Below are 144179 nucleotides of genomic sequence, written 5' to 3'. Positions count from 1 at the left end.
CGTTGAAAACGAATGGGAAAACTGATTGTTTTTCCCCTTCATGTATTTTGCCTGGATTTTCAAACGTATTTTATTAGAAAACTGTCGCGTTAGTTTGTGACGAGGTGCACGTTTGAATAGTTACATCAATGATGTTCTTGCAGACAATTGACAACACACGCACAGTAACTTACCGCAAGCGGGTCCCCGAGTGAGATGCGATTCCTTCTCCGTAAAAGGTCAAAATAGCGTTTACTCTATCAATTGCACTCGTACAAACATCCCATGAATCACATCGACATGTAGGGCTACTACTTGAAACAATGTGCAATATAATTCAGCATTCGCTTGCATTTATCCTATCGCTATAAATAGGTTATTCCAGGGGCTACACGAACGACTAGTGCGAAGCGAGTCTAGTGCTCTCTGTGGAGGTAGAGTATTCGCGTCCTAGTTGGGCGGGGGCAGTGTAGGCTGCTCCAACTACCCCCAACAAATGAGTGTGCTACTCGTCTGAATAAAGCCCAACTTTATTCTACTGGTGCATTAAGTTCGTTGACCTAGACTAGCGTTATGATTACTATTATCGGTCAGTCTCTCTGACTGTAGTAGCTGTATGTATATGTCTGTCCGTCCGTCTGTCTGTCTGTCTGTCTGTCTAGCTATCTATCTTTCTATATTTAGTAAAGTAGCTATATATGTATAGATCCATCTATAAGTGTGCGCACACACACACACACACACACACACACACACACACACACACACACACACACACACACACACACACACACACACACACACACACACACACACACACACACACACACACACAAATAAACAGAAACAAACAAACAAGACACACACTACAACATGGCTGTCAGTGGAGCTCTGCACTCTGGTCTCATTATGGCTGACTGCCTGACAGGGGGCATCTCCTGTCTGCTGTCTGCTGTCTGCAGTCGGCAGCGTCTCAACTCCCTAGATAAGCTTCTCTGGGAAGCATTGATTAAGTGTCTCTCAGACACTTAACACACACAGTCATACGGCAAACACACGCACGTGCAAAAAAAAGGTATGAATGCACACACGCACACACACACACACACACACACACACGCACACACACATGCACACACACACACACACACACACACACACACACACACACACACACACACACACACACACACACACACACACAAACACACGCACACAACACACACACACACACAGATGCATAAGAAGGAACCTTCCTACATGCATGCAGATGCATTAGTTATTGCATGATTTCATCATATTTGAGCAAAGCTTTTCATGATTGCCTTTGCACAGTTATTTTCACCGGTTTCCTTTTGGATGGTCATTGATGTCTATGTATCTCACTCCTTTAACCCATTTTTTAACTATGCACACTTTTGCAGTATTGCAACTCTGTCTCACTACAGGTTGTTGCAAGTCTCTATTCCAAAACACACACAAATACACTGGTGTGGTTGACAGCTGGTGTCAGCAGTCTGAGACAGAAACAGCATTTCTTCTGTTACCAAAACATAATTCCTACTTTTAATGACGTTGGCTTTTCAATGCCACTAGGCAAGCTTAAACACAGAGACAGTTATTGAGATCTGAAGTGAAACTCATTGTTGCACCAGTTAGAAAACTTAAAACAGCTGAAGCGTCTCAGCTTTGCTTCCTCTGCTCACAGTGGCATCATCTGGCAGAGAGTGATCATCCCATACACACAATCTGATTGACACATCAACTCAACTGCTTGACTTGTACTTGTATTTGACATTCCATTGTCTCACAAATGTGAAATTTGTTATTGGAAGAAAGTTGGAGAAAGTTTTAGATTTTGTATGTTTCCCCCACTGGTATCCCAGTGGGGGAGCAGACAGGATACAGGAGAATAACAGGGAATTCCAAGTAAAAAAATAAATTTTAGGTATCTACTGAAACGTATAACAAGGATAACAATAATTCATCTGAACTCAAAATCCAGTTTAGTCGTTTTCTACATGATGTAACGGTGCAGTTTGTAAAATGTAGATGCATCTAGTGGTGAGGTTGCAGATTTCAACCAACTGAATACCCCTCCCTCACCCCCCTGCAACATCACAATCAGGTATCTTTCTCATAGTCACCATGGTCACTTTACTTGTAGTACGACATGGCCGAGATAACAGCCCATTAACGTTTCTCTTATTGCATCCAGTGGTAAACTACATACATAGACCTATAATTATCGCTATCTGTTATATGTATTGATCATGTGCTATAAGCCAATGTTGTCTTGCACTGCGGTAAATGAATATATTTAGGTGTAAGGACAGATTTTTAGTATTCTCTCTTGAGCAATTTGTCTGATCTTTGCTACTGGAAGTGGACACGGTCCATATGTAGATATGAAGGGCTCATTCTAAGGTAACAAAAACACGATTCTTATTTACATGGGATTATATACTAATTAAAACATTCTTACTAAAATGATATTCCATTTCTGCCAAGTCGGTTCAGCTAGATATCACTCAATTATACACACTGCCACTTTAAACTATTTGCAACAGTTGCAGATGCCAGTGATGATACACTCTCTGATTCAGCTGACCACAGTTTGTTTAGTGTTATCTAGATGATGTCATGTTTTTTTGTTTTCCTCTTGATTTGATTGGATGCTCATTTCCAGTCTCACCAGCTGTCAATCTCACTATCACTATGTTCCGGGAGGTTCTTATTACACTCACAGCAGTCTCACTTCAATTTTTCCATATTAAAGCTGATTTCAATCCCAGATGCAACTCCCTCTCTCTTATATTATGGTATGCATGCTGTACAGAGAGCGGACCACTTAAATGTGACTTAAGTGAGTGAGTGAGTGAGTAAGTGAGCGAATGAAAGAAAGAAAGAAAAGAAAATTCTTAATTTTGAGAAAGCTTAAAATGTTTTACTTACAATCTTCTGAATATCTTCAAACATTTCCCTCATATGATTTCAGCTGTTGGCTATGCTGTGGGATATTCACTATCCACTGCTTAACAAGCAGTGGATAGGCTTGGTTGTTGCGATTGCAAAGTGAGAATGGTTGTCAACAAATTCAGCAGAGTAATCAATAATTGGTATTTGTGAGGTGGTCTAGACACTTTTCAAAATATATTTGATATTCCCAATCACAGTATCTTTGTTATCACATAGTTTTATCAAAAAACACAAAATATGTATGTTTCTTTTTTTATATTGGCCATTGTGTAGGTCTTTGATGAGGACAAAGTATGTTGAATACTTTGTAAGAAAATAAAGCCACAATTACAAAACACCCATACAAAAACGTGCACAAAGAATAACAAAGCACTGCCCATGTTTCAACATGCGTACAGTAAATCACCGTTATATCTCTCATTTTACCACATAAAACAAGGTTATCATGGTGGTCTCTTTCCAATCCTTGAAACTACGATTATTGTTAAAACTCTGGTTATTCATGTCTAAAATGTCTGCCCCTACCCAGCCTTGGCCTTGATAAAGAGAGGTGCTACAGTCCAACTGCTATAATTGAAGTGGTGTGTGTGTGTGTGTGTGTGTGTGTGTGTGTGTGTGTGTGTGTGTGTGTGTGTGTGTGTGTGTGTGTGTGTGTGTGTTACCCCTTGTCCTCTACCATTACCTCACCCGGTCTAGTCCCCTGTCAGCGGTGATGTGCAGGGCCGTCCCTGGTGTGCATAGGGCCTGATGTATTAGGCCTGGCAGGCTTCTTTAGAGCTCCAGACATGAAGGACTCTGGCTGGTGAGTAGGAGACGACAATTACATTGCCCTCCAGCAGTATTCCTGGGGGATATGGGAAAAAAGTTTAAGCACAATAATCATGGGGATCATTTTATAATACTGATAAAGATCCCAGTAGGCTTTGGAAATAAAATACCATGAGGGTTATTCAGTATATGACCCTGTTTATTTATGTGTAAAGTCCGATATCAGACTAAATCAAGTTTACTTTTCTTCGACCTTTGAACCCTCATATTTGATCACTTTAAGGGCATATCTTACCACCATAATTAATTCAGACTATACAACTGGGTATCAAAATAAGTGGATAATTTGATGATAATATAGTTAAAATATAAATAAAATACAATTCTTGAATTATTCCCCAGGGGCCTCATGTACAAAGCTTGCTTACGCACAAAAAAGCTGCGTAAGCAACTTCTCACGCAAACGTTCGGATGTACAAAGACTGACTTGACGTGAGAAAGTGCGGTTCTCCACGCAAACTAAATGCCTGGCTTACGCACATTTCTGCTGCATTTTGTCAGTTGGCGGCACATAGAGGCAATGCAGCGCAACAACATTAAGCCTACGCGATCACGAGTCATGAAGTAATATTGCAATATGAGGCGAGTTCAAAGTGGATTTGAACGTCGGAATGCGTGATCTTAAATGCGCTTCAATCATGTGTTATTGTTGTCGAGACGCATGATGTGACACTGTTCTTAGGCTAAACTTAAACAGACCCATAACACTAAATTGTCAATATTGGAATTAAAAGGAAGCCCCAGCAATATTATTTTCAGTGATGGCTTGTTTATTAAACGTTACATATTTTCCGGACCACGCATGACATATGATCTCTCTTCACACATTTGTTGTGAAATTATTGACTGCAATATTATTATGTGATGTTGAGTGGAGTAAGGACAAGCCATTGTTAGTTAAAATCAATCCATCAATGAACCAGTCGGCCAATTTCAAATTATGTACATATTATTGACACATTGGGTGTATGGATACAACCTATCGTCAGCATGCATCCAAATAAATGAGAATATAAAAGCATGCGCAAAATGTGGCAATAATCGATAGGTTGACAATGGCAGTGTTGGCCTTGTTAGAAGATGGTCGCATTCAAAATTAACGGGTGTTCCGCGACTATTATGATTTTTTTGGTCAAAAAAGAGCCAGACATATTTAAACAACATTCCTGGACTATATATATATATACTACAACACATGTTTGGAATCCTCTCAATCATAACACTTTACTTTTTAGGACTCTACAACCTGACAACTCTCTATAAGTCAAGAGTTTTATGGTTCAAAAATGACAAGTCAAACGATGCACTTAAAGGTCACGGTATACCACATTCTCACAGTCAGAAAATAACAACAAATCTTGGCACCAATCAAAACCCCTACATCAGAGGTTCATGTGATAGAAACAAATCAAACAGAATAAGAGAATAGTGCTTCAAAATAAAGAAAAGAGGAACTCTCTTCAGTGCTCATAAACCAAAGGAAAGCGTGGACCACTTGAGGCCAGTGTGGGTGGCCTCTTTATACGGTGGTTCCATGAGAACACAACAGGATCAAAGGGTGAACCTGCATGAACATGAAACATGAATCATTGAAATATTTTTATGTTTAAGGGCTGCTTTTAAAATAAGCTCTTCGAAACAGCTTCATCAGCTCATGAATGAAATGACATCGGAAAAAACTGACTGCCCTCAATAATGCTAAACAACTTCCTCTTCTAGCGATCATTGTCCATCGTTGAGGGCAAGATTGCATTAAGCTCAATATGGCTGAAGATGATCTCATTGGTCAGGCTTTCGGTGTGTGTGTGTGTGTGTGTGTGTACTGATTATATTTACGCTTAAAACACACACACACACACACACACACACACACACACACACACACACACACACACACACACACACACACACACACACACACACACACACACACACACACACACACACACACACACACGTCTTGCCTGTTTCCTGTCAGCTGTTTCTCCTCACATCTGTGGCCAAGCATGAAGCACCTTCAATGTGACAGACATGATCCCTGTGACCCAAACATGATGCCACAATTCAACATGTATAACATTACTGACTGGCAACACTACAAGTAACTAGATGAGTAGGACCATATAGCATACAATCAAGCTCTTGAAATGTGCTTAATTAATGTGGGTGATGTGGGCCATTTGTATGCGTGTGGATTGGTAGCATTGCTCTTTACTAATACAAAAAGAAAACTGGGTGGGTGGTCCCTGCTTCAGTTAGGAGCAGTAAAGGGGGGCACCGTATTCGTGATCTCCGCAGCTGCCGTGTTAAGTTGCACAACTTGGGCAGCATGTAGAGGCCAATATACTTGAAAATGCGCCAATGAGTTTTTTCTGCCAGAATCAAATAAATTACAATTATTCAAACAATTAATAAAATCCAATTACCCTACCTACCGCAATACATTCCAAACAAAAGAACATGCGCAGATTAGTCCTTGAGAAATCATTAAGATTGCTTATCCAATTGTTAACCAAATGTTTATCCAAGCGTTATTACTGTTCACAACGTATTTAATATAAATCGTTACACTGCATTGAACACTCTAGGTCCCCCTAGTGGATGAAAATAAATGTCGACAATTTGTTGCTCTCATATATCAAAAAATGATCATCAGTTGCTGTGTTAATGGGTTTATGCAAATCTTGAAGTGCTCACACACACACACACACACACACACACACACACACACACACACACACACACACACACACACACACACACACACACACACACACACACACACACACACACACACACACACACACACACACACACACACTTTTTCTGGGATTCAAAACAGGGACATTTGTAGTTTGACGATCCAAATATCAACATTATGTTATTGTTTCTGAAGTAAACCATTTGGCAGTGCATACCCAATTGTTTACTATGATGGGTGTTAAGCGTTGGTAAAAGAGCAAAAGGGAATAGGGAATCTGTCTATATTGCATTGATAACCTGTTTATGAAATCAAATAGACATGAGTCTAATGTCCAACTATGCAGAAATGAATATTCATGAGATTGAAGCGAGAACCTTTTGCATAAAATCTTTTGCAAAATCTACTAATGTATTTTGAAAATCCTGGTTTTGGATCGTGATAAATCCTGGAGACCTGGGATTGACCCCAGAAAACAGGGATGTATTGACACTCACACAGAATCTAGAGAATAGTAACTTTAGTAGAAAAAGGTCATAAAGGATTAAAATGAAGACATTTTAAATCAAAAATTAAATCGGTCAATCCAGTTTATTGGAAAAATGTAATGGAATCAATGTCATGAGTATACATTAAATACTGCAGATAGCAAACATAGGTTTGTCCAGGTTTAACAAGTCTTAAACTAAAAGATTATTGGAATGTTTTTTATATATATATATATATATATATATATATATACTGTACACAAAACCAAATATTGTATCCATTACAAAACATAGGTTCACTTAAAGTAAAGAAATATACATAAATGCAGTCCAAATGATTAAACTGTTTTTGTTCAATGAGCTTCTCCTAAAACCATTCTTAAAAGAAAAAAAGATTTCACTCAAACTTTGCAAGCCTGGGTTCAACGTCAATATGAAGTCTTATCGTCACAAAGAACTGTTGACTTTTTAAAATATTATTGCCAAAACCTTTAGAGATTTTCTAGAATAACGTACCCTGTAAACAGAACATTTTATTGGCCCCATTTTAGTAGCATTATTTGAATTACATGCACAAAACTTACTAATTAAAATAAATCTAAAATTACACACATGAATAATGAAAAAAAAAAACATTTAAAAAAAGAGCAACATGCATGTAAGAAAACAATGGCAATATTCAACTTCCACACAAGACTAAAATTATTTAAAATACATGAACTACACAAATAAAAAAAACAAAAAAAAAACTTGGTGATGGCTGATGTTCCAGTTCATTTTCCTATTAATTTGTTCAACTAAGTCTACTTTTGTAACACTATCACAGAGAAACATTTGTCTCATCTTCTTCTTGGAACTTGGAGCTACATAGTCTAAGTGTAGTCTGCCTGAATGTAGCCCATGTGACTACAGTGCAATGCTTACCTTTGAAGTGGCCATTACAACCGCTTAAACATTCTCCACCTTTTTCCACTCTGTCCAGCTTAACCATTTCCTTGTTCTACTTTTCTACTTTACGTATCCAAACCAAATAATATAAAAAAAGATCAGCACCCTGTCAGCACACATTGTCTAAAGTGCTCAATATAAATTGGACAGGAAAACAGTAAGCACTCAAAAACAAATAAAGAATGTCCCGAATTTAACCAAAGAAGGCTGAATAGAAAAATCTCTTTGTCATCATCATACTTCCCCTCTGTGAAACAGAGTTTCAGTATTTTGAAACTTTGGTGTAGTACTCAGTGCGTACATTCTTACACAGGCAAATCGAGAGGATCATTCCCAAAACCTGTAAAAAAGAAAAACAATCAAGTCAACCATTTTCAGCCTCAGATTAAATTAACAACTTTATATGGACACAAAAACACAGGATTTTTCTCAACTGCAAGTAGGTTTCCTCTAACCAAAATACATATGTTGGTTGCTTCCTTATAATTTAGGTACTTTCTTTGTGAAAGTTCTTCACAAAGTAAGTGAAACAGCCTCATGTGACTGAGAAAAAGTCCTGTTGGGCATATGTCTATTTACTGTTGGGAGTGAAGTCAAAGCATCTTTTTTTAAACAATTAAAGACCATTACTACGTAAGATTTTTTATGCCACTAAAAGTGGATCATTTACACACGATGCATGCTTTGCTTCCTACTGAATGGGAAATGTCCTGCACTAGCAATAGGCCTATAACTGCTACTTATTAAGGAAGAATCCTCGCAACTGTAGACACAGTCCATCAAGTCATTTTAAAGGGATGTGATTAAACAGAGACAGCTAACCGAAGATCATTAACTAAACCATCAAAATCCTACACAATGATGAATTTGGGATTCAACTAATCGTCTGAATGTGGGTAAAACAGGCAATCTTCAATTGACATACAACTTTAAAAGGTTCACACCAAAAGCAAAGCGGATATTCTACTTGCGTTATTCGGGCAAGGTTGCTTGCGCGAAACACAAACTTTGCTCACATGGTTGATTCTGCATCACGTGAAAGTAGCAGGAAAGTTCAAATATTTATACTTATAGCCAATGATGAATTTGCATCGTTCGTGCGAGGAGAATCACGCGGAATCCACGTTTCACTACGTGCCATTCAAGCCATCGGTTGGCCGGCAGAAAAAATTCACATCTATTGGCATCTATTTCCGTCTTTGTATGCATTAGCACCACTCCTGCACTTTTGGTGTGGAGGCACGGTAAGGCAACAGAGCAATTATCAAGAAGCCATCTGAAGGGAAAACGTGAATTCACGTGCACCATTATACATGCAGGCAATGATTTGCCATTTTCAATGTGCAGGTTAATGAATGGTTTCTTTTCTTTGGGCTTTTTTAATCTGCAAATTCACACAGATGTTGACATGTGGCTTCTTGTTACGGTCATTTTGAGGGTTTGAAGTTAGAAGTCTATCTCTAGGTCTTAGAGAAATTTGATTTGGTGCCATTAAGTGTGCCAAATTAAGACATATGTACTTTCTGCTTATCCTAGCAAAAAACATAATAAAAACCTATTTGCAGGTGGCATGTTTCCATTTTGTATGTTGCAATGAATCTCCCTCTCACTGTACCTCGATCACAGCCACGCCCAGACAGATCCCTAGGACCACTCCCACGTTGGTGATAAGCCAACCCTCCACACTGGCCGAGCAGCCCTGGAAAAAACACAAAGCAGCCCCTTGTAACCACACAGAGCCAGACAATCAACGATCAATCAAAACCACAGAGCAAACTGGATCTTCACCAAATCACCAGGGATGTGGTGGATATTAAAGGGGTACTGCCACGAGGGATCCGATTCATATGTGTGCTGTGAAATTTGCGGCCTGCAACATCAACTCCCCATGGAACATTGGTCGGACCGTTGCACCATGTGCGTTCTCTCTCTGCAATATCTTTGGAGAAAATGAGTTGATGTTGCAGGCAGCAATTCTTCCAAAACATGCGTAGGAAGGAGTTCTCTCCTATTAGATTGAGTGTGATGCAGAGTGTGATGGGGGTCCCCTTCAAGCGAGCCACTCCTTACCGCATCATACACCGGCCACTCGGATGTCTGGGCCTCACAGAAGCCGCTGTCGGAGGTGTTCCCCGTTGCCAGGGAAATATTCTGGCAGGAGCAGGGGAACAGCAGCTGGGAGCTGTTAACGATGACCATGTTGCCGTTCCAGTCCACGTGACCAGTCCACCCACAGCACTCCATCTGCAGCCAGGAGCCCCGCGGAAGGGTTAGCAAGAGGTTTGGGATGGGAGAGATGTTAGTCGTTTTACATACATGGAAGCTTAAGAGGTAAAGTCAGGACAAGGCCTGAGTCGTTATATTAAAAGCATGCATACAAGGCTTCACTGAGATGGCTTTACTAGCCATGGTCAGGAGAGACCGGGTTTGTTTCAGATCAGGGTTAAGTCATGTCCCCAAAGAAGTCCATGAAATGCGACTGCTGTCAATTGTCGGTGGAACAGACTGATCAAAATATAGGCTTAGCGAAGTTTGCCAATCTTAGCTGTAATCTTGTTTAGTGCTCAGTTGAAATTGGTTTAACCCTTAAGATGGATCTGTGAGATCTGCTTTTCAGCCATTATCCCATACAAAAATAAATCTGAGTGATACAAATAACCAGCCCAATTACGTACTGGATCACTAAAGATATGATGAACAGTTTGAAACAAGGCATTTGATTTGCTGGGAATCACATCACTTGTTTACATTATTATTCTATTTATTCAGTGTTTAACCTAAAGCCATGTGCATCATAATAAACAAATAATTGTTTATTATGAACCATAATTAACCTTGTTTCTTTAGGGTTCTATCCTAAGGAGAGTACTCTTAAAAATGTAAATAGAGTATTACTAGTCTAAAATATACATTGTGATAATTATCAATATCCATCAATATTAAAAAAAACATTTTGACATCATTTCTGGCCATATGGTCCAGCCCTACCTACAGCAGCACTTTAATTTGTATTCACTCCAACATTTAGTGACTTTAGATAACAGTGTGTTCTAAATAAACACATGGTAGACGAGTTTAGGACCCCTGTGAGGCTCTATTCTGGACTCCACTCACCGTCCGCTGGATGTAGTCCCACGCCTGCTCCGTGCTTGAGTTCTTGGCGCCGTAGCTGTCCAGCACCTTGGTCACGATCTTGGACATCTCTGTATTTAACTGAGAGAAAGGGAAAAAAAATACAATTCTACTTAAAGATTTGTCTTTTTGCCCCCGAGACAAAATAAACTACTGAAGTTTAGAATGTTTGTGGTGTACACAATGATACGTCCGCGTTCACTGTTGAACAGAGGATTGAGCGGACTGTGTTTAGGTGGGTCATAATGAAGACTAGATAAAGTCCAATTCTTAATTCATGGCAGGCAAACATTATTTCCAACTGACAGTCCCAAACACTGTCGATATGAATAGCTGGGTCCATGAATAGGACTGCAGGGGCCCCAGTCAGATCGTTGCAAAAGTAACGAAAAAGCAGATCTCCACAAAGCCTTGAAAGTCAATTTGGCAAAGAGCACAGATTAATTCCACAGTGTACTGGCTGCCAATGATTGCAGACAGTAGAGCCTGTCATCCCAGACCGCTGGGTTTTACTGGGAACCATGGGTCTGATCGTGGTTTACGAGGATCCTTAGGACGGATGGATCGGTCAACAAAATGTGGGATTTAACATCTGTTCACACAAAATGCCCTCCGTCTTTCACTAATGAAGTTCCTGTATGTTCAGTTACAATCATCCAGAACAGTGCTTGTGATTTTTCTTTGCATGCTCTTGCGCTCAAGGGCTAATGCTGCCTTGCAATTTCCTTGGAACTTTGCAGAGCATGTGCCTACAAACCACCTCTTTATTTGATTACAATTTGAAGTACTCCTTAAGTTGGAAGCTACCTGAAGCTATCAAACTTACATTAAAGCTCTGCTGTAACCGGGTCGCACGAGGAACACCCAGTATTCATCCACACAGCACTTCAATTATATTTAGCTTTTGTTTTTTCGTTGTGTTATGCAAATAAAACATGTGTTTTTAACCAATTTAACTGTTTCAGAAACTACAAGAAACTTATTTTGTGGCGGCAGCTGTATTTTGAAATGATACACGGTTGCGCTTCAAAGTGGGCATGGCGGTGCAGCGCCACCATTATGTTCTTTGGGGAGAAATTTGCATCTATCAAAAACATGTTTACTACAAATATCATCTTGTTTACCCAGACCCCTCCCCCCATCATGCAGTCCTGCTGATGGGTCTCGAAGGGTCTTATTTTGGACATTTTAATATAACTTACTTTAAAATAATCGATGAAGAAGCAACCATTTGTTGGATGCCAGTTTGACAAAAACTGGCAGCTAACAAGCATCTCGGATCTTAAGCTCAGAGGATCCTTGCCTAATTTTGTTGGTTGCGATTGATCCCACTAAAGTCTGGCTAATTGTGACATGAGCCTAATTCACATCCAAGCACTGCTTCAGTTGACTGAATGCCACAGCTGCACTGGCAGCCAAGTCTTGGGATACAACACGACAACAATAGCAATCTGTATGTCAACTATACTTCAACTGTACACCAGGGGGTGCTAGTCAACCAAATGATGTCACTAATTTAAGTCTTTGATTGACAAGGGCCAAGAGAATGCTGCCCTTTACATGTAACTGGGTTTGGTCAATACCTAACATGAAATGTTTTGAATGAAACAGAAATAATTAAAAGGAAGCGACAGCACTCACCACGTCGTTCTGGAAATAGATGAGTGCACCTGCCGCCACTTGGGCCAATAGGATCAGCAGGAGGCAAGTGAAGTACTGTGGAAAATACAGCAATTATTATTAAAAAAGTATTTATCTTATCTGTATCTAGACATTTGGCCATAACAGAGATTGTTGAGACACACACACACATACCAGGCCCAGCAGACAGCGGATCTCATAAATGGCTCCCAGGCATCCCACGAAGCCCATCAGCATGGAGAAGGCTCCTACACCTATCAGGATGTACGAGGCCGCCTTCAGAGCCAAAGAGGAGTCCTCTGTAAAAATAACACATTCTACATCAGGTTCGTCCTGTCATACATGATTGGGTTAGACATCACATGACTTAAAGATGCAGTGGCGTATAGCCTGCTTAGTAGGCAGATATTCATGTCCAATGTAGTTTCTCATAATGACCAGACCTCGTTGTACTGGAAGTGAATATAGCTATCATCAAGCTATTCCTGTGCCTGTAATGTCCCCACATTAAAAAAAAACATTTATTGTAGGCACTTCTTGACAGCAAGTAGTATAAGTATTATTTGTATTTGGTTGAAAGGCACCTGATCATGGGAAGACACATTGGCACTTTTTACTAAGCATCTTAGCTAGAGAAACAGCCATGACAGCAAAGTACATTTGTAACTAACACTATTAGGGGAAGTGGACCTGTTTACAGAAGGAAAGGCAACTAAAGGCATCTGGACCAGTCAGGTGACGGCCAAAGTACCAGACTTCTTGTCTACAGTGACGATACAAATGCTAACAAACCATCACACCTTTCAATAGGAAAGAGGAAGGGAGCACTTATTAAAAAAAGGCTTATGAAATTAAAGGTCTCATTCCACAGTTTTTTCATTAATTTTGCAGTGGTCACTAGTAGCAATAAATGCCCTGTGAGTCGGTTTTGGTGAAAATAATGCTCTGGTGCTCCTGTTTCACACTGTTCTAGTGTGGTAGTGGAGGTGGGCGGGGAAGAACGACCCGATTTTGGCTCTTATTCATGAGATGCAAATGTCTCGCCTCTGATTGGCTAACAGCACTGTCCGTCACAGAGAAAGGGAGACCGAAAGAGAGACAGAGAGAGAGGGAGAAGGAGAGAGAGATGGAGAAGGAGAACCACTGGGCTCCTTGTGGGTTTCTGGTTGATTGAATGCAGAGAGAAGAGCTGCCTCGGGGCACCGCGTCCGGGGGACCCCCCCGTCAATCAACCAGAAACCCACAGAAAACCCAGAAACCCACAAGAAGGAACCCCACAAGTGGCTGGTCCCCGCGGTCGCCGTGCACCGGCCGAGCTCCCGGACTCCGGCGGTGCACTCCCGCGGGCACGGGGAGTGAATACAATACAACAGCCGCGGTGCCCCGAGGCGGCTTTTATTTCGGCCAGGGCATGGCCGCCGGGAGACCACGACCGCGGGGACCAGCTGCCGTGCACCGCGCCCGGGAGCTCAGCTCCGGCCGCCGTGGTGCCCCGAGGCGGCTCTTCTTTCTGTATTCAATCGCCGTGCCCGAGCCACGTAAATGTTGAACTAGTGGTAATGTCCGATCCAACCATTTGTTCCCCAACTCTTGTTTCTTGGTCAAGAGATGGAACGTTGCGTCTTGTTATAGCCACAAATAGCACAGGCACAAACTCAATGCTGTCTTCCCGTTGGCCGTCGCAAGCCAAGGTTGTGTGAGGCCATGAATACTAATTCACCAACTGACGTCAGTTGGTGAGGCTTTTCGAATCCGCTCGTTTGTGCGTCTATTTTCTTACATTTGCTAATGCAGGCAATCGAGGTAGGAGAACGTTTTCACGTTCAGCATGCATATCTAACTCCGAGTGACCTATCGTATTTCAAAAGGAGGATTAATAAATGGTTTTCCGTGGAATGAGACCTGCAGCAACTACGTACATGTATTAGCACTAGCTCAATCTCGACTGCTTCAGAATTTCTGTGGGTGGTTACGAACCAACCAAGTGGGCAGGCCCATGAATAATAATTTGACAACGCTACATAGCAGTGTCACCTTATCCAGATTGGCTAATTTTTTCTGCCTTTTTCCTTTCATTGGCTATTGCATACAGCAGACAAACTGCATAGATTTCAAACTTACCACAGGTCACAAACTTATTCTGACCTATGTTATTTAACAAACAATAGGAAAAATGGGATTTTAATGGCATGGGATCTTTAACAAGTTATAACGTAAAGGAGGTTACATAATTTGTGATATTATTATAAGGACACATTTATAGAGATTCATGAAAAACAGCACCTGTGTGTGTCACACGGACCTACACAACAAGGTAAGAAAGCAGCACTGATTACAGAGGTCTAGAGAGATTGTTAGCGTAGGATACTGTGACTCAACTCCATAGCAGTAATACGCCCAAGCAACCCAAAGACTCCTGAGGTAACACATAACGAGGGTACTGCAATAGGGAATCTAGAAAGCAGTAAAAGCACTGCACTCCAAAAGCCTGGCCAGTTCAACAGATCTGTTCGAGGAAAATACTTTTTTCCCCTGAATGGAATACCATCCAAAACAGATTTGAAATTGCATTAGTCTGCAATCAGATGGTCATGCCTACTGTGTAATCAATTAAAAACAAGGGTCCAAAAACATGCCAAACCCGCTCGCTACTTCTACACAGATCCCCTGTGGTTTAGGGAGGTAGCTATCGTGAGACACAACAGCATTAAAGATGCCAGTTATGTGGGAAGCATTAAATCACAGACCCTAGGGGAGGAAACTTATGAGACTAGAGTCAGGAAAGTTTACAGTCCCTCTTGATATTCCATAAACACTACTGCCGAATAACACCAATTAAACAGTCGGACTGTTCATGTACAACTGAAATTACACACACACACACACACACACACACACACACACACACACACACACACACACACACACACACACACACACACACACACACACACACACACACACACACACACACACACACACACACACACACACAATATTGTAATGAGGTGCATAAAGGTGGATCCATTTGGGAATAGGTTTAGCTGTTCCCATATGCTTGCGCACATGTGCACATTTGCAAAAATGGTGACGTGGGACAGCTTCCTACGGATTCGATCACCACCCTCACCCGATTGGTGTATTTGAGAAAACAGAGGACCCTTTAATGCTACGGCCTGTGTTTCATTCACATCGCGCAACCACCATAGTCATCCCACAATCCAGCGGTTTCAAGTTTGAGTCACTGCAGGCCTTGGGAAAGACAATAACAACAACAACAAAGTGGGCTAAAAAGAAGCAGCAGCAGCAGCAGCAGCAGGATGACATCATCCATTGCGTCAAGCTGGGCCAAGCTCATTGGTTCACCACTGTGCTCATCATGCTGAGCCAAGCTCATTGGTTCACCACTGTGCTCATCCTGCTGGGCCAAGCTCACTGGTTCACCCATGTGTTCATAATGCTAGGCCAGGCTCACTGGATCACCACTGTGCTCATTCTGAAACGTGCCATTGATCGCACAATCAATACATCTCATTTAACAGCAGATGAACAAGCAATCCACTGTACTTTAACGCACTACTACGTGTGGTTCATGTTGAATGACACCCAGTACTCAGAACCCTCTCTCTTAGTGTGTGGATGTGTTGGCAGCGGGCACTGATGAGTAAGGGACTGAGGGTGCTGGGCTGATGTGATGCATGCTGGGAGCAGAGCAGAAAGAGGCCAGTGTCTGTCTGTAGGACACCTGCAACACACACACACACACACACACACACACACACACACACACACACACACACACACACACACACACACACACACAAATATTCTGTTGCCTCTTAAATGATCTGTATAATGTGTCACATAAACTAATGTGCACTTCTTGAGCATAAGACAAGAGCAAGAAAGCGAGAGAAAGAAACAAAGAGATTGAAAACGGGTTGAGCGAGTTGTTCCCTTGGGCCGTTGTTTCCAAACTGTGTGCTGCCCTACATGCACTCTACAAGTGGATAGCAAATCCTCTTGTGCCATTTGTTGCCTATTCTGTATTCCATACAAAAAACGCTGCATTTACAGTTACCAAAAATGACATCATCGCGGCTCCCACGCATTATCCATACAATCATTCGTCGCATGTTGCGCAGATATTGCCGCATTTCACAGAGAATGTGCCAACTGCCTTCCAAATCATAGATGTTTATCAGCCATATTTAATAACAACACGAGGAGAACCTAGAAAGGTTACTACCAACCACAGTTTTACAATTCAATACTTTTCATGTTCAGTGCCCCCTATTGTTTAGGAGAATATCGCTAATTTTGAAAAAGCACATACAATAATAGACAGACAAAGAAAATAGATTGCCAAGTTGAAAACAGGCACTTACGCAGGACAGCTATGAAGCTCTGATTGTCTAAAAGGAGCCAAAGACCGAAGCCCATGATGACGGCCCCGAACAGCTGTGGAAAAGAGGAAGAGGTGCCTTTAGCAGGGGTGCAGAATGTCTGGAACATACTTACTACACATCAGAGACAGAGAGAATGTGATGGGTCAAAGTTGGGTCTAACTTTGGCCTTTTTCTTTGCCACAGATTAGAATACAGAATCAGAATACATTAGATACATTCATTTCCACATTAGAGTAAGGGAGGGCTGAGTGAGAGAAGATACTCGTGTACAGAACAGGTCATTATTACTCATTTTCACACAAGGTCACGTATGGATGGCTGGCATAATAGAAAACTCACGAAGAAGATCAGGTTGAAGACGAAGAGGAAGTACTTGGTGACTCTGGTACAGCCTTCCCCCATGGTGCTGGTTCTGTAGAAACAGGAAACCAGAGAGTTATGTTTCAAAAGTACACATACAGACAGGTTGAGAGCACGCAGTACAAGGGCCCTGGCCCACAAGGGAAATGAGTACATGATGGGAGTTCAGACTTGTAGAACCAACTCTCCTGTATGTCTGCCAGTGTATTAGGGCTGTTCAATACCGGAAAGAACATGCAGTAACGAAAGTTGGTGAAGCAGGACAGAGAGATAGCTTTCAATTTAATTTGTATATATATATATATATATAGATCCCAGAATAACCTACATATGCATTCTGAATGGGATTGTTTTAATATCAAATCCATTGCATTGAGTGTATTATTCAAAATAAGTCACAAAAATCACTCATGTACCGACACAGGATATGGGATCAGTAAAAAAAGCAGACACAAAACTGCATCCCTATGTGATGTGCACGTTCCTATTGCCGTCACAAAAGAAAAACAAAACAGGCGAGAAGGTGTCCGCGAATGTGTGTATGTGCATGTGTGTGTGTGATATGGATTTGCTGTGCGAATGAGCTTGATGTGAAGCAGTGGTGACAGATGCAAAGGAAACACTGATCTACATTGGCTAAGCTGGCCTGGATGTTCGCGATAGGGGCTGGAGCAGTTAAATCTCTGGGATTACACTCTACACCAGCCATAATAATTAAACATACAATACGAGTTAAGTCCGAACAGCAAAGTGTGAACAGAGTTGTGCACAGAGTTGTGCACAGGCCAGGCATAGCCCCTCTGTCTCCCCTCTGTCAGTTAAAAATAAAGAATTAACTTTGTTAGAGCCAAAGCTAGGCAGTATCTCAGCAGTATCTAAGCAGTAGCTCGCTTCATTGTAGTCTTTCTTTCTGACCAGCCTGAAAGAAAGAAAAAGACTATGCTCCATTGCCACCGCTGCATGCTCCCTTATTCCATAAGCATTATCTCCTTCTACAGTCAATCATGTGCAGTGCCCCTTTTAGTAGTGTGCACTAAATGTACAGATGTTACAGAGTTATGAAGTGATGGTTCAATAGCCTAGTTTTTTTGCGCTGGATGGGCGCTGTGCCCGGGCAGCCAAAAAAGCCAATATTCCCACTGCTGGAAGTAGGTTAGTGTTACAACATGGCTTATGTTCCACTTCTACTCTGGATGGTCTGTTTGGGATTAGTGGACACCCTGTGACGAGAGGCGTGTGTGTAGCTATGTATGCAAGCATGTACTGTATGTATGAACCTGTTCTTGCAGGCGCGAAAGGAAAGAGAAAGAGAAAATACTACTTGCCTTTGGATGAACAAGAAAATGTAAACTTGCATTTTTCCAAACCTGAACCTGTAACTTTTTAACCGCCACTATTTACTCTATTAAAAAACAATGGATCTAGAAAGTTATATTAAGCATACAATGCTCCCAAACATGTCAATCCATTCAGGAAATGTATTAATAATTGTTTTTATTCGGGTCCGCTTTTACTCCCACTGTGGGAAAAACTCATACACAATAATTATCTGAAAAGGATATAGCTGTAAATGTATAGCAGCTCAAACCACTAGAGTGTGCTGTTGGGAAAGCATACATAGTGCAGGTTTAAGTTAGGATGCACATCTGGAAGTCCCACAAAAAGTGACAGAACCGAAGAGTGGCCATCTACTGCTCATGAAAATAAGGGAAATACATCTCTAATGTATGCATATTGAAATAAAAATATATTTCCATATTTGATGTGACAGCAGACTAATTAAAATAGATAATACTGGGCCGACAGTACAGTCTATATCAGGTCATACAAAAGTACAGAGACATGGGATGGTCAGGTGAAATATAACTAAACTGAAGTACTTTTAGTAACTCAATCTGATACTGTCAATGGTTTGCTCATTTTGGCCTAGCTGTGGTCATATTGTCAATAAATAGGAATTCCAAAGTAGTAGATTATAACCAGACACATTTTTAAAATGTTGAATATATTGTTTTAGCTCAGGAAGTATTTAAAATGCAATACTTATCCAGCTAAATACATTCATATCTAATAGGATGAAATGAACCCGAGTAGTGTGTTTCTGTTCCACTTGAAGAGAAGCTAAGGAAATTCTATACATGGCTTGTTTTAGCAGTTTAACAAAAGGTTTTTTTAACATAGTTTGAAAACAAAACTCTTTCCATCAAATGTGCTATCTTATAAGCCTGAAACACATTTCAAGTCTTCATTATGCAGGATACTTGGAAGTAATAATGTCTTATCAAACAAAACATTGTTGTAAAATATAAAAAGAGGGTTAACCATCCCTAGTGTCACAATAGATGGCAAGTACAGCAATTACATTTGAGAGAGAACAATGTTACTGGCCAATTAAAAACATGATGCTGCCATTGACTAATCCACTCAGGACTGTGAGTCTCTGTTGATCTTGTCCCTTTAAATGAACATTAACTCTTTTGTTCTTTGAAAGACTCACCGTCCAGGTGAGTTTATGTAAAATCAAACTGTTAATGATTGTGGACTCCTAAAACCATTGGTGTTTAATAACACAGCAGTGAAGCATAAGGCTGGCTCTCGTCCCAAAACTCTTACTTGAATAATTGTTCTCCATTTCTATGATCAAGAAAAAACGTCAATGCAATGTGTTGCCTGTGTGAGGTCTTTCTTGTGTGAGGTCAGTTCCCATTTCATAGGAGGAAGAGGAATCTATCTTATCTATGAAATTAGTGAAACTATGTAGAAACCAGGCCACGTCACATGGCAACCCAGCCACCTCTAAGATTGTTTTATGTGTTTTATGTTTTATATGTTTCCTTTATGGATCAGGACAAACAAGCCTTTCCATTCCGCTGTCTGTTGTTTCTGCTTGATCTGTGAACCCCACCACACTCCGTATTGAGCTGTACCAGGCACCGCCACCACACCAGCACACTTGCACTGAATGACGCCAGAGGGGGGGGGGGGGGGTATTAATGTGTTTACTAAGATAAAAGTAGAGTTTTTATGTTTGCATGGTTCATTGTACTTTCCAATGATGACGTTGAGTTCAGCGATAACATCAGTCTGATGAGGTATTCAGAATCTTTGTTCAACCCTCACAGTCTTACAGATTCACTAGGCTATAACAAGGGGAGGTCAAATATTCTACAGCCATGATTGCTATGTGATCTGCCTGTGATCTGACCTGAATCAGTCAACTCTTGTAAAAACAAAAAAGAAAAGGCCAATGATCAAAAAAGATAATCATAAATCCTAGCTCTGTGATTGGCACATAAGTGGGGTGTAGAACTAGACACTTCAACAAATTAAGAGGAGTCCTAAGCCTTGTTTGCCATAGCATGTGGAAACTGGGGAGAAGGTGAATGACCTAGAGTAAATTGACTAATCATGTGTCTTGTTCTTTACCATGACACAGCTCAAGGGCCCGGTGCTTTGGAAGTGCTGGGGACACAAGGAGCCCAGAAAACACTAAAGGATATCCTTGACAACCACTTTGTGTGGTCTTGGGTTTTTCATTTGCTTTGGTGATTCCTACAAATAAAAAATAACCCATTTCCACCATTCGGTCACTGAATATTTTAAAAACATCAATGATTTTTCCAGTTTGCTGTGTAAGTGTACGTTCAACCCACCAATGCATTGTTTTTTGGTTTTCTTTCTATAGTTGAGTCGGCTCACGTTTACACCTAAAGAAAACAGCACCAGCATTAACTTGGAAGCAGACAGAGAGAGACCACCATTTTCAAGTGAACTTGAGTTTGTTTGGTCCACAACGGAGTTCGAATGAGCTTTCACTCTGCCCCAAACAAACCTTCTATCGGAGAAAACGCTCCAGAGTTCGATTCAAATGGACCCAAACAGCTCAGGTGTGAAAGCACCCTTATAATAACAATCTGAGACCGACAATTTTAGTCACTGGCTACAAGCTCTTTTAGCAGACGTCCATTGACAAGGTTTAAGGGTAACTGCCATTACAACTGCTAACAGGCTGCAATGCCTTAAACACTCCAGGGTCCAGGTGAAGAAATCTTGCAGTTATCCTTAAACAGGTGGTCATTTCAAGAAATGTGCCAAGGAAATAAATGTAGTACTGTCTACAACGCAATGCTTGTATGTTTTTAATCAACATGTGGACGGACACACACACACACACACACACACACACACACACACACACACACACACACACACACACACACACACACACACACACACACACACACACACACACACACACACACACACACACACACACACACACACAGTAGCAGTAGCAAGCATCCCAGCATGAGATAATATGGACCCCATTCTTGTTGTCTCCCCTCTCGTCTCGTAAGAGCGAAGGACAGGGGCCCTACATAGAGTGGCCCCCTAAAACAATGGCAGCTTTTAGACTGAATGTTCTTTTTGGGCAACAAAGGAACAAATTGACCCAATTAGAGAGGACTCCAGCTTCACATTTCCTCCACACAATAACATTCTCAACAAAAAACACTCAACCATTTCTAGCCTGAAACCTCAACCAGCTCAGTTGTTTACATTTAGTCTCTTGACACCTGATTCCTACTTAATCTGCATTATGGAAAATGTTTAGCTATCCAGATTGTTTTTGGAGAACCAGTTCCACGATGGGAATTATGAGGGGCGGGGATTCTCATAATGGAAGGGTAGGGCCTGGGCTTATCAACGTGTAACCCGCCTGTCGAAACCCATACCACCACGACCACTTCCACCCCTCATTGAGTGAGTTCTCAGACAATCCCCTTCAGCCACACCTGGTAAAAAACAGCCTGTCAACTTTCATGATGAATGTAAGCACACCAAGATTCACAAAAACAAAGGTCTGAAAGCTTGTTCTTCTCCTGATCCTGAGCTCATGAGTTAAGAGCCTGAAGAGTCCAAATAAATACTGAAAAGCAAACAGCCACTTCACGTCACAACATTGGCATTTTGTTTCGTATGACCTATTAGGTGTGCAAGTGGTTACCGGTGCTCTTTGCTCCATAATAACCTGAAGGGCAATTCCATTAAACAGGGCAGACTGGTTATGAATATCCCCAGATCTCTATTGAGTGGAGTTCTCCAGAAAAAGTGTACTCAAAAAAACAACGACCCAGGTTACTTGTAGGCTAAGATATCGCCTATTCCAGTCACATTCTACGTTGTGAACAATATTGAGCTTCAAGACATGACTGTTTAAAGAGCACCAATCAGTGTGTAGACAACACATCCAGAAATTACAAATGATCCGATCCTGACATTAGTGGAGACATTACCATTAGGCTTTATCTTCAAAGTACTTTATTCTCAAATATGAATTATACGTTGTCAAATATCGGTAGGCCTATATTTAGTCAGATATTAAAATTATTACGAGTCTGGCAAATGTGTCACTGGCTATATTAAATCAGGCTAAAAATATTACAATCTTATAAATCAATAAATCTATAACAAAGAGCTGTCCTTCATGAAAATCAACTTGATTCTAGATAGGCCTACTGACCTATTAAAAACACTTACATCATTAGGATTAGGTATTAAAATAAACGCCGGTTACAACGTGCCCCACCGCTCATATTGTCAACTGCCTAAAACGAAATCTAGAGTACATTCCCATGTACAGAAATGTAATGATGGACTCTCTGACCAACAGCAGAGCTACGTCTGCAGTTCAACGCGTAGTCCTACATTACTTCCACACGTGCCACATCACCAGTCATGTTTAGTTATCCAAATACAATATTCAAAATAAAAGGCTTATATCATGAACACCCGACAACAACTTCACTAGCCCTTCGTCGCTGCAACAATTTGTACACGAACTCACACCAGGCTACACGTTAAATGTAAGAGAAACTAACAGCGAACCGTCTGTAAAAGTTTAAAGTCGCCTGTAATTAGGTAAAGGTTGAGTTTGACTTCCGTCCAGCTACTTACATCTTTGCGTCAAGTTAAGGAGAAAGTTGATAACAGTGTGCTTTCCGTGTCCTGAGAGAACTGGACTCCAACTCGGACTCGATGACCTCCTAGACAGCCAGAACAATAAAGCGTACTCTGAACTGAAGTGAACACAACCACACGGAGCACGCGAGTCTCTCTGTGCTCGGGTCCCCTCCACCATGTGGTAGATATGGGAATTTACATGTCATATGCCCCTCTTTAACCCCTAAATCCCCCTCGCAGTCAAGAGGAATTATCGTAGACCTAAACTCGTTGGATTAACACAATAGCCTTCTCAGTAGTGACAATTTGATGGTTTTGTGGGTGAGGGGAGACTACAGTATGTATCATAATAAAACATGCCAAGGAACAAAGCAAGAATCGAAGAAGAATCAAAGACAGATTTGTTGATGTTAAATGCAATTTAATGTAACCTTTGTGTGCTAACTTTTTTTTTAAATTATTCTTCAACATCAAAATTAAAATATGTTTTCATTTGTGCAAAATAATTAAAAAGAATACTCTAGTAAATAGCTCTACATAGTCATCCCTACACCATGTAAGCTTCATTATGTGGACGTACACACAGCCTACAATGTGCTTTGGTACCAGGCAAAAGCAGCAGCACCATTCATTTTAGACCTGTGTGTGTGTGTGTGTGTGTGTGTGTGTGTGTGTGTGTGTGTGTGTGTGTATGTGTGTGTGTGTGTGTGTGTGTGTGTGTGTGTGTGTGTGTGTGTGTGTGTGTGTGTGTGTGTGTGTGTGAATGTGTGCATGCACGTGTGTGTGTGTGTGTGTGTGTGTGTGTGTGTGTGTGTGTGTGTGTGTGTGTGTGTGTGTGTGTGTGTGTGTGTGTGTGTGTGGTGTACTGTGAGGTCAGGGTCCCTCTAACACTGTATAGTACAATAGACCTCCACAGCCTTCATTGCATAGGTCTCCAGTAAGTCCAGTTATAAGTGATGCATGCCTCTTATTCAGAACATTAACAACAACACAAAACAGTGGTATGATCGCAGAAAGACAATATTACAATGGTGAATCCCAATGCTGGGATTAGAGAAGTATGTAGTAAAAGTACAGAAGACCTCTGCTGATCAAGATGAGATAAGAACTTCATTTCATCCCATACATGGGATATTCACTTGTTACAGCAGCCCATGGAATATAAAAGATGCAATAATAAAATAAAGAAAGTTATAGTATGTCCAGCATACACGCATAAATAAAATTATTAGCGTGTGTTAGGATTATCAATTATTTTTGATTATTGATTATTATTATTAATTCTTGCCCATTACTAATAAAACAGAACTAGCCTGGCAACCAGACGAATCTCACAAGCTCATGTTTCATTTGCTCTGCAGATAAGGTCTAGCTCCCCTCCCATACAAAAGGGGCCGCTTCTCCCAGGCCCAAAGGGCAAACTGGGAGAGGGTGGTGGAGTCTCTGTGAGCCAGGAGAGCTCTTCCCGATGGCTACAGGCTCCAGTTCCGATGCCAACCTCCGAAACACAGGGGTGTTCGGGTCACCAACGTGGCGGTCTGTGCCAGACAGGAGGTCCTCTGGATGGAGAGCCAGAGGATCTCAAGCCTTCTTTTGAAGGGCACTGTGTTTTGAAGGGCAGTGTTCTATTCCATTTATTTCATCGTTCCCAAGAAGGGAGGCTGGTTTCACCCTATTCTAGACCTCAGAGGTCTCATTGTTTGTTAAAAGGTACTTCCGTTCAGGATGCTTCTACCTGCTCAGGTCCTCCAGACTATTTCCACAGGCGAGTGGTTCACCACCCTGGACCGCTTATTTTCATGTGCCAGTTACATGAAACAAGAAATATTTGAGGTTTGCGGTCGAGGGAGTAGCGTACGAGTTCCAGGTTTGGGCTCTCCCTACCACTGCGGGATGGACAAAAGGAATGGACGCTGTTCTGGCACCCCTAGCCTCGTCAGGACTTTTGATCCTGAACTATTAAGACGATTGGCTGGTGTGCATACCCTCAGAGGCTCAAGCTACCAGAGACACTCATATTCAAGTCTCTGCCTCCCCCTCAACATGGAGAAAAGCCATCTCTGAGAAATACCGCCTGCACAACATGGTCAAGAAGCTTCTGTTGTGGGCCCAGGTCAACCTGCTCTCAGCCCATATTCCAGGAGTCCTGAAAACAGCCGCGGACATGCTCTCCAGAAAAGGTCCACCAGAGGGGGAATGGAGGCCTCACCCTCGGGTGCTGGACCAGATCTGGGAGAGGTTCGGGAAGGCCTCCCAGGAGAACACACACCTCCCATAGTAGTTTTCAATGAAAGAACCACAGGGCCCACTGGGCCATGATGCCCTCGCTCACGAGTGACCCCCGTTGAGGCTGTATGCCTTTCTTTCCTTTCCATTGATCCAGGCGAAGCTTGACAGGGTTCAGCCTAGGACCACCAGTTGGTTCTGGTGGCCCTGTACACTGGTGCTTCGGCTGGTTGCTGGCTCTGCTCTAGGTCTTTCTTGGCTGCTCCCACTGAGGCCAGACCTGTTGTCCCAGGCTCAGGTCGCTTAGTGACTTCCGGAGCCAGCCCGTTTCCAGCTGTTGGCATGGCCTTTCAGAGGCACAGGTGGTGCAGCTTAGGTTTGCAGGAAGGTGTGGTGAGGACTTTATAGAGTACCAGGGCCCCTTCCACTAATCTGGCCGACGATGCGCGTTGACGCATCTTTTGCTGCTGCTGTGTGGATCATAATGCCTTCCCTGAAACCTGTGGGGTTCAGACAATCTTACATTTTCTGCAGTACTTAGTAGATAGGCGCTTAACTCTACTATTAAGGTGTACTTGTCAGCCATATTGGCAGGTCATGGTGAGAGTGAAGAGGGACAGTTACGCCGTCACCCATTGCTCTCCAAGTTTATGAAGGGTGCGAGGCGTTTACATCCTGTGGTGGCCCCTTTGGTGCTAAGCTGGGACCTTCACCCTTCGATTCCGAATACATAGCACTCAAAAATCTTTCCATTAAGGTGCCGTTTCTGCTGGCTATTAGGGTAAGTTAGCTTCATGCCCTTTCTGTGTCTGGAAGGGTTGAGCTACACCCTGCTTCCTAACCCTGCCTTCTTGCCTCAGGTCCTACCGGAAGGCTATGTGAACCAGCCGTGGCTCTTAACCACTTCCTCCTCTTGTGGAGGGTTCCCCTAGTGTTTTGTGTCCAGTTAGGGCATTAAGCGCTTATGTGGCCAGGACCCGAGCTATCTGTAGGTCGGTTCAGCTTTTTCTTTGTCATAGAGAATGGATTATGGGTAGATAGTGGATAGTGATACTGGATAGTGGCCACCATCACGACGGCATTTGGGCTCCGTCTCTCTACCGGCAGTGTTGGTGCATTCCAGAAGCGTCCCTGCCTCTTGGCCTATGCTTAGGGGAGTGCCGCTTTCGGTCTTTGTGCCTCTGCCGGTTGGGCTTCGCCTATCAGCAATCACTTTTGGTAGGCAGGTTTGTATACCTTTGCAGCCTCTGTCACGGACACTAACTATCGCCGCACTGCCGATTAGCTGCGTGAAAGTCGGGCCACGTGACCAGCAGGGCTCTCAAGTGTCACGCATTGAGCGTGACAGTCACTCATTTCGGTCTTTTGTCACGCCCTCCCGCCACACATGGCATTTCTCACGCTGAAAAATAACTTGTACGCAGCACCCAACATGATTTCTCTAGCTCTCACCATGGAACAGGCGCCTCCCCTGGCTTTCTAAATCGCAGCCCGCCACTTACCAGCCGAGAGAAGGGGCTACACAATAGCCAATCAGAAAATAGCATTGTAGTATATCTGGTTAAGATGTAACGCAACAACCAATGAAAAAAGCTTGTTCGCGTGTTTCTGCTACAAGTGTTTTCAATGGTCGGGCTAAACAAAACCGCTACACGCAACAGCTTGGCTTTAAATGGGACATTGTCCTCCATTATGACCCTTAAAATGGCTGGGCTAGAACCAAACTGTTTGGTTCACCAAAAATGATCAAACAATCAAAAACACCAGTCATAATATCTCTCTCTCTCTCTCTCTCTCTCTCTCTCTCTCTCTCTCTCTCTCTCTCTCTCTCTCTCTCTCTCTCTCACACACACACACACACACACACACACACACACACACGCACACACACACACACACACACACACACACACACACACACACACACACACACACACACACACACACCAGTGTTATAGACCTATAGACCGGGGGCCGACGGGCCGGGACCCGGGGGGCGGGGGGGAATGTCACTCTTGCCTGTCTTCAAAACTTGAGAGCCCTGGACCAGCTCACTTGTCTCCGTAATTTACGGAAAATATCTACCGGTGACTTCTTTGTAAAGTTTCTGAACTTTCAGGAACCACACCCAACTGTTCATACCAACTGTTCACATCTGCACACACCTTTGCCTGCGCACGTTCATAACCACACTTCACCTGTGTAGTATTACGTCATTGTCAATACATAGGCCTACTTGTAAACTGGCAGCAAAGGAAGTCATTCCTAGCACATCTGTTTCAAGTGGTCCTAGGAGCCGGAGCGTAAGTCAGACAAGGATAGATACTGATATTGAAGAAAAGCGGCCACATGCAATCGAACCGATTTTCACCAAAGTAGCAATCGTTCACTCTCCTTGGGCAGCCCCTGTAACTCTTATTCGCAATGAAACAAAATATATTTCCGCATACATCATCATCGAGGAACCTGAAACGCTCAATGGTGCCTGTCAGAGTACACTTTCCTTACCTGTGTGGCTTTAGATTTGGAGATGATCCCAGGAGAATATTACCGCAGCCACGCAAGCTAGAAGCAGACAGTTAAAAGAAAATTACATGACTTTCTGATGCTATTTTCATGATCAGGTATTTCCTACTTGTATAGGCCTACTGTCTTTGCTTTTGCTTTATTTTCACGAATAATCCATGAATAGGCCCTACATGTATTTAATGTGCGTGAATTCACAATAACAGTTTTCACGACGTGACAAAGGAGTGGATGCAAGATGTAGGAAAGCAATAAACGCCCGTTTCAAAGAATGACATGCTGTTCCCCGCTGCAGCTTCAGGACCGCAGTTGATATTTTCTCCAGCAGGCGTCGCAGAAATGCAGGTTTATTTTAAGACTGATTAACTATATGGCAGACTGAACTATAACCAATTTGAAGCAATTGCACTTGGAAGAAAATAACAAATGTATTTTGAATATGTATTTAAATGTAGGTACTTATTCCCAGTGATGTAGGCTGAATTAAGCTCACAGAATAAAACACAAGCACCATTTCCAGACTATAGGTCCAACTCCTGATATAGCCTACTACATATTTATAAATATGTATCTTATTATCTTATGTAACGTCTTTTATATTTTGAGATTAGATTACTGCCTTGTAGCCTACTGTAAAGGTCACACCAGAATGTACATCAGCAGCACATCACTTTGACATTTCCTGAGGATAGATGTATGCAATGGCATGTAATAGAATGAGCAATAGCAACCTCAACCTGTTTAAAAACACAAATGCAGTAGATGTAAGGGGGTGCTGTCAGATTTATTCCTCTAGTATCCTGTGGAATGTAGGTAAAAGTGAGAATCGTGGAAACATCCATTGATGAATAGATGTGATTTAGGGGTATGATAATAACCCCCGTCCTCGGACACATTGCAGTTAATATTTACCTGCTACACAGATGATATCCCATTTCCATTAGATATCGGTTTCTTCAGTTGCATACAGCCAAAGCTTCTCAGCAAGAGAAAGATCTGAAGGCAGCCGTGTCTCCAAGTCCACCCAGTAGGTAGTGGTCCCAAACTATGTATGTAGGGGACATGCATTTCCTGACTTTAGGAGGTGGTATGACAGGCTGTAGTTTACACATCTGGGCATTATGCAATGCGTTTTACCTGTGCATTAGGCCTGCTCAATATCCCATCTATCTGAGAAATTTAACTTTTCAAAATATATTCAGGTATTCCTAATTATGGAAAATGGTCTGAAAATGGTCCTACTCTTCCACGTCGACCACTAATTTTTCATTATTTATGGATAGAAATAAGACGTTATAATTTTGAGGGCAGAACCTCAATAGTTATAAGGTATATATGTGTGTGTGTGTGTGTGTGTGTGTGTGTGTGTGTGTGTGTGTGTGTGTGTGTGTGTGTGTGTGTACGTGTGTCAAGAAAAATATTAAGGACAAATACTAAAAGACTGCAGGAACTTCAGCTGAAGTGGCTAGTGATGTAGATACAACTAATTATACAGATTTATCCATAGGGTTAACTCAACATGTCCTCTTTTTTTTTTAGAATATGATAAAAGGTCTTGGCATCTGCTAAAACCAAATGTCCTACACACCTCAAAGCAGGGAACAAAAAAACTAAGAGTCACAAAGAAACTTTATATAGTTTTCAAGTATTCAAAATTGTTAAATAAGTACAAGATGTGTTCACATGATTTACATAACGGACAATATAATCACTGCCCATTTTTAATTCTCTTAACATGTCCCCACTACCCACGCAACACTCTAAAATGTCATCAAACTATTCACATTTGTTTTTGTGGTTTTTTTTTGTTTGTTTTTAAACTCAATAGGAAATCTTGACAGCTGTCTAGTGGACAGACACAGACCACACAGACAGTACACCTGGAACAGTATACAGTGTAGAATGGAGACGTCCAAAGAAGAACATATCGAGCCAGATTCAGAAATGTGAACAGCTGCTGGTGCTATGAACAGTACATAAGAAGAAAAAAAAAAAGAAAGACAACAGTGGGTTAACATTTAGCCTTGGTTGATCCCTTGATCTATTTGGCAGTTGTTTACTTTTACTACCGCAGAAATAATGTACAGAAAGACTGCTGGAATCCCAAAACTATAATAGGGGGAGGGGGGGTTATCCAGATTTGTATAATTAACTAACTACTCTTATTTGCTCTTGACAACAAATGAAAAACTAGGGGTCTTTGACTAAAACAAGACGAATTCTGCAGATATATTGCATTAACTAGTCCATTTGACCAAATCTTGCAAGCATGGTACAAAAATAATTGGCAAATGAGCCATATAACTAGCACTATTCACCACAGGACATACAGGTGCTTATGCAAGTCTTCAACTTCAGTTCTAGTCTTATTACGAATTGCGTGAACGAGATAGGATTAGCAAGGAAGTACTGGAACATAAGCGAGTCTTTCTGTACATTATTCATATGGTTTCTGGATGACAAGTATGGAAGAAGAAAAAACAAGCCGACTGTGTTTGCAATCGTGTTTTCACTATTTGAATGATTAGTGTTTAACTACTGTACCATGATATTATACAGTAGTAGCTCCCAGATTTAGAACCAGTAACTCAAACATTGGTCCGTCTCACTGTGAGTTGACGTATGAACACTATACACTACAATCTAGCAATATTTGATAGCAATGGAATTTACTCAAGGTAGAACATAAAAAATAAGCTGCGTTTGTTTAAAATCAGCATAATTTCATTGCATCATAACTGCAAGACATTTTTAAAAGAAGGATGAAACTGACTGAAAATGCTTTTCTCATGACCCCCTCCAATAAATGGTCATGAGCTATTGTACATTAGGCCTCTTTAGGGTCTGTGTAATGAAGCAAAGATTTTTGTATTTTGAGGTTCTCCACCCCGCCGCCCACCACAAAGTGTTGCATCGTTAGATTGTCATGAATAGACTGCTAAAATAAATTGAGTTTCATCCCCCTTTAATGTTTTAGATCATGAATCAAGAAAATTGAATCTCCATTAACAATGCTCTACAACTGTGTTTACATGAATGGTCGACAAGTATTCTAAAAGAGGTTCCTTGTCGATGGAACTCTATTGCATACACATGTTGAACTTACACAGTAAATTACATTACATTAATGCAGTGTTGGAATTTAAATGGTTCTTTACCTGGGAATCAAACAGAGCAATGCAAACATGGCACATACTACCAAATGAACCAAGTGATCATAATAATGCTTAGACAGACCATACATTAAGGATGGTGTGTCACACAAATACAAACTAATAGACAAACTCTAAAAATAAAGGGGGAACAGATTTCTGCCAACCCTGACAGACGGTATAGTCACCATTACTGTACACTTTCTACAATAACAAGTGCATTAAGAAGGGAAGAATTGAACATAAAACAAACTCTTGTTTCACATGGTGAGAGCCTCTCTGAAACCCATCAGATAAAGGGCAAGACGAAAAATACCCAACGTCAGTCACCCAACTTGGCTGCAGCATAGTATGAGCGAGTGATGTAGAATTTAACTGAACAAGCCAAGATTTATCTGTGCATTCTGATCTCCGTTCATAGAAATACAAACCCAAATAAGGCCAGAACATTTCTGTATGAACAGAACTGACGTGAATAACCAAAGAATTTGTTTTAGGTTAATAGACCCCTTTTTTTTCAGTTGATTTAGATATTTAATTCTCCGCAACTTATTTTGTTTAATTACTGTACTTCTTTTACATCAACACAACAGTCGATTAGTGAGTGATGGTTCTTTATTTACATGAAGGGGTGGAGTAATGCGCTCCACAGCTTATGCATTGAGCCTAAGAGACTGATCCTCCCTCCTCCTGGAGGAGATATCGATGTCTATGGAGTCTGTTCCCACAATAAGCCGCAGGCGCTTTGCAGGCGGGAGTGGAATGAAATCGTCCTCGAACTCGTTATCAAAGTAATCGTCCTCATCATCATCTTCCTCCTCCTCGTCATCGTCATCGTCCTCATCGTCGTCGTCGTCTTCTTCCTCTGATGAAGATTCCGCCACAGCCGTTTGGGTCCGATGACCGCCGCTACGGACCTCCAGACTCTGCCCCACGTCGCCGTTGTAAGAGATGTGCTCCGACTTGGACTGGGATGTCCTCCGAGGATCGTCCTCCCGCTTCAGCTGGATCTTGAGCTTTGTGGAGCTGTTGTGGACCCCGGGTGTAAAACCATTGTTCAACTTCGCAACATATGACCCAACGCCCTTGTCCTTGTCGTGGTCCTTGCTGAACTTAATGCTGATCTTGTTGGAAGACGCAGGGTTGACGCCTGAGCCGGACGAGCCAATGGCCTCGCTCGGGTCATTGCTCTTGCTACTGCTGCTGTCCCTCCGCCTGCGGAGGGTCAGCTTGGGGATGCCCGTGTTGTTCTCCAGGATGAGCTGGGCGTCGTAGCGTGTGATCTGGCGCTTCTTCTTTCCTTTGCTCTGCGATCGGCAGCTGCTCTTGCCCTTGTCCCTGCGTAGAGACTTGCTGCCGTTGCTGACACCGTTGTAATCTCGGTGTCGGTCCGGGAACGTCAGTCGGACGTTGCTGCAGTCTGTGAAGTTAGCATTATGGGCAGTGGCTCCCACTGACATCAATGCCTCTCCGTACGAGTCCTCACATTTAATTGTCCTTTCTGGCATGTGCGACGTGGGCCGCTTGCGTGTACAGGAACCTCTCTTTGCGTAGCCGGTCTCAAGCACGGCCTGCTCCAGACCCAGCCCATGGTGGAGGTACTCCTCCATGTCAGCAGGCTCCGTCTTAATGACAACACCCCCAGGGACTGGGCTGAAGCCCTCCAGAGCACTGGGCTCCAGCTTGACTCCCGTTGCAGATTCCTGGGCTTTTACCATGGTTCTAGTGGACCTGCGAGTTCCATAAGAAGACTGGCTGCCGTCACAGCCTTGTGCACCTGGCAAGTTACTGCTCCCCTTGGCGGCATGACGGGTCAAGCAGCCCCGTTGTCCCATCGCCTGCTGCACTAGCACCTGTGCGTCCTTCTCCTTCTTAACGTTGAGGCTTTTACAAAGCGAAACTTTGGGGTCCCTGAGACCCAGCCGGCAAGTCTCTCCTTTGGCCAACGCCTTAGGCTCCGCCCTACTCCTCCTCCGACTCCTTAATTGGACTTTACTTAATGAAGGCTTTGATTGGGATTTTAGTCTCTTTGGTACCCTGTTATTGTTTATGTGACCTTGTTTAGAAGGTGAGGTAGATGAAAGAGCTCTTGAAAGAGTCTGTCTAGTTTGAGTCCTGGTTTTCGTGAACTTCATTCCTGGAGAATTCCTTTTTCTTACAGCTAGAGGGAAAAAAAAAAAGAAGTAATTTAATTGGTTCGTAAACATAACCAAAGATATCACTGGATGCAAGTATGTCGGACAATTAATGGTTCAGATACCTCAAGAAAAATTAGTATCTGCCACAGTTGGCTACAATTTGTATAATATGCATATACAATCAAGGCTTTATAACACACATTTAGTGTGACCCTGTTGATGAAATTGCAGAGGAAAGCAAAATATACACTATGTATAGTGGAAAAAGATTTGCAGCTTGCCGTGATTATTTACAGTGATGATTGCTCCTCACATTGGGTATATATTTTTTTCATTTTAAGAATGAAATCTTTTGGCTACACATTTGGAACTAAGGTTTCACAATTCAAATTGTTGTACTTAGGGTGGGTGCTCAGTTTGAGTGGGGATCCGTGGTCCTCTATCGTCAGTCAGTTCAAGCTGTTCATATGTTGCGGGTGAACTTACATTGATGCATTTTTGGCATTTCCTGAGAGTCCACATCTGTGTGGGAGCCCACCGAGTGGCTGTCGGAGCTCCTGCTCCCTTCGCCCAGCTTCTTCAGCCTGTTGAGACGCTTGTCCGTTTCCCGCAACCCGTACTTGCTGTTGATCACTGGTACTTCCACTGGTAACCCAGCTTTAGATTTGAAGGCACCAGTGCCTCGTCTTCCAAAAGATACATAACATAATGAGCAAATGGTTAGAAAATTCACTCAAAAAATACACACACACACACACACACACACACACACACACACACACACTCTAAATTCTTCACACTGCACCTTTATATTATTTCACCTTATAGTCCAATGGGTTAATTTTACTTTATACATAATATACCAAAAATATTTGAAAATACCAAATATACTAAATCAAACATAATTTAATATTAGGGTGTGGACAAGGAACAGAGCATTTGAGGGCAGTGAGCCAATCCTGGGTTTATAAAAAGGTAACTCGCACAATCACACCCACACTAGTGGTGGCTCGTTCGCGAACGAATCAGTTCGAACGAACGACTCTTTAAAACGAACCAACCAACCTGATTCGCCGCTCTCCGTTTGTCGCCATTTGTTCACTGACTGTGTTTAGCGGTGAAGACTCGAGGACTGAGAAGTCACGAGAGTCAGCCGGGCAACAACATCCCGATTCCGAACATGAAGCACTCCTCAGCTTAGTTAATGTTGTGTTGATTAATGACCGTTTGCACCATTGCACGATCGTGATTCGTTTGAGAATGAGAACGAGGGAGGAGCTGAGTCTGACCGACTCTGCATTCGCGAACGTGCATTCGCGATTCGTTTGAACGAGAACGAGGGAGGAGCCGAGACTGACCGACTCGGCATTCGCGAACGTGCATTCGCGATTCGTTTGAACGAGAACGAGGGAGGAGCAGAGACTGACCGACTCGGCATTCGCGAACGTGCATTCGCGATTCGTTTGAACGAGAAAGAGGGAGGAGCCGAGTCTGACCGACTCAGTGACTGAGAATCATGATTCACCGCTACTGGAAATGCGAACGAACGACTCTTCTTGGCGAACTGACCGACGCGAACTGATTCATTCAAACAAATCATGAAATCCACCACTAACCCACGCCTCTTGAATATCTGCACCAGCCTTTGTTGGCTACACGATTTATGGATGGTACCGGCGGTTTCTAAGTGTTACGAGCCGACAAGTAGGACTAATTTTTTTTATACAGTAATTATGATTACCAGGACTGGGTTTTTGAGAAGGGGAGGGAAATATGTACTTCCAGACAGTATTGGTAACCTTTTTTTTTGTTGTAGTTTTTGGATACATTTTGGTTGGAATTCTACTATTGGACTTGGCACATGTGAAAGTAGCTTTGAAGTCTGTAACATTTCACGCTGCTAAATTGCGTCCAGTGAAGGTTGTAGTTAACACAGGATGGCTGTTTTGGCCGTCAATACAAGTTTCTACCCACCTTTCGCATGTATAGCATTCACAATACTCATTGTTTTCTCCAAAAAAACCATCTCCATAGTAACACGAGATCTCCTCTCCTGGTTCTATGTCCCTCAGCACTTTGACACAGGCTGTATCTCGGCCGGTTGACACAAACTGAAACGACAATATAGATTAGTATTAAAACAGTAGAAAAAACAGTATTAAAACAGTAGAACCATAAAGGACGACAAGAGGCCATTAGGATTCTTTGAAGGACAGACTCTTACCTTACAATTTGGCCTGCAATCTGAAAGTAGGAAAGGTTGACAAAACATTAGCCAGAGGAAGAAAATAGCGCCATTAAAGAACAGAAATAACAAACGTTATTGACAAATTTAAAACTAACACTTCAGAATAAAAACTGAAAAATAAAATAGAACTGATACCATGATTGATGAAGGCTGCAGGGCCGAGCCACAGTTGGGCGCAGTTCTTGCGTGTGGAATACATGACACTGAAGTCATTTTCCCCATGTCGAAGTAGCATGTTCTCCTCACTCTCTGAAAGCTCAGCGATGCATCCCACCAGGTACTCCATCTTATCATTTCTTTTCCTGCAGAACGGTGGATAATTCATTAGAATAAGCAAAGAAGTGTATACTCATGTTGATAAATATAAATATTCACAGAAATGTAATCCACAAGTCTAAACTTCCAACACACAACCATTACTAATTGGTGCCCTTACCACTCCTTTGTTGCCACAATTTTAGCTCCATTTTGTTCTGATGAATATCGGTTACAGGGGAGAATTTCAAAACCACTGTCCGTGGCAAACATTCGGAGATAAACAAAGACCTGAAGGACAAATGGGGCACGGTTATACTCGACTCAATCACTGAAGTTGTTCAAATGTGGAGGCAGACATGGTGTCTCACATGCTGCTTGAAGAGCTTCTCCTGGGCTTTTGTCTTGTGGAGAAAATGGTGTCTTGACCAGTCTCCTGATGTCAGAGCTCTGAAGCCTCTCTCAAGGTTGTCATGTTTCTTGAAGCGCTCAATGATTTCCTTCAGCTCTTCTTGCCTCCCTTTGATTGGCCGAAACCTATAGTGACACAATAATCCATAAACCTTCAATTGGCATCCCGACGTAGAAATAATGATGGAATGCATTGCATTTCCTTAATACAACTTTCTTTGGTGACGTTTCTATTACACTAACCAACTTACCTGGTGTTCATCTTGTGAGTCTGAAATCCCAGGTAAGGGTCGAGAATGAGGCTTGTAGTCAAGTCATCATTCTCACAGAGCTCTTTTGCAGTCATTCCTGATGAAGGAACATAGCGCCTCTCTGCTTCGAGGCTGGCTGTAGCAAACCCTGTTTTATACAAAACATTTATAATCCCATTTAGCAATGTATATTATAATTATAATACAATTATTTGATTTAAATATCTCCTTTCAATAATCCCAAGTAGTTAGTAAAAGTGATGAAGAGGTCATCACCTCATCGTAATTGATAATAATTTAAAGCAACAAGATGGCTGCAGTACAAATGTTTCATAGTGTATGAAATAGAACTAAAAAGTAAAATGTCCCACTTACTACGGCTACATCTCCTGTTGCTGGGGTGGCTTTTGCTGGGTCGCAGTGATGCCCGTTGTGAATGCTGAGAGCGAGTCTGACTCTGACTCACAGGCTGCTCACTGGTATATTTGCTTCCTTGTCGCCTGCCATTTAATACCATGTTCTTGGATTCGCCCAGCCACTTCATGCCCACAATCCCCCTGGTCCAGTTGCATTTAGTCTCCGAGTTTTAGAAACAATTCTCAGATAGGAACCTACAAATTAGAACCTGAAAGCAGAAAATTACATAAAATATATTACTTGAATTCAATTAGCATAAAGTAAAAGGACAGAAAGCTATTTACATGAAATCACCCTTCTTTGCACTTTACAGCAAATTAGGTGACACAATCTGTTCCATATGCTTTGAGGACTCTGAGCAGCAATAGAGTAATTGGATTGTGTTATTTTGTAATAGTAATAGTTGTAGTAATAGTTATTTGGTCATTGTTTAGAAAGTAACCCTGAATTTATTTGTCATTATGGGAAGATGCTTTTAAAACTGCCACAGCATATATAATGCAAGAAATGGCCAAATCATTATTAGGTTTTAGTAGTTTACATTGATTTAGGATTTTACAGTACTACAACTCTCTTGAGTCCTCTCAATGGTGGAGTATCGCCAACAAAAACTCCCATGATGCATTCTGATGTACAAGTCCTATTGTTAACGCTGTTACTGCCACTGTTAACTGGTTCAAATGTTGAATGTATTTACTAAACATTGGATGGAAACAACTATAAACTTAATTACAAACATCCGTCTTCCAATGTCATTATCAGTCGAAATTCCTGAACTGAGGGGAATTCCGTGTTTAGTTAATCTGGGTCGTTATGCAAGGCACAATGATCTTACGTTTTGCCGACAGAATTTTACAGAATATTACAGCTATTACGGAAAGACGCCGCAAGTTTAGTCATATTACGTTCTCACCTATGGTTCTGACAGATAAACAACAAAACCATGCTGACATTGTCAAAATGAAACAGTCCAGCAGCACCACTTAGTGGCAACCTGAAATTATGCGTTGGCTTTCAGACAAATGCAATAGACTCGTATCAGGACCATCTTCCATGCCGGAAGAAAGCATTTCAATTTGGGGACCATGTGACTCCATGAACGTTGTAGATTTCGAACAAAACAGTATTTTAGTGGAAGTGTGCGTTGTCTTGGCTCAATGGTTTTCCATCTAAAACTAATGTTGGATAAAAGCTAGCGTTAGCCCGTTTAAAAAACACAGAAGGCCGTAGCTCACAACTACTTGAACGAGACGAAAGGCCAGGCCAAAATCAGCCAACAATTAATCTTGCATTGTTTGCTAACAACTGCAGTCTCCCCGACCATCCAACACGCAGTCAAAACCGGCATTTCGCCACGAGAATCTAAAGCTAGGGTTATCTTGCAAGATGGTATTGCACACACGTTAGATCGTTAGTAACGTTAAGGATTAAATTGTTTGGAAACTGAACAATGAATCAATGTTTTGGTGATGTCGTTCGTAAATTAGCAACTTATAGCCCACCTGCCGACATAATAGATATTAAGATAAAGTCCACCAGTAATGCCTGATCAAATAAAGACTAATAAGGCAACGTTAGGGGCGAACCCTTTCCATCAGTCGTGACTAAGTGTTGAGTTTAAGCGACTCCAGGGCCCTGATAAGTCAGTGTATTGGTCAAGTTTTAAATTAGCTGGCAGTTAGTGTCAGCTAGCAACGAACTTAGCAAGCTAGTACCTGGTACTGTGGCCATTCTTCGTTAGCCCTTGTGGCTACGTAGCATAACACATAACAAATAGTAATGCCATGTATTTTTTCCATTTATCTGATTTACAAACAGACCCACATAACCACGATCGAGATTAGTTACGCCGTGAAGAAACAATTACTTACACAATTGCAAACATTTCTGCCCAACAAACGAATCTTATTGAGCTGCAGTAGCGCTCAACCCTGCCTGCCGACCTCCCCACGGTTTATAGATAGCCGTAGTTAGTTTCATAATACATTCCAATAATTGTCTAGTAGATTTCTAATCAATAATCAGAGTTACCTTAAGAAAAATAAGCAGATATCCTGCACAAAACACCATTAGCAGCTAGCTAGTTATTGTGATGAACAGCAAGCAGAGAGCATTTTCACGCGTTGGCAGGGTTGTGGGTCGACAACCGAAACAAAACAATTAAATACTCACCAGGCGTTTCCTCCACGGACACACGCACAACGAATCGCCTATCCACAAACCAGTACTATTTGGCACGACACCCTAGATGATAATATCACAGGAAACACATTTTTTCAAAAATGTTCATTAAAATTCAAGATGGCGGCTAGCATAGAAGTGTGAGAGAGAAGGGCGCAGCACTGCCATCCAAAAGAAATAGATCCACTAAATACGCAACCGTCCGTCTCCTTATGATTCAAGTCAAACACAAGTTCTTATAAACCCCATCCATAACCATAGATATTGCGATAACGCAGTTAAGTTCTTGTAAGGTAAATAAAATAGACTCTTCCAGGAGACCAGAAACAAATTGTCGGACGTATACAAAAGTAGTGCTGCATAAACAAACCTCTTTTCCTAAACCAACTGTGGTAGATAGGCAACGACACATTCAGCGTGCACACTGCATAGCCAGGGAAACAAGTGAACTAGTAACATCTACTTGAAAGTGAAGAGGATAACACACGCTTCTAATAACGCAATGCTTGTTTGTATGGTTCCCCGTCCCAACCCTGAAGTATTCGGTTTCACGTCCCAACTATCCGTAGGTGGCGGTTACATCGCTTTCAAATTAGGCCTATGCCATATTTAAGTGTTTTTGCTGCAAAAATATAATTATTTTCCTAAACTAGATTTCAACGTCTCCTATTCTAACCATACATGCATTATTTCCAATGATATTGTTTTTAAGACGCTCATTCGAAATATAGTAGTTTTTGAAAAAATGCATCCAACATGGTCAGAAGGATGAAATACCTAATACAGCATCAAGTGTTCGAGGATCACTTGGTGCTGGCACCCTGAACTAACAAAAACAAAAGAAAAAGAAATGAATATATATATAAATGAATATATATATATATATATATATATATATATATATATATATATATATATATATATATATATATATATATATATATATATATTCATTTCTTTTTCTTTTGTTTTTGTTAGTTCAGGGTGCCAGCACCAAGTGATCCTCGAACACTTGATGCTGTATTAGGTATTTCATCCTTCTGACCATGTTGGATGCATTTTTTCAAAAACTACTATATTTCGAATGAGCGTCTTAAAAACAATATCATTGGAATATATATATATATATATATATATATATATATATATATATATATATATATATATATATTCGCTGAAGCAGATAAGTTGATGGATAGATGGAGTTGACCTTGCCTGTCACTAAATTCTCCATCATTGTATTTCGCTTTAAAATTTTCACCAGCTAGTATTGTATATTTATTTTTTGTATTTCTCACCAGCTAGTAGGGCAAGTAGCTGTAGCCCAGGTGTCCCATTCCCCAACTCATCCTGGGGGATCCCCTATTCTTTTGGGGATATATTGTACTCCTTCAAGCAAGTCGTGGGTCAGTCCCAGGTTCTCCTCCCAGTTTATTGTGTGTGGAACACCTTCAAAGGGAGACACCCTTAACACTAACCTCCTCAGCTGGCTCCTTTCTATACAGAGGTGTTGCAGCTGCAACCTTATGATTTGTGGCAAATAGACAAAGACAGAAACATAGGCCAACTGGTAAATTGCCGATGTACAGGGACCAAATGGCTCGTATGAGTGACCCTGGTGTCCCATACTCCTGAAGTATGTCCCAGAGAACCTCTTGGGGAACTTCTGCAGATATATACAGCCACATTGGTTAACTCCCAAGTGCCATGGTCCTCGGTTTTACAGCCTGGAAGGAAAATAGATGCAGAAAGACCAATATCTACTTTTACCGTGATGAGAGCTTCAATAGGAGGTGATAGGTGAAGTTAGGCCACTTGTAATAACCCTAATATATATTTCAGGAGTTACATATTTAAATCCTGACCACAGAGAATGGTAATGTGTACTTCCAAATATAGTTTTCACTAAATTGTAGTTCAGTAGTTTATAGTCAGGGTTTGAAAGCTATTTTATACAGTTATACAGTCAGTTCCTTGTAATTCTCTACATAAAGCTGATTCAATAATCGTTTTAGGTCGTTTCTGCTGCACAATTGGTCAACCAAAGCTCTAAAGATCCCTGCAAACAATTTATGTTTGCAACATTTATTGCATTTTTGGTTGAGGTGTTGTCGGCGGCAAATATGTGAAGACTTCCTCACATTAGACATTCGGCACATTAGGTTGACCAACTGATTAATTTTAAAGGATGGAGCACAAGCTTGTCTTCACAAAACAACAGCTTCTCAGACACTAATAGTATGTGTGTGTGTGTGTGTGTGTGTGTGTGTGTGTGTGTGTGTGTGTGTGTGTGTGTGTGTGTGTGTGTGTGTGTGTGTGTGTGTGTGTGTGTGTGATTGATTGATTTGCACGCCGAGAGAGGGTTAAACTTTGTGGGTCACCGCTTGTGGGTCACCGCCAAGGTGTGTGCCACATTTCATATACAACATCGCTTATTTTAACTCTACATATCAACTGTACTAATAAAGTACACAAATGGGTAGCCATGGGAATAAAAAAAAAACCTGGTCCCTCTCCTTCTTAGAACTCTAAGCCCAAAACACTCATTCATTTAATCTCATTGTGTTTGAACAGGGGGGTCCCTTACACTTTAATTGAATTGAATTTAGTCGATTGAATAAAAATGTGTTCTCTCTTGAGTTGTTTGTCCATTCTGGACTACTGTAGAAACATGGTGGTGCAACATGGCGTGCTCCATGGAAGAGGACCTGCTCCCTATGTAGATATAAAGGGCTTATTCTTATTGTACTGAAAACAAAGATTCTTGTTTTCATTGGATTATACACAGATTAAAACCTACTTATGAATATTATACTATATGTGTATATATATATATATGTGTATATATATATATATATATATGATCAAATTGTACTGTTTAAGTTGGAATTGTGTGAATAATGTTACACATCAAGATAGTGCAGCCAGTAAGATAAGATAAGATAAGATAGTCCTTTATTAATCCCCCTTAGGATAAATTCACAAGTGACCAGCAGTACAGTGGGAAAAGAGAGTGCAAAACAAGAGTATATATACAAATAAATTTACCAATTGAAATAAAATATAAAAAACTATTTGAATAGGATAAACATACTATATACATGTAACTGTCCATTTGTAGGTGACTTGTGCATTAAAAAATAAATATGACTATAAGTATAAATGTGCCAATGTGCAGGGTTCCTGAGGTAATGAAAAATGAAATAAATAACAACGTTTAAACAACAATCAGTCCTGAGGTGTGGGGTTTAGTCCTTAATCAAGTCTAGAAAAGGAGGTATTGGGGCTTTGGAGGTGTTTGGAGCGGGGGTTGAGGTGTTATAAAGTCTGATAGCTGATGGGATGAAAGAGCCCCCCAAGCGCTTTGAGGCACGTGGCTGAATGAGTGTTGGAACAATGTTGGAACAGGTGAATCTTGTGCAGGTCAATGATGTGAATTTTTCAAACCACTCCTGTCCCTGCTCTTTTTGTTGAAATGGGAGAAACTCATTAAAGCTAAGACCAATAAAGTTAGCTTTACATCATCTTACAAAATCCATCCCAAGCCAGGAAAATAACCACTGGAGGGGCTGTGGGAATGGGGAGCAGTTGGTAGTAAAATTGATTGTATTATTCATTATCTAAGAACTTGGCACAGGAGGTGAGGAAAGTAGGAGGGCTTCTGGTCTTGTATACCACTGTGACTTTTTAGTACCAAGAATTATTTTTCTGACATGTATTATGGAAGGAAGGAAGGCAGGTCGAAGACTTCATATGTCATATAAAGGCTTATTAGGACATAATTATCTAACCATATGTGCAGATCGCTCCATGGATCCACAAGACAGACATTTACCAGAGGGAGTGTCACTGACAACAAAGGCAATATCTGGGCATTAAAGGTGGTGGAATCTGTGAGTGGCTATAAAGAATGAGACATCAACTGCCAGGTAGTAGTACTGGGATCAGGGTGAGATCCTAAACTGTATAAAGGTTCCAGCCAAGGCAGAATAAGTCAGATCTGAAAGAGAAAAGAGCAGTCACCATGGTGCAACTAACTGAGGCTTGGACAGACATGTTAAAATGAATAGAAGACAATAGACAGTTATTATGAAATGTTGAAAGTATGTAAAATAAAAGTTGTGATGTGCAAAAAAGTTCTAGATGCTGAGATTTAAGAGATCAACCTACAAAACGTGATTTGACCTAAGGATCAGTGGATTTTATTTTTTATTTTTTCAGACATCTGAAAATGTTAAATCATTAAATGGATGCAGTGCATACTTCACACTGTGGGAGGCAGTAGCCGCATAAATGGATGCCTACGACTGCAAGAAGTCTAGATTAGTTAAATGTCTAGATGAGCCCCTCCAAGATGGGAGGCGGGAGACTTTCAGAATTCAAAAATGGATTAACAGTGGTCGATCAACCCTAACTGGCTTTGCCACTTTTGTGATGCGAACTAGCATAGCTTGGCTGTGTGTGGTTTGAGTGGGAGAGAGCAACGGGCTGACCAGGTTTTATTTTTATTTTTTTATTGTAGAATATATTATTAATAGGATGTGATTTTATGAACACCATTATTTAAATCACTATCGATCAGCATTGACTATATATATGTCCAGCTAATTTTAAGATATGAGCTAATTTTAAATTTGCCTTCATAATATCTTATTTTATTCGTTATTTCAATATTGAAGCAGAAAATTACAGTTGAATAGACGGAAGGAAATATATACCAAATAAATTTTGTCATAAGGAAACTACGTCAGAGGTCAGGGTTGAAAGTTGACTGAACCGACACATGGTTGGTTCGCGGGAAACGTCCCATAACAAATCTTTGTATATTTGGGATATTTGTCTTGGTGGCGTTATTGAGATCCGTAACTTGGTCTCAACTTTCTTAACTCACGACAGACAACATGATTGTAGCCTACTAGCTATGATGCTAAAATAGTATAATTTATTAACGTTACCGTTTTGGTCAACTAAAATTTATAACGTTAACAATAGTTTTGCTACGTTAGCTATCTTTCGCTAGCTTTGTAGTGGGAGCGAGTTCAAATTATCCATTAGCTATTTGGTACTGCATTGAACATTTATTATTGGGGGTGATCTGAAATGGCGGAAAGACCAGAGGACCTTAATCTTCCGAACGCTGTTATTACTCGCATAATTAAAGAGGCGGTGAGTTGACTCAACGTGGCCTTTACTCCATACTGTCTATTGTTTATTTGTATCCTGCGTGCTTGACAATGTGGCGAAATAATTAGTAAAAAATTATCCAGGGGAATTTAAAAATGGTGTATGTTCCACAGCTACCGGATGGCGTTAATGTGTCAAAAGAAGCAAGAAGGGCTATATCGCAAGCGGCTAGTGTATTCGTTCTGTATGCAACTTCATGGTAAGTAAATGACTCAAAATGAACGCTCCACAACACCAGCAGAACAAATCCTTATTTTTATTTTGTTGAGAATGAAAACTATGTTTCAATTCAATATTCAAAGTATGTATTTTTGGTCCTGCTGCTGTCCAAATTAATTAATGATAGTCCATGTTGATTTTTTTTTTTGTAAATTTAGCACTTGTAAATTGGAAATCATCTCCAATGCAAGTTGTTTGAGAAATTTAGTTTGTGAAAAAGTTGTATATGTATTACCCATCAATACCATGAAATGTATTATAAGGTTTTAATTTATATTACTTTGTTGTCCCTCTTTGTGAACTTGGCAGCGCAAACAATTTTGCTATGAAAGCAAAAAGAAAAACTCTGAATGCAGCAGATGTGTTGGCTGCCATGGAGGAAATGGAGTTTGAACGGTTTTTGGAGCCTCTAAGGGAAGCATTGGAAGGTTTGTTTGTGTGACACATTTGAATTGAGCCTTTTGTATAATGCTAATTGTCATGTTCGGCTGTAAGATGCATGGTCACTCGGTATTTATAATTGTTTCTTCCTACTCAACAGTTTACAAAAAGGGGAAAAAGGAGGTGTCTGAGCAGAAACGCAAAGAAAAGGAGAAGAAGGAGACAGATAATGATAAGAGTCGAGAGGAAGAGGATGATGAAGAGCGAATGGAGGAAGAGCCAGAGGCTGAAAATGATGCAGAGGAGGAGGATGTGGAGAACTAAAGAACATTCCAGTGGCTTATCCTACTTTCACTTAAGGAGCCATCACAAACATTGAAATGCACTCTTATGATCCTTTTGGGGTTATGACTGATTGATGGGTGAAGTTTTTCAATTGATGTACTTGGAACAAATGTAATTTTTACCATTGCATCAGCACATGCAAACCTGTCTTGATTGGTCACTGAAGGGTTTAGTTTCAGGACTAGGATCTCAGGTGTTTAGCCTAGTGTACAAATGTTGAAATGTGCAAGGCTGTTTTACTCTTGGGTCAATTTTCTATGTTTAGGATATGTTCCAAATTTAGTTGCTGGTTTCAATGATCAAATTGATACTGCTGTTTTTGTCAACTATGGACATTGTTCTGATATTGGTGTTAACATGGTCCAGTAGCCTGGCAAAGTAGTTGAAGGTTTCCTTGAAAGTCTTCAGCAATGACTTAATAAATGTAACTTACCAGTTAATTTCCAGTCATTGTACAATAGGGTTAATGTTTATCATGTTGCCATGACACCAGGTGTGATCAGCTGTTACAAGATGTGTCCACCTAGGTGTGCTAGATAGATCAGTCTAGACTGTAGCAAACTTTGCTCAGTCACATCTAGGTGGACATGCACACCTGTGATGTAGGGGGCTGATTTCCAAATGGATAACACCTGGTGGCATAGCACCTTTAAGCAATCCCACTACCAGGAGTTATATTCATGCATAGCAGCAAGCGAATGATTCAGTTGTCTGAGCTCAAGTTTCCTATAGTCTTGATATCATTGACTAATTGCAACCATGTTTTTCAAGCTCCAGGTTGAGAAATTCATTTAGCAGTACTGTCAAAATACCATTTAGCAGATGCTTTTAGCCAAGCAAAAAAAAGTAGTCAGTGAAACTAGGCAATCTTACTTCAAGTAAGTTCATAGAACCAAGTGCATCTCACTAGGTCAACCTGTTCCTCATATGACAAAGCTGGCTAAGATGGTACACAACCAAATGCGATAGCCAAGTGTGTCCCAGGACAAATAGGTATGAATTGGTGGCTAACACCAATTAAGCCTAGAACCCTAAAATATCTCAAATGTAAGACCAAAACCAGTTTGAGAAATACAGAAAAACAGGACAAATTAAATTTAGTCAATTTTATTGTAATCAAGCATTACTCTGCTGGGCATTCAATTTTTCCACTGTTGATGTCATCAATGACATCATGGGGTAGGCGTCCATCGATGGTGCAGCCTACTGACTGTGCAGTACCCAGGATCTCCTTGACGGTTCCTTTAGGAAAAGGAAAAACACATTATATAACCAATGTTTTCTCAAGAAACCATGCCAGAATCAAGTAGACAATATAAAATAATAAATCTAATCCATTTATCAATCGCGGTTCATTGGGAAATTGTACCAGATCTTTCGGCACAGCGCTGCCCATTTGTTAGGGCAGCCCTGCTTCCTAGAGCTGGGTCAATCTCAGCCTCCACTGGACTATACACAGTCACTAATGGACAGGCAGAGTGGCGGGAGGCTTGCAGGCAAAGGATACAAATAGATTTTAAATGAATTTCCTCAAGTACAATTTGTTTTCATAGAACTTACCAGAGAGTTCCCTGGCGATCGAGCGATGCCTCATAACACGAGCGATGGCAACAACCTCATCAAACGTCACAGAACCACTGTGCTTGACTAGAAACAAAACGAGTTAAGATTACAACATGTTCTACAATGCAATGGTTAAGGACAATTAAAAGCTATGCCAAATATTTGACAAAATTGACTCATTGGTTTAAAGTTTAGGAAAAAGGTCAATTTGCAGCCAATAAAGACAATTATTTATTGTGCCAGACCTTTCGGCACAGGATTGCCCACTATTCTGGGTAGCCTGCTTCCTAGAGCTGGGTCTATCTTAGCCTCCACTGGACTATACACAGTCACTAACAGACAGGCAGAGTGGCGGGAGGCTATGTGTTGTTCTACCCATCAAATGTATATATCTTTATGACCAGATCAGTTTGTTGCATAATCAGGTGGCAGGAGTCTTGTCATTAAATTATGCTTAGACTTACTGTTCTTGACCTTCTTCCGGTCACGTGGGGGTTCTTTCAGAGCCTTGATGATTAGGGCAGATGCAGAGGGAACAACCTCAACCTAGATGGAGAAATGAAATATGAAAATATTTAGCACATATACATAGTCCACATAGAATGCATGTCTCTAATTTATAGGGCTAAATTTATATTTGCCATACCACAATTGAAACATTTAACATATTCAAGTGCATAATTCAGGTCCTAAAAGCCATGGATTTATAGTAGATTGAGGTAGCAGACAGAGTGAGTAAGCCAGTTAGACTACATACCACAGCCTGTCTGTTCTGGATGGTCAGCTTCACAGTGATCCTGAGGCCCTTCCAGTCTCCAGTGGCCTTGGCAATGTCATCACCAACTTTCTTGGGAGACTGAAGTAGAAAATAATGAATTAGTGTCATCATTGAGGGATATAAAAGTTATTTAAAGAAACATGCATCAACAAACATGTACTAGTTACAAACATGTACCAGGTCTTTCGGCACAGGGATTCCCACTATACTGGGTAGCCCTGCTTCCTAGAGCTGGGTCAATCTCAGCCTCCACTGGACTATACACAGTCACTAACAGACAGGCAGAGTGGCGGGAGGCTAGACAAATCATTATGCAGACAACTCACCAGACCCAGAGGTCCAATTTTGGGAGCAAGTGCTGAGGTGGCTCCAACTTCTCCACCAGTACATCTCATGTACACTGAAAATAAAAAGCACACGTTGAATACTGTAATTTGACACAACAAGCAAGGCTAGACCCAACCTCACTAAAATAATTCAGGCTTCCACAAAGTGACGCAAAGATAATTAAACCATGAATCACAATGTACAAGCCACATGTGGATCCAACAAATCATCGGTTTCCTCGTTCAGGGAATCACACCGTCCAACAATGAACATTCCATAATACCAACGACCAACTATTCCACACGGCTGTTTGTCTTGCCTCAATGCTTAAGGCATGGTGGCCTACACATTTGCGTAAAACCCATAAATACAAATATACAAAACACTGTCCGAACATTTGAAACACTATAGTAATGACTTATTTTAAACCAGCCTTGAGTCGAACAGTCAACGTTACGGATTAGCTAGTCAGTTGGGTTGAAAAGATTCGTAACAAACCAAATAATCCAAGTAAATTAACGAATGACGTCATGACGCCAACCTAGCACACGTGGTGCTGTAGTGACTTCATAAGGCCTTCCAGAGACCAGAATCGCGAACGAAGACATACAAGTACAACATGATACAAACCAAATAATTTCAATCGTTGGTGCCGCATGTGTAGAGCCTGGGTGCCCTATATTTACCATTTTCTGCGTCCACCTCATAGACGAGGAGACAGAGCCGAACCGGACGGACATTGGCTCCATCTTGACTCTGAAATAGTTTATATCAGAGACTTTACACATACCAACTTTAATTTCGCTGGGGTCGAATTTGGGAGGCATGATGCTGATCTGGTAGTACTGCTCTGTTCAGCTTGGTTGGTGATGGTGTCGGATGAACCCAGATTCGGGACGACCGTTTACTGTTGCACCTTCACCGCTAAGGGGACAAAGGAAAGAGACCGTGTAACAGGGACGTCTATATTTATACTAGCTACAAATCGCGAGAGTTGGTTAGGAGCTCTCGTTTTCTTGTCTTCTTCGTCGTCTTCTTTTGCTGCTTCAAGAAAACTGACTCATTACTGCCACCACCTGAACAGGAGTACAAATCAGGGATCCTATCTACACATATAAAATAACACACAAAGCATAAATATACCAAGCTAACTAGGCCTACTAGGTCCATTTGATGTCTTTAGAAACTGAAAAACCGAATTAAAGCACTCATCCAGCAATGGTTGGCCAAATATTTTACAGTCATTTGTAATTGTACTCCTTCTCTTCTAAGTGCTTCTTTTGATATAGCGCTCTGTTTTATATTTTGAACATTTCAACAATATATTTTATACTTTTTCTGTCAAAAGCAGACAATGGTCACACCTCCCGTTCCTATGCTTCTTCAAAATAAATATGTAGCCTATTAATTAATCCTGTTTTACCAAGTGATTGTAATATACATCTGATCATGTCTGATTTGCTTAGACGACTCAATGCTGCACATTAATCTGATCTGATCAAAGTATGAAGTGGTCTAAGTATCAATGCTTGCCACATTTCCATTGTCCGTTCCCCTTCCTTCCCAATCACAACTTTGTTGCTGAAATTAGTTTATTGTTTTCTAAACAACAAGTACATCGATCTGCCATCATTCTTTCCATTATATTTCCTATATGAGATTACCTGATAACAGGGCTGCCAACTTTTGGGTTTTCGCTGGTGTGAGATTCTGTATAATCTTATAATGCATACCTTATGGGGGGGGGGGGGGGGGGGGGGGCAAGCAGGCAAGCAGGCAAAAACGTGTGTCACACGGTGAAACCGTGAGAGTTGGCAGCTCTGTGATAAGGTTGGATCTTCTCCCGGCTGCTTTCCATTATTTAGGCCCACTATAGAGTATAGCCAACACAGAGTGTAAGCTTTATGGCCTCGATGTGTAAATATATGTGTGAAGAATACAGCTTAGGGGTAGCCCATCCTAATACAAAAAGAAAAAGGAAGGAGGAACAGGTTTGTCAGCCTGCCAATAGAGGGCATACACAGTTTGGGCATCTGTGTTGAGTGACAACATACCTTTGACAAGGTGCATATTTAAGCATTATATCTGTAGTGTTTACTCTTCACTCTTCCTGCTGTGAAGCATATTTTGTTTTGACTCCAAACATTTTCCAGTTTGGAATCAAAAGTGGCCGGCGCCACCTCCCTTATTTGTTTTGATTTAAAACATAGAATGTGCATTTTGCTCATAATCACAGGTCTGGGAAGTATTTCAGCACTAAATATCAGAAGCGGGCTGCAGGGGGGGACATCATGATATGAAGCATTTTAATTAAATTTTTGTTATGCACTCTTTCTCTATCTGTCATCTGATGTGGTTGAGTTATCTGGTTCTGGCTTGTCTCTGTATTAAGCAAACCAGCGAGTGGTACAAGGCAGTATCACCTGGAGAATCCCAGTTTATTCAGATACATGAAGCATATATACAGTAGTCATCTCATCCAATGAACATGGTTTAGCATGGAATTCCATTTTACCAGTTGGCATAGTCATTCTAGGATTTACATAGCATGGTTAACCCGAATGTAGTTGTTGGTGTACTTGATGAGCACTTGGTCAGGCCCCTGGTAAACCACTGGATTTTTGTGGAAGAGCCATATAGGGAGATTACTGCTCCAGAATATTTCTACTGGTATTCTGAAGAAGAGCGTAAGCCAGATTGACCATAGAGGCAAACTTTTTATCACCGGGGTTTCCAGAAAGAATAATGGTAGGATTAGAGGCATATTTGTTTACAGAGCTCCGATTTTGAATATATGCAACGCGCCATCTGTTTCCTTGTTCTTGCATCCACCTTTTACAGAAATGTTTTACTAAAGCAGTTTGAAGTTTTTGAATTTTACCTAATTATCCACCCCTTAGGGAGTAATTTAGTTGCATATTACAAGCAATTACATACAACTATCTGGTAAACACTAAACAATCCATAGTGGATATGGTTGTAATATCTGGATATATTTGCTCTATCCATCCAGACATATTTTCTACAAATGGGTGTAGCAATGTTCGTTTCTATAAGCCACCTAGGTGGCTGTCACCCTACACCTAGGTGGCTTCACTGGGCTCCTCCAAATCTAGGAGGCTGTAGACGTTGAAACCAGTTTTTTTGCAGAGTTGATAGTACAATGGGCCATAGAGCAGGTGGGGAGCCATGCTGCCATGTCAAAGATCGATCACTCATTGCACAGGTGCAGTCTCAATAGGTGTTCAGCCCCACCCAGCTCAAGGGTCAACAATCAAGACTTTTGTTAAAAATATCCCTACAAAGCCCTACTTCTCATCCACTGGGCAAACTTACACCCAGAGCTAGAGCGAAACCAGAGAATGTCTAATATGAAGAGAACTGGCACTCTCTGGTGACTTCCGGATTCTGAACTGGTTGCAGTAACACTTCTCTGTCCATGCAAGGGTGCTTGCTGGTGAGTGCAGAATGAATAGGAAGATAGCTAAGATAATACACTCAGAATATTTAATATTTTAAGTTCACTTATCTGTTCTAAAATTCTGTTCAAAAAGATGATGACGTCACTGCCAGAGGTCCTGCTTTACAGCAAGTTCTGAGTCACTTTGGCACTTCCACATATATAATATATATATCATATATATAATATATATATATAATATATAACAATTAACTTTGATGGAAAGTCCTCCTTAAGATAATGTTTCTGATTCTCCTTCAGCTTCAGATGCCATCAAGCCATCCCTGACCAATCAGCATTCATTAGCAGAATGCTAGCGTGTACGGCCAACAATGGCCCAAACTATAAGAAATTGACATAAGTACTCATTCATTCGACTTTTGAACTATAATATATATTGAACTTGCAGAATCTACAATAAAATATGCGATATTTCAACTCCAAGCAGGTGAAAGAGATACATTTAGCCGTCTAGCCCCATAGACCCCCATTCAATCTGCACTCCTGCGGTCACCCCCAGTGGAATTCTAATGGAACTGCAACCAAGTTTGATACAATGGTGCTCAATAGAGAGTGCCAAGGCTCTTCGTAAACGGGCTCTGGCTAAACCAAGTTCACCCACACTATACTGTTGCCTCACACTTTGCACTGGCTACTATTGAATGCTTGAATCCGAATCAGGTCATTGGTACTTGCCTACCATGCTGCAAATGGCTCAGGCCGATCCTACAGGACATGGGCAAGTCACCTTATGCAGTTTTTCAGCTCAAAATCTCAGAATCAGTGCTGGTTTGATCGAGCAGATTGCTCTTGTAAAATAGTTCCCATGCCTACCACTAAGTCATTTATTTCATTTTTGGTATCTCCTGAGGACCACTCCGTGAGTGATTTCATCACTTCCTGAAGTGACACCAAATTAATAATCTTACGTTTATTGACAAAACGTGTTTCAGATAGAATTCCCATCATTGATATTTTTACTAACCTGATGTAGAATAATCAAGAAACTCGACCCTGAAATACGCGTAAATTGAAAATCCAAGAGCTGGAATTTTTCTTTATTGGTTTATTTAAAGGATCCCTATTAGCTGATGCCATGGCAATCAGCTAAAGCTTGCATTGACAAGAAAACAATAATAATGTAAAGGGTTTGATAGCTGCTGGACCCAAGGGCAGTACACAGAGACAGGACTGGAGTTGGCGTAATGAAAGGTTTATTTGGAGCCGACCAGGGGTGAAGCAGGGGGCAGGTGTGTGGGGAGTGTGGGGGGAGTGGGGAACTTCAGGCTGGAGGGAGTGAAGCAGGCAGGCTGGAGGCGTTGATTCACAAAACACTCAAAAGGAAACCAAGGTTAGATATGAGATTTCCACAGAAGAATAACGAATAGAAAGTGTTAGAAAATACTGGAGCCAGGTACGAATATCTACCTCTGAAGTTCGAAGTATGATCTGGCGATGACTGCAAGGAAACCAGATGTATTTGAAGGGGATTGATGATCTGATTCAGGCCAGGTATGAACAGTTGAGGTGTGGCAGGCACAGCACAGAGACAGACAGGGGGTGTGGCAGACACAGGGGGAGAACACACAGCACAACAGCTATGACAAATAATAATCATATATAAATATATTAATAGCCAGTCAACACTGATCATACAATAAGGTAGAATATGAATCAAAACACGAATATTACAACTAGCTCATATTATGCCTTATATTGTTGTCGGTCATCTGCATGCCAATAGATGCCTCTGCATATTATTTTTAAAGGATGATTTATTTTTTATTTGATTGAAATTGTTCTGTAAATTACATAGGTTTCGCAAACACAGATTCATATCCAATTAAATAGAAACCAGATTAAAACAAATGGGCACAGGATAGGATATTACTGAATTTTCAAAATGTTAGCCTGGCGGCGTGTTCCTCACTCCTGACTTCTCCTCTCACAACAAACAATAAGCATTCTATTATTTACCATGCATTTTACAAATTCCATAATATCCTGTCCTGTCCCCATTTGTTTTAATCTTCCTTAACACTCACTACTTTCTTTGGTCTAATTTCCCTACGTTATTGATTATATTATTGATCCCTTATTCAAGGGAGTCCAATCAGGATTAGCAAAAGCTTTGTAATGATCACCTTTTTACTCTCGAGCTGGATTGAAAAGGAAATCAATTACAACAATTGAACAATTTTAAATATTTCATCATTCCACATTTCCACTTTCCAGTTTAAAAAGAATGGAAGATTAATCAACTCCCTCTGGCTGTTTTAACATTTAAATGTAGCAAATCAATAGCAAACTAATTCAATCACGCAGACCAACCAATTACTTTGTTATATTATGTTGGTCTCCTTTTGCAGTTGGGATACATTGTATATGTATACTGACCACAAGCATACAATAGTAATAATATCTCACAAAACAGCAATGTTCATATCAACACTATGAAACGTGTGGAGACGATAGGTATTGATATTTTCTCTCAACCAAAATGTAAACTGAGAACAGAGCTCAGGGGATGGCGAGCATTAGGTGTAAAATGAACCCTCGCACATATAATCTGAGAACACCCTGTGTGATCGAGTGACAGCATCCGAGCAAACACACTCCCTGTTCCGGCACAGGAAACAGGACACAGAGGGGTTTACATTTACATTTTGGCAGATGCTTTTGCATGCAAAGTAACTTACAACCATTTTTTATACACACACTGACAGCGCGGTGTCAACCATGCAATGGTACAGCCAGCTCATCGGGAGGAGTTAGGAAAAGGTTTCTCTCCCAGAGACACCTCCACCAAGCTGGAGCCAGGTATCAAACTAGCAACCTTCAGGCTACAAGTTAACCCGCTCCACCTCCTGAGCTACTGCATGCCTCTGAGAGGTGTGCCTTTACGGAAAAGGGACGGCACAAACAAGTCCTGAATGCCTAATGAAACAAACGCTACCATGCATGACCCCTGTGCTTATCAAGATTAATTAAATTATTCAAATATTATTAACATTTAATAAATGGTTTGAAATGTCACTTTATTATAACATTATAATTTGTCCTATTTTCACTCATCAAACTCTACTACTGTTTTCATAAACAACAATGTTCACAGACAAAATATGTATATATACACTATGCAAAATATGGCTAAGAACCAATACTAAGACTCAATACAGGCTCAGGACAGGACAGGGAAGCTCAGGGGCTGAGTGTGTACCAAGTGGCTGCGGGTGAAGTGATTAATCAGTCGTTCTGGAGAGTAGCTCCCATGGCAATGGCTTCCAATTAAATGAGCAGGGACAAGTTTCAAGAGTCAGTGATTCCAGTGATGCATGATAACCTCCAATGTCGTCAGTGTAATCGGGGCAAAGGATGCTACAAAACAGCCTAAGCAACAAAGTCTTGTATTGCACCTAAATGTTACCTAAACAAGTGAACTACCAGATAGCATACCATAAAACATGTATCTCTTTAAGGTGACTATTAAGCCTGTGCAATCTGACATAATAGGAAGCAAAGAGAGAGAAGCTTTGTTTCTCCTCAGATAATCCCTCAATGTTTGGATGTTTCCTCACATTCTAATCCCGGGTCCAGATTAAATTACTGATTTATGAGACATCAACTGGGTTTATGTGTCTATACTTAAACAGAAGGGCCAAGAACAAGTCGGCTATACCATTATCCTGTATTCCAATGTTTCAACAATACACACACCTGTATTGAAGGACTGGAGGGGGTACTATGAAGATTTAAACAACTCTGAATCTGAATACCACCTGAATAGAATTATGTAAACTTGAATACTTAGAAATCCAGAAAATATTCCTAATGAAAGAAAACTCTATCCGCAAGAGTTTAATGTTAATGTTTATTAAAAAAAAAAAAAAAAATAGGCCTATATTTCCTGCCCGAAAATGTTTTGTGCTGGTAAAGGGGTACTTGTCTGCAACAAATAGGGTGTAAAACATTTTAAGAACCATATGTAACCAACAATTGGAGTAGGGAAGTCGAGAGAGAGATTAAATTGTATTCTTACTCAAATAATCCCTCTGTATTTGGATATCTATTTCCTCATAATTAAATGCTGTGTTTTTAGTGTATTAGAACAAAGGCTTATAGGCCATGTGTCTTCTATAGCAGGAGAGAGAGAGAGAGAGAGAGAGAGAGAGAGAGAGAGAGAGAGAGAGAGAGAGAGAGAGAGAGAGAGCGGGAGAGCGGGAGAGAGGAGGATCATCCCACTAACCAGATGAATATATTCCAGCAGGGTTTTGCAGGACGTTAGAAAACCTAATCGTATTTTTTTGTTATTCATCACTCGGACTTTAACACAGAACAACGGTAGCTGCACTTAAAGACCAGATTAACATTGAACAATTTGAACCCCGGACTGCTTCCACGAAAAATCGGGGGTGCAGCTGATTTTGTTTTGATACTGTGGAGCGACTCGGTGCGAACTTCAGGTTAATGTTCAAGCCTTAAATTGCCACGATAAGATTAAAACAAGCAATTTAACAGTTTGGATTGCTTCTGGTTTCAGCGTTGTTTTTCAGTTTTAGGTAAACGACGCAATGTTATTCTCTAGGTGCTGTTTTTATGTTTAATTTTTAATACGATATAGGCTATAAATTTTGTTTTCCAGCGATTGGAAATTGTGTTATGTAGGCATATGCATTGTTATTATGCCACCAGTACTGGATTAATACAACACACTATATAAGGTAAGTGGATACTCAAAACAAATTCCTCATTTCTATTTAGAATCGATTTAGCATCGAATTAGCTCTGCCAATTTAGAAGCGAAAGCCATTTATTTTCTGAAGTTTATAGGAAGGAGATCAGTTTGGACCTTAATTAGCATAGTGAATAATACATATGACAATTAAAATTGTATTAGCATCACCACATACACACGGCTGCATAAGTCATTGACTGTTTATGCAATGCCTAAACATAACTGACCTTTAAGTCTTAAGTCTACTTCTCAAACCAGGAGAAACAGTCAACTCAATGTCATGATTTTCATAATTGTAGGTAAACAGTGTTTGTGATTAACGATAAGCTCATGAACCACATTTGTGGTACACAAGGCATTCCCAGATATCATCATCATCACCGATTGTGTGTTCAACAAAACAAAGTGAAATGGAATTTTATTTCCTTTATGATCAGAATTGACCCGGATTCCTGTGTGCCCTCGTGCCCAATCTCCGTTCACCTGCTGTCGCACCGAAGAGACATCCCAGAAGAATGCCCATCATCAGCAACGCCAACCATGACTTCAGCACCTACTCCATCAGCAGTGATGACAGCAGCTTGGACCGCTTCTTCACCGAGATCCCCGAGACGGAGACCATCAAGGGTGCGTACTTCCAGCGTGCCCGGCTGCTCCGTGCGCCGGAGGCCTGCTCCGCTGTGGACCCTGCCCTGCAGGCCCTGGTCAACGTGGGGGGCAACCGCTATGCCTTTCCCTGGAGCACCCTGGAGCAGTTCCCCCACAGCAGGCTGGGCCGGCTGCGCCTGTGCACCAGCCCCGAGGAGATAGCGTGCCTCTGCGACGACTACGACGACACCCGCAAGGAGTTCTTCTTCGACCGCAACCCCACCGCCTTCCGGGTCGTCCTCAACTTCCTGGCCGCCGGTAAGCTGCGGCTGCTGCGGGAGCTGTGCGCCGTGGCGCTTCACGACGAGCTGGACTACTGGGGCGTGGCCCCCGGACACATGGAGCGCTGCTGCCGCCGTCGCATGATCACCCGGGTGGAGGAGGTGGCCGAGCGGGAGCGCAAGGAGGAGGAGTGGAGGCAGCGGAGGAGCGAGTTGAAGAAAGCTCCCCTAGAGGCCGAGGGGGGCTACCAGAGAGTGATAGGAGTGCTGCGGGAGGTCATGGAGAACCCACACTCGGGCCCCGCGGGCAAGGCGTTTGGGTGTTTCTCCGTCGTCATGGTGGCCATCACCGTCATCAGTCTGTGCATCAGCACCATGCCTGACCTCAGAGAGGAAGAATCCAAGGTGTATATTTAGAAATTTAGAAAAGCATATTTAGAAAAGCATTGATTATATCTGAACAGATGCAGTGTCTCCCTTGATGTCTCCCGTCCCAGACGACCTGGTAGGTTCGTCCTTTTTGGGACATAAACAAATGGAGGATTGTTGGAAATAACACCTGGTATCAGTTGGAGAGGCACTGGCCTGTACTAACACTAAGAAATGTAAACAAAGAGAGACACTAAAATAAACCAACATTCTACAGGGGGAACAGACTACATTTAGTTTATAGACAGAAAGGGAGGATTCATGAAAATAATAGCCGGACTTACTTTCTGTTAAACTTTAATAGGGTGAATTGAAAGGTGCAAGAGTGGACATTGGACACTTTTCCATTAAGTTCGAGAAGTAAATGGCTACACACGCTCATGTTCTGTGTTTTATTTCAACAGGGTGAATGCTCCCAAAAGTGTCAGAACATATTTGTCGTCGAGTCCATCTGTGTTGCCTGGTTCACCCTGGAGTTTGTGCTGCGGTTCTTCAACGCCCAGAGCAAGCTGGCCTTTCTGTGCAGCCCCCTGAACATCATCGACGCCATCGCCATCCTGCCGTACTACGTGAGCCTCGCCGTGGAGATCCAGGAAGACATGCATCTGGACGCCAACAGCGGCCGCAGTTACCTGGACAAACTGGGGCTGATCCTACGTCTGCTGCGGGCCTTGCGGATCCTGTACGTCATGCGGCTGGCCCGCCACTCCTTGGGCCTGCAGACTCTAGGCCTGACCATGCAGCGCAGCATGAGTGAGTTCGGCCTGCTCCTGCTGTTTGTCTGCGTGGCCGTGGCCCTCTTCTCCCCGCTGGTCCATCTGGCCGAGAGCGAGCTGGCGCCGCTTTCGGCCACGCCTCCCCACCAGAGCTTTAGCAGCATCCCAGCGTCGTACTGGTGGGCCATCATCTCTATGACGACGGTGGGCTACGGCGACATGGTGCCACACAGCATCCCCGGACAGATGGTGGCGCTCACCAGCATCCTGAGCGGGATCCTCATCATGGCGTTCCCAGCCACCTCCATCTTCCACACCTTCTCCCGCTCCTACCAGGAGCTCAAGCAGGAGTACGAGCACTTGTGGAAAGAGGAGAAGGGAGCGGAACTTAGTGCACAGACTGAAGACGATTTGTCTAACATTGATTTTGGCTCTGGCCATCAGAAGGCTCTGTCTGGAGAGGACGACAACAAGATGATGTCAGGAACAATTCAGCAGGCCACTCTTCCAGCTACTGCATTCTGACTGATCAGGATATATATACAGTATATATATATATATATATATACTGTATATATATTTTAGTCATATTAAAGATATATATGTATCTATCATAGTTGCTTTACCTTTTTATGTATGTTTCTCTATGTATGAATGTATATATACATATATATCAATCAATAACCTTTATTTTCCCTCGAGTGACACTGAGCTTTCCCTCATTTACAGTGACAATGAGCATACACCAAACACAATAACAAGGATAACAGGATACACAATACATAATATGTATTGTGTATCTCTTTGTCATTCTCAACAGGCTAGGTGTACTGCTGAAAGTTTGGATCGTTACAGTGCTGATAATGATACATGTATGCATGACAGATGACATTCGTATGAAAATGATATAGCTATACTGTAGCTACAACTCAAGCCTCTAGAGATTGCTAATGGCAAAACCTACAAAGTGAAGTTTTAATAAAACAATAAAAAGGCAATAATATATAGTGTATAGCTACCAGAGTGTTGAATCCCTTCTATGGGCATGTTATTTTGTTTCAATAGACAATAATAATTCTGATACCACAGTAAATAAGTTTTCCCTATAGAACATTGTAATATAACCTTAACATGACAACAATGCATTCACAATGCATGAAATGCATTTGGCCAACCTTCATTGTAATAAAGTGCATGACAGGATGGTGAATTTGACACCATTGGGACATTTTTGAGAAAACTCAAGATGTCAAAGTCACCCGTTGCATTTCAGGGTGGGGATTTCCATCTTTTGCAAGCTGATGCGAGTCAGTGAGCTGTGTTTATGTTTGTATGTTGAAATGCTTTGTTTATTGCTGTTGTTTGTTGATGTTGTGGCTGTGGATTTGATTAACGTAATGTTCCTAACAATGTTTTGCAACTTTAGATTATCATCTATCATCCAACTACCATCATATCGTATCATGTTCTCATCGATTCTCGGAAAGTCCTTTTCCTCTGATTATAACTGCAGTTTGCCTCGCAAATTACAAGGATATACCTGTTGGAAGATGACATCATCCTAGTTCAATAGGATATATATATCATTAGCACCCCTTAAAATGTATGCTAGATTGGTTTGAATTTCTCTCATAATATGAATTAAATCTCATTATTATATGTCTCTTAAGACACTGTAAACTGACTTCTATTGTTTAATTAACACATTTTGAGTGTGAGAGAGAGGGAAAGATAAAGAGAGAGACAGACAGACAGACAGACAGACAGGGAAATAGGGTTACATCAATCTACACTTTGCTGTTAAGGATTTGGATACGCTTTAAACAGAATTTGCATGAGTGAATTTAGGGTTGCCTGTGGCGGTTGCTCTGCTGCCTCCCCAGCAGAGGACTGGGGAGGCAGCAGAGCAACCGCCACAGGCAACCCATCTGTGGCTAGCCGACCCTGCATCTCTCAGCCCACCAACCACCCCTCTGCCAGCCAGCACATGATCCAAAGGCCCCATGCTCCACGAGGGAGATTGGGAAAGGTCCTGTTGCCTTGGGGGAGGGCGGCCTCACCTTAGGCTGTCCTCTCCCTCAGTGGGGCTACGGCTGTGGCCAAGCTGTGTGACCTCCACCCAGCCCATTCAGACAGACTTGTAATGGCCACGTCCGCAACACCTCCGCCCGTCAAGGCAGCAGCCCAGGCCTCCGTCTCCAGGATAGAGTGGCTGGGTGGGTTGGCTGGTCAACCTGGGGAGGTATGGGGACAATTGGGTAGGTCATTTTTTACTTAAGGTATTTACTGTAGAAGTTTAGATTCAGATCAGGGTGCAAGTTTCCAAGTCCGGAGCTTGAAAAAGACAGTCAGTACCTCTCGTTACAATACCAATACAATAAGTCTCACGCAAGATAACCAAAACAACCAGCAGGGTCCTTCCGTGGTTACCTAACATGATTATTCTCCCATGCTTCTCAATTCATCACAAAACCCAGCATATCAAAGGAGATAGGGAGGATGGGCCCCCGACCTGTTGGTCTGAGGAGGATATGTCGTAGGGCTATGAGAGACAAGGGAAGGGCCATTTGGGGTTGGAAACAAGACGTCTTCCAGGGAGGAGGATGACAAGTTTGGCAGGTAGGCAGATTAATACCAAAATTAAGGTAAATGCACAAATCGACTAAAAGTGGGGGTCAGAGACAGGAATCTGTTGTTGGGCCGTGAGACAAAAGAAGGGCCATTTGATGCTAATACCAACCCCTCAGTTGCTCCGTTGATTGCTTTAAGAACCAAAGACGTCTGGCTGGGAGGGGGAAAACAGCATGAGGGGTAACCATGTCTAACTGTTTAACAATTAATACAATCCTCAACACATCCCTGTAAAGAGTCTTGCTTGTTTAAGGTGGGTATGGTAACCCTGTTCAGAGTCCAGTGTGTATAGATTTCTTTTTGTATAGGTTGGGAGGGAGTCGTTGGGGTATGTGTGTGAGTGTGTGTGTGTGTGTGTGTGTGTGTGTGTGTGTGTGTGTGTGTGTGTGTGTGTCTGCATGCGTGCGTGTCTGTGTGTCTGTGTCTGTGTGTGTGCGTGTGTGGGGATGATGGCTGGTTTAATCAGCATCACCAGGCCCGAGTCAGACGGATTGGACTCTTAGGGTAGGTGAGGCTGCACAACTGTTGTGCATTGAGAAATCAATGTGCACAATTTAAACCAGCTATGGCAGCCACCTCGTGGCATGTGGCAGGGACAACTGCTACAGAGATTGATATGGGGTTTTCTACAAAGAATTTCACAAAGCAATATCCAAAACCAAAATATGGATATCATTCTTTTATGAACTCCCTCCCTCTCTCTCTCTCCTCTTGCCACAAAACCCATGCAACTAAAACAGATAGCCCTCCATGCACGGGCATGAGCGGAAGTCCTACCCCCTCTCTCGTACACTCACATTTGACTTACCAGATGAGTGTGTATAAGGGGAGGTTTATGTTTGCCCTTCTTGTTGAAAAGGCGCTGTGTGTGTGTGTGTTTTAGGGTTAAAGTTTATCGAGATAACATTGTCATGTGTCCAAATGATGCAGTAACATTTGAATTTGTCACACCTCCTTGGTAAACCATGCCAAATAGATAGTAAACAACAGACTGTAACGATCGGGTTCCAGATTAAAATACAGACTCAAAGATGGTTTGATCAAAAAGAATTGTACTTGGATTCATTATTACAACTTAAATAGGTTATCAACAACAAAGACACCCTGCTAGACAGGGTTATGGACAGGACACAACAGGATGATCAGACGATGCTGGAGCTTGGTAAATGGAGCTGGACAGCGGAGGGGTTGATTACTTTGGTGAGGGGGAAATGGACTAAAGGAATCATGGGGACCAACTTGGGGGACTCAACGTGGAGATTAATATCACCCACAGACAGCCACACCTTTTTTGAGCAGGGCCATTCACCAATGGGAGCAGACCAGAATTCCTCTGGATGCAATTGGAAAGGCCTACAACCAATCATAGCAATGAAACGGGTGACGCAGCACTGAGCGACGAAAAAGTATCCGTCTTCTCAACAAAAGTAGTTTGTTCTTTTAGTGAAAATATACCATCCAGTTTGTTTAATATTGTCTTGATAGGGTTATTAACAGACTGTTGTACATCAGCGGCAGCCATATTTTGTTGTTTTGGAAAATCCTCTGCCCAGTCATCCCACCTTATATTAGATAAGTGGTTGTGATTGGGTAGCCTATCTCGTACCTGGCAGAAATATTTTTGAATGGGAGTGGAGCCAGACAATAGCTGCTGAGCAAATTAAACTTGCAAGATTTGTTGGCTTCCCAGGCTAGTAATGATCAGAGGTGGGAAAAGTACTGAAAAAAGCTCAAGTGAAAGTACAGTTACATCACTGAAATTTGACTCAATTCTAAGTACAAGTATTGTAGTTAAAATTTACTTAAGTACAAGTACAAAGTACTCTTTCAAAACCACTCAGAGTACTAGTTACTAGTTAATTTTTTACTGGTCATATTTAATGACTCACCAATCATAAGTTTTCAACTGCAAGGGGGGATCCAAAATCTGTAATCAGGGTTAACTTTGAACAATGACAATTGAGCAATTCTACATCCTGTTAAAGCAATTTTACATCATAAGATAACTCTTGAAAACGTATCTTGAATATATTGGTTATCGTGACTTAATTAGCTTTTTTCAAACCCAACAAAACATACGTTAAGGCCTTCTATTTTAGTCTATAGCCTACTTTGACTTGAATGAGTGTCATGACACTATATGCTTGACATCTGTGATATTAACATTTATCTCTGAATCATTTGATCAATAGCCTACACAAAACGACTAAAACTATTTCAAGTCCATAACTGAAGTTTTTTTTTTGAAGCTTGACATAACAGCCATCGTCAGCCATTATCCATTCAGCCTACTGAAGCGACTTACAACGGTTAATACACACCGACGGTGGAGTCTACCATGCAAGGCAACAGCAAGCTCTTCAGAAGCAGTTGCCTCACGGCTCTTGCCCACTGTACATGTCCGTCGACGGAAGAGAGTGGGCGTGTCCGACGCATGGGGTAAAACACGATCTGCGTATAACGTGCGTATAACGTGATCTGATTGGCCAACGGATCCGTCGCTGCCTGAAAAGTTAAACTTTTCTCAACTTTTGGACACAAGAGACGGAGCCGATTTGACGGACGGACCCACAATGCATTTCGGGAGCGTCCCATGTAAAGTCAATGAGATCCGTCGACGGACGTGTACAGTGGGTATGAGGCATCATACCCACTGTACACGTCCGTCGACGGAAGAGAGTGGGCGTGTCTGACGCATGGGGTAAAACACGATCTGCGTATAACGTGCGTATAACGCCTCGTACCCACTGTACACGTCCGTCGACGGATCTCATTGACTTTACATGGGACGCTCCCGAAATGCATTGTGGGTCCGTCCGTCAAATTGGCTCAGTCTCTTGCATCCAAAAGTTGAGAAAAGTTTAACTTTTCAGGCAGCGACGGATCCGTTGGCCAATTGAAGTTCTCAACTTTTGGACGCAAGAGACGGAGCCGATTTGACGGACGGACCCACAATGCATTTCGGGAGCGTCCCATGTGAAGTCAATGAGAGATCCGTCGACGGACGTGTACAGTGGGTATGACGCCTCATACCCACTGTACACGTCCGTCGACGGAAGAGAGTGGGCGTGTCCGACGCATGGGGTAAAACACAATCTGCGTATAACGTGCGTATAACGCGATCTGATTGGGTGACGGATCCGTCGCTGCCTGAAAAATTAACTTTTCTCTTTTGGACGCAAGAGACGGAGCCGATTTGACGAACAGACCCACAATGCATTTCGGGAGTGTCCCATGTAAAGTCAATGAGATCCGTCGATGGACGTGTACGGACGTGGGTACGAGGCGTGAGGCGTCACGCCTCAAGAGAGTGGGCGTGTCCGTCGACGGACGTGTACAGTGGGTACGAGGCGTCACCCACTGTACACGTCCGTCGACGGAAGAGAGTGGGCGTGTCCGACGCATGGGGTAAAACAGGATCTGAAAAACAGGATCAACACTAGGAGTCGGGGATCGAACTAGCAACCTTCCGGTTACAAGTCAACCAGCTCTACCTCCTGAGATAAGGGTTAGGCCAAGGTCGACCCATTTGAGTACATGTAATAAGTTACTTTCCACCTCTGATAATGATCAGATTCCAGAATCAAATGCAACCCTTAACAGGGTTAATATTTGCTCTAACCAAACAGTATGTTTGTGCCAGAGAAAATGTAGGCCTACTTCTGTTTCTTATCGCCAGTGACGGACTGGGAGCAAAAAACGGCCCAGGCATTTGCGCATTATAACCGGCCGCGGGTGTAATTGTTGACGGGGGGCCCAATGGCTCATTGGTTTGAGCATTTGGTATCACTTCCAAAGATCTGTGGTTCAATTACGCTTTAACCTCAATGTTTGAGATTATTCCTGTGTACGTATCATTCAAGCTGAAGTAAAATATATATATTTTAACACCAGGTGTGTGTGTGTGTGATTAGCCATTTCAAAATCTGCCCTGCACTGTGACACTTCAACTAGAACAGTAGTCAAAGTGCAGCAGTGGCGGCTGCTGGTCTTTCAAAGAGGGGAAGCTAATTTTCGGCCTACATCATATAAATTGTCAATTTATGTATATAAATTATGCTCTCTGTTCCTTTTCAAGGAAATGCTCTGTCATACCAACTAGCTGTCTTTTCCAGTGACTTGACCAGTGTCCTCTCAATGGCCAGCAGAGCTAGGCTGCTTAAACGGCCTTGGCCCATAGGTGTAGGACTTGAGCCGCTTTAAACAGGAGAAGCTCCTTTCTACACCTGCAGATGTAGCTCCAATTGTTGCCACTAATGAGAACAGTTTGTAAAGCTGAGGCATTGCACTGTCCAACTCCATCTCTTTAAGGAACATCAAGAGATCACACAGCTTTCCCCTGTCACCCTGCAAGTCCTGATCTGAATACAGGACTTGAAGTTCAGACCTCAGGCTCCCTGAATCAAAGTGATGGCCAACTACCAAAACGATATTAAACTTGAACAAGGAAATGTGGGAATTATGTTAAACTGAAGCAAGGAATTGTGTGAATAAGTGTATGAAATGTACGATGAAAATGGTCTAGCAATTTCGCCAAGCAAATATCAAGAAATAGGTTGCAGTTCGTCTTTCAATTCGCTTGCAAATCCGCGATGGGACTGAGGAATGAAGACAGCTCCGGCGACTTTTTATAGTTCAAAATCGCAGTCAATCAAACGGCAACTCAGTCTTTCGCAGACCCTCCAAACATCACGCAGAAGCCCGGCGTCCAGGCCAGCCCACTCCTCAATTCACCCCCAGAGACGCTGAGCGTCCGTGGGAGGGACATAATCGCAGCATTATCCAGTGACCGTCGACTTGCGACGCACTAAAAAAAGCTGTTCTATGCAGCCCCATTGAAGTGGATGGACGCTGAGCTTAAACAGGCAAATGCAATGTGACGCTACGGGAATGTATGAGAAGGAAATCGAGTCAGTCGACCTGCGATAAGCAGGGACGGATTAAACAAATATTGGCCGCTGTTCACAATATCAAAAAAGGCACCCCCTCCCCCCGACCGCGACGCAAACGCGCACGCGCGTGCACGTGACGTGCGCATGCAGCCAGCGCGTCTCTCTTTGCTGTCGCTGTGCAGGCTGGTGCACAATTTCACACAATGAAAATGTTGTACATTATGTCATATATTATAACTCAGGCCCACACAGAAATGAATTCCAGAATCTGTTTTTATTATTAGTCTGTAATGTCCCAGTCTACAGACTAGGAGGAGATCATTAAGCCTAAGGTCGGTGTGCGTAAGTGCAGACAGTACACTGTAGCGCTGCTTACAGAAGCACAAAATAAAAACAATCAAACCGATAAAACAATAAAATGGACTAAAAGTTACACAAATTTAACTTAGTGCTGTGCTTTAACAGTCTGAACAGATTAGCCTATGGAGGCAGAGAGAGAGGCATAAGCCTAAAACAATAATTAGTTCTGGAGTGCAGAGTGCACTAGCCTACTGCTCGCAGACGCATAAAATAAAACGGACGAAACAGTTAAATCCTTAGCCTACAAGCTTTCTTCTGACTTTCTTGGAAGCAAAGTCGTGGATCAGGTCATCAAATTTCAACTCACGGACGAGTTCTGACTCAATTGCCATGAGTGACAGGCTGTTTAAGCGCCTCTGTGTTAACTTGGTCCTTAATTCGTTTTTAATTCTCGCCGTCTGAGAAAAGGACCGTTCTCCCTCACAATTGCTGACAGGAAGCATCAAATACAGTCGCAATGCAATGTATACATTTGGGTATGTTGACTGCACTCCTAATTATTGTTTTTAGCTGTTTTTAGTTTTTTGGCACCACTCTGATTGTACTTCGGCTTCATGTTGTTGTGTGTCAGTTAATACGCTGATATGGAAGCATATATGAAGTAAAATTCAAATAGCAATGCAATTTGCAATTTGCAATTCAATAAGTCATTACATTGTGCAATTGACAATTCATTATGCAATTTAATAATGTAATTTGTAAATACGTTATTCAAAGTGTATTTTAATATGCAAAGTGACAATGAAATCCTCAATAAAATTTGCAATAGTTATAACAATAAAAATAGAATAACATTTTGTCAAATTTTTTTAGTTCCTTTATTCAAATTGAAAAGCTATAGCGTCCCCGTGATTGCAATGCACTTCGCCACGCTCCGTGTGTTGCAAAATTCAAATGACATTTCAATCCGCAAAACACTTTGCAAATCGTTTTGCAAAGTGCCAATCGCGTCTGGGCGGGAACTACGTCACTTGCTCGTCAGACCAGCTGATCATCCACGCACGTTGCAATTTATTTTCTATGCCTACCATTGTGCCAGATTTGACTCTTAATAGGTCTATGGTTTGACTGAGTTTACGTAATTATAACTGAAAATGGCGGAAAAGACGGTCTGGCAGCTGCTGCGGGATAAATAAATAAATAAATTGCAACGTGCGTGGATGATCAGCTGGTCTGACGAGCAAGTGACGTAGTTCCCGCCCAGACGCGATTGGCTGATTTTTTTTCAGCCAATCGCGTTTTGCAAAACGTTTTGCAAAACGATTTGCAAAGTGTTTTGCGGATTGAAATGTCAACAGGAAATTGAACACAACAGGAAATTGAACATAATGGGCACAGGTGGATGATGTATTAAAGGTCTCCTTATGGTTGCTTCAACCTGTGTGTATTGATTCCCCAATGCACCACAGGTGTGCAACCTAACCCAGCCCTAGAGTCTAATTAGTCTGACTCAGGCCAGGTGAGGCTGCTTAAACCATCCATCAACACTGAGGAGAAACCCCAGCTGACGTCCCCCAAAAGAACAACAACTATTAACTGGACTATTATCTTCTTATTATTAGGTGTCAAGCACAGATTTGAATGATATGCAATAACTCCATTTCTCCTCTCCCAAGCAGATTTCTACACCTTATCTTAACTTATCTTATGTAAGGCACATTATGGCACATTGCTATTTTCAGTTGTATTATAATTGTACCGTCCAAATTTCCTATTTCTAAGATATCCATATTGATCCAGATCAGTAAATGTCTGGAAATTTGGACCATGGCTGTCTGAAGGAGGGAGGAGGCTTGCCTGCTTGGCTGGGGTGGTAGCTCCTCAGAGAGCCCAGAACAGCCCTCTGGGCCACCCTCAACCAGGACGACCACTATCCCCATCTCCCTCATGGAGGGTTGCCCCTCCAGGTCTTTGGAGGGACCTGGAGGGTTGCCCCTCCAGGTCTATTTTTTGAAATACAAAGACACACACACACACACACACACACACACACAATGCTATTTTATATTTCATATATTCGTTTCGAGTTCCGATTGAGCTGCAACCTCCTAGAAAGGTAAAAAAGGTGTGTCCATTGTGAGGCATAGGAAGGCGCCATAGTTACCCTTATTTGCATGTGCCTCTTGTCTGAGGGCTTCTACAGAGAGAGAGGGGGGAGAGAGAGAGAGAGAGAGAGAGAGAGAGAGAGAGAGAGAGAGAGAGAGAGAGAGAGAGAGAGAGAGAGAGAGAGAGAGAGAGAGAGAGAGAGGTCTCGAGAGGAATAAACAAAGAGAGATAGAGATAGAGACCTAACCCTAACAAGGTGAAAAAACAAATGCTCATGTTGAGCAAATGGCTCAAAGAAACAAGATTACGAGATGAGGTGATCTGATTTCCCCCATTGAAATGTAATAATATGTTTCCATCGGAACTTTGTTGATCCTTTCTGGAAGTTGTAAAACTGGTTGTGACTGACTGGTCCCACCCGATGACACTGGACACTTCTTCAACACATGGAGAAAGGTTACTCATTGATACAGTTGTGTGTTCCAGAGCCGGCAGCTCCACGAGTCCACGGGTATGTTTTTTTGATTTCCTTTTTTGTAGTTTGTGTTTTTCTTAGACATAGAAATTCAAGTTGAGGCTTTGCCATTGCGTGGTGTTATTAAAACTTAATTGGGATTGCAATAGCATTGTTTATTATTATAGAAGAATATGGCTGACTAAATCAAAATCAAATGAGGCTCACAATGGCATTTTCATGGGTAGTTTATTCATCAGATGGTAAGTTGGAAAATTAACAGTGGGGGTAAGAACCTCCTTTTGGAGGGTCAAATATTATATCAAGTTGTAGGGGCAAGGGGCTAATTGTGATTGGGCCCCTATTTATATGGCTCGAACCCTACAGGAAATTATGTAATCCCTCACTGAGAAGTCATCAGAAGATACAAAAAAAACATTTATCTTACTTGTGAGTAAGATAGAGACTTCTGGTCTTAGAAACTTCCTGTAGGGCTAGAGCCCCTAAATGTATAAGTGTACTAGTTTATTGTCCTCATTCGTGTTAGAAACCCAATGCGTCTCTCTAGCTATCTTAGCTTAATTAGGTTCTCTATTACTTGAAATACAAACCGCAATCCCTTCCATCTTACCGTTCACTAAGTTAGTGAAACAAGTTGGGAGAGTTGAAATTTGGTGCAATGAAATGGTGCAGTGCAATGAAATGCAATGAAAATGGAATGTCAAATGGCTTTCCCATTGAATTTTAATTGTTCAAAATGTTTGTTGTAATGTTTTGCATAATAGGACAGTAAAACTGTTCTTTATTATATTAAACCCTTTTGCAAGCTACAATAAAAAAACACCTGCTTTTCACTATATATTATGACGATACATGGACACAATAGGGAAGATGTTAACCATCCTCTCACCCATTTTCTTCTCAACCAGGAAATGGAACACAATGGGAAGTCCCCTGCTTTGGTCTCCTGTCGTCGCTGCTTTGTACTCATTCTCATCCTGGCGGCGACTGTTCTTTTTTACAGCAAAAACCTTGTAGATTTGGGAAATGAGTGGAAACCTAAATGGTTAACATTTAAAAATGTCCTTTCTGATACAAATTCCACTGCTTTGGAAATTGGGAAATGGGAATTGGGAATTGGGAATACCACCCAATTGTCCCAATCTACAACAGTGGTGCCCACACCAGTTCCTTATGTTTCTCCGGGGCCATATAGTGTGGAATATCCATATGATTACCACTTCTCTATAAACCAGCCAGAGAGATGCAATCAGCTTAGGCCTTTCGTGGTTCTGATTGTGCCAGTGGGACCAGAAAACACTGTGCACCGCATCAATATCCGCAACACTTGGGGAAATCAAACTCTAGTGCAGGATAAAGTGGTGAGTGTGTTCTTCCTACTGGGTCACCCATCTGTGGGAAATGCAGCGAAGATTCAGCAGCAGGTGATGGAGGAGAGCAAGGAGTACGGGGACCTGCTTCAGAGTGACTTCCTGGACTGCTACAAGAACCTCACCATCAAGACCATGGTGATGATGGAGTGGCTGCAGACATATTGCACAAATGCCACCTACGCCATGAAGATTGATTCTGATATGTTCCTCAATGTGCCAAACCTGATCAGCATGCTGTCAACAGCTAAAAAAGAGAACTATATGACCGGCCTTGTGGCCCACGGGGCTGCTGTGCTGAGAGATAAGAGGTCGAAATGGTACCTGCCGCCATCGGCTTTCCCTGAGACACAATATCCGCCTTATACTCTGGGCCTGGGCTATGTATTTTCATTAGACCTTCCCAAGAAGATTCTGGAGGCCTCCAGGCATGTTCCCACAGTCTACATTGAGGATGTTTATGTGGGACTGTGTATGAGACACCTGCATATTCGGCCCACCGACCCGCCAGCGTACAAGTTCCATGTGTTTCCTCTGAAGTACAACCGCTGCTCTTTCTCCAGGATAATAGCTACCACGATAAATCCCATGACTAATGTGCGAGTGAATTGGAAAGACTTTACGAGACCAGGTCCATACTGTTGACGTTGAAGAACTCCAAAGAGTGTGAGCAAATCCCTTTTTTAATCCCACCAGATTTGACCCTGGTGATATCTGAAGGGACACAGAAAAGAAGTGAATATATTGCGTTTGATGAGATAAAAAACAACAACATATGCCTACTCTGCAAAAATCGAGCAGGGAGGTCGACATGACGTCGATTTCTGGGGTTCTGTTGCAGTCGACGACCCAAAAGTGACGATTATAATATAACACTAGCTGTAAGTGGCGATCTTAGATCTCCAGTGGCGATCTTCAGGCAAAGGTGACCAGAATTGTTGGGAGTGTGGGGGAGTTTTGGGCGGAGTGTTGGATTGCGGGCAGACAGGATTGCCTGGTTACGGCACGCCCCTGCCTGTACACTAGCTGTGACTGCCAATTCATTATACACTTATTCTATTCTATTAAGTAGGCATAGATAGGCCACACATCTGCCAACAATATCAGGGTTGCCAACTGTCACGCATCTGGCGTGACCTTTCAGCATGCATCAATCTCACGCTCTCACGCACACGCAACAAATGTCGCAAAAAAAACACCTGTTAGATTTCTTGTTGCTTCGGACGAGCGCTAAATTATGCCTCTTCTGTAGGGCCTACATTATTAAAACCTCCTGCACAGTCATCCCTCTTTATCCATGCCAACGCTGTGACACTCAACACTGCAAACGATCCACGGAACTGTTTTGTCAACGTTTGAAACGAATTCGTAGGCTACGTAAAGAGAGTAGGTGTGACTTGGGGCCATGGACAACAAAAAAACAACTTTAAAGGCAGAGACTTTCAGCGTTTCTCCGTCGCAATATACGACGGCTCTGTTATTGACAGCTACGTTGAAGGGATAAACACGGCAAATCAGGGAATAGAAATTTACTATAGCCCCTTCAGGAAGTAATCAATGGAGATCTTCAGCAGTCTGCGGTCACTCAGACCGCAGACTGGTCTGAGTGAGGGGGGGGCGCGTCTACATCACTTTGTACGGTAAAGCGGTTTGGCGCCGACAGGGATTTCATGGTGCATTCAAGGGCACCACGTAAACTCAGAAATAAGTTCTTGGATGCCAACTATAGTTGTTTAGAACGGTAACAATTATAGTTTTTCGTTCTTATTTTCCTATATATACTTCTGTCTTACCCAATAGGCATGCACTGCTATATAGACATATCTTAATAACAAAAATGGAATCTAGTTGTGTTTCACAAACATAAAAAATATGCTAAAGTCATCCCCAATAGGCATGTATTACTATATAAAATCTAATTGTCCTCCACAATCACAGGTACCTCTGTGATAAAATTTCGGAGTGTCTATGTGTACCCCTGGTACGAATAGCCTTGGCAACACAGTTGGGCTAAAAACACCCTTCGCGATGTGCATCAGCAGCGCACATGCGCACGTATTCCTGGGCATTCGTGTACTTTGTGCATTTCCGGGCATTCGTGTACTTTATATGAATGGGGTTAATATATTTTATATATTCTATATAGCCTATTTGAATTGTTAAATATCATGAATTCTAATAAGATACATTATGTAAAAATTCTCAGTTGTAGCGTCATATAGTTGTATATGAGCGAAACTGCGGAAAAAACTGTGGCCATAGTGGCCGAAACGGTTGCGACACTAACTCTGTAATCAAGAGATTGCTGGGTGTTTGTTTACAAATGTATTTGAGTAGTCTGATCTCCACACTTAAAAATGTTCGGAGAAGATCTTGTCAGGGTTACCAAGTCTGCAGCAGTTATTTTTTAAAGTTTTTATTATTATAATTTTTTTATAATATATAATATAATATAATATATAAATAATATTATCATTTATTTCTTATTATTTCCTTTTTATTTAATTCACTTCTAATTGCACCAGGGTACAAATAGCATATACTGATAATTGTACCAGGGGTGCAAATAGCATGTAGTGATAATTGTACCAGAGGTGCAAATAGCATGTAGTGATAATTGTACCAGAGGTGCAAATAGCATGTACTGATAATTTTACCAGAGGTGCAAATAGCCTCACCCATAAAGTTTTACTGCAGAAGTTCAGTCAATTAATTATAACAATGCTAAATCATCCCGAACAAATAGTTTTTGGCTTTGTCTCGCTTACTGTCCTCGTGTTTTCCTCTGTTCTGTGTGTGTGTGTGTGTGTGTGTGTGTGTGTGTGTGTGTGTGTGTGTGGGTGGGTGTGTGTATGTGTGGGTGTGTGCCTGTGAATGGACCTGTTTGTGTTCTCTGATCACATGTAGTACATCCAGCCCTCCCTGCACCAGCCCAATGAACTTGGTTGAACCAAAGCACAGAGAAAACCATAAATACTATGGCTAAACAGGGAACAGACTGAACTGAACTGAAAATGATCAAGAAAACAGAGTATAACTCAAAACAAAGGGTGGACTTGAATCTTGACTTTGAATGATGTGAGTCTCCACAGCTTCAGCACCATGGACAGCAGCAGATATTGGGCTCAGTGTAGCAGTGGATTTGACATCTATTTATACATCTATGAACTTTTCAAATATTGAAATGGTTAGGTGAAGTTAATTGTTCACTTAGCTACAAAGACTGTTTCATCATTGTATGAATTTCTCAGATAGCTTTTATCAGCAATCCCTACAGTATATATTGTGTTGAATAACAAGGTTTCCACTTTCCAGGTAGATCTGACATAATGTCATGGGTCATGATGATGATGATGATAATGATGATTCATTGCAGCTATTTCCTATAATGAGATACCTGGATAAATAAATAAACAAACAATTCTCGTTTTTTTATTGAGTATTCCTTGTGTTCATATTGGTTTCAAGATATGGTTTTATAGGGTTAAATATACATATCTCTCCATTATTTACCTTTATAACTTATAACTATTTTCTAAATATTGTCAAGAAGTATGAAATAATATGTCACACCGAACAGAATATATGTTTAGAATTATAATTTGAATGGCCTCATTCGACTTAATCATCACGTAATCACTAGCTGATTGATCTGCTGTGTAAAAGATAGAATTTCACAAATGCATAGCTCTATAATATCATGTCATGGTTTATATATGATAGAAAGATTGTATTGCTCAATCACATTATGGGGACATGTTGAACAAGAATATAGTGTTCATCAAAACAATTTGATTCCATTTTTTATCCCATGCCTATATAGTAATACATGCGTAGCCTATTGTGCATGACTTAAACGTCTTATTATTACATACTGCTTTGTTAACACTTGAAATTCATCACAGAAGTACAGGGATGGGCAACTTACATGATTAATAGGGCCACAATCATCACCATCAGAGGGCCACATAACCGGGCTCTTCACCTAATTTGATATGAGAGAAGCTACCAAATAACTAAAAATAAGATGAAATTATGTGCATATATATGTCTGTATCAGTGGTGGCTAGTGATGAAAGTTGTTGGTGTGGGGTAGACATGGATGGGGGGTCTGGGGGTCCTCCCCCAGAAAATTTTGAATTTGGTAGATGTGATTTCCTGTATTCTGGTGCATTTTGGGGATGGCCACTACCTAAAAAATCATTCAGATTCATAGCCTATGTATGTTAATTGAACCAACATACATTAACTTCATATTTTACATGCTCAAATGCTATTTTTAACATGTCTATACTCTTATTAAACGACAAACACAACAAGTTTGTTTTAAAAGCCACATGAGTGATTCTTATTTTTTTCAGTGCAAAGGGCCACATCATCATTCAATGATGGCACAAAACTGAAACAGTGGCCCAACATTACTAGCATTATATTCAGTGCAGTTGTAGTAGGCCTAGTGGCGACTTAAGCCCATGTTGCAGGTTAACCGGAAGTTTCGATTAATGGGTACATAAAGCACTCAAAATATGTATATCATTCATAAAATGTATCCAAAATAGTGTTAAAGTCCTTTTTCGGGCGTTTTTTTGTGGCGTTTTTGGTAGTAACGGGTGTTTTCAACGCAACTCGGCGATGACGTCACGTTGGGGAGACGTGGTGGAAGGTAGCCTCAGCCTAGTAAGCCTACTAGAACTAGGGCGTCTGGGATGAGGAAGAGGTGGCAAGAACCACACATTACATGTATGATGGCCCATAACCGTATAATTTCGAACCTGTCAGACGTGAGAGGGCGAATGAGGAATTGCCGAGAACTGATGGCCGTCAAAGCCGATTAAATGCATGGTCAGAGGAGAATGGGTGAAGAGTTTGCATCATTTAGCAACGCAGCAACGAGCACTGGAGCTAGTCTATGAACAGCAGCGCATACAATAACAACACTTTTTTTTTCTTTTACTGTCAGTGAATAGCACCGAGTGAAAGTCAACGTTTTCTTTATATCTAGTGACAGTGATTATGTTGTTAGTTCAGATACGTACTGGTACTTAATCAGAAGATCTAGAAATAGAAGGCATAATGCTAGCTATGGGCTAACTTGCCAGTCCCACCTGTGAAATTCCCCCCCAGATAATCCCTAATTAAATCTTCCCCCGGACGTTGTAAACATATTTCCGATTAGTTATCCCACATTTTGATGGTAGCCTACTAGCTCCAGTAACAACATCTTTGCCTAGTTATTTCTAAGCTTTTACCCAGTGTGCGAAATACCCGTCAATATTCGTGGAGTCCCATCTCCCGATTGTTGCTCTAATACCGGTCTACATTCCTCAATATGCAGTAGGCCTATAACATTACAATATTTCATCGATGCAAGCCAAGACAATCAGTCTAACAGTCTATAGCCTACATGACAACACACACGCACACACTTAACAATTTTGATAAACCGATATGCTATAGTATTCGTAAAGCAACACTGACATAGGAGGCTGCATTGGCTAAAGTTGTTTCGATGCACGTTGTTTTATAACAAGGAGAGGCAAAGATGTGCATTACAATGCAAACACGACAATAATTGGCATCAATCTGGCGCATTTAGAAGAGCAATCAACTGAATAAATGCCAGGTATATAGCCTATCAGACACGCAATCAGTGAACTTGCAAATGAGAGCCTGCAGTATGACCGATCGTGTGACATTATTTAACCATCCATCTACAGCAAATACGATCAGAAATATACAGCATTGACACACAAAGCACATTCGTCCAACCCGGCGGATGCTGACAGCCCACAACGAGACAAACATCACCACGGCGGGTGTGCTCTCTCTCGCTCCCGCACGCACGTACACGATCACAACCACAACCAACCACAACTAACCATGCAGGACACGACACACAGTCGCACGTAGGCCTACTCATCTTATGCACAACAACCAGTTCTATCATCAACATTCAGTCACTGGCACGGCAAAGATTTAAATAGCCTCTTACTTTAAGTTAGAATGGACCCAAAGTGTGTGAGTGATACACTCTGGATTAGCTTTCGCTTGCTATCCGTTTTTAGTATGACTTCTCAACATTACGTCCTTCTTCTGTTTGGTGCACATGGCTAATTTGCATACGCGCACAGGACTGGCTGGCTCCGCTTGGCAAAACAATATTTATATATAACATACAACATTTATCTATATCCATCTATCAACGCATGTGTCTAGTTTTAATGTGATGTATTTTGTGTATGTCCAGTCAGACTTGTTCTCTCCCTTGTTCTGTTTGAGCCGAATGTGTCGTTTGGCAAAAATAAATACTTGAATAGGCTATCTATCTATCTATCTATCTAGGCTATATATATATATATATATATATATATATATATATATATATATATATATATATATATATATATATATATATATATATATATATATCTGTATAATCTGCTGAACACTCTCTTACTAGTCTCTACTCCAGGGCCGGCGCTAGCCATTTGGGTGCCCTAAGCACAAATGCATTGTGGTGCCCCCCCGAAAATCATCAATCAAACATCAATTCAGTAATTGTCAGTACGTTTCTCTTTATTTCCAAAATAACTTCTCAACATTAATGTTTTGCAAAATGTAATGTGCAAATAAAGAGAAATTAAAATCTTGATAAAAGACTACACTAATTTTGCATTAACAATAGCACCAAACATTAACATAAGTCCTGAACTAGTAGTTGATGGTTGTTGGTCAGGGCTGGGTGCTGTTGCAGAGTCTGCAGAGATTGGTGGTTGACGATGTGTGCTTGAACTGCTGGTGGATGGTTGATCATCTAAATCTTCCTCCTGGTCTTGAGGAACTCCTTGCACATATCTAAGCATTGACCCTGCATTCAGAAATACAAGAAAAAATACTCAGGGATTGTACACTGAAATACAGTTTTGCACCTTGATTCAAAAACAATATTACATATTAATTACAGGTTTATGTAAGCCAATGTGTAAATCACTGATGCATGACAACATTTAAAACTATTTTACCTAAGACAATGATTGATGGCTCACAATATATAAAAAAATCTACATAATTTGAAAACTATGAATGTGAAGGGAGGGGGATCTACATAACTAAGATTTCTTTATTTTCTTTCAAATTGTAGTTTCACCTGCAGAGGTCGCCCTGCAGATGCAAGGTTTCTCAGAATTCATGTTACCAGGAGCCATTCTCCATTCATCAACTCATTACTTTAAAGTATCATCTGTAGCATTACTTTTTCCACTACAGTACACAATTGCATACTCGTTGGTTCACAGTACACATGCATAACGTCATAACGTAGGCTACATAACAAACGCCAAATAAACGTCCTGAAATGCAGTAGACCTATATAAGTAAACTTGGCTAATACTTGGCTGACGACTTCTGATGGCTAAAATCATATAGGAGCTAACGTTAGTTTGTTGACGTTAACGGTAACGTTAACATTACCTGGCATGAGCATAGACATTCATACAAGGACTAAATTACAGAATTAGCCATTTTTATTTAAAACATTGTCTTACCTGCCATCGACGTGCGTGCATCATCTCGCTGTCTCTTCTTTTTTCTCTTATCTGCCCCCGACTCTTGATGCCTTTTCGAGGCCATGTCCAAACACAGGTGGCTACCAAACTTGAGAATGATCTAATCGAACATACCACTGGGATGTGGGGGAGGGGGGCACCAAGGGGAGAGAGAGAGGGCCGCACAGGAGACACATCTTTTTCTCCAGCAAATGTTACTTTTGTATTGCTATTAACACGTTTTACACATGTTCATTTTAAATATATCGCGTTATTATGATTATTATTATGATGATGATTTTTTACAAGACAGATTTTTTTGGTGCCCCCCCAGACACTTGGTGCCCTACGTGCAGTGCGTGTTCTGCATGTGCGGAGCGCCGGTACTGCTCTACTCTCAAGGGTCTCAATGGGGTTTCGGTCTGTCGTCTCCCCAACGTGATGTCGTGCAATGCATTGTGGGGGAAATGAGAATCCGCTAAAATCGTACCTTCTTTTTCGTATTCAATTCTGTTTTGCGATACCCAATAACATTACATACAATGGATAACCGTTCAAATGTTGTGTAACAAGCAAATTGCACAAAAAAAAAAATTAACCCTGCAACACGGACTTTAAGTTGAAAGATTTCATGACTGATATTGTTTCTAAGCAAACTAGACACATGGGTTTGCCTTTGAATTCTATGAAAATATACTCCGCTTCTCATATTATGAAAGGTACAGTTTTTGTTGATCAAGTTTTCTGTTAAAAAAAAAGAAAAGTATCTTAAATTATCTGTGGGCCTCACAGAGTGAGGATGCGGGCCGCATGTGGCCCGCGGGCCGCCAGTTGCCCATCCCTGCAGAAGTAGCCTACATGGTGACAGGTTGAAAAAGAATATGATGGTAGGCCTATTTGTGGTAAACTATTTGATTGGAGCTTTTGCATCACATTGTTAAAAACTGCTACAGTAAATAAAAACTTGAAAATCACAGCAGAGGGACCTGGAGACAGGATGAACAAAAATATGGTGGAGTTTGAATAAAACGATTTAATTCCCTTTTTTTTTTAGGGAGTTTGTATGTGTATTTAACAGTACAATCATATTGGGTAATATTGGGTCTTTCAATAAAGGAAAATCATTAAGAAAGTTGAATCTTTACAGTTTTAAACAACTTTCATGGCAACTCGAGTACTGTAGCCTACATATTTCTGTGTTTACGAGGTGCACTTGAATGTACCATGGATGTACGCCGTCTCTTTCCGCGCCAAGGCGCTTTACCGTAAAAAGTGAGATGATGCGCCATCGCTTTCTTAGCATATCAAATAACAGAGGATTGTTTGATGTTTGCTCTGTCACTGTGTGTATTCAAGGCTGCTTGTGAGGAAACCTGTTCTCTTTTTGCACTGAAGCACTCTTTTTTACACTACAAGCTGTTCAGTTTCATGCTCAGTGCATTTCTTAACTACCTTCTCTTCTATTGACAACACAAATAATTCATTTTTTTTTCCAAATTATTTTTTTTGTTTTTTGTCAAGTAGGCTACAATGAAGTACAGCTAAGTTATCAGTGCATGGAATGTTACACGAACAACAACACAATATCTCAAATGTGAGACCCAAAAAGCAATTCTCATTGAAACTTGTCTAAATTTTGGGTCAGATTTTGGACTTGAATACACTTACACAAGCACATAGACACAGTACAGACTACAGTTAAAGACTCACACAGAAAAAAAAGAAATACAATAAAATAATAATAGTAATAATAAAAAACAAAAACGGCCTTTGTGAATGACAATCCTGCAGAGGGTGCATGTACTGTATGTACAGTACATTAAATGTTATTCCAACTTGCACATATCTAGAAATGTACACATTACAGATCAGCAGAAGGGAACTGAATTGATTTCAGATGTTCAAGGAGAGGATTCCATATTTTGTAAAATTTTGTGGTGGAACCATGTAATGAAGCCTTCATCTTCTCTAGCTTGGAGTAGGACAAAATATCTCTCATCCAGTGGTAAACTGTGGAAGGAGTGGAAGATTTCCATCTGAGTAAGATCAATCTCCTAGCCAATAGGGTGGCAAATGCTATGAAGTCAGCCTTGAATTTAGGCACCAGTAGAGTAGAGGGAAGCACTCCAAACAGAATAGTTACTGGGATAGGGTCACAGGGCACAGATAATATAGTAGATAGAGTAGCCTATTGAAAATTTCTGTCCAAAATTTTGCATTTTGCATTTTACATGAAATTTTCTTTTGTGAGGGGGGCCCTCAGACGCTCCCAGCAGATTGTGTCCCCCACAATGTTTACTTCATGGCTACAGCCTTGATATGACTGCCCAGTGAATTCAAATACAACTAAGCTCTGTGGTATAAATGCCTGCCTGTGTTGGCAGCATTGTGGAGCAGGCTGAGTTCTGAAATCCTATTTGTTTTGCTCCACAGAACATTGGCTCTGTGGCACTGAATCTTTTCTGTCTGTCCTACATGCTACATCCTTAATCTTATCCCCTGAGAACAAATACACCCCGACTGGAGGTGCCATGTAGCCATGATTTATTTAAGGTATAGGGAGGTCCATGGGCCTGGCAAGGGACAGACACTTTGCAACTTCAAGTCTCTCACAGGTGGAGAAGTGCTGAACCAATTGAATACAACCTGTTTAGAGAACACCTTCAGGGACAAAATGCTGATTGGTGTTCTTTTGGATGCCCTGGAGAGCTACAACAAAACTGTACACACCATAATGTGTCAAACATGATCACAGGAGGCAGCAAATGCCGTAACTTCCCTATGTGGGCTGTCATTTTGATTTGAAAATGGCTGGCTTTGCTCGGCTGCCAAAGGGTCAAGCTGGACGGAGAGGAGTAGCCTGTAGCCTACAGGTTAATAGGGAAATAAGGAAAAATATTAAGGATAAAATTAAAGACCGGGTAAACCAAATTCAGTATTTTTCTTCTTATCATATTAATTAGGCCTTAAATGTGTCCCTCAAAACATGTAAAAAATATTTTTCCCATTCATCATTTCCTTGAGGAGCTAGGCCTCAGAGAATGTTCTGTGTGCAGGTTTAAAATGGGCGGGTCTACATCGATGACCGCGTTACGTAAAGCGGTCATACTCACATAAACCCGCCCCCTGCTGTCCATTTTCAGCTTTGAGATTGGGAGGGGCTGGACCTCTCCGGTGATGGGCGTGGTTTCCTGGCCTGCAGCGCACACGCCCCCACCGTCCTGAGCCTGGGGTTACTGCTCATTTTTCATCAACTTTGAAGCATAATTTTATATACTTCGCGATTTTTTTAGTCCTTCAAATTTGGCAGGGTGGTTAATAATATATTTTCCTGTGGTATTATAAACTCAAAACCCATAATTATTCTTGGTTTACCCGGTCTTTAAGGAAAATAAATATATTTTAGCCTTCTTTAGGAGGATCTGGTCACAGAGGCTGAATGCTATGTCACACAGACATACCATTGTGTGTGTTACATGCTCTATTGAGATGCTGAGCCCTTGGTTAACGTTTGTCAATTATTCCAAAAGATGAAACGGACAGTTGAATGGCGTCCAGGCTGTAAGGGGGCCTTCTCCACTTGAGGACAATGCTGGTAAGTGGTCCCTTCCTTATGCAGACTGCAAGGCTGTTTACAGATGTCAGCTTTGAAGGGTTGGATGGAGTTCTATAGGTTCAGGATTGAAGGTAATTTGTTATTAAAAGTAATTTGGTGTTTGTGAGATTGTTTTATTAGTATCATAAGTTGGTGGTGTGTGACATGACAGACCTTTTCATCTCATTGGCTGCATCTCACACACACGCATCCACATGTGTCTCTACACACACACCATTTACATTTCACAATTTTCAAAGGAACAACTCGAACAAGTACAAAAATCTGTCATACCCATGATGTGATTGATTAAGGTAATTAAAGACACAAATGAGTCAAACTGAATCAAAAGGGAATTATATTAAGTGAATGTGTATGAGAGAGAGAGAGAGAGAGAGAGAGAGAGAGAGAGAGAGAGAGAGAGAGAGAGAGAGACGTGGTTTGTTTTGTCAGTTCTAAACTGCTGTCGTGACAGCCACTTGCTGTCTATCTTCTGTCTTTAAGGAGGTCGGAGATCAAGAAAAAGTCTTACCCCTCAAGTGTTAAATTGTGAGTATTTATACCTGTAATCTACTATCTTTGTAATCTACAATTTCACGTATGACAAATGTGGTTGTGTGAATTGTCATGTACTTGTAACACATGTTTGTTTGGAGCTCATTATGAACTATTTTTTTTTTTTATCAGTGTGTTCAGTATAAATAATTGTTTCACCTTCATAGACGTCATTCTTAGTGGGAATTTCTATCGAACCCTCAATCTCTGTGGACTCCACTGAGCATGCCTGTTGCTGCACATTCAAGTGTGAAGGGAACTTTCATTGGGTTGTTTGAATTAGGTGGTCTAGGATGGGCACTGTATTTACTCTAACCTTCAGTTCTTGTGTACGATTGTTATGTTATTTTGCTGAGAAGCTAAAGTAAAAATACAAGCATATCAAATAACAGAGGATTGTTTGATGTTTGCTCTGTCACTGTGTGTATTCAAGGCTGCTTGTGAGGAAACCTGTTCTCTTTTTGCACTGAAGCACTCTTTTTTACACTACAAGCTGTTCAGTTTCATGCTCAGTGAATTTCTTAACTACCTTCTCTTCTATTGACTTGAAGAGAATAACACAAATAATACAGATTTGTACATTAATAATGCTTGTGTGTTGAATTTGAACAGCTGTACTGCCACCAAGCTTATTCTAATTGATAACTAATAGCTAGTTGTTCTAACTGATAACTCATAATCTTTATTTTTATCTCTATTTCAGAGTACTGTAAAAAAAAAAAAAATACATTTTTTTCACACCATTGAGAGGAGAAAATAAGTAAGCTAGGAGTCTATTTGGCCCTGTGCACTAGTGCCCTGCTAGTAGGCCCACAGCCAGTGCTATGGCCTTGAGTCAGCCTGGGGCTCCCCAGAGCACTGCCACACGCCACAGTCAACGTTAGCGTGTTATCAACACAAGACAGTAGTAGAACAGCAAAAGCCTGAGGCGCAGACCAGAAACTTCTGTTCACTTAGGCTTTCTGTTACCTTCATACCCACTGTGAACTCCTCAAATGATTATGCCCTGTGGTCTTATCCTCAGACACCCCAAATGTTAGGTGGACTCCATGGGTGTGCATAGAATATGGGGTTGCATGGTTTCATGATGTTAAGCGTCTAGAATGTTATGGTGTGGTGGGTCAACCTAGCTTGTTGTAAATACGGTGCCAGTGAGTGCATCAAGGTCCCTACTTCACCAATGTACGCATAGGTGACACTGAACACCTTGATAGCAAGCTAATTCTAAATAATCATTGAGAGAAGATATGACAATTTGATCTCAAAGTTCCTGTTCAACAAGAACAACACAAATGGTGTGTGTGTATATATATATATATATATATATATATATATATATATATATATATATATATATATATATAATTACCATTTTTTCCTTTCTACACATGCAGATGTAGCTCCAATTGTTGCCAATAATGAGAACAGTTTGTAAAGCTGAAGCATTGCACTGTCCAACTCCATCTCTTTAAGGAACATCAACATATAGGCCTCACATAAGAAATATTTCCAAAATTGCCTTTTATCATCTAAGCAACATCACAAAAATCAGGCCTATGCTATCCCTAAAGGATGCTGAAACTCTAGTGCATGCATTTGTTTCATCTAGGCTAGATTATTGTAATGCATTACTTTCTGGCCTACCTGCATGCACTTTAAGAACCCTACAGCTAATTCAAAATACAGCAGCCAGAATTTAACAAAAACACGGAGAAGTTCACACATAACACCTGTTTTAATCTGATTACACTGGCTACCCATTCCTGCACGAGCAGATTTTAAAATTCTTCTTTTAGCCTATAAAGCACTAAATGGACTTGCACCTTCATATGTGTCAGACCTGGTATCCCCCTACACCCCCTCGCGCCCATTGCGATCTCTGGACGCTGGCCTGTTGACAATTCCCAGGGTAAAAACAAAATCTGCAGGCCAGCGCTCCTTTGCTTTCAGAGCTCCATAACTGTGGAATAGTCTTCCGTCGCATGTTAGGGGAGCCAGTTCCACAAATATTTTTAAAAGCAAACTAAAAACCTTCCTCTTCTCAAAACATTATGGCCTACCCTATAACCCATGAATTTGTTATTTTATAATGGTTTTCATTTGTTTTACATTTGTTTTACATCTGTTTTATATCTGTTTTATATTTGTTTCATATTTCATTTAAATCATTTCTTCATTTTAATGTATTACTCTTATTTCTATGTACGGTGTTTTGAGACCATGCTTATGGTGATACTGCACTTTAAATATCAATAAACTTAAACTTAAACTTAAGAAATCACACAGCTTTCCCCTGTCACCCTGCAAGTCCTGATCTGAATACAGGACTTGAAGTTCAGACCTCAGGCTCCCTGAATCAAAGTGATGGCCAACTACCAAAACGATATTAAACTTGAACAAGGAAATGTGGGAATTATGTTAAACTGAAGCAAGGAATTGTGTGAATAAGTGTATGAAATGTAGGATGAAAATTGTCAAGCAATTTCGCCAAGCAAATATCAAGAAATAGGTTGCAGTTCGTCTTTCGAATCGCTTGCAAAATCCGCGATGGGACTGAGGAATGAAGACAGCTCCGGCGACTTTTTATAGTTCAAAATCGCTGTCAATCAAACGGCAACTCAGTCTTTCGCAGACTCTCCAATCATTACGCAGAAGCCCAGCGTCCAGGCCAGCCCACTCCTCGATTCACCCCCAGAGACGCTGAGCGTCCGTGGGAGGGACATAATCGCAGCATTATCCAATGACCGTCGACTTTCGACGCACTAAAAAAGCTGTTCTATGCAGCCCCATTGAAGTGGATGGACGCTGAGCTTCAACAGGCAAATGCAACGTGACGCTACGGGAATGTATGAGAAGGAAATCGAGTCAGTCGACCTGCGTTAAGCAGCTGATTCTGAACGAACTCGTCTTCGAGATGGACGTGTTTTAACGCATTTTTAGTCAATGAAATGTTAACACAACAGTAGGCCTATATATTTGACCATTTAATTTTAGAAATTTTAGGGGAAGCTGAGATTCCCTTGCAGTCTTAGAGAAATCGCCACTGTTCAAGAGTGCTTTATTCTAAACCAAACCATACAATTTGAAAATAATAGCACATTACAGACAACCGTTAGGGGGGATCCTGCTTGGGCCAGCTTACTTTGCTTGTTAGTATAATTCCTTTCATGTCTGAATCTTTCCTTTGGTAAACCCTTTCTTCGCTCTCTTTCATTTAGCCTGCCATTCTTTTCAACTCCACTCAAATGTGATTAATTGACATGCCAAGAACATTCTCATGTGGCCAAAACAACAACATTACCAAAAAATTGCAAAAACAATGACCAGACCTTTAGTTTCATATAATAAATAAAATAAGAAGAAAGCAAATATAACTTTGGAATATAGCCTACCACATTTATAATGGTTGGATTTCCGGCCGTTAGATATACATAACCTACTTCAGTAGGCCTCCTAGGCCTATTTCCAAATTACATAATTATTTCCTCCTTCAAGATAGAAATAATTGTTTTTCCTGCTTTCCGGTTCTTGAAAAACAGGCTTGTGTCTGCATTGAGGATCTACATTTACGTATCATTTGTAAGGGAAAATAGGTCTCACGTCAGGCGTAGTTTGAATGTTGCTCCTTGCTTTTCTTGGCTTGAGGCAGACCTACTGGAAGAACCATGGTTTGCTGGAAACATGAACAAATGTCTGACATATACTAGTTGTCAGTGATACATAATAAAATAATCTGAAGAAAAATTACCTCTCTTACTGAAATGTTAAATAATTCGATGTGACCAAAGAGTGTGATAATATTGCCTACATATAGATCTGATGATATCCGTGTTGAATGCCCCCCCCCCCCCCACACACACACACACACCCTCTCCCTCCATCTCAGTCAATATGGCCCCCGTAGGCAGAGAATTCCTGGGTTCCTGGTTGCTCTCCACGGCCACCGTGTCTCCAGACATGGGTATCTTCTCCCTTCTCCTCCTCTTCATCATCTCCATTTTCGTCACCTCACTGTGCAGCAGCTGTGCAAGGTCAGTGGGGCAGACTTGAACCCTCTCCGTCAGAATCATAAAAAAGTCACTTGTTGTGTTTTATTGAAAGTTGGTGAGCCTAATTATAATAACTTTGGTTATCTGAAGAATAAATCGATGTTACTTTTCCCATTCGCAGCCTCTAGTGGCTTGGGAGGTGTACCTACAGTTACTATTAACTATTATAATAACTATTACTAACTATTACTACAGACAACAATTTACTGTCGATTTATAGAGAAACATGTTTCTCTATAAATCTATAAATAGTTTGACTCGTGGGTGGGATCTTTTTCCGATATTTTGTAATGGAGTAAAAAGCTGCAGTTGAAACGTTACACAGTGCAAGTTTAAGTAATCTTCATGGATATACATTTCGAAGATTTGGAAGGTATATGCCATGGGGTAATTTTGGACAATTCTAAACATAGAATAAACAGTTGAGACAGAAGAGTGAGTGCCAAGCCAACACAATTATCCATCACACACACAGCTTTTTATGTTTGGCTTGGCTGCCTTGCATCGTCAAACGAATTGCAAACTGCAACGGCTGTTTGTGGTATTCTGTCATGTTGTGTAAACTAGTCTCGCCGAGCCAGCCTTTCTATAAATCACATGGTGCCGTAGGGCAAGTACGGAATAGGCTTGGATGCAGTAATCAGATGCAGTAATGACTGCTCACCAGAAGAGGTCTCTATTTCATAGTGATATGAGAGCATCCCCTACTATCCTATTCATTAAATACATTTGGTCCTTGTGAATAGCGTCTATGTTAAATCAAATATAGACACTAAAGACAACCAGGGGTCCTCTGCTCATCATATATACATATTGCTGTGCAATAGATAGTGTGTGTGATTTTGTGCCTGTACATGTGTGGATGCTTGTGCATGTGTGAGCATATGAGTGAGAGAGTGAGAGTGAGAGAAAGGCTCAATCAATACTAACAAGAATACAATGACACACAAAGTGTTAGGGTTAGCCATGAATACAGAGCTGGAGGGATGTTTAATGTTCTCCTCTTGTGTTGTATTTAGGTCAGTTAAATGAACTACAAATGAAATACAAGATTAGTGTTTGCACAGGTTTACTTTTACATCTGAAAGATCACTGTCTGTATTAGGGACAAATATGGATAACTGTGGAATATGTGGAACTGAATTGACTTTGCCTCCTTGTTTTTCCACTCAGACGTTCCTTCGACATGAGTGAGCCAGTGGTTGAGGAGACCCCGTCTGAGTTGACCAAAGTGGTGAGACAGAGTGATGGGGAGGGAAGAGAGAACACCAGGGGTGGGGATGGTGGGGCAGAGAGAGGGATAGATGGAGACTTCTGAACAAAGCTGACCAATGTACCTGTGGGAGTTGAATCAAGCTCAACGGTTAGAAGGAGAAGTGTAACATTAAGGTATGTAGAGAGAGGAGGTAAGGATTAATGGGGCAACATGACAGAATAGTCCAAACAGCAGGGTGGCTGCAAGTGGTTGAGTTTGAGTTTTGTTAGTAAGTTTGTTAGTGTGTCTTATAATGTATACACTGTATCATTTGGCAGGCAAAGCTGGAGGAATCCACCACGTCAGCCAGAGAGAACCCACTGATTGACAACATAAAAATCGATGAGTATGGTGAGAAATGCACAGAGGGACCGAATGACATGGCCGCACAATAGAGGTAGACACATGCCAAGACAGACAAATATATACCTAGTCAGACAGACAAGAATGCCATGGACACACAAATAGCTAAACAACAACAGACAGCTATAGAGACATCCAAGAACAGATGCACAGCCATAAGCACAAAAGGAAAACACAGGACACAAACTCCAGAGAAACCGGAACCGGAACACACCGGAACACAGGAGAAACTGTAGAGAACTCTACTGAGACTCTACTCTGTTGTGTGTGTTGCAGAGAACACCCTGCCCGTGCAGAGCTCTGAGGATGAGAGTGTACCCAGCTACACACCGTGGAGATGTCACCTGGTCCCCCAAAAACAACCAGGTCAGATTGCCCCTCCCCTGTCTGTTTGTCGGCTCCTCTTCCTGTCTGAAAGCCCTGCAGGGTTTTAAAATTGTTTAGACAATATTGACATTTGCAGTTAGTTGTAAGACAGGGAATTCAGATATATGTCATTAAGGAGATGGTAGGAGTTAGACAGTGAACTCAGATACATGCAATTGAGGAGCAGGTAGGGGTAAGATATTTTGCTCATGAATGGCTTCAGGTTAGGCTGTGGATGTATCTTTCGTTCTTTCGTCTGGGAGTCAAACACCCTAACCACTGGACATCCTCAGAGGACAGAGGACCCACTGCTGTCTTTCAGTGATCTCTAAAGTGATTGTGTTAGGCAGATGAAGGAGGGGCTAAGCTGTGTGTGTATAGAAAATTAATGCAGCTGTAATAAAGTAAGTAGAAAGTAGTTAAATCTGCTCATAATAGATCATATAAAACTTGATTAAATGCATGAATTCCTGTTACGGTATTAATAAAGTTATCTCATGTTATATTTTTTTCAGAGGGGAATGATGATCAGGTTGGAGACCCCAACACACCAGCCAGTCAGCTGCTGGCCAAGTTACAGTTGTGTGATTCAACAAGTCAGGGGATGAACAGTTAGGAAACATTCAGGGCCACGTCCACTTTTTCAGCACCTGACCGACACCCAGAGGAAGAGGAGGAGCAGCCCGCGCCTGCCCTGCTGGACCCCTAAGGAAAGACAACTCCTTCTAGAACACTCTCTTGTATTACAACCAGCCCTGCAGTAGGAGGCAATGCACATTTGATTCAAAGACAGATTGGACATACATGGAAAGCTTTCCTATTGTGTTTCCACATGTGTTCTTGAGCAGGATCTATGGGGAAAGGTATGAATCCAAAGAACTACAAGATTTTGAAAGTTCAATTTAGGGTATAACTGCTACCATGTCTACATCCTGGTACATTACAATACATTCCATTTGAAATATTGTTCTGGGTATATAATATATTATCATGTTGATCCATCTAACAAAAAAACCTTACTCCCAACAAACCGGTTTAGTTTCAACCTTTTGTTTCAATCTCAAACTCTGAGAGGAAGAGATTTAAAAATCCAGAAAATAAGATATATAAGATATCTTATATCACTCTTATATATATAAGAGTGAATGCAGGCCCGCAGTTCACTTTGTGGTTGAGATGATTCAAAACATTCAGACGTTCATTGGATGAGTTCATTAGATGTTGCAATCAGTTGTCACTTGCTTGTGAGTAGAATGTGGGTGAATAGTTGTGGTACGTGCTTGTGACCAAAGCATTGGCTACAGGCCAAAAAGGGTGACTCAAACACAGGACAGTGTGCAGAAACGCACGTTTCAATAAACCCTGATGCAACGGAAGGAATGTTATAGATAGATAGATAGAGATTTATTTGTCCTTGCGGAAAATTGTTCTGCGCCATACAGTATGTCTGATACATTTATACAAAAAAAGACAACAAGACAGCTAGACAAGACAGGACAAACAAGGACAGGACAACCACCCCCACCCCCCACCCCACCACATCCCCCCACACTCAACATCAGGACAGAGGACACAAACCCACTATACATTATGAGTAGGATGGTAAAGTGCAGCTGTGCATTCCGTTATGTCCAGGTAATGTTTTATTGCACATCTCAAAACAAAATTTCATGATCAAAAGATTTATAATTATTGATCAAATTACCTTTCAACCAAATTTACTGTACAGGCTACTGTTATTCATGCTGCTGGTTAGGACATGGCCTTGAGAACCAGTCGAAGGCATATTATGGGGATGGGATTTACCAGTGTTTTGTGATGAAGAGGAGACAGATAAGCTGCTATTTTGTGGTCCATTAATTCAGCCATGTGAGAAAATCGGGCTTATTAATTATTGCCCAAAGAGTATCAAGTTTTGACCTCAGAAAGTCATGAAGATACCGACTGATAAACGTAGGACTCAGAAACGACCATACATGCATATGCATGTGGACACCTGTTAACCCATTGACCATTGTGGCTAGAATCTCATTATTAAAAAAATGACAGTGTTAATGACTGTATAGGCCTATTAATCTAGTAATCAATCCTTAAAAAGTTGTATTTATGTGGTCGTCATCATAATGACCACATAATCATAATTGTTAACATGAACTAGACAGAATGTCGCCTTAAGAAAACATATCAACATCTAGCCTAATGTAGCCTAAAGGTACATTCATAATCCGTCTCGATATAAAGGCCTAATCTCATGTCGACAGATTTTTTACATTTGCGTCGTGGTTTGTTACTGAAATGGAACAAGTGAAGTAAAGCGTCGCTGCCCGGGACACGTGATTCCAGCTGTATTTGAAACATGTCGACCTTCCATTTTGTTTGATATAAAGCACTTTCCAACCGGCAGCCACATGCTGTTTAAATGCGACTACGAGTATTGGTACTTCCCCGGGAAGGGTAGCTTTTTCATTTTTGCACGTACTGCACGGTAGAACCGTACTGTGTAGAAGGGGGCGTCATGTGACTGACTAATAGTGAGTAGTCGTGAATCTGTCCCAGAAGATATTTGCCTTTTTTTCGGAGTAGGCCTATGTTGTTGAATCAGAACGCACGATGTGTGTACAATAGACACTAAGGTGCAAGGTTGGGTCGTATGGCAACGGCGTTTACGACGACCATATATCCGTGCATTTGTATCATAATCATTCACATTACGCAAAAACAACTTCATCATTGCCGGTGATGCCAATTTATTTTAACTTGCAGTATGGTTATTGTGGGCTTTTCGCAACCTCAACTCTGTAAACAAGTTATATTTGTGGGGTGTGTGCGCTGGAAGCCAGGAATCAACCAATGAGCGCTGATATCCTTCCCACATGGTCACTTGTTTACTACAAGTACTGCAAACCGTTGAGGAGAGACATACTTGAAAACGCGGACAGGAGAAGCTCACAATGCTGCTCACCGAACCGAAGAACATTGCAAGAATAAGCGAACGACTAATAATAATATTAGTTATGTTATGAACATCTAGCTCCGTGAATTGTTTTGGTCGTTAGTGTTATTGCAAGTTATTGTGCAGAAAGCCTTTTGTTTATGATAAGATAGCAAGTCGTTCCGTTCCGCCGTGGAAATCTGCTCCAGGTTTTGTTTCCTCCATTCTGCCCACATCTCCGGGCGCAGAAAACAAGCAGCATTTCAAGTTGCAGCCGGTCACAGCGAGTCTGTGGAAGGGGGTGTGTGCACGCATTGACAGAGGTGAGTGCACGAAATGCATTGGAACTTTGGGGTTGTTTTTCTGTAAAATTCTATGCGTCTCCTGGTTTATAACGTCGAAAAGCCGGCCGAACACTGTGATATGAATTCGAGCGAAGGAGAGAGTCGACCTATTGAAACGCCATTATTTACTAGCTTCGGGTATTTTAACGCTAAAGGTACTCAAGAAAACGAACGACCATGCGTTTTCCTCTCAAGCTAAAATATTTTGAGAGGCTCTACACTATTGGTTGACAGAACTTATAGCCTTGTAACAGTTAACCAATGATACAAATAATTTATATCAAATAATGTATCGATTCATTGCACACTATTTGCCTATTATATGAGTAATGTTTTTTTTATATGTCAGACATTGCTCAGTTGGATGTTTACGTTTGCAGGTTTAGATCTACAGTATATTTGCTGCATGTGCATTTATTGGTTCAAACAACAATATTTTGTCAACTTTAAGAGAAACATATATACTTCATGATCGTTCAACACACATGTCGTCAATTTACTGTTGAATGCATGTCTGTCTTCTTGTGATTTGATTGTGTGTCATGCATGCCGATTAAGTGACATTTCTTTGTGGCCTCTCACTTTGTTGTAAAGAGAAACACAATGGACAGTAGCCTTCAGTACTGGCATGCGGTATTTCAGAGTTGGCCGCTAGGGGCTAGACCCGCCCACTGGAGTTGTTTATCCAAAGGACAAGCCAAGTTACCCATTGCAGTTGCTGATCGGTCACAACACTGTCTTCAGTAGTCTCACCAAATGTTATACGTTGTTATAATATGGCGTTATCGAATACAGTAAAAAAACTTTATTTAATTTTTTAAATCCTAATGTATCTCGAATTTCTTTTTCTCCAATTTTTGGCAAATAGTTGGTAGGCTGCATGGAGAGAGTATAAGATACAAATGCATAACGATTATGTGTTATATGTAATACTATATCGGAAGGAAGTGTGTAATATACTGTATGTCGTTAGAACTCATGTGTAAACATGGAGATGTGTTCTATGATAAGGAGCTTGTTGCCATGCGTACCAGCTGTGTTACTCACTCCCTACTGGAACTTTCAAAGGGGGGGTGGGTGTAAATGGGGGAGGGGTCGCAGGGGAACCCAAGCCCTCACTGTTACCGTTTCGCCCCTCCCTTTCACTTTAATGTCTCTCACTCAACCTTTGTCTCCCCTCTCCCGCTTTCTCTGCCACCCCCCCCCCCCCCATCCAATCCCACCCCATCAAGTCTCTATACTCCTAATGGGTAACAGGATAGGGGCACTCAGCCCACCAGATCCCACCCCCCCCTTGGGCCTAACTGTAAATTACTGCAGTGTTTTCCGTAGAACCAGAGAGTCACAACACTGTCCGTGTGGCCTGAATTTCACCCCTCATTTAGGGAAAAGACTACTCTGTGTACGAGACCGTACACAGAATATTGTTTTGGTTCATGTCATCCAGAAATACATGATGCAAGGGAGTTAAACAGCGGTAATTCAAAAGCCATCAATGAGTCGCCAACCTGATAGTGTGTTCTTTCCCCTTCTTTCCTCCAGAAACTGCTCCATCTGCCGTGTGATAATTAGAGTATCTTGCAGGGCGCTGTTTCATCAACAGCACAAACCAACCAACCAAACAAACAAACAAGATAGACTTCCAGGCCAGATAGACAGCTATGCTGCCCAAGATCCGCTTGGGGAAGCGCTCAACACTAGGGGCGCTAGTGAGCACCACCTGTCCATCGGAGGGAGGTGACCACCAGGAGGGAGGAGGCGTTAGCCCGGTCATTATGGCAACAAGGCCGGGACCAGCCACAGCCTTGGGGAAGATAAAGCTGCACCCCGGACAAAAGGTGAGACTATAGCCAAATTTTTACTCCTGTGTAAAGTGCTGTACATCGGTTACGGAGAGCCCTCTACGTCGCCGCAGAGCCTGTCAGAGAGCCTCTCCGTTGTCTCCGGCTGCATGAAATATTTTTTAAGTGTCCGTCACTCCGTCAAGTGACAACGGAGACGGCAAGGGCTGTGATTGGTCCTCTAAAAACATAATTTCCGGTTTTGACTTTCCGGTTTGACTTTGCATTGCATTGCATTGTGTATCCGGCACCACGACAGAGAACTATGAGGGCTCAAGGGGTCTCCGTGGTTACGCAGTTGGATAGCGCATTACGCAGTTGTAGAAGTCTAACCAGCGCTTACCTTGTCTGTCTGTCAGTATATATGGTACGGGTCCACATTGCACATCTATTATTTTAGCTTCATATAGACTAAAGAACTTAGACTAAACAAAATAGTTTTGCAAAGTCGGTAGAATGAAATGACCTGATTGAGGAGGAAACACACAAACACAAGCCTAGCTAAACTTATTTTCGACACTTGCTTCACCTCCAAGACTTTGTAACTTGGTAAAAGTGGACATCTCTGCACGTGACAGCAATGCAAACATTGTGTGTGATAAGTCAGCGAGGAGGGCCGGATTTAATATAAAATATGATGTCCCGTCTCATTTAGAGGTGCAAACCAGTACTTGAGTAAACATGGCTATACATTACCCATACATTACCATCATAAACGATTGCATAAATATTATAAGAGAAAAACTTTTGGAGCTGTATATATTGAAATGTTAAAACAAAAGCATTTGCCGCTGCACAATCATGACGTAGCGAAACTCAAAAGAGGGTTGTTACTGCACCAACCTCGTGGCTGGGTAACTCCCCTGTGACTCCCCGCCGTTCTAAAGTCTGGTTACTTTTTGGGTGTGACGTACATAGAATGCATAAAATACAGCTCAAAACTGATTATGTGTACATTTGTAGAATCTATTGAGGACTTTTTTCTCCCTTTTGTACTAAAAACTAAAAAGGGCCTACAAAACGAGGAACCGAAAACTTGCTGGGATTTGGACTGCATATATATATATATATATTTGCTATAGTATAATTTTTGGGGAACTAATAGATTCATTCAAATCCTCATTGATCATGAGACAAGTTTGTCTGCAAAGGACTTTAGCCTCGGCCGGCTGAAATAAAATGAATGCATGCTGCCAGTTTAACCCCTCCCCCCTCTGCCTCCTAGGTGTATGTGCACTGTGGCAGTCGCGAGTGCCCCGGCGTGGTGGAGCAGCACAACCATGTGGACAACCAGGTGTCCGTGTTCCTGCCCGACCAGGCCCGGCACATCCTGAGGAAGACGGAGGACGTGTGGACCTCTCCCTCCGCCCACCTCTTCCCATCTCCGTCCCCCTCCACCTCCACCTGCCCCGCCCTCGCCCATCCCGGGGATAGAGCCCGGACAGTCTCCTCGTGCATCGACGTCCCCAGGAGGTGAGAGAAGCCGGTGGCGCTTGAAATTACACATGTTCATGATTTGGAATGTATCTTTTTTTTAATTTGAAACAGCAGAAAGTAACGCAGCTCAAAGAACTAGGGCTGAACGATTTGGGGAAATAATCTAATTGAATCTAATTATTTTGACCAATACTGCGCTTGCGATTTTTTACAATTTATTAAGTTCCTTATGTTCTGTATTATTCACAAAAAAATCAATAAATCATTCTTTAGTATGACCAACACAACATTGGAAGCAGTCAACATATAAACTGCTCTTTCCTTTAGGCCAGGCCGATGTGTTGAGATGAATTAGGGACCGAGCCAAACATGGCAAGGTCCCTATTGAAACCCTCGTGTTTATTCTTCTTCTTCTTATTTTTAGTCGACTTCGATTGCATTTTCCCCCCCCTACACATATTCGAAAACTCATTTTTTCTTGGTGCATTTTGTGGGACGGCTGTAAAATTTGATATTCTAGCCGTCAAATTCACATTCGCTCCTAGGTGGCGCTATACCAACTATGCCAAAATTTCAACGTTTACACAAGCATATCTCGTCACCGGTTTGACCTACACTCATGAAACTTTGCACACATATGCATATCCTCATAATGAGCAAATTTGCAGTACTAACTTAGTACTTCCGGTAGCCAGATTTCCCGCCATTTTGAATTTAGTTAAAAACAGTAAATTCCCCAAGGATCCCAGGTTTTTGGACTTGGACAAAATTCCTTTGGCACATATCATCGATGGCCCATTATCTTCAATCTGACATAAGGATTAGTCTGTAAAATAAAGTGGAAAGTACCCATGAGCCATTGAGTTCAAAAAGGGGTGTGTTTTTCACCCCAAAAATAGTAAATTGCACATATCTACATTAATTGGACTCCTATGGTGTTGGACCCCTCTACTAAAGTTGTTCAGAATCAAATTCTGAACAAGATTAAGTCAACAATTTTTCAAATGGGGCGTGGCATCGAAGTGGGCGTGGCCCGTTACTAAAATAGCCACAGTTCATAGATGCAATGTTTGATTTGAGCGGGACCAACTCAATGGCCGTTAAGTACCAAAGTTCTAACTGCTCACCAAAAATTAAGTCGATTTAAAAAACAACATGGCCGCCAGAGGCTCAAAATCACTCTGTGGAGACCGTAATAGTTGAATGAATATGAAATTCACAGGACACGTGTAAACTGGTGCCTGTAGCTCACCTACCAAAATTCGCGTTTGTCATGTTTGTAGCGCCCCCTACAGGAACTTTAAAAAGCAGCCCCTGCGCCACGTTTCACCAATATGTATGAAACTCGGTATGCACGTACAATGTGGCAATACCTACAGAAAAGCCTCTTGGACCCATGCCCCAAAACCCACCGGAAGTCAGAAATTTATATTTTTTCATTTGCACTCTCTGAGGCAATTTTCAATTTTTCGCCTTGTATTTGAACAAACTCCTCCTAGGGAATTTATCGGATCTGCTTCACAATTGGTCAGTACAGTCAAAAAATGGTGCTCGACCAACGCCGTGTTATTTGTGACTGTACGTTGAAGGGCGTGTCCATGGCGTGCCGTCAAAGTTGGCCATTTTGGGTCTTTTTCGCCTTGTATTTGAACAAACTCCTCCTAGGGAATATATCTCATCTGCTTCTACATTGGTCAGCACACATGTTACAACGGGCACACATGTTACGACGGCACATGACGCGGCCGCAAGCCGGTGCGAGGTCCCGTTCATCACTGCGCGCAGTTTTAATTGATATTATAACATCTTATCATCTTATTTAACTATTGAATTATTAACTATTGAAAAGAAGAAAAAATATATATATATAAATCTTACTGATCTCCAGTCAGTAACGGTAACAAATCACAAAAAAAACAAAGGTTTTCTTTTTTTAAATCTCAGCCTTTGGGATTTGCATATAGCGTTCTATTACATTGTGATTTCGATTTGAATTAGATTAATCGTTCAGCCCTATAAACAACCCTCGATAGATTCACTGTTCTAATCTGCAGAGGTGGGAAGTAACAGAGTACAAATACTCAAGTACAGTTTTCAGGTATCTATACTTTACTTGAGAATATATTTCCTGACAACTTTTTACATTTACTCCCTACATTTCAACACAAATATCTGTACTTTCTACTCCTTAAATTTTCAAAACAGGCTTCTTACTGTAGTTTTAATGCATTTGAGGGGAATTATCTATTTTATTCTTTTATTTTGCATCATTTCACGTCTCCCAAACATTAAGACAGATTAAGTCCTTCGTGGATGGGACAATGATGCATAGAAAAGACAATCCCTTGGTGTATCCATCGATGCATATCACGCACGACAGAGAGGGAGACTCCACGGAGATTAGGGAATTTCTTAGACTTAATTAGACCTGAAGTCTGTTCTCGTTTTGATCATAATGTTTTGAGTCTTGCTGCTGACATTGAAAACTGATTGCATATCGGAGTTAATGTTTTTTTTCAGTAGTATATTTTTTTGTTATTGTATTTCAAGGAAGAATGGCCTAACAGTCTTCGGATGATATTAATATGACGTGAGGTTCAGTTAGCTTGGCACAAAAACTGCAGGTAGAACTATCAGGGGCTCATTTCTACTTTTATGCTTTTTGAGTAGATTTCAGAGCCTGTACATGTCCACTTTTACCTAAGTAAAGAAGTTGAATCAGTACTTACTTTGATCAGAGCAACAACAACACAACTATTACTATTACTTTTACTTGAGTAAAGAATGTGTGTTCTTATACCGTCACTGCTAATCAGAGACAGAAACTATATTCCTCTTAAAGGGGTAGTTCAGGATTTTGGACATCGGGTCTCATTTCCAAGTGAGCCAGTGTGTTATTTATCATTGGAGACCGTTTTCAACACTTTTAATTCAGTCCTTCTAGTTGTAGAAATCGCTGGTGCTAGGCTAGCACAAGTTTTACCCACTCCAAAGTACACCCAATGCAAACCAATTATAATGCCCGACTATCAATGTAAATGTCTGTGTTGATAGAATAATATAATATAGAAATAAAACTATCCTTGTATCGCAATGATCACATTACATTTTGGGGGACTACTTTCTCAGCAGCGGCGGGATTTCACTTTGCGCCGGTGTAGCAATCAATTCACTACAGCAGAAGGTAAACAGAGAAGCGAACTCCAGGTAATATCAGTCCCCTGCTGCCGTAGCTTGCTTCCAACTACAGGGATTATAAACTAAATGCAATGCGATGCAAGGGTAAGTTTATTTCTAACACTATTCTATCAACACAGACATTTACGTCGATAGTCGGGCATTATAATTGGTTTGCCTCGGGAGTGGGTAAAACTGTTTTTATTGGCAGGCTAGCAGTTCCCCTCGACTTGTGCTAGCCTAGCACCAGCGATTTCTGCAACTAGAAGGACTGAATGAAAAGTGTTGAAAACGGTCTCCAATGATAAATAACACACTGGCTCACTTGGAAATGAGACCCGATGTCCAAAATCCTGAACTACCCCTTTAAAGTGCTTGTGACCTAATACAGGAAAACTCAATTCAATGTGCAATACTTTTTATTCTACTAGGAGAAGGGTGTGTTTAAAATATGAAGGGATTTGTTGGACATGATCGAATATTCGATTATTCGTTCATACCAATCACTGATTATTTGACTGAACAATTTGAGTTATTCATATCCCTCGTGTCTATTTTAATGGTCAATCGTTGCATAAAATCTGCTCTCATCTAAAATGACCAGTGGTTGTGCCAAGCTGATGTGTTCTTACCATCCAGCATGCCACAACACACAACAACATAGCTTTCTCTTTCTCTCTCTGGTTACTGACTGAATACTAACAGCTTTGCAGTCTCTCCTCTAACCATAGGAGTGCAGAGGAGGTGGATATGGATGAGATGATGGCAGCCATGGTCCTCACAAGCCTGTCCTTCAGCCCTCTGCTCCACAGCCCAAAACAAACGGACACACCAGCAGGTAAGCTCAGGGCTGTAGTAGTAATAGCATTAGCCCTAATATAAGGAGTGTGTCAACAGTCACAGTTGTGGCTAGTAGCCATTTATGGGTATTACGATAATTGTGTGTGTGTGTGTGTGTGTGTGTGTGTGTGTGTGTGTGTGTGTGTGTGTGTGTCATGAAAATCAGCTCTCGGCATGGAGTGTGCTGGCGGGGAACTCTCAGACAGTGGCAGCAGTGGCTACTGGAGCGTTGGCCATAGCAACGGAAGCCCTGCCCCCTCCCCACCAATCATTGAGGCAGATAGTGGCCTGGTCACACCCTCTGACGAGGGATTGGACATGGAGCTGGAGCAGGTTCTGTTTGAGGAGCCGGCACAGAGGAAACGCAAGGTGAGGAGACGAGAGAAAGATCGAAGCGCAAGCCTATCACGGGCACTATTATTATATTGATTACCTCCTTTCTAGGGGTGCAAACATGTACTCAAGTAAATAAGTACCCACCAAGCAAATCATAAACGATAACAAAAGTATTATAGGTAATATCATTAAAGAGCGCCCAACAAAGACGTCAACAATCAAAACGGAAGGGGAAATGTTAGGCAGCATTGTGCGCACTTTATTTAACAGTTTAAACGTTGTTTTTTCTTCTCAAGACTCAGAATTTGCAATGTGACGTGGTGAACTACTACTACTACCGGACTCAGATAGGAGTCCGATGTCTATAAACCTGCCCAGGAGACTGGGCCTCCAACCGAAACTGCTGTACCCTGCATTGTCTTAAACAACAGCCTAATTTAAAAAATCCTGCAATGGGTATAACATATAACATTGTTTAGAAGTGTATCCTGCCAGCTCTACAACAGTCAAAAAAACTTTGAGATTTGGGCAGTGTATTCAAACGTAATTGTTCTGATTTCTTACATCCTTACTCAACTCGCTGTCATCCACCAGAACTCGATGAAGGTGGCCTACAGGTGTCTGTGGCCCAGCTGTGGGAAGATCCTCACGTCCGTGGTGGGAATCAAGCGGCACGTGCGCACACTGCACCTCGGGTGAGACTCACTCACTCACTCACTCACTCACTCACTTCAAACTTCGGTCGGATCTCTACACGTCCATGTATCGTGACGCTGTTATCTAACGCGGTTGCATCTGCTGCTGCTGCTCAGGTCTGGCGGGGAGCACGAGCGTTGCTCCCGCAGCGAGGAGGACTTCTACTACACAGAGATTCACCAGAAGGAACCACCGGCCCACCCCCCGACGCTGTCCCACTTCAGTCCCGCGGCTCCGGTGCCCTGGCTGGCCCCCTCCTCCCCTTCTCCGGTCTCCCCCCATCCTCGACCCCCTTCCCTGGCCTCCCCCCATCCTTGCCCCCCTCCCCTGGGAGACGGGGCCCCGTCCGGCGGCGAGCCAGGGGATGAGTGCCAACAGACCAGTCTTCTGAGCAAGTCGGCCCCGTCCGGGTCTGGCAAAGGCCTCTGGCAAGTCCAGTCAGAACACTCCTATCAGGTAGGCTGGACCTCCGTCTTCTGAGCCATGGGCCAATGTGTGACTGCATACTAACACAATATTTTTGTTGTTTCATAAATAAATTAACAAAAGCGCTTTGATCAATCAACTCTGCACAACTTTGCATTTTTTTTTTTTTTACCTATTTCAAATCTTTGAAAAAGAGTTGCAGAATTGTAATGTGTAACACATTAACTTGGTGTTTCAGTTTGAATTCTCTATCTTTGCTATACTGATCTAATCAAGACCAGACCTGATCAGATGTTTTGAGCACCATAGCCCTTAATCTTTATGCTTAATCAAAGTAGAATTGTTTTATGTTTTCCTAGCCTGATTTAATGTTGATATCCGGCCCTGACGCTTTTACTCTGGAAGTGAACGGGGAGTGGGTCTCACTGTCGTTTTTCAGTTAAAATTTGGAACCATTCAATATTTCTATCAAGGTTTTCTCAAGATATCGACGCTTGCATCACAAGGCAAAATTACTTCTCATTTCCTGTGTTTAATGGTGGGATACCAGAGATTAAAAAATAAAAATAAACGCAAAATGAAACGCATGATGATCGTGTTTTGATTTGCGACTATAAGCGCATGCTATCATGTGATAAAGGAAAAACAGCCACCCCTCCTCTCCTGCCTCCCATACAGCCTTCCACAAACAAGGCAAGCAGCGATTTATGGGTGTGTTTTTTTTTTTATGGGTTTCATTAGGCCCCTCCCCCTCCCCTTGAGGTATCTCCAGCATCATGCAGCTCAGCCTCCCATTGTTGGACCAACACCAGTAGCCTGCAGAGCAAACAGGTAAGCCTGCTCCTTTGTCCCCCAGTGGGTGTATCCTTACCCCAGAAAGCAGACCAGGCATGGAGACAAACATTAGAAAGCTGTCAAAATAACAAGCTGTCAAAGCTGTCAGAATAACCAACCTGGTGCTGTTGAGCCAAGAAACTAAAACCAAAACAAGCAATAAATATGTTTTGCACCTTTTTTTTTATAATACTATGGTTGTGCTGGCCAATTCACAGGCATCAGCATGCAGTAGTGTGTGTAAACTCATAGTGCACGTGTAAAAATAGACTAATTGTGTCCCTAAATCGCCTAGGGTAGAGCTGTGCCTCCAACCACAACTGCAAAATACAGTGGCATTACATTTGACCTTTGACCTCAAAACATATATTGGTAATGTTCCTTCTGCAAGTACTCTTAATATGTTTGGCCATTCAATTCCACAAGGCACGTACGTAACCCTTGTATCCCCCCCCCCGCCCCCGTTCCCCACACACACATATGAACAAAGCGGCTTTTGTTCATCCCATCGTTATTTTTCCAAATCATTCGGCCACAACTTAAATTCACTGCAGAGCATTCCAGCAAGCATATAAAAACAGTGGTTGCCTTTGCAAAGATATCAACTCTGGTTGTTCCCTGGTGTTGTCCACCAAGGAAACAGTGTTTGGTTGTTAAAAGCAGGCTGATTTGTAGCCGTTGCCCCTGAGATGGGATGTCTTGGATATTATCTAGGCAATCCCCCTGCCTATTTGATCACATTTTCCATAACTGTGTTGCCCTGCACACTCTCAGAGCTTTGCCATCTGCTGGAGGGCAGCGGTAACTGCAGGGTATTTTTTAGAGTGAGGTAAACAACACGTGGACAAAGAGGTGGGCAGGGCAGCTGCCACTGCAGCAAGATCAGACAAAGACCGTTAATGAAATGTTAACGCTCATGCTTGCATTTTTATGTTTGCAAAAAACATGCTTCATGCATGTAATGACATACATACATACATACATACATACATACATACATACATACATACATACATACATACATACATACATACATACATACATACATACATACATACATACACATGATTAAAGAAAATATATACATTACTTAATAGTTGCCATGGGAGCCCTACAGTTAAAAATATGAAAATAAAATAAAACTTCAACACTGGCTTGCCTTATCGTGTAGCTCTCTGGCCTGGTGAGGTGAGTGTGTATGTAGGGCATGGACTCATTTCTATCCAATGGGCATGTCTTCTTCAGGGGGCAGTGAAACCGTTCCGAGTGCGCTCTGTCAGCGTGGGAGAGCAGTGGCAGCAGCAGCACAGTGCCCCCGCCAGGACCACTCCCGCCAGTGCATCCCCTCCCCGCTGCCACTGGCCCACCAGGTCAGTGCTCAAAGAGGAGATCATCTGCTGTGTTGTTATGTAAACATGTAGCTGTGTGTGTCCAGTGGATTGGTCTTGGCACGGGCCATTATAGATGACGTAAAAAAGTGTGTGTGTGTGTGTGTGTGTGTGTGTGTGTGTGTGTGTGTGTGTGTGTGTGTGTGTGTGTGTGTGTGTGTGTGTGTGTGTGTGTGTGTGTGTGTGTGTGTGTGCCTTAAACCAAACAAGAGATGAGAGGATATAGTAGTACATAGTACAAAATATCTGAATACATTTGGAATAAATGAGGTTGCAAGAGGTTGTTTTTTTCAGCACTGCATTTCATAAAGTATTTTGATGTATTTCTCAAATAACACCATTTCCCCCCTCCCCCCCTCCCTCAGGCGGGTGCGCGGCGAGGCCAAAAAGTGCCGTAAAGTTTACGGCATCGAGCATAGGGACCAGTGGTGCACAGCCTGCCGCTGGAAGAAGGCCTGCCAGCGATTTATGGACTAAAAAAACACCATGTTGAGAAAGAAAGACGAGGAGGCAGCCTCCTCCACAAGATGTCCACTCCTCCTTCCACTCCTTCCACTCCTTCCACTCCTTCCACTCCTTCTACTCCTTCCAGTCCTCCTTCCCCGGTGACTTTTTTTTCTTTTTTAATATACAAGAGAAATCATGTTGAGTCTTCATTTTGTACTCCTGCTCATGTCAGATGCATTATTGTTTACTTTATCTAATGATGTTGTTGTTAAAAAGAACCAGCGTCAGTGCTTTTGATGTGTTAACCAGGGCAGCTATTTGACCTTTCTTAAATGTTTAATGAGTATTAAACTGTCCCACTGCCTCTCCTGTTTGAGAGAACCAGCAAGGATCTCCCAGGGCGATCTGCACCCTGTCCTTATGGAGAGCAACATTCACACTATTTCAAGCACAACCCGTTCCAATCTTTATTGTGCTGCACGTTTAATTCCAAAGTGCATCGTCCAAACGTTTCTAAGTCAGTGTTGCTCTAAAGTAGGACATTATTTTACCTGGTAAAGGCCCCAAAGTGTAAGTATTTAGTAAGCAACAATTCTCATTTGTGGGTATTAGAAGGTCTGTTTAGTTCCAGTTTGTCCCTTTCTATTCATGGTCACATCGGTACTGTGAATATGTATGTCCAAAGTAAGGGCACATGCCAACTTAAAACCCAGTGAGTCCTTGATGGGATAAACCATTGGCCTTTTGTGCCCTTTTCACAGTAGATCAACAATAAATGCAACATTTTGTAAATGTGACATTTCATTGGTAACTGTGTTCAAATTTCAAACATTTGTGAATTTAAAATAATTTGTTTTTGCATCAGACATTTCTAAAGGCTATTTGCCTCTGATAGCATAATAAATCCTAAAACATTCATGTAACTTCCAACCCCCTTCCTGTCCCATTTGCTTTTTTATTCTTGTATTTACAAAAAAATGTGTTGTCTTTATGTGGTGCTATGTTCCTTCACAAAAAAGTTGTCTGCATTTAATTTTTCCTTAAATTTAGCACATACTTTTCTATAAGCCTCATTTATCTCTTGCGAGAGGGATATAGGTGCATGGACTTCCGTAGATAAGTTCATGTGTGAGAGAAGCTATAGCATAGACTCCTGTTATGTTAGTCCTTCATTTAACCTGCACTTTTAGTTTCTTGAAACCTTTCGATTGCTCTGTGATGTTATAATTCAATATCACTTAGTTGGCATCTCTAGTGTTAAACAATACTCTAATGAAGTTAAACTTTTTATTTTTTTATTAATGCGTAGCAACAACAGCACAACACATTAACAAAATGGGTGCCCAAACTTACCCTTTTTCTTCATGGACTGATTTTTTTTTGTCTGCACTTAGGTAAGCCTTGTTGTAGGAGAAGCAGTTGAAACCCAAGCCACGTTATATACTTCACTGTAGTGTGGCGATCTAATGCAGTATTCATTCAGAGGATCTGTTGCTGTCCATACAGATGTAGCACTTATCAGTCACACAACAAAAGGAGTACTAAAGAGACAGACTAAAGCTGTGTTATTTGACATTAAAGCCTTTCTACATGACTGTTAAAGGACAATACCGGTCTGGTTGATCAAACTTCACATCCTTGTACCTATTCTGCTGAAGAGCATTTAGCGTGGGACTGTAGCACTTGTCATTGATTTACATTAGTGGCACACTAAATGCTTTTAGGCAGAGTTGTTAAATGGACGTAAATTTCAGATTCATTGGTCAAAATTACATTGTATTGCTAACTGATGTTTTATTGAAGACAGGATGCTGTTTAAATCACCCAGACCGGTATTGGCCCTTTAAAAAGGACCTTAAACAATGTATTTTGGAAAAAATGTTTGTCTTTTGAAAAGTTGACAAGATTTCAAAAAAGCATTTCTGGAAAACCAATGAGACCACAGAGAAATAAATGTTTTTATTTATATTGTTCTTTATACTAAAGGTGCTGTTAATGGATCAAAAGTAAGTAAAAGTGATCACATTTTTTTCAGAGGCACTCTTTTATAAACCATGTGAAATGTTTATTAAATATACTTTGTAAAAATGGACACGCGTTTTCTCTTTCAGTATGCTACAAATGCACAAGGTTAGTATTACACACAGCTAATTGCTTTTGGCCACCAGTTAGTGGTGTTAAACCATTGTATATAATCATTTGTGTATGTTATATATTATGTATTCAACATATGACTCAAGACAAGGCCAAAATATGAAAATCTGCAGATAATTTTATTAAATCCACAAATTTTGTATGTACAGCAAAATTAAATCTCACAATGTTAAATCTGTTACCTCAATATTACATGGCATTATCTCAACCAAAATAAATTGCACACCCATAACCTTTGTACACAGAGGAAGATGTCAAATAATTTTTCATCGCTATCATAATCATCTGTACTCACTTTTAACGTGAAACTTTTAACACTCGACATGTGATAATATCTCCCCAGACAAGAAAAAAAATTCTGGAAAATGTCTATGAAGTCTTCGTTTCAGTCAAACATTAAGCTTTCCTCCAGACCAAGCACTTCTGTTACATGCGCTGACATGAGCTCTTCGTTCGTAATAATTGTTTCTTCCCCCTTTCAGAAGTAAACCTTAAATGGTCAATCTGAAAGCGCGATAAATGGTAGGCAGCATTACAATTTACACAGAAATCATATTGAATATCCATGTTCATCATAATGAGAATTTCATTGTGTGTATGTTAATAATTTTGTATGTGAGAAAAAAACAACTATTTACTGGCACCGTTCAACCAGCCAGCAAAATCAAAATGGAGAAAGGGTAACCATTGCCATTTCCTGTGAACATTAGCTGACGAGGCTTTGTCTCTGCTGGCAAGGATTTTTGTGCAGTAGTCCACATTATGCTATGATGTCTTGCTCTCCAACGTACAACCTGTATAAATAAAATACATTAAAATAAACTCTCAAAACATGAAGTAGGTCTATGTTAGTACAATTGACTAGTTGTAATACCTCACCACAACTGAGTTTTGGTGATATGGTGAGGCATCTACTTGCCAAAACCCTATTGCCCCCATCACCCCCCCCCCCCCAAAGCAGCAAGCTAGAAGATTCCAGACGCAAGCTCAGAACCCACACTAAGCAGCATTAAGTGTTTACTTCATCGAGGAAACGTGAACATTTTCCTTCACAATGTATGACTAACAGTTTAGGGGTGGAATAAACTGGATTAAGTAAATAATAAGTATAAGTAAATCCTGTTATGGGTCACAAGCTAGGAATTTGACGTTTCCTGTATTCTTTAGATTTAGTCAAACCTGTTTGACATACTGAGTGATACATTTTTGAAGAAAATCACTGAATATTGACATCTAATGTCGTTCTGAAATCAGTACCAGCATGCAGCCAATGCAGCGGTCTTGGATTGAACAAGATGTCATGTGTGATAGACCAAATAATGATCAAAGAGAGTGGACACACCAAACACACTAGGGCACCTCAAGCAAGAGAAATCACTTGGCAACTCTTTTTAGAACATTACATAACTACAAAAAAAATATACAGTTTTCAAATATATGGCAACAGAGAGAAAAACAATTAAATAAACTCAACTACTTAGTGCTTGATTTCTCATTCATTAAGTCATTCAGGATATTTAGCTTTGTCCGCACAGTTGATCGACCCCTGTTAGTAACTGTCTTTACACATGGTGATATATTTTAGCCATATTTTTCTACCAGAGGCCTCTCTGCATTACAATACAAAGTCCTACCAACACAGGAGGACTTTGTACGCCAGTCAACCATGGGGCTCTGGCTTCTGGGCTCTTGTAACATTCCTACATATGGAGACTCAAACCTATTCACAGTACAAGTCATGTCGTTTCTTTTTAGGCCACAAAATCCAGATGTCATTTTTTTTTTTTACAAAAAAAAAAAAAAGCTAAAATAAGAATCCTGTTCTATTTCATTGTCATGGTTTTTTCAAGCCATTTCCATGAGCGATGGACTAGTTTTGTCTTTTAGAGAAATAATATGAGGTCATCCCCATTCAACCAACTTCTGAACCACCTGGACTGATGCTGTGACACACCAACCAAAGTCATTCGTGTGCACCACACATACACAAACAATGGCACAGGTATGCACATACTCAACGTCTGCAGAAATCCCATCTCATGTGATCATCAGTGACATGAGCGCCATTTACGGGCTCCATGGTACGTTAAGTATTAAATAATATATTTGAAGAACAATATATTCAATAACAATATATTAGATCTGACATTAGCTGTTTAGCCAGAACTCAGTAGCATGTATCTCAGTAGTTAAGTCTATATACCAGCAGGATTTGGACAGAAATGTTGCACTATTAAACGTAATTTTTAATCAGACACTGGTTGACAACAGGCCACCGTCAAAAAAACCCCAAAACAAAGCTGTTGGTGAATGCTTGTGTTGCCGCTGGATACGAGGCATTATCTGTCTACTTATAATTTCTTCACTTCAATACAATGTAGAAGATGATCGGATATTTGCGAAAAAGTGTTTGTAAACTGAAGGGTGGTTTAATTTTCAACAGATCTGGCATTTGTGTTAAACTGTTGCAGTTAAAGGGTGGACAGTGAATCAAGGAAAATCTTAATAATTTCCATAAAATCATATTGAGTGAACTACTTTCACCGATCAGATTTTGCATTTCCAGCTGATATGCCTTGTAACCTGAACACAAACATTCCCCTTTCACCACAAAAAGACATACATTTCAGTTTGTATGATGTTTAGCCATAAGGGAAAATTCCTGTGCTTAAAAAAAATGTTTTGTTGATGTTGAAAAAGTTAAAAAATCAGACAAATAATAAATAAGAAAAAAGTAATTAAAAATAAAAGTGCAATGATTCAACAAGGACTTTTAACAGCACATTCTGGTTCTGCCGACTTCAGCTGGCAGGGGACGGATATCACATACCACCTCTATCCTTCTGATCTTATTTAAGAGAGACGGTTCTTGATGCCGCTAGAGAGCGAGACTGGGTGCTGCGTAGAATTCATATAAAGTATAGGAACGGGCAGAATCCTAAAAGCAAGCAAACGGTTTCACAACTGGCCCAAAGGCATTCTTCATAGGGTTTTGAAACTGCTGTGAAGGAATATGCGAGCCCTCAGTCACTCAGGGCCTACCGAACGGAAAAGAAGAAAACCATTCCATTGGCCCGTCGGCTCAGGAAAACCTACGATTCACCCCGGAAATGCAGAACAAAAAAGGTGCGGGTAGATTGTAGTGAGGACTCACACCTAAACTGTGTTAAGCAGAAGACAGCAGTTTCTAGTCCTCTTAAGCTTTGGGCAGTTTAAAACAAGAGAGGAGGGGGGGGGAGGAGGGGGTGGGGGGGGGGATGATAGAGAGAGTGAGAGCGCCAGAGAACCAGAGCAGAGGAACAGGAAACACAAAGAGATCCCATGTACCCAGAATGAGCTCCAGTTGTGGGCGTTGGCACTGTGCTGATTGGCTAGTCAAAAAGGGCCCTGGAGAGAAGATCGGGCACTGTGATTGGAGAAGGAGGCAGAGGTGGGCGGGGCCGGTCTTACAGGTAGCGCGTGACATGGGGTCAGTGGCATAGAGGGGGAAAATCAGAGGCGGTTCTGGAAGAGTGGAAGCGACACTCCAACACCCCGTTTACCTGTCTTTCAGTTCTCGCGTGACACGCTTGGTGATGCGGCCACAGAGGAGACCCACCAGGAAGAGAACACACACGCTCACTGCGATCATGAACAGGATGTAGTTCTTTGAGGGCGACGTCATCACCTGCATGGCCAGGTCAGAGAACCCCTCTGCTGGCGCCACCTGGGGGACGGACAGACAGACATAGGGCACATAATGGCTTCTCATTAATCACGATACATAAGAAAAAAGGCCATGTTTCGGAGTAAGTGTCCAGAAGGGGGAGCCAGAGATGTTCTGAGCCTATGTTTGTTATTTTGGCCCAGGTTCACCCTGACTAGAACTTATTTTGGAAGTGATATTCCTTTTGTTAATAAATCCTTTTGTTTACATGTGAAACCAAGTCTCTTTTAGTGTTTGAGTTGGCTCAAACACCAAATGGTTTTATGGTTATGGTTTTGTTTATTGAGATGTTATCATTCTTCACCTTTGCAGCATAGCTCCACATGTCGATGCGGTCCTGCAGCCTCTTCTTACACTCGGGCTGCAATCGAACCCTCTTGTCCTGCAGCGCCTCCATTAGACAACTCATCTCTGAACACAGGGATGGAGAAGGCAAAGATGAGAGAAAACCAATGAGACAGAGAGAGGGAGAGAGAGTCCGAGACAGAGGGAGAGAGAGAGAGACAGAGACAGCGGGAGGGAGGGAGAGACAGAGACAGCGGGAGGGAGAGACAGTGGGAGAGAGACACGAAGACAGCGGGAGAGAGACAGAGACAGTGGGAGAGAGAGAGAGAGACAGACAGAGACAGACAGAGACAGAGGGAGAGAGAGACGGAGACAGCGGGAGAGAGACAGACAGAGACAGAGGGAGAGACAGACAGCGGGAGAGAGAGACAGAGACAGAGGGAGAGAGAGACAGAGACAGAGGGAGAGAGAGACAGAGACAGAGGTAGAGAGAGAGACAGAGACAGAGACAGAGGGAGAGAGAGAGACAGAGGGAGAGAGAGACAGAGGGAGAGAGAGACAGAGACAGAGGAAGAGAGAGAGACAGAGGGAGAGAGAGACAGAGACAGCGGGAGAGAGAGAGACAGAGACAGAGGGAGAGATATATATCGAGGAGGGGATAGAGAGATGGATAAAACAAAAAGTAAATAAAGCCAGAGAAACAGAGGGGAAAGACGAGGATAGGGTCGAAGATAAAGTGAACAAGACAGGGCAAAAAGCGATAAAATAAGTGGACGGTGGTGGGGCGAGAACGATGGAGAGAGAGGGAGAGAATCCAAGCAGAGATGATTAAAAACAAACAGCAACAAACGCCTGCCCCCAACCAGCCTCCCACCAGGAGCACCCAGCCCATGGCGACACTAAACGGCCCAGTGATTCTGTCCTCTAAACTTTTCAATTTTCAACTGTCCTCACACAACGTTGGTATAACAAGCAGCCTGAGTTTTCACAATAGCCAGAGGCCCCGAATACTGAATCAGAGAGCACAGTACGGTCTTCATCAGTGATTCTCGACCACCACAATATTAACAACGACCATTACAATACTTTGACAATGATGCTAAATGCATTGTATTGAGTTCATAAGGAAAACATATGGTTTCCTTGGTGGCTGAAGGGGTAGTCAAGCGGTTCTGTTGGTATGTGTGTATGCGGTCACTGTGCTACGTGTTGGTGTGTGTGTGTGTGTGTGTGTGCGGTCACTGACGTCGTCCGCGGCCCGGGGTGATGGCCGCGCAGTGGTGCTTGAGGTCCAGGGCGCACGCCGTGTGCAGCACTGGGTCCACGAAGATGTCCGCCTTGCTCTCCTTCAGGATGTTCAGCACCTCCTGGGAAAGGAGACCCCAAGCACAGCATGGTGATCACACACACACACACACACACACACACACACACACACACACACACACACACACACACACACACACACACACACACACACACACACACACACACACACACACACACACACACACGTTTATTTAATTAATATGCATTTATTCATTTCAATTTTTGTTGGACCTTTATGTATACAAATGTAACCTCATTGAGTCTGAGCAACCTAGAACTTAATTACCAATCATTTTGGATCTAAGGGACCAATACAAACAAAATATTTTAAATTCGACCACTATACTTGTGCTATAGTATCCCTGCAAAGAAATACAACATTTTTTCTTTGATCTTTGTTGCAGGACATGTCCCTATTGTCAGTACAATATGTGTGGTGACGTACCTTCTTGCAGGCGTCCTGTCTGATCTTCAGCAGGTTCACCTTGAGACATTCCTCCACCTGCCCCGTCTGCTCCTGGGCTGCCGCCTCCTCTGCACACAGCCTGGAGATCTAGACGGGAGGAGACCAGGGGATAGGAGAGACATGGAGGTTGTGTATTTACTAGGGAGCGCGCAATACCACTTTTTGGTTTACGACCCGAAAAAGATACTGTCATCTTAAATATAGCTGTTATTGATCCAATATTTATGAAAATATTCAGAAATCGATACATACGTCAATGAATTGTATACCATTAAACAATAACAATTATAAAACGGGTGGCTTAAATCAAGCGATCTGATTGGTTCCCAACTGTTGTATATTGAGCGTATACACACACAGCTATGATGCCCGTTCAGTTTACAGAGTTCAGTATCACTCCGCGCCTAACTCTAACTGTTGTTTATTTATATATAAAAGCGATAGCATAGTTCACTGAAGCCTAAACACATGTTGATTGCTGGAGCGGGTGGAAATGTTGTAAAGCAATAGGCACACGGTCGCCGGCAATTTAGCCTTCTATCGAGTTCACCCGAACTCGATAGTAGGCTAAATTGCCGGCGAACCAAGCTACCGTCTCTAGCCTAGCCTTCTCTCTGAAGGACGCTACTGTGTGTTGCATAGCAACCGCCGTACACTTTGCAGGCAGCCAGGAGGGACTACTTTTCTGTATTTGTTAAAAAAAATCATTTTCCGACTTTCTCGCTTTTTCAAAATTGAGGGTGTCTATGACTTTCATTTTGCCATACTTACGTAACCGTACTCAGCCATACTCAGTCAGTCAATTATACCACAGTTAAGGGGGTCGCCGTCCCTCCGCTACGCGTCGGGACGGACAACGCCCCTTAACTGTGGTATAATGACCGTATACCACAGCCTGTCGTGATCTATTGCTTAAATTATCAAGTCTTTACACAATAATGTACAGATCACCTCTACATAATACACATTGACAATGATCACTAAGCATCGCCCTTAAACACTGATCCCCACCACCACTCAAATATAATTTTTCTTTAATTCAATCTACATATTTATTTATTTTAATAAAATGACACTGTGGGCACTACCAACACTGATTTAACATAATTAACATTAACCACTAGAGTATCCATACGCAGGCAAAGACATCTACGCTTATATATATATATATATATATATATATATATAAAAAAAATGATAAGTGGTTTAACAGATTTTTCACACATATTAGGCCAGTACCGGTCCAATAACTAACTATAGTATCGGGGATCCATATATTCTGTATATTAAGGCACAGTGCACCAAAATGGGTATTTTGTATTAATGTGTGTATTATCATAGTCTCTGGTAGTTTTATTGTGTATATTTTTGTGCAGTGCACCAACGTGTTTTTACATGTGTACGCGTGTTCTCATGAAAGTGTGTTGCATTTGTGTGCGCACCTCGTCTGTGCAATGCATCTGGAGCTGTGGGTCTAGTCTGTAGTCGAGCGCAGACTCTTGGAGAATCACTCTGATCTGGTCCTCACAATCCGGAGACAGCCTCTGGACACCACACACACACACACACACACAATGTAAAGCATTAGCAAAGCATAGCAGAAACACACACCTAAATCTTGATGTACGCTGGATGAACCAGATACCCAACATGAAGGATCCATCCTACAAATGGCAAGCACAGTAAAGACACTAGCTACTACGGGTCATACCATAATTAGCATAGGGTTCGCAGAGCAGTCCCAAGCTGCACAGACCTCTTGGTTATCCCCCTCGCCCCCCCTCCACCACTAACTGACTTTCCCGAAAGAAAGTGAGGCCTGTGCCTCTATGAAATTATAGTCCTAGTCTTATATACACCTAATATATATATATACCCAACCAGTTTCTTAGCTACCTATTTTTTTAAATCTTTTTACTTATACGTTATACAGTATATACGTTATTATTAAATGATTTTATTCTGTGTTCACTCCGTTAAGCGACTTAAGTATGCAGTAGGGATTGAACCAACCTGGTCGGCGTACTTCAGCTTGAGGCAGCTGATGACCCGTCCCTCCAGCTCCGTGTCGTCGCTGGCCTTGTTCAGCACTGGCTGGCAGAACTTTGGGATGTCGGCACGGCACGCCTTCCGCAGGACCGGGTTCAACCGGTAGTCTGTGGGGAGGGGGCAGCAGGAGGCTTGGATTTCAGGGGGGAATTCTTTCTAATCCAAGCAATTTTCTGGGTGATTTCCTCGGTGTTCATTCACTGAGTTCACGGATAGTTGGGATGCTCTTCTTGTTTTTTGCTAAAGGTTGTTATTTTTAGTGGTACGAGAGTGTTAAGGTCTAGGTCAGTGGTCACTGCTTTCAAAGTAGGCCCAACCACACTCACGAAACTGAACTGAGCATGAACTCCCTATTGTTTATATTTACTTCATGAAGGTTAGTCAGGTAGTTTTAGCACATTTGATCACGTGCTAAAAGGTCTTGTTGACCTCAGGTTACTTGGTTGGAAACAACTTTTATTGAACAAATGTTAAATTAAAGCCAAACAGTGGGTCTGTGAAGGGGTGGTTGTGTCCTCTGTGTACCTGTTGATCAGAGGTACACAGAGATAGATCACTTATTGATCATTCTCTAACTGATGGTTTTGTTCTGCGTGTTCTTGGTGATCAGTCTCTAGGTGATGGTTGTGTTCTCTGTGTACCTGTGTCCTGGGTGATCAGTGTCTAGGTGATGATTGTGTTTTGGGTGATCAGTCTCTAGGTGATGGTTGTGTTCTGTGTGATCTGTCTCTATGTGATGGTTGTGTTCTCTGTGTACCTTTGTCCTGGGTGATCAGTCTCTAGGTAATGGTTGTGTTATGGGTGATATGTCTCTAGCTAATAGTTGTGTTCTCTATGTACCTGTGTTCTGGGTGATCTGTCTCTTGGTGATCATCTGTTTACACTTGGGGTCCATCAGCTCGCTGTTCTTGTTCTGCTTCAGACACTGGAGAACATTCCTGGCATCTGCCTCTGTACAGAACCTCTACATGGAGACATAAAGGGAAATATAGAGATATAGAAACAGAAACGATACAGAAAGTGACTGGGAGAGAGGATGTCTCTAAATATAGAAATAAATTAAAAAAAATGAAAACACATTAGAAATGTTTTAAATAAATAATTGACAAACGAAGTGCGACGCATTCATTAAAAGGGCGATATCCATCATGGGAAGCAGGGACGTGTGTTTATAATGAGTCTAACGTGGAGTTTGATGTTGACTGGGCTCCTATTGAATGGGGAGGGGGAGAGGGACAGGGATCACACGGGTATCAAATGTCTCCATATTAAAGCAAGCAACCTGAAAACCGGTCTGAGGGGCACACAGAAGGGTAGGTTCAAAACCACCCCCTAGTGTCATCAAGTCCCATTCCCCTTTCATCTCCAGCTTTCCACCAAACCTCACTCACATCTCCCTCCTTACCAATTCCAAACCCCTCTCTTCTCCTCCTTCACCGGTACTGCGGCATTCCTCAGTACCGGTGAAGGAGGTAGTTAGTTATTCATACACTGGGGGGGGGGGGTCATCGATAATCCCTCCCTGCCGGAGCGCTCCTCCACCACCTCCGCCCTTACCTTGATCATCTGCTTGCACACCCTCATGAGCTGGTAGTCGAGCTCCGGGTCACTCATCTCCACCTCCTGCAGCCGGAAGACACGTTGGTGGCACCGGGACGTCAGTTGCTTCTTGTTCTCCTTCAGACACTCAATCATCTGAGGGAGTGAGTGAGAGAGTGAGTGAGTGAGAGAGAGAAAGAGAGAGGGCCAGGCTCCATCAATACTAACATGAATACAAATGATACAAGTGTACGTCGAATACAGAGCTGGTGTGATCTTCAAATGTCATTATGGATGGTGCAGTTTACAGGACCGCTCTTGGGTTCTATTTAGGTCAATTTAAATAAATGCCAATAAGTAAACTAACTATAAATGAAATACAAGATGAGTGCACAGGTTTATATTTACATCGGAACGAAAATTCAAGACTTTGAGGACAGAGATGGAGAGAGAGAGAGAACCCAGGGAATTCAGGGATTAAACCGGTGGGAATGAGGACAAGGTCTCAGGTGTCACTTTTGGTTTTTCATTTCAATTTCGCATGTCTGAAATCCACTCAGCTAGGGGGATTGATGTAGACGGTGCCGCTAGCATTGGAAAGAAGCAGCAATGTGCCTTACTGTAAACTTCATCCATTTCTTTAAACCCGACAGCCTAGAGGAGTCTGGCTAATATTTCTTAAATTGCAGTACCTTCACTGAACAGCCTATCTTCGGGTTACTTTTTATTGAATTATTCTACATTTATTTCCAAGCTCTTTTCATTTCCACCTGTTATATTCAAATGAACGGGGCGCATTTGACGCACAGGGAGTGCTGAAAATATTTATTTCAGGATTATATGTCATAGCATATTTATTTATTTGTATGTGTATGTATTTATGTATCTTATATTGGCTTAAATGGCACTCCACGTGTTGTAGGCCTGTGTGTCATGCTTGGTATAACAAAAGCTCTGAGTGGCTACTGCTGCTGGTGTTGGTGGTGTTGGTGGTAGTGGTAGTGTTGGTGTTGTTGGTGGTAGTGGTGGTGTTGTTGGTGGTAGTGGTGGTGTTGTTGGTGGTACTGTCGGTGGGGTGGTGGTACCTGGGCGTTCCCGAAGGCCACATTGGAGCAGAGATGGCTGATGTCATTCTTACAGGAGTCGTACAACTCCGGCTCCAGACGAATGTCTTCAGACTAAGAAGAGGAAATAAGACAGGAAGGAGGTTATAGAAGCAGAGGGTACGTTTAGCTAGCTAAGTTTAGTCCTTTACCATTTTGGGAGGCTTCTTAATAAATCCACGAGGCCAACAGACATAATTATATAACCTCCTTTGCTTTACAACTAGTTAATTGAATAAGCCTTTGTATAAATTATTCTTGCAAACAGATAACTCCTTTCCTTTCTGCAATTGAAAGGTGTTATGTACGTGATCATGTGTGTTGCAACTGTATACATATGGTCTGATAACAGCCAACTTCCCTATAGTATACTGCAATGTAACTTAGCCTCCCCTGACCCAACCATCGTTTCCAGTCTCCAAGGCCTCTCCCCTCACCTTTGTCTGGTTAACAACAGACCTAAATCCTTTGATGTTACTGCCCCGCGATGTGAAAGTTTCCCTATAAGAATCATGTGCACCCATTGCTACTCTGATGCCGCGTGGTAAATGGTGGTGGTGACTTCCCATGATTGTGCCCGGTTCAACCCAACACTCTGCAGACAGGAAGGGGTCTTTTACCATCTCCAGCTCCTCCACGCGGAGCTGCTTGCGACACTTGAGGGCGACGCGCTGCTCCTTGGCCTCCTGCAGGGTGTCGTTCCTCACCGTGGTGCTCAGGCAGATGACCACGTCCACCCTGGGAGGGGGGGAGGGGGTCAGAGACAGCTGCCATTTGGGAATTGGCTCATTGGTGAATGATTGGCGCTCTCATTCACTTTTCAATATACTTCATAGTACACTATTTAGGGATTAAGTATAAGGGGGAATTCAGACAGTAATTGTGGGGCCAGTGAACCATCAGTAATCCAACGGCGTGACATGTGTTGGTTATATGACTCATACATGTCACAACAAGTCATGTCACACTTGTTCGATGTTACCCTGTGACCGCTCATTTGCATAAAGAACCAGAATTTCCACATGCTCTAATTGATGAATCCGGAGTTCACAAAAAAACACAAATTATCATGAGATATAGTGCGGAAATTAGGTCGCCTCAATTGTAGACTTATTTTCCAGGGCGCTATGGCTAGTAGTAGTGCGTAGTGCACTATGTAGGGAGCCAGATTTACACACTCAGGCAAAAGTGGACCAACAGAGCTAGTGTGTGAGGAAGATAACGGCTAAGAGACGGCAAGATGGGGGAACCCGAGTGCCTGGATGGGAACGCTGCTGATGGAACACAAGAGTCATGATGGGACACAAGATGCTCAAAGTGCCTTTCAACCAATTAATGTTAACCACTCACTTCTTCTTGATGTTGGGGCACAGCTTGAGAACGTCCTCTTTGCAGGCCATCTTGAACTTGTAGGAGAAGTGAAAGTCTTTCATCTGCACCTGTGGGTTAGAAAAGAAGATGGAGAGAGGGGTGAACAGAGGAGGAGGAATACAGAGGGAGGTAACGATGTTGGGAAGCAGGGGATATATAAAGAGAGAAGTGAGAGAATGAGAGATGAAACGATACAGAGAGAACTAGAGGGCTGGAGGGAAAGGACGTGGCTGAGAGGAGACAGAGGGAGGAGAAGGGGGGGTGGGTAGAAGGAAGAATAGGTGGAGCTTGCCAGTGGGTCGGGGATACTGACCAATTGGAAGTGGGTGACACCCACAGCACACTTTTCGTTCATTTCCTTTTGGTGTTTATTCTGGACCAGACACTCCATCAGGTCGCCAGTGTCAACCTGGTTATCAGCAACATCCTGGAAACGCGCGCACACACACACACACACACACACACACACACACACACACACCAAGGAGCTTTACCACTTAACTTCTACATCAATAATGTATGCGATCACATTGTATATGGGTTGTGTGTGTGTGCGTGCTTACATGACAGTGTGCTTGGATGACAGGCTCACAGGCTCTGATTAACAGCGCATCAATCTGGATGTCCTGCAAACACAAAATACAGGTCAGCCTTTGGGGATCCTTCTAGTTGACACTCGTCGTCTTCAAAACAACACCACCGCCACATCACCGGACGCAGGGGGTGCAAGAGTGACGCCCACAGTGGCTAGAGTTTAAGGGGAGGTCAGGCAAAAGATCAAGGTGGGCAAGTACCTCTGATTCTAGCTCGGTCAGGTTGCCCACCACCTCCCTGCAGGCAGGCATCAGATCCTCCAGGTGGTCCTGGAGACACTCCAGCTCCTGTAGACAGAGAGAGGGAGGGGGAGAGAAAAGGGAGAGAAACAAGACAGAGATGATTAAAAACAAACAGCAAGAAACACATCCTTCCCCAACCATCCTCCATCCTTTTAAGAAGAGCTTTCAGTCTTCGAGAGGCACTCCCAGCTGATAAGAGAAAATTAAGCCGCGTGCGTTTAATCTCGATGCGTTTGGTTTCAATTATAGTCATACTCTATGAGCACAGTGTGAACCGGTGAGACGCTGATTAAATATATATTGTCTTAGCAATGGGTAAAGATTAGATAGACAGACAGACAGACAGACAGACAGACAGACAGACAGACAGACAGAAACTTTATTTATCCCTAGGGGAAATTCACGGTCAGTAAAGTACCGCTACTGATGGCAGCGTCTTACGTGAGCTAAAATACCAACGACAGTATTCAACAGGTAGTAACGCTGGTGGTAACAGCACCTGTCCGGTGTCGGTCTTCTCACTGCACCACTTCCCCAGGTCTGTCATGCAGCGCCGCTGCAGCTCCGGCTCCAGCTTCACGTCCAGCGCCCTCTGGTGGAGAATCCGCTGCACCTCCACCTTGCAGTCCCTAGAGAGCTGGACACGGTCACACGCATGTTATGGCGCATTCATGCTAGAAGCTTCATATAAAAAATTCTAATGAATTGCATTTAATTTAGTCGGAATTTGTACACGTCTGATTTAAACTTGCTGATTCAAATTAAACGCGCAGTCGTAATTAAAAACAATAACTGTCCAAAAGGTTACTGGGCACGAATTCCCAAAGATGGAGGAAAATTTAATAAAAGGGAAGGTTTACATTAATGCCCACAAACAACTATAATACATCATCCAGTTCTCCAGGGATTTTTTTTCTTTGACTGGTGTAATTACTGTTACTATAGCCAATTACATTTGCACCTTGTCCGAACCTCAAAGGCTTCAGAAATCAAATTTGATTTAAATACTTTCCACCCACAATGCATTTATCATCATTTAAGTGTGGTATCCTTGGAAGTGAAAGTGAAAGTGTGTGGATCCTAGATGCAGGCAAGCGGACAGATGGCTTCATTGGAATTAGCAAGGACCTCCCCATGAGGGCCAGTCACAGTCTGACAGGCAAAGCCCCAAGATTATAATTATCCAAACATCGTCGGCACAACATTGTCGGCCCCAGCATCGCAACAATTATCACGTTGACATTCTCATCTCATCATGATGATTTAGCATTCGAAAAGATCACCGCCATCATCAATCACCTTCCACATCATCCCAAAACGGTGATTAATATGGTTTTATAGCTTCTAGAAAAACACTTACATAGTCTTCTGGACGTAGCTGTCAAATAATACAAGAAAATATTAATGGGCATTAATGTGTGTTCCAAGGAGATCCCACTGGATATACTTTCAGTGTAAATAAAGATGTACAGAGAATATTCTAGGCCCTTTTCAGTGTGTGTCCAGCTGTTTGAAGCAGTTAGCATGGTGACCTTGACGTCACAGGCAGTGTCTTTGTAATCACTGTACAAAGAATGTCATCATTTATGAATGACAGTTGTAAGTGGTGAGACTGGCGACTTGATGCTAGCATTCACCATCGGGGAATTGAAGCTCTGCGATGGCGTTGCATGGACGGAGCCCTCGGACGTGTCCGGTTGCTGTGGAGCACTTTCCATTAATTATCAGGTTGATGGGAAGGCTTATTAGAAGTGGTGCTGATGGCTCCGGTGGAGCTGAGCAGTTACCCAGCTAGCATTTAAAACCCTGAATGGATCCAGGATGGGCCAATTCCCAACAGAATTCAAAGGATTATTTTGCTTCGGCCATTTGCAGGAGCAAATGGCCAAAGCAAATATTTATACTTGATTAATAACCTTGTATCCAGTAAAATCATTCACAAATTATTTTATTGGATGGCCTACCTGTCTACCCACCTACCTACCTACCTATCAGTCTTCCACAAGGTAAGGCCCAAGGCTAGGCAGACCTATTGCTAAAGCTAGCAAGCCAGTCACGTTTCTGCTGGAGTGGCTTTGGAGGAAAGCCTGGATTGGAGGGAGGATTTTTGCTGTTGGATACTTTCAAATTCTAGCTTTTACTCGGGCTGGTTCCTCCAAATCATCAATGCGAACTTGACTAGGTGACGGTTCTATGCCCGTGTTCGGGGGGGCTGTGCTCGTGTGTCTTACCCGTCTGCCTTGCTCCTCCGTGCGGTAGGCATGGCGGTAGAGGCAGGAGAAGACGGCACCGGGGGGCATCAGCTCACTAGTCTCGTTCCAGCCGCGCGTGTGGCAGAGGCGCGCCGCATCCCCCTCGCACTTCATATACAGGATGGGGTCCAGTCTGACAAACACAGGGCGGGAGACGGGGAACTCGATGAGCATTTTTACAACTAGACTTCCTCTGAACACGTTCTGTTTGAATTCATATCACTTTTAATATATATATATATTTTTAATATGACTATGACTATGACAAGAAAGACAGCCATAAATATAATGCATTATAATAATAATAATAATTATTATTACATCCATTATTTATTATTATTTTTTGAATTCAAACACAAAATCTATTATTAATCTATTATCATTCATTATATTATCAGTAACAATTATATAATGATCGCACTTCAGTATAGCATTATATAAACAGGTGCCCAACCCAAAGCCTGTCCTACCAAAGGATTAGGGCCGGGGTTGAATTCCCTAGTGCTGCGCAGCGAGTACAGCAGCAGCGCACGCTGACAAGACGTACGGCGTTAATAAGATGCAGCGCTCTGGAACGGGGGTGGGGTGGAGAACGGAGCAAGTGGAATTAAGCGGGCGGAAGGTGGAGGGTGGGGGATTAAGAACAAAGGTGAGAAATAGGAGAGAAGGAGATAGACGGGCGATTTACAGGTCTGCTGGGAGAAGGGGTTGGAATACAGAGCAGCCGGAGTGCAGGAGAGGGGAGGAGCCAGAAAGAGATCTAAAGTGTTGGAACGGGGAGAGAGAGGGGAGCCGAAGGGAGGTGGTGGAGAGAGGGCGGAGGCAGTTGACCAGGGATGAGAATCATACTTACTTCCAGTCTCGGGAGATGAAGTACTGGAGCTCCAGAAGCCTGTGTTCACAGTCACCCACCATTTTCTCTGTGTAGAGGTGTTCCATCAAGCACGACAGAATCCTACACACACACACACACACACACACACACACACACACACACACACACACACACACACACACACACACACACACACACACACACACACACACAAAGAAATGCATTCTGGGAAACAGTGAGGATGTGCTATCCCCATAGTCATGGCCCACTCCAACTTTTTTATTTGAGCTAGTGCGCGGCACGTCGTATAATGACCAACAATAAACATGGCGACACTTGGCAATTACTATACTTGTCAAGTCTGGGCTAGTCGCAGAAAAAGCGACAGCAGCTGCTTCTTCTTTCCGCCATTGTCGTCGCTGCTGACGTGCCTCACATCCCCGTACTGTGTGGTAGTTGAGTTCATGGTAACCAAGTATTGATGTTCACATTATTAAAATGAGTTATGGGTAACCCTATCCTAACCCACAATTGATTGGCAACAAGTGTTGCCAATCCCGTTTATAAAAGCTCATCTTGGCAGCCCTTGTGTGTGCGTGTGTAGGATTCTGGTGTGTTTGTAGGATCTCCATTAGTTGTCTGTCTGTCTGTCTGTCTGTCTGTCTGTCTGTGTAGGTGTTCGTGCTCACATGGGGTCCCCGTTGCGGATGTGTTTGCAGGCAGTCTGGATGACCGACTCACAGGCCTCGTTCAGGGCCCGGTCGATGCGGTAGTCGGCCCCGGGGTCGGCAGACTGGACCAGGTTCTGGAGCTGTGGGAGCGACGGCCTTTTTCAGTTCGGATACTTTGCAGTTTACTAAACAAATCACCGGTGGTCACGTTTCCCCCGCTCTACACAGTATGTTTGAAGAACACCGCATGCTTGTTTTGCACTCAATGATTTTCTGGCTTTGGTCCAAAAAAAACTTGTGAAAAGTGGAGAAAAGTGGTCGTCAATAAACTATTTTTAAGGACATTTATACAACACAAAACAAAATACACCCACACACACACCCCTCAAGTGACCGTTGTAGAAATGCTGTGACTAATAACTATGGTCTATGTTTTGCTTTGGTTCTATTCCAATACCTTCAGCGGACCGCTCTGTGATTATTATCCTCGGTTAAATCTGGGCCTTTGGAGGCTGTTGGTGGAGGAGGTGAAAGTGTGTGTGTGTGGGGGGGGGATACTTACAGCGTTCTGGCAGAGGCTTTCCACGGTGGCACTCCGGTCTCCCCGGCCCACCTTCATGAGACAGTGGAGAGTGCGCCCTTTGCGGTGCAGCCCAGAGCAGTGGGTCTCAATCTCGCCCCGGCAGTGGAGCACGATCTCGGGGCTCAGGGAGAAGTCCTCCATCAGCATCCTCCTGTAGTCCAGCATCTCTCCCTGGCACTCCCCGCTCACCATACGGCCTACACACACACACACGGATACAACCACACACACAACGGAATCTGATCATAATCTGAAATTGTAATAATAAAACAAAAATCTCACACACATCGTTCACCCACAAATAGGGAAGCTGAGCTGGGTTTAGACCCTTGAGACAGGTCACACACACACACACACACACACACACACACACACACACACACACACACACACACACACACACACACACACACACACACACACACACACACACACACACACACACACACCAACCAAGGCATGTCAGTCATTCTCTCTCTCATACACACACACACACACACACACACACACACACGCAGCACTCACCGCGGTGCACGGCCGACTCCAGGCAGAGCAGCAGGTAGGAGAGGCGAGCCTCACGGGCCCGCGGCAGGTTGTTCTCCAGGTTGCAGTGCTGCTTCCTCAGGTCAGCCTTGCAGGCCTTGGCCAGCGAGTAGCTGACCCTGTAGTCCTGGGCAATCAGCTTCTGCCGCGTGGTCAGTGCATCGCGGCACTGGCGGTGGTCGTGGTCGGGGGAGGCGGAAATATATCGTTAGCCTCATAGCATGATTTCCTAAGTCCTATTTTAAGGGTCATCTTGTATTTAGCGTCAATAGATGACTTAGGCAGATAGTGATAATGGAATGTAAAAGGCACTCTGATTGGCTTAGGATATAGCCAATGAGGTACAGTGAATCAGCAGCATTAGGAAAGTAGAGTTAGATTAGAAATCACAATTTGGCCAAGGCAATTATGCTATGAGGCAAAAGATATGTAGGATGATAAATATTTCTTAGGGCATCAAAACAAAAAACTACACAAAATGTGGTACTGGTTTTAGTAATAATAACAGGTTTTAGTCACAGTATAAGTCTAAATGACTTCACAATTGTATGTATTTCAAGAGTCAGTTAAGTGAAAAAAGACCCCACAAGAATGGTACAGATGCAATGTATGTTTGTTGGTTGATTTGCATGGAGCTTTTAAATGTATGTAAATTCATAAATGTGGTTTGAGCTGTGCTACCTTCTCTGACATAGCCTCCTCAAACTTATGGTTGAAGAGACACTTGTAGACTTTCCCTTCGCCAGCCTGGGTCTGTGGAGGACAGGATGCGAAGAGAGAGAGTTATTTTAAGAGATGGGATTATAATCAGGCGAGACCTAAAAAGAGAAGCAACGAATCAGATATAAAAATTTAAAATATTATTTGAAATTAACAGTGGAACGATGGAAGGCATCGATTGAAAATTGTACATGCAGTGGCCATTACAAAATGTATTCATTCACAATTGGCTTTTTTTTGTAATACATTAAAAGGTGCAGTGTATTAGACTTGGTGGCCTCGGTTCCTTGAAAGGTTTGATGAGGTTCCTTGATAGATTTATAAATTGCACTTTGTCTGTAAAACTATTGTTCATGGCGAACAAGTTAGATAACAGCTCTGCAGAGCTGTTTTTCCCATTCTAGGCTGCTGCAGAAACAAGGCATTGCAAGATGCTGTTGGACATATCCCTATGTAGATATAAAGGGTTCTAATTTCATGGGATTATACACTAATTAAAACATACTTTGAGGATCTCTGCCAAGCCCGTTCCGCTAGATGCCACTAAATTCTACACTTTTAAAAAGAGAATAAACATGATAAGGAAATAAATAGCAGCGTTAACTATCAGCAAAAAACAAGCCAGTGGGCCAGTGGGTAAGGCCACCGCCCTTGGAACAGAGATACTCTAAAAGAGGACACGTACGTTCTCACAGAAGCGCTCACGGTCGTCCCTACAGGAAAAGTAGAGGTAGCGGTCCAGGTGGAAATCGTCCGACGACAGCTCTGCCACGCGCATTATGGCCTTTTTACAGTCCTCCTTGATGGGATTGGTCTGCACCTCCTGCTCCGCCTCCCTGACCAGGGCCTTCTCCAGGCAGCCAATCACCTTGCCCTGGGAATGGACGTCCTGGGTAGGATGCGAGACGAGACGGGAGAAGCAAAAAAGGGAGGGAAACACAGAGAGTGGATGGGGAACAAGACAGGAAAAGGACAAGGAAAAGTCAAAGGAAAGGTGAACACACAAACAATGTCTGAGGCATGCGTGATAGCATCACACACACACACACACACACACACACACTACAAGATACAAACACAGAACACCATCACAATATGTATGCTCACCTGCACAGACCAAACACAGTTCCAATCATAGACACAAACATTCCCAGATGCGCACCCCCCCCCCCCCTCCCCTCCCTCGCGGCTTACCTTCTGTCCTACGTTGACGCTGCCGCAGTGCATGGAGTTGATGTCCTCTTTGCACTTGTCCATGAAGCCACAGATGAGGCGGTAGTCACTGAAAATGATGCTGGTCATCTTGGTGATGTACTGGTTACACTGGTACTCGCTGATGTTGGTCCGGTGATCCACCAGGCAGGACACCAGGAAGCCCTTCCCCCGCTCCTCCTCGTTACACTCTTTGATCTGCGCACAACGGACGGCAAATACGCACTTCAACGTCAGAGTTTAGCTCCAATGTTTTGTCTGACTTAAATAGCCATCCTCAAAACAAACATTCAATAAACTACTGAAGATGGCCTATTGGCATGTCAACCCCCCGTTGAAGGATAACTATCTTATTTCAAAATGCCGTCATGCCCTTATCTTTTATTTGGCAGGTTTATCTTTCATTTTGCAAAGGCATTAGCATACATCTGAATATTGGAACGGGTCCATCTACTTTAGCTGTCACATCTTGCTCATACACATTGCAAACTGTGAGTGCAAGGTCAAAGCGGCGACAGGCAACGAGCTGTGCACACAAAACAAGGACTACGGGCATCGACCCTATGACTTTATTTGTAGCCCTATTGGAGGGCCGAGGCCAGCCCTGGACCGTGTGGTGCGCGCCATACACACACACACACCTCTGAGAGGGTGCTCCGGCACACCTCCGTGGCCACCGACTCAAACTTGGGATCCATGGTGAGATTGAGTTTGTAGTTCCACAGAAGCTGGTGGATAAAAGAAAGAAATTAATGCACATAGAAGGATAGAAATATTCCAAAAGGCAGAGTTGAAAGTCAAAGCAATCGATGACATCCAAACTTAGACATTCATTGATTTTTCCCTTAGCATTTTTCTTTCAGGACTTCCGTCTACTTCTCCCTTGGTGTTCCCTACTGAAAGGTTTTACCCTTGTCCATTTCACACCTCTCCCTCCCACACTCCTTTCTAGAGCAATCCTCCCCCTTCATCTTCTAGCGCCGTTTCCTTCCACTCACCCAATCTTTATCCAAGTCCAACACTGATTTATGGCTGCGTGTGTGAGTGTGTATATATCTATATATAGATAGAGATGTTGATATGGGTCTGTGTGGCAGATATATAAACGAGTGCTTCTGTGCGAGCGCTTTGGGCTCTGTTTGCTTGTGTGCATGCGTTGAGGTCTCATTTAATGGGACACGTTAATTAACCTGTCTCAGAAGAACCTTCTACCTCAGTCGTAAAACCCAGTACTGAAACCCAGGCTAGGACTGTGCATCTAAAGTAAGCAAATAAATCATTGAAATGTGTTGTTGTTTCCTGCAGGGGTTACTTACATGGTTACAGTCTGCGGCTAGCTCCATTTCCTACAAAGTGGTGAGACAGAGAGACAGGTAGGTAGAGAGACAGAGTGAAACATAGAGAAAGGGAGATAGAGATGGTGAGGCAAGTGAGAGCCCGGGGGGGGGGGGGGGGGAGAGAGCCAGAGGCAGACAGAGAGACAGAGGTAAGCGAGTTAATAAATACAAATTCTGGGCAGTTTGAATACAGCTGACTCACTCACACACACATTAAATCTCAGTTTGTCATCTCTCACTCACACACACACACACACACACACACACACACACACACACACACACACACACACACACACACACACACACACACACACACACACACACACGTAATTGATTGGCAGGGAGACAGGAAAACCAGACCGATAGTTACACTTGCTCAACAAATTTGAGCTGCAAGTACTAGAAATTGTGCAACACACTGGAGGATAAGGGCGGTAAACAAGGTGCTGTCGTCACGGCAAGTGACGTGCGGTCTTCAGTCTGTCCGGCCTGTGGTCTCGGGGATGGAGGAAGGGACACAGGGCAACATGACGCAACATACTTCACTTAAAACCACCCACCGGAGGAAAACAAATCACCCAGACTTGGGGAGGAATTGAGAGTGACAGAGAGTGAGAGAGACAGAGTGAGCATTGCTAGGTGAAGGGAGAGAAAGAGGCGTGAAGCCAGAAACAGTGACAGAGAAGGATTATGGGGAGAGCTTAGTGTCATATATACTATGTGTCTCCAAGACTCAAAACAAGCTGGGTTTTACCGGCTAGGGCTGTCGTGGCCTAAGAGCCAAACATATACTAAAAACTATATTTCTCCTCTTGTAGGTTTTGCAATCTTTAGCCTATCTTGTTAATCCGGCCACATACATAGTTAGATGGTTTAGGAAAGAGAAAATTGCCTGTATTTTTACTGTAGGAAGACAGTCTAGAAGGCCATCCAATCATTTCTTTAGGGCTGAATGAAATTATTAGGAATTAAGGAATTAATTGCATTAATGCTGCTTTTTTGACAATTTTGAACGAATTTGACAAAATTATTGTAAAATATATTGCCTAATCTAGATTTAATGGTAAACTAGGTCAGGTTCATCAATCCCAAGCAGGAAAGACCCTCTTCACTCTGAGATCTTCCTCAGCAGTTTGTACCAAACAGAAGTAAGCAGGTCTTTGGGTCAAATACTTCAGCAGTCAGCATTCATGAAAGACTAACAGATATATACCGGAGCAAATGCTTCTTCAGCGATGGCCCTCGGAGACATGACATGAAACCGCATACAGTAGCAATATACGAACATTAGAGCAGATAAAAACCGTCCTTGCAAAGTAGAGGACCGTGAAAATGATCTAGTATGAGCTAATTCATTATGGCATTACATTGTTCTGTAAGGATTGAAAGGCCTGCGGAAATAGAGCAGGCAGTGAGCAGTTTGGGATGATCAAACCTATCTCATGGCAGTGGCTAAGTGGGCTGGGGCTGATGAGAGTTTGAATAAGCAGAATGGCTGCAGCTCTTCCGTTGGAAGGTGCTCCTCTGAAAGAGGACCAAGCTTACTACACAATGTGGAATGATTCACTTTTGGAAAATGTCAGACAACAGAGTGTTGAAAGGTCTGCTGAATGCATGGTCTTATATATCCGACAGATCTCACACAGTATGATAAGGATTTCCTGGAAACACAGGGCAATTCTATCAAATTAGACAGACACAGACCCACCCACACTGTTCAGAATCTCATATGGAGACAATAGTTATGTGACAGCATGCAGCCTGGTGCAGCAATGGGGATGCTGCTGCCCTACAGATTACACAAACCACTGTGGCATCCGGTCTCTGCAGAAAAATGTACTCATTTGCATGCATTAGCAGGGCAAAATGACCATCACCATTTGCAAGACCACTCCCAAACACCTTAGCACAGACTCATGCTACCCAGTTTAATTAAATCGATTGGCCATCATTTTTTTTTTTAAATCGATTTTAAAAGTCCAGAGACATAACTGTGTAATGTCCCATCCCCTAGCTAACGCCTAACACAGTGATTCTCCAACTATATTTACGAACATATCCCTCTAGGATATTCTCAAATCGGTCTGGCTTGCTTCTCTTCTTTTCAGAGCGTTGATCTGTGGAGGGGATGAGGAGGAGCATGAAACAACCAGCTGATGCCAGAGACAGAGACTGCTGTGCTATAAACACTGTTATTACACCAAACAAATTTAGAAAGATGCCACAGGACCTTTGGAAAAGCGCGGGTGCACACGTGGGTTGTCAAAGTAAACTAACATGACCGACTGGGAGAGTGTTGCGCTGGTTGATGTTCAAATCCTGACTGCTGCGAAATACCATATCATCCGCTGAAGAAGTAAAAGTAGAGGATAAGGCACGTGGAGACTACTAGGCTACTTCACGTGATTTGTATTTTTTAATCAATTTGTATATCAAGTGGAGGCTGCTATCCTTGGATATGGATGGATCAGTTTGATGTCAGCTTTGAATTCCTTTGAGTGCCATTGTAAGTGATGCAGCAAGAGCCCTGCCATGGAGAAATGCAAACAGACGGACTGAATTGCTCAAAGCCAGAAGGGGGGGGTGTGCTGCATCTCCAAACTTTATTGATGATATCAGGATTTCACGTCATGTCATGATTTTAGCTCAGATGAGGATGGCCCTGGTTTGAATATTCTGCATAGAAGAAGTATGTGCAACGTGTGTGCATGTTGATGTGATGCATTTTGTGTGCATGCATGTGTATAAGGGTCTTCCTGCACCACCTCCTCCACTTCTTCAGGGGATGATATGGTATTTATAGATGTAATTTACCTCTTTGGCGGGCCACAGCTGCTACAGAGTCATAGCAAAGTAATTATTCCAATAATTAAGGTCTTGCCTGGAGCCAGTGCTGCATGTCAGCAGCGTTGTTAAGGGGGTGGTGGGAGTGCCACCAGGACAGAGGGAAATAGATGGCCGGAATTGTTGCCAGAGACTCAACAAAAAAAAAAAAAAAAATTACCCTAAAGGAATTCAGTAAAGATCCATGTGGATTGATCGCTCATTGGATTGTGCTTGAATGGATCAAATCAAAAATATTTATTCTGATGGCTTCACAGCGGATTGGATTGGAGGGTGGGAGTTTAGCAAGTTGTCACCAACCAACAAGCAGAACACAAGCATTAGCCCAGGAAATATGTGTGCTTTTACATAAGTAAAACGCAAAGCAGACAGACGCTCCCATTCATTCTTTTTGCAGACAAATACACAAAGCAACTATTCATGAAAACACTCACCTATCAGTACCTAAAAGTCTACTCTACCACGAATATGGGTGGCAAAGAAGTTACAATATTAATGAAAAAATAACTGAAACAAACAGCATCTACCCATTTGGTTTCACTAGGCCATGATGCGACCAATTGCCATCTTTATTGTATCATTGCTTGTACAGATATTTTCACAGACAGACCACTGTTTGGAAATATGAATGGAACCACTATGACAAATCGAAGAGCTCGCACCCTCATCTCGTCTGAGCCTGCCCAAAACATTACAGATGATCACGATACAATGGAGCTGTACAAGAAGTTTCAAGAAGGTTTTGACTTGGCAAACAACGTGATTCTGGACTTCTGACTAGTGAGTCAGACACTGGTAGGACCAGAGTGAGACTCAGTAAGTACAGGAGCCATACTTCATGAAACAGGTCCAGACTGGGACTCAACAGGTCTTCATGGACTTTATGATGGCTCAATTGTGTTACAAATGTACACATTTGCTCAATAGGAGATCAGAATGAAATACTATTCATATTGTGATGCACCAACCTCCCCTTTGAATATAGCGGGGGAGAGACGAGAGGTAAGGGGAAAGTTGATAGAGCAAGGAGAAGTGGTTACTGGTGGAAAACACTCAAGAGAGTGTGACAAAGGAAACAGAGAGTTGGTTTAGTGGTGGAGGGACGAGACACTGTTCAGACAGTGACCAAACAACCATACCGAGGAAAAAGTTAATTGTTCATTTTCTAGATTTACAGTGCGTGAAGTTCACGATATAAAGCCGCGTGTTCGTCACCTGACATGGACAAAGATGTTACAGTCTATGGTTAGTGGTTACTTCGCGGTACCCTGCCCGGAACTCTGCGTCCACAGTGTTTACAAGATCGTCACCTGACTTGAGCAGCAATGAGCCCATCTCATGGCTGTCCTTGTGTAACATTATTTGGTGATATACAAATAATCATGAGCTGTCTTAACTCGATCCAGTCCTCAACCTAGGGACTACTACAATCGGTTTAATAATGCCACTATCCTTTTGACTCACTAATATACTGTGAATCTGAAATAGCAATATAACCAGACGCCAAAACCATTCAGCCATAAGATACACATTTCTACTGCGTTCCAGGGAAAGATCTGTCTGTCGCATTGACAAGATTACACTTGTTGTTCTGAGACCATGTCCAACCATGCCTCGTCCAGCTTGGGCATGATAAACAGGCGACACACCCAGGGAGAGAGAGAGAGAGAAGGTAACCACAGGTTGACACAATCCAGCAAGGAGACTATCCACCCGCATACCTCTTTACGATCCTGTAGACACTCCAGCACAGCCAGGTTGTTGGTCCAGGTGTGCTTGGGACACAGGCGGGACAAGTCCTCCCGGCAGGCCTCCTCTTCGGCCAGCTTCCAGCCGGTCGTCCTTCGAGGCTGGGAGGCCGCAGCGACAGGGACATCCCTCGGCGCTCCTTTCATTCCGGGAGGGTTGGGTGGGTCCAGGGCGACGTTAGCCATAGCATTATTTTGTGTTTTAAAACCTCGAACGTTGCAAAAGATGCAAAATGAAACGAGCGTCAACAACAGGAGCTGCTGAGCACGTCTGTACGCCGCCATCTTCGGAGGTGATAATGTCCACTGTAGCTAGACGGCAGCACTGAGCCGCTGCTGCCAGGGCTCACCTAGAAATACAATTGCTAGAAAGACACTCTGGGATTATAGCAACTACTAGAATGACTTGTCAACATAGATTCTATAAATATATAAACATATGTATCATATTATGTTTTGGGATTATTTTTTGTCCCATTGAGAATCAAATATTACATGGGAGAACTATATAGGCCTACCGGCAAAAGAAAGTTGAACCCTATTAATTGAGCAACATTAATAGGCCTACAACATTTGCACACAAACAACCTGGACTCATAAATGCATACATTTCCCCATAGTTTTAGAATCGTTCAACTTCTATTTTTGGAAGTTTAAGATCAGTCTGTTGGTTTTTCCATGCTGAATGTGCAGAAACCTAAAAGCTTTATATCCCAGTATTGTATTTTCCATATTTCATGTTTTAAAGAGAAGTAAACATTTTGATTTGCAAATACAAACACTGTGACTAAGTAGCAATTTATTATTTTGTTATTTACTTTTCGCTTAAAGACAAACATACCACAAACCACAGGGTGGTGTTGTGGTATGCACAGGTAATAAACATATCCCTGTGTGTGTGTGTGTGTGTGTGTGTGTGTGTGTGTGTGTGTGTGTGTGTGTGTGTGTGTGTGTGTGTGCGTGTGTGCGCGCGCGCGCGCGTGTGTGTGTGTATGTCTGTGTCTGTTTCTGTACCAACAGAGGGCAGTGCAGGGTAGGAACCGACAAGACACCAGCAAAACTGCCAATCAACTGCCATATTTGTTCTTCTTATAATTATATAATAAGATATATAATATTAAACAACATTCCACTTTTTACAAGCAAGGAATTTCAACACATTTACTTTTCTGAATTTGTAGAACAAAGCATGAAAACACACTTTGCAACAAAAATGCCACCCGAAAACACAGAGGTGCCTGACCTAACAATAATGTCTAATATAAGCGGTCATCCCGCTTTAAGAACAAGCATTTACAGGGTAACAGGTTGTATGTTTATTTATTATTATCTATTTATTTATACATTTATTCCATCAATTTTTTTAATTAAATACATTCCATCAATTTATTAAAAAGCCATATCCACAAGTGAGCAATTATTTTTAATGACCAAACACACAAAAAAGATATTCATTGATTATTTCTGACGTGTGTGTGTGTGTGTGTGTGTGTGTGTGTGTGTGTGTGTGTGTGTGTGTGTGTGTGTGTGTGTGTGTGTATGTGTGTGTGTGTGTGTGTGTGTGTGTGTGTGTGTGTGTCTGCCTGTATGTGTTTATTTTTAATATGACAAAATGTATGTACATATAGGCATAATATTTCAAAATGCCATGTAAAGGTTTTATTTATTTACAATAATGTTTTACAATTATTATAACAATAACACTATTTTTATAATAACTATAACAATAATGTTGCAGTCTTTCCACAATGGCTACACATCTGTACTGTAGCTCGTAAAACCCTCAGACCGCAATAACACCTCACAATATCCCATATGAGGTGCTTTGCAGTGTCAAGGGGCTCCGGCTGTTGTTTCCAGTGGGACTGGGTGGAGGAGGTACATCACTGGGGGAGACCTCACAGGCCCCAGCTGCCACAGGTCTGGCGTCAGCCGTCTGATGGTGACCCTCTCTGTCTGGAATGCAGCAAAGAAGGAAACATCACACAGACAACTGCTGCCCTGCTCACTCCCTCCAAAATAGAAAGTCTTTGTGTCTCCTCCTTAGAAAGGTGTGGTGCAGGATGCCACACAGGCCCATAAGGACCAGGGTTTAGGGGAGGAGGGCAGTGTGCTGAGCCTCCACGTGGATATAGGGCTTGGTTCTCAGGGCATTGGCCATCTCTTCCCCTCCACTGATGGACTTTTTTCACAGCAAGATGTCAGAGTAAGCTTTCCTTACCAGGTTTTTTTTAATTTTTAAGGGCATATTTCTTACTTAAAAAAGGGGAATTGAAGTCAACACAACAATTGTTTATTTATTTCTGGTTCTATTTTCCTCTGTAGGAAGAAGATGTCCTGCAGCCGGAAGAGCAAACTGAAGGTCAGTAAAAAACACATGACTAGATATTAGCAACATTGATGAGACTGTGATAGAATGTCGGGATGACTTGGAGAAATTAAAATTGCTTTCATTAGTTAAGGTCTGTTTGGATAGGCTAGTTAAAAGTATAAAATAAAAAAATTAAAGGTCCACTGTGTATAATTGAGTGGCATCTAGCGGTGAGGTTGCAAATTGCAACCAACTGAATATGTTTCTCAACAAACAGAGGCCTTTGGCATCCATAGTGTTTGGCCTGCATTTATAGACCTATCATTATCATCATCTGTTATACAGTATGTATTGATCATTAATCTTGATAGCAGTCGGCACTACAATAACAGTTTTTTCAGTTATCAGTTATATCAGTTATTTTAAAAACATAATAGTGTTTGCAGTTCACAACCGTTAGAATAAACACCCACTTATCATTATCTCCCTCATCAGCAAACTGGCTACACTTTTTAAACCTTTTGTCTTTGAAGTGTGTGGAACTAATTTACTCCTCTAAACGTATGGATCATTTTTGGAAATGACGAAGCCTAAGCTCTGCCTCACTGGTTACTGTATATGAGACACGTCCCGAGAATTTTAAGCTTCTGTGATTCCTATAGTATTTCGCCACAGTGTCTGTGTGTGTGCGTGTGTGTGTGGTGCTCCATCTTGTCAGAGGTTTATTTTGACAAGATGAGAGAGGGTTAAGCTTTTCACACATAATATCTTTCATTGTAACGCTCAAGATGGTACTAAAAGCTCTTCATTTACACTTTAATTGAAAGTTGATCATTGAGCATTTTGTTTAGTCTTATTAATCATTTCATTTTCATTGTTTTATATTGTTATTCTCCTCTTACAATGTTTTGTTTGATGCTAAACCTGATGCTGATTCTGTTCTTTCAGAGCTTGCTGCTTCAGATTGGCCAGTCCATGCTGGAACAGGAATCCCTGGAGGTGGAGGAGAAGAAGAGAAGTTATATGGAGGAGAAGTGCCCTCCTCTCAACTTCCCTCAGTCTATGCAGGATCTCCAGGTAAAAAAAAGGTTTTTTTAAGAGTAACTGACAAACAGGATATTGTTAACTCACTTTGCCGTCAATGTATCCAGACAAGGTGACCAAATTTAATAATTACAGAAATATGGAACCATTCTATATTATAACTTGTGGTATTCTTGAAACATGTAAATGAAACATTGTGCATTTAAGAATTTGAATATAAGAAGTATCGACCCTCATCAGGAGCTCTGTAAGAAGCTTCACAATCAGATCGACCTGGTGGACGAAGAGCGGTATGATGCAGAAGGAAAAGTGTCAAAGTCAAGTATGGAGGTAGGTTTGTGCATATTAAGCCCTATAAGAAGTGCTCTTATAGTGCTCTTATAGGGTGTGTTACAGCAAAAACCATAAACGATGATAGCAATCTGACAAAATCCAGTTTTTATGAAGATGTCTTCGCTCATTCTTTGTTCTTGGACAGATTGATGACCTGAAGATGGTGGTGCAAGATCTGAACGGCAGGTTTAAGAAGCCCGCTCTGAGGAGGGTGAGGATGTCTGCCGAAGCCATGGTGGCCGCCCTCCTGGGATCCAAACACAAAGTGTCCATGGACCTCAGGGGTAACCTCCAACAGGTTAAGAGGGAGGTCAAGGAGGAGGTGGGTACACATATGACGTTTACCTAGTTACCTAGTTCAAGTAGGTCTAACATACAAATAATTAAATGTAATTCATTAAATGAATACCTCATCCTCATCGTCATCCGCTTATCTGGGGTCGGGTCGCGGGGGCAGCAGCTCAAGCAGGGGGCTCCAGACTTCCCTTTCCCGGGCCACATTGACCAGCTCTGACGGGGGATCCCGAGGCGTTCCCAGGCCAGTGTTCCCCCTGGATGGCTGAACTTCTCACCCTATCCCTAAGGGAGAAGCCAGCCACCCTCCTGAGAAAACTCATCGGTAACACTTTACAATAACCATAGTTTATAAATGGTAAATAGACCATTTATAAATGGTTAATAGACCATTTATAAATGTTTAACAGCTTATAGACCAATTATAATGGTAAATAGACCATTTATAAATGGTTAAATAGACCATTTATAATAGGTAAACAGATAGTTTACTAAGTTTACTAATGTTTAATCATCATTTATAAACAGCAAGACCAATCATAAATGGTAAATAGACCATTTATTAATATTTGACTATCATTATAAATGGTCTATTAACCATTTATAAATGGTCTATTTACCATTTATAAACTATGGTTATTGTAAAGTGTTACCAACTCATCTTGGCCGCTTGTATCCGTGATCTCGTCCTTTCAGTCATTACCCATCCCTCATGACCATAGGTGAGGATAGGAACGAAGATCGACCGGTAGATCCTCAGATTCTCCGGCCAATCTCACGCTCCAAGACCCCGAGGTACTTAAACTCCTTCACTTGGGCTAAGGACTCATTTCCTACCCGGAGAAGGCAATCCACTGGTTTCCTGCTAAGAGTCATGGCCTCAGATTTAGTGGTGGTGATCCTCATCCCAGCCGCTTCACACTCGGCTGCCAGCCGATCCAGTGAGTGTTGAATGTTACAGGCCGATGATGCCATCAGGACCACATCATCTGCAAAGAGCAGTGTTGAGATCCTCAGATCACCGAACTGCAACCCCTCCCCACCACGACTATGCCTCAATATCCTGTCCATGAATATCACAAACAGGATTGGTGACAAAGCGCAGCCCTGGCGGAGGCAAACACCCACCGGGAACGGAACTGACTGGCTGCCGAGAATGCGGACACAGCTCTTGCTTTGGGAATACAGAGATTGGATGGCCCTGAGGAGTGACCCCCTTACCCCATACTCCTGAAGCACCTCCCACAGTTTCTCCCGGGGGACCCGGTCATATACCTTCTCCAAATCCACTAAACACATGTAGACCGGATGGGCATACTCCCAGGCCCCCTCTAGGATCCTTGCGAGAGTGAAGAGCTGGTCCGTAGTTCCACGTCCAGGGCGGAATCTGCATTGTTCCTCTTCAATCTGAGGTTCGACAATCGGCTGAACCCTCCTTTCCAGCACCTTAGAGTAGACATTCCCAGGGAGGCTGAGAAGTGTGATACCCCGGTAATTGGCACACACTCTGGTCCCCCTTTTTGAACAGGGGAACCACCACCCTGGTTTGCCACTCCTTTGGCACTGTACCAGACTCCCACGCAATGTTGAATAGGCGTGTCAACCATGACAGCCCCTCAACACCCAGAGCTTTTAGCATTTCTGGCTGGATCTCATCAATCCCTGGGGCTTTGCCACTGCAGAGATGTTTAACTACCTCAGTGACTTCCACCAGGGAAATTGACGATGAACCACCATCAACCTCGAGCTCTGCCTCTATCATAGAGGGCGTGTTAGTCGGATTCAAGAGTTCCTCAAAGTGTTCCTTCCAACGTTCGACTACCTCCTCAGTCGAGGTCAACAGAGTCCCACCCTTACTGTATACAGCTTGGATGTTTCCCCATTTCCCCCTTCTGAGGTGTCGGATGGTCTTCCAGAAACACTTTGGTGCCGACCGAAAGTCCTTCTCCATGTCCTCTCCGAACTTCTCCCACACCCGCTGCTTAGCCTCCGACACGGCAGCGGCTGCAGCCCTTCGAGCCCGCTGGTACCCTGCAACTGCGTCAGGAGTCCTCCGGGATAACATACCTCGGAAGGCCTCCTTCTTCAGTCGGACGGCTTCCCTGACCACCGGTGTCCACCACGGTGTCCGAGGGTTACCGCCCCTTGAGGAACCTAAGACCCTGAGGCCACAGCTCACCGCCACAGCTTCAGCAATGGAGGCTTTTTAACACCGCCCACTCCGGCTCAATGCCCCCAACCTCCACAGGAATGCTAGAAAAGCTCTGCCGGAGGTGTGAGTTGAAGATCTCTAGGACGGGGGCCTCCTCCAGACGTTCCCAATTCACCCGCACTACCCGTTTGGGCTTACCAGGTCTGTCCAGAATCTTCCCCCATTCCCTGATCCAACTCACCACCAGATGGTGATCGGTTGACAGTTCCTCCCCTCTCTTCACCGAGTGTCCAAAACATAAGGCCTCAGATTAGCTGACACAATCACAAAATCGATCATCGATCTTCGGCCTAGGGTACTCTGGTACCAGGTACACTTATGAGCACCCTTATGTTCAAAAATGGTGTTCTTTATGGACAATCCATGACTAGCACAGAAGTCCAGTAACAAATGACCACTCGGGTTTAGATCAGGGAGGCCGTTCCTCCCCACCACGCCTCTCCAGGTGTCTTCATCGTTGCCCACGTGGGCGTTGAAGTCTCCCAGCAGAACTACGGGGTCTGAATACCCCATGAAAAAATGGGGTAAATGAATACCCTTCCATCCATCCATCCTTGCCGATACTCCACCTCTCTACTTAGGGAAAGAGGTCAACTAAGGCAGCCCAGTTGTCCCTTTTCCTGGCCAGATGGAAACTGTCCCTCCAACATGTCTTGGGTCATGTTCTGGGGCTCGGGGGGCCTCCTTAACAGAGCTTCACTCGTTGACAAGATCCCAGGATACTTGAAGTACTTGAAGAGGATTAATTTGAGTATTTAGAACCCCCTCCTTGAAGATGAGAACCGCCATCTAGTTTGCCAACCCAAGGGTACTATACCAGAAGTGCATGTGAGTCTGTAGAAGTGTGTCAACCAAGACAGCCCAACATTTCTTCCACACCAGTCGCCCTGCCACTGCAGAGTTTTCCCCTGAGAATTTTTCCAGAATGGCTTCCGTCCTCCCAGGGGCCTCTGCCCCAGCCTCCTATAAGGAGGGGTCTCAAGAGATCCTCAAAGTCCTTCCATCTCCTTCCACCTTCCGACCATATACCCGAGTCAGCATTCCACCATCTTTGCCTCCCTTTTTCCTCTACTGATGTGCCTAATGGATCTCCTGAACTTCCTTTGAGGCAACACACTCTTGACCTTGTTTCTGCAATCACCACAGCCCCGGCCTTTCAGCAATCTATGCGTGAAGGTTAGTGCAGCACCATTTCATTGACATTGGTATATTGTCCGACAGGCCATGTGTGTGTCTGGATCTTCACCCCAAACCTGTTTAACTTAACTTGACCCTACCAGGAACATAAAGCTCATGATGACATAGCCCTTGAGATTGTTAGAACTGACAAGCCCTAATAAATGGTTGTTTTAAGATTCCTATGGAAACTAGTGAGAATAGTTTGGAAAAAGCAGAGTATTCCCAAGGCATGGAGTAGGGCTGGGGGAATATTTATTCCCAAAGAGAGGGACTCAGTGGAGATTAATCAGTTTAGACCAATTAGTCTACTGAATGTTGAAGGGAAGGTCTTCTTCAGTGTTATGGCTCAGAAATTGACAAGTTATCTTGAAAAGAATAGACTAATTGATACCACGGTTCAGAAAGCTGGAATCCCTGGTTTCTCTGGATCATGATTTGGCACCAAATTCAGTTAGCGAAGCGCGAGAGGAGAGACCTGCATGTTGTATTTTTGGATTTGGCTAATGCCTTCGGGTCAGTACCACATAGTCTGTTATGGGAGGCCTTTGATTACTTTAGAATCCCAGGTAGCATTAAAAGCCTAGTTAAAGCATATTTTCTGGATATTCAACTTTGTTTTACTACGGCAGAGTACACCACAGGGTGGCAACAGCTAGAGATAGGAATCATGGCAGGATGTACAATTTCCCCATTCGTCCTCACAATGGCGATGGAGGTCATTAATAGGGCCTTTAAGTGGGTAGTGGGTGGGGAGAAGTTGCAGGGAGGGCCACGCCTCCCCCCAATTAGGGCCTTTATGGACGACATGACAACCATGACGTCAACCGCTCCATGCACCAGCAGGTTGCTGGATAAGTTAAATAGCAATCTGCAATGGGTTAGAATGAAGGTGAAGCCAAGTAAGTCTAGGAGTCTCTCAATCGTTAAAGGGAAGATAGTTTGCTATAAATGAAGAGGTGATGCCTACAGTTCTGGAGAAGCCAGTGAAGAGTCTGGGAAGGTGGTATGATGCAAGCCTTAGTGATCAGGTTGTCAAGTCACAGGTTGAAGAATTGAGACAGGAAACTAGTATTGCAAAAATAGACAAATCGGGGCTGCCAGGTAAGCTTAAATTGTGGTGTCTGCAGTTTGGTTTATTGCAATTGCAACGTGGCCATTGACAGTGTATGAAGTTCCTCTGTCAAAGGTAGAAAGGATGGAAAAAAGGATCAACTCTTTTGTCAGAAAGTGGCTCGGAGTCCCACGCTGCCTAAGCAGCGTAGCCTTTATGGGAAGGGCATTGTAGAGTTGCCAATATCTAATCTGACAGAATAATTTAAATGTGCTAAGGTTAGACTGGAAATGACTCTTACTCAGTCCAAGGACCCAGTGGTGAGGAGGGTTGCACCCATAGTTAACGCAGGGAGGAAATGGAAACCAAAACAAGCGGTTCAGCAAGCTCAATCAGCACTTAGGCATAGGGATATCATGGGCAATGTTCAGCATGGGCGGGGGGCTTAGGGAGGGACGCAGGTAAACCCTCATGGGGTAAGGCTTCTGCAGGAGAAAAGAGGAAAATGGTAGTGGAGGAAATACATAGACAGGAGGAGACTGTAAGATGTACTAAGGCAGTGTCACAGGCAAAACAAGGGCAGTGGGTGAATTGGGAGGGAGTGGAGAAGAAGAAGATAAAATGGAGAGCTAAGGAGCATGGAGGCTAGCAGGATCAGATTCATGATAGGTGCTACATATGATGTGCTCCCATCTCCCCAGAACTTAAATCAATGGTTTGGTGAGGATGAGACATGCACACTATGTTCCTGTGTGTGCAGCCTCCACCATATCCTATCAGGATGCAAGGTCAGTCTCTCCCAGGGGTGGTATACGTGGCGTCATAACCAGGTATTGAAATGTTTGGCAGAGGCTGTTGATGATAAACAGAGAGAAGCTAATTCATCAGCCGCTAGTAAAGAGGGTAGGCAAATTAATTTGTGTGTCAGGGGGAAAAGGCTAGACCATTTAGAGGCAGGCACAGAGCCGGGCAGCTAAGTAATGGAGGAGCCTGGGAAATGAAGGCAGATCTTTTTCAGCAGATTGTTGTCCCTCCTCACATTGTTAGCACTCGGCTAAGACTGGATATGCTACCAGATATGTGATTGCTTATTTCATTGAACTTACAGTTCCTTGGGAAGACAGAGTTGAAGTAGCCAATGAGCTTAAGAAAGCGAAGTATGCTGAAATGGCTGGAGAGGCAGCACAGCGAGGATGGAGTATGTGACTAAGGCCTATTGAAATCGGTGTGCGGGGGTTCGTGGCTAGATCTGCTACTATCTTGCTGACTGAACTGGGCATTTGTAGACAAAGTCTGAGAAGATATTGTGCCTATTAGGGTTACTATCGCAAAATTAGTGGTGGGCATAGATTTTTTTTTAAATCTAGATTAATCTAGATTAATCTTGGAATTAATCTAGATTAAAATGGCTCATTTGAATTCTGCCGAAGGCATTCATAATATGTGTGTGCTTCCTAAATAATGACTAAAAGTAAGTCTTTGAGAACGGGTTTCTCAAGCCAGGTGGTGCATTAGACCAGGGGCTCATCTCCTGTTTCCAAAATGCATCACAAACTCTAGTATAACTTACTACACGCTTACTATCACAAACTCAAACGCAGGAAAATATAACGGCGCCGGGACGCGCTCTCGCTACAGGTCCACGGCACGCTCGTCTCCGGTGCGCGTCGCGGCAGCCGGGGCGGCGGCGTTGACGGCAGACGGCTGGTACGCGTCCGCCTACCGCCGTACCAAGGCGGGTAGCTCGGAGGAAGATTTGGATTATTACAACAACAACAACACCAACTATTTCGACGCTCTGATGTCACGATCAACCCAAAACGTGTCATCGCTCACCCAAGTTGTTTCTATTATCATTGCTACATTGTCTCCAGCATATGGCGCGATTATGGACAGTATATTTTATTAAACACTCAGCTTCTGGTTAGTTCAACTTTGAGAATAGATTAACGGCGATATTTTTTTTATCGCCCGATAAGAGTCTCGCGTTAACGCAGCACGTTAACGCCGATAACGGCCCACCACTACGCAAAATATTATGCTCCTGTGCCACCACGCTGAGCAAAAAAGACTGATGGACAACCACATAAGCCACATTTTACAAACAAACAACAGCCATGCGTGCGCCAATTGAGACGATCAAAAGGGTTGCGTTAACGCTTTATTACTTGAGTGACTGAGTTTCCGGTGAATTTCTAAAACTAAAACAGCGCCACCTATACGCCTGGAACATGAAGTAGCGTGTTGAGTCGTATTGAGATGGATCCGTGTGGACGCAAATGTTCTTGATACGATGCCAGGGAAAACGGGGAAAAAAAGATTGTTTTGGTACGTGTGGACTTGGCCTGAGGCAGGTGGTTAGTAACATGTCCTTGGCAGTAGAACGAGCAAGTGAATGGCTGTGGGTAAGGAAAAAAACATACTTTCTGAGGTGCAAGCTAAGGTAAGCCAGCTGACTAATGTGCTAACGTGTTTGTTTGGTCAGGGTTAGGGGTAGGGCTAGGGGTACGATGCAGGAAAGAGAGTATTTAGATGCATTAAATGTGACAATGTGGTGGCAGCATAGAGGGGGGTGACTCCTGGTTTCATTGTTAAGCCCCCAGGAGGTGTCGTGGTTAACACTTGATAACCCCAATGAAATGCTGCATACTGCATACTGCTGTATTTACTGCTGTTAGTACTACTGTTAGTTGGGCCATTTGTCTCATATTTTTCACCTTTGGTTGGTAGCTTATGCCGCTTTTCCACCGCCAGTACCTACTCGACTCGACTCGACTCGACTCGCCACGCCTTATTTGCGTTTCCATTGGCAAAAAAAGTACCTGGTACCTAGTACCGGGTACTTTTTTTAGTACTACCTCCGTCGAGGTTCCATGCCAGCGGAGTAGGTACTTTTGTGTGACGTAAACAGGCTGCTGGTAACTGATTGGCCAGCGGCTGTAAATGGGAATATTCACTCAAGTTAAGTTGTGTCCGGCGTGGTTGGAGTCCACGAACCCGCTCCCGAGGGGGACACTGATCAGCGTTTCGCCGTGTGTGTCGCTCCTTTCCCGGGGCTAGAGTAAGGGCCCTTACATAGTCAACGCGAGCAACGCGCGTAAGCGACGCGAGTGACGCGCTTCCTTTCATAGTCTACACAGCATACGCAAACGTCGCGGGCAATGCATGACATGCAATACACCGCTCACGCCACTCGCGATACTATGCGACAACGCATAGTATTGCATGGATCGGCGCGTCGCGTATCAAAAATTTGGACGACACGTTTTGCTACGCATCGCCGCATAATGGCGGCCGAAGCGTAGCGATGCGTAGCCTTGTGGACGCGTATGCGTACCGATGCGTTGACTATGTAAGGGCCCTTAGGCTGCGCGTCGTTATGTGTGTCGGGCGTGGTTGTGTGTGTCCGGCGTGGCTGGAGTCCACGGACCGGCGTTTCGCTGTTTCGTTTCAGTGTCGTTCCTTTCCTAGGGCTCGAGTTTCGCCTCTATCAACGTTACCGTATGACAACAATAGACGCGCAGTCATTGCGCTTTTTATTTTATTTTATTTTATTTCCCATCATAACCTTTCCCGGGAATCAGGAAATAGTCTTGATCAGATTCAGATTTCCCGGGAATCGCATCTCCCGTGATTAAAACCTAATGACGACCCGCCCATGGTGGAGAGGTTCTTTTCTACGACCCGCCCACATTGAAGAGGTACTTTTTTAGATGGAAACGCAACCAAACCGAGTTGAGTCGAGGCGAGTCGAGTCGAGTCGAGTTGGTACTGGCGGTGGAAAAGCGGCATTAGTGGCCAGCGTGCTTATAAGGTTGGTTTGGGCAGGGGCTTCTGAATATGTGTTTTCCTTGGATTTTGGCACAAGGGATTATAACATCTGCTCCTGTGTATTAATGAAATTGAATGCATTCTGATGTGTTGTTTTCTTTTTCTCAGGAGAAACACACTGGAGACTGGAGAAAGAATATCAAAGACAAGTCTGGCATGGATGGAAGGAAGAAAATGTTTGAGACAGAGGCCTAAATGTCCCAAATGCCCCATTTGAATGCATTTGTAGAACTTATTTTATATTTTCACTTTATATTACTGATCATTTGAGTTTTTTTCTTAACCAATATGTATTCATTCTTGTTGGTTTCTATAAAACGTTTGAAAAAACAATATTTTGGTGTTGCTTTTTTCACACACACACACACACACACACACACACACACACACGCACACGCACACACACACACACACACACACACACACACACACGACACAACAAGACAAATAACCAAAAAGGGAATTTATCCATATTATACTCTAATGATATCAGTCATGTTTTATTCTATATAGGATTTCCCATAATTGATATGTGTATACATTTTTATTCAGTAGAATAATACTTTCATAGTAACATGTTCATATCAAGGAATATTTGTGCATTTTAAATATGTAACAATAAATCAATTGATGCATATTTAATGTTATAAAATAAGCATGGACATTATATACAATGTTTAATTATAATAAATATCTTTGATGTGAGCTGTATTATCATCTTAATGTTTATGAGTTTGTCTAGCTCATATTGTCTGACCTATCTAAATCCCTTCATTAATCCAGAATTTGCCCGTTAATAACGGTTTTCTCCCTTGTGACACCTTTGCACAATTTGCAACTCTTCCTGTTATGAGAGATTAAGGTATTCAACTTGTAAAGTCCATAATCCTTAAAACCTTGGTAGATTATCGACTGCTTTTATTACAGCCCCTGGTTTTATCCAAATAAGTGTTTCCCTTTTATCTACTTTATTCCATTTGTACTGTTCTTTCCATTGCCTCAATTGTTTTAAATGATGTGTTCATTTGCACAATAGTGAACCAAGTGTTTCACTAAAGAAATTGGACCATAAATTATGACGTTTAGTTCACGGCGGCCCCAAATCCTCTCCTGTCCAGCCTCAAGCTCAGTTGGAAACACTGAGGAATCAGTCTGCTTTCATGTTGTTTAGTGAGTTTACCCCTGTCGCCTTGGAAACGGTTTAGCAAAATGTGTGTTGGAGTGTTGGTCTCTGGAATCCTATAAGGTGGGCGGGGCAGCAGAAGTGGGGGGGAGAGGGTGTTGGAGTATAAATCTGTGTTGGCTAAAGCTGCCTGGATGACTTAATGTTCATCTTGTGGAGGCCGACCCAAACAGTGAATGGAATGAAGAGTCATCCTCTTTGTTTGCAACTTGGCAGAGTTAACAGATCTTTAGACATACAGTGTATGTTATGTGGTATAGACAGTGACGTGAGAATGACAAAAAGAAGCAAAAGTACAATTAATCAACAATTAGTAAACAATAACAACAATGGCCACCACAGACGGGGAAAGATATTGTGCATTGTTGGGGTTATTGATGAAAGAGAAAGTCATGCTGTGTTGGGGATATTGTCTCTTTCAACAGCTGGTGTGCATCGCACGGGGACTATTTCTTATTCATAAACCAGCAAACTGAAACCAGATCTGCTGCTGCACTAATTATCAGCTAAAGCAATCCTTCTCCAAGGTTTAAATGACAAAAGTACAAATTGTATAAAGTTGTCCACGTTTTGATATCACATGTCCTCTTTCAACCTATCAAAGGGATAGTGTTCCACAATTATATGCTGCATGATCTTTACAATGATGAAGACATGGCTTGATAAAATACAATTAGTCGATGCCCTAATAGTATCCTGACGTCTTGAAGCCATAT

The 144179-nt window shown here is 42.4% G+C and overlaps 9 protein-coding genes, 3 non-coding genes and 1 pseudogene across 22 annotated transcripts in view; 5 read left to right on the top strand and 8 right to left on the bottom strand.

Annotated features, from left to right (window-relative positions):
- LOC311356784 (tetraspanin-18B-like) overlaps positions 1 to 388 on the bottom strand; it is a 16789-nt gene extending 16401 nt beyond the window's left edge. For all 3 annotated transcript variants that reach the window (XM_084476639.1, XM_084476640.1, XM_084476641.1), the window contains exon 1: positions 174 to 388. The gene's annotated coding sequence lies outside the window, so the exon portion shown is untranslated. The remainder of the gene's footprint in view (positions 1 to 173) is intronic.
- A 6677-nt stretch (positions 389 to 7065) lies between these two features.
- On the bottom strand, positions 7066 to 23564 carry LOC311356396 (CD82 antigen-like). The gene is made up of 9 exons (XM_084476166.1): positions 23424 to 23564; positions 17445 to 17517; positions 17085 to 17157; positions 12871 to 12995; positions 12697 to 12771; positions 11038 to 11136; positions 9994 to 10167; positions 9539 to 9622; positions 7066 to 8263 (listed from the first exon to the last, which is right to left on the bottom strand). The coding sequence occupies exons 2-9, from the start codon at positions 17505 to 17507 to the stop codon at positions 8186 to 8188; spliced, it is 771 nt and encodes a 256-aa protein (XP_084332292.1). The 5' UTR covers positions 17508 to 17517; positions 23424 to 23564; the 3' UTR covers positions 7066 to 8185.
- Positions 23565 to 29888: 6324 nt separating this feature from the next.
- Positions 29889 to 39565, bottom strand: kmt5b (lysine methyltransferase 5B). Of its 3 annotated transcripts, none has more exons than XM_084476283.1 (10): positions 39226 to 39565; positions 37012 to 37261; positions 36637 to 36784; positions 36346 to 36511; positions 36156 to 36265; positions 35855 to 36021; positions 35696 to 35715; positions 35446 to 35582; positions 33958 to 34157; positions 29889 to 33494 (listed from the first exon to the last, which is right to left on the bottom strand). In XM_084476283.1, the coding sequence occupies exons 2-10, from the start codon at positions 37178 to 37180 to the stop codon at positions 31987 to 31989; spliced, it is 2625 nt and encodes an 874-aa protein (XP_084332409.1). In that variant the 5' UTR covers positions 37181 to 37261; positions 39226 to 39565; the 3' UTR covers positions 29889 to 31986. The 3 variants fall into 3 exon arrangements, with proteins under 3 accessions (XP_084332409.1, XP_084332410.1, XP_084332411.1); XM_084476284.1 differs by lacking the exon at positions 39226 to 39565 and adding an exon at positions 39085 to 39177; XM_084476285.1 differs by lacking the exon at positions 39226 to 39565 and adding an exon at positions 38925 to 38989.
- A 4452-nt stretch (positions 39566 to 44017) lies between these two features.
- Positions 44018 to 45825, top strand: pole3 (polymerase (DNA directed), epsilon 3 (p17 subunit)). The gene is made up of 4 exons (XM_084476065.1): positions 44018 to 44400; positions 44532 to 44617; positions 44947 to 45065; positions 45179 to 45825. Exons 1-4 carry the CDS (start codon positions 44335 to 44337, stop codon positions 45340 to 45342), a joined length of 435 nt encoding a protein of 144 aa, XP_084332191.1. The 5' UTR covers positions 44018 to 44334; the 3' UTR covers positions 45343 to 45825.
- A 629-nt stretch (positions 45826 to 46454) lies between these two features.
- On the bottom strand, positions 46455 to 48970 carry rpl12 (ribosomal protein L12). Of its 2 annotated transcripts, none has more exons than XM_084476021.1 (6): positions 48822 to 48970; positions 48031 to 48104; positions 47684 to 47782; positions 47391 to 47472; positions 46924 to 47010; positions 46455 to 46605 (listed from the first exon to the last, which is right to left on the bottom strand). In XM_084476021.1, the coding sequence occupies exons 1-6, from the start codon at positions 48856 to 48858 to the stop codon at positions 46487 to 46489; spliced, it is 498 nt and encodes a 165-aa protein (XP_084332147.1). In that variant the 5' UTR covers positions 48859 to 48970; the 3' UTR covers positions 46455 to 46486. The 2 variants fall into 2 exon arrangements, with proteins under 2 accessions (XP_084332147.1, XP_084332148.1); XM_084476022.1 differs by having other exon boundaries at positions 48718 to 48859.
- LOC311356846 (small nucleolar RNA SNORA65) lies at positions 46725 to 46849 on the bottom strand. Its single transcript, XR_014637715.1, has one exon. It is a non-coding gene; the product is annotated as a small nucleolar RNA SNORA65 (small nucleolar RNA).
- LOC311356852 (small nucleolar RNA SNORA65) lies at positions 47159 to 47282 on the bottom strand. Its single transcript, XR_014637721.1, has one exon. It is a non-coding gene; the product is annotated as a small nucleolar RNA SNORA65 (small nucleolar RNA).
- On the bottom strand, positions 47874 to 47998 carry LOC311356851 (small nucleolar RNA SNORA65). The gene has a single exon (XR_014637720.1). It is a non-coding gene; the product is annotated as a small nucleolar RNA SNORA65 (small nucleolar RNA).
- A 7771-nt stretch (positions 48971 to 56741) lies between the features above and the next one.
- LOC311356125 (voltage-gated potassium channel regulatory subunit KCNG1 pseudogene) lies at positions 56742 to 58765 on the top strand (annotated as a pseudogene). Its single transcript has 2 exons — positions 56742 to 57500; positions 57929 to 58765. The product of its transcript is annotated as a voltage-gated potassium channel regulatory subunit KCNG1 pseudogene (transcript).
- A 1618-nt stretch (positions 58766 to 60383) lies between these two features.
- On the top strand, positions 60384 to 72963 carry LOC311356124 (beta-1,3-galactosyltransferase 2; the record flags this gene model as incomplete). Its single annotated transcript, XM_084475894.1, has 3 exons — positions 60384 to 60456; positions 69797 to 70617; positions 72922 to 72963. The coding sequence occupies 3 exons, from the start codon at positions 60384 to 60386 to the stop codon at positions 72961 to 72963; spliced, it is 936 nt and encodes a 311-aa protein (XP_084332020.1).
- Positions 72964 to 90662: 17699 nt separating this feature from the next.
- znf395a (zinc finger protein 395a) lies at positions 90663 to 104529 on the top strand. Of its 2 annotated transcripts, none has more exons than XM_084476565.1 (10): positions 90663 to 90996; positions 92560 to 92855; positions 94084 to 94331; positions 98204 to 98310; positions 98479 to 98681; positions 99243 to 99343; positions 99461 to 99800; positions 100512 to 100601; positions 101850 to 101974; positions 102358 to 104529. In XM_084476565.1, the coding sequence occupies exons 2-10, from the start codon at positions 92679 to 92681 to the stop codon at positions 102467 to 102469; spliced, it is 1503 nt and encodes a 500-aa protein (XP_084332691.1). In that variant the 5' UTR covers positions 90663 to 90996; positions 92560 to 92678; the 3' UTR covers positions 102470 to 104529. The 2 variants fall into 2 exon arrangements, with proteins under 2 accessions (XP_084332691.1, XP_084332690.1); XM_084476564.1 differs by having other exon boundaries at positions 98186 to 98310.
- Positions 104530 to 104693: 164 nt separating this feature from the next.
- Positions 104694 to 130310, bottom strand: glg1a (golgi glycoprotein 1a; the record flags this gene model as incomplete). 4 transcript variants are annotated; one of them, XM_084476561.1, is made up of 29 exons in its annotated part: positions 104694 to 105387; positions 108136 to 108299; positions 108604 to 108710; positions 109831 to 109951; positions 110359 to 110466; positions 111822 to 111923; positions 112393 to 112535; positions 113269 to 113392; positions 113986 to 114123; positions 115053 to 115145; positions 115691 to 115808; positions 116421 to 116509; positions 116755 to 116868; positions 117005 to 117067; positions 117236 to 117322; positions 117777 to 117914; positions 118638 to 118655; positions 118915 to 118977; positions 119509 to 119662; positions 120383 to 120484; positions 121054 to 121175; positions 121598 to 121815; positions 122144 to 122330; positions 122843 to 122914; positions 123567 to 123770; positions 124076 to 124291; positions 124735 to 124821; positions 125410 to 125439; positions 129999 to 130299. In XM_084476561.1, 29 exons carry the CDS (start codon positions 130209 to 130211, stop codon positions 105354 to 105356), a joined length of 3429 nt encoding a protein of 1142 aa, XP_084332687.1. In that variant the 3' UTR covers positions 104694 to 105353. The 4 variants fall into 4 exon arrangements, with proteins under 4 accessions (XP_084332687.1, XP_084332686.1, XP_084332689.1 ...); XM_084476560.1 differs by lacking the exon at positions 118915 to 118977 and having other exon boundaries at positions 129999 to 130310; XM_084476563.1 differs by lacking the exon at positions 118915 to 118977 and having other exon boundaries at positions 108192 to 108299; positions 129999 to 130310.
- Positions 130311 to 132202: 1892 nt separating this feature from the next.
- Positions 132203 to 142475, top strand: tnni2b.1 (troponin I type 2b (skeletal, fast), tandem duplicate 1; the record flags this gene model as incomplete). The annotated part of the gene is made up of 6 exons (XM_084476097.1): positions 132203 to 132231; positions 132351 to 132387; positions 133285 to 133413; positions 133621 to 133710; positions 133859 to 134035; positions 142389 to 142475. The coding sequence occupies 6 exons, from the start codon at positions 132203 to 132205 to the stop codon at positions 142473 to 142475; spliced, it is 549 nt and encodes a 182-aa protein (XP_084332223.1).
- Positions 142476 to 144179: the final 1704 nt, after the last annotated feature.

The sequence above is a fragment of the Micromesistius poutassou genome (genome assembly GCF_964030765.1).
Source record: "Micromesistius poutassou genome assembly, chromosome: 12".
NCBI lineage: Eukaryota > Metazoa > Chordata > Actinopteri > Gadiformes > Gadidae > Micromesistius > Micromesistius poutassou.
This window is presented reverse-complemented; position numbering and strand designations above follow the sequence as displayed.

What these genes read in the sequence shown, in the direction of transcription:
- LOC311356396 (XM_084476166.1), bottom strand. Translation starts at nt 17,507, where the DNA reads ATGGGGGAAGGCTGTACCAGAGTCACCAAGTACTTCCTCTTCGTCTTC. An exon ending in TCTATTTCCAGAACGACGTG is followed by an intron (nt 11,137 to 12,696) that starts GTGAGTGCTGTC and finishes CCTTTCTCTCAG; the next exon opens with TTAAATACAGAGATGTCCAA. An exon ending in AGTGGCCGGTGTATGATGCG is followed by an intron (nt 9,623 to 9,993) that starts GTAAGGAGTGGC and finishes TGTTTTTTCCAG; the next exon opens with GGCTGCTCGGCCAGTGTGGA.
- kmt5b (XM_084476283.1), bottom strand. Translation starts at nt 37,180, where the DNA reads ATGAAGTGGCTGGGCGAATCCAAGAACATGGTATTAAATGGCAGGCGA. An exon ending in ATTGTGGCAACAAAGGAGTG is followed by an intron (nt 36,022 to 36,155) that starts GTAAGGGCACCA and finishes ACCGTTCTGCAG; the next exon opens with GAAAAGAAATGATAAGATGG. An exon ending in GAATGCTATACATGCGAAAG is followed by an intron (nt 34,158 to 35,445) that starts GTGGGTAGAAAC and finishes ATCTTTTGGAAG; the next exon opens with ACGAGGCACTGGTGCCTTCA.
- pole3 (XM_084476065.1), top strand. Translation starts at nt 44,335, where the DNA reads ATGGCGGAAAGACCAGAGGACCTTAATCTTCCGAACGCTGTTATTACT. An exon ending in GTTCTGTATGCAACTTCATG is followed by an intron (nt 44,618 to 44,946) that starts GTAAGTAAATGA and finishes TGAACTTGGCAG; the next exon opens with CGCAAACAATTTTGCTATGA. An exon ending in TCTAAGGGAAGCATTGGAAG is followed by an intron (nt 45,066 to 45,178) that starts GTTTGTTTGTGT and finishes CCTACTCAACAG; the next exon opens with TTTACAAAAAGGGGAAAAAG.
- rpl12 (XM_084476021.1), bottom strand. Translation starts at nt 48,858, where the DNA reads ATGCCTCCCAAATTCGACCCCAGCGAAATTAAAGTTG. An exon ending in AAATTGGACCTCTGGGTCTG is followed by an intron (nt 47,783 to 48,030) that starts GTGAGTTGTCTG and finishes TTTCTACTTCAG; the next exon opens with TCTCCCAAGAAAGTTGGTGA. An exon ending in GATCGCCAGGGAACTCTCTG is followed by an intron (nt 46,606 to 46,923) that starts GTAAGTTCTATG and finishes CTTTTCCTAAAG; the next exon opens with GAACCGTCAAGGAGATCCTG.
- znf395a (XM_084476564.1), top strand. Translation starts at nt 92,679, where the DNA reads ATGCTGCCCAAGATCCGCTTGGGGAAGCGCTCAACACTAGGGGCGCTA. An exon ending in GTGCGCACACTGCACCTCGG is followed by an intron (nt 99,344 to 99,460) that starts GTGAGACTCACT and finishes GCTGCTGCTCAG; the next exon opens with GTCTGGCGGGGAGCACGAGC. An exon ending in GTAGCCTGCAGAGCAAACAG is followed by an intron (nt 100,602 to 101,849) that starts GTAAGCCTGCTC and finishes TGTCTTCTTCAG; the next exon opens with GGGGCAGTGAAACCGTTCCG.